The following is a 139,443-nucleotide window of genomic DNA, read 5'->3' on the forward strand; positions in this document are numbered from 1 at the left end:
CGGCGGTGGCACTTGGGAGGCAGAGCCAGGAGGATCTCTGTGAGTGATCTATAGAGAGCGATATCTAGGACAGGCACCAAAACTACACAGAGAAACCCTGTCTTGAAACACACACACACACACACACACACACACACACACACACACACACACACACACAGAGTAAAAAAAGAAAGGAACTGACCTACTATCAGAGAAGCTTTAGGACCTCCAGGAATCCATGGGAGGGGAGCCACGTCACATCACAGTTGGACAGGCTTGAATGCCACATGAACCCATGAACCCAAGCACGTGTTTGCCAGATGGACCAGGTCACATGACATCTATGTAATTTGGGATCCAGACTTGACACTGTGTCCTCAGCAGGGACACCAGACCCACCCTGCCTGCCCACCCAGGGAAGACCACAGAGCTGTGCAGACCGGTGAGGATGTCTGCGCACAGGTGCAGAAGGCGCACTGGGATTCAGGCACTGGGGTGCGTGCATGGGTCAGCCATGAAGGTGGGTCCTGTAGGACAAAGACCTATAGAGGTAGGCGCTGGAGCTCATGGGGACAGAGCGTCTGGCTGGGAAGATGAGCGGAATCTGTGGGTAGCGACTGTTACAGAATGCCAGCCTCTAAGCAGGACAGCCCCCATTTTCATCAGAGCAGCTATGTGACCATTTTCTTTTTCTTTTCTTTTCTTTTTTTTTTTTTTTACATTTTATAAAATCTTTATTGACAAATATATATACAATTCGCCTGTTTGCACAATTTGATAGACTTTAGTCCAGCATCCTCATAAGCCCATGACACCATCACCACTTTCTACTTTAGAACATTGCTGTCTTCAATTTCATACACACATATAATGTATGGTGATTACATTCCACCTTAGTTTTTTAAATGAACATAATATTTGCAGTTGTAACCATTTTTAAGTTCACAATTCAGTGGCATGAATTACATTCAAGATATTAATTATACTCATGATATTAATTACATTTGTGGTATTCATTGATTACATTCGCAGTATTCAATAACTATATTTATGATATTCATTAATTACATTAATTGTATTGATTTATTACATTCATGATATTATGTCCTGATACTACTGTCCGTTTGTGGGGCTTTTCCATCACACAAAACAGAAACTCTGTACCTAGGAAATCACTGCTCTATATTCCTTTCTTCTCCATCTTGAGATAACGATGTGACCATGGCCAAGTCATCCCTGAGATCAGGCCTGGCGACTGCCGCCTTCTCTCGTAGAAGGAGAGCGTGAAGAAGGTCATCAGACTTTCCCGGTAGCTCACCCACTCCCTTCTGCACCTCCCAGCAAGCTGTGTGTAATTCAGCTCTAACTGCATGCGGCCCAGTGGTAGTGATAGCAGTGTGGTGGTGGCGGCAGCTAGGATACATAGATTGCGGAAGGTCAATGGGAGGGGGGATTATCTACCTACCCAGTTATGAGGCCATTATGTCCATGTTGGGCTGATTGTTTCTAGTGGGGTGACTACGTAGGTGTTACCATATCCCAGTAAGCAGCTCTTCACCCAGAACTCAGAGGTTCTGCAAATTGAGCCTCCATGGAATCAGACTTTGGTTTGTCTTTGAGTCCTGTAAAGAGGCAATGGATTTTTTTGTGTCTCCTTGACGACGGCAGTGATGCTCTGTAACAACAGGCTTCCTGTGTGCTTACAAATGGTCAAGACAATGCATTTGATGCTGTGTGTGATGTACCAGAGAGAGACAGGAGAGGTAAGGGAGGGGAAGAGAAGCAGGCATTCCTGATCATAGCCAGTGAGATTTCTCATGGTGTGCATCATTTGATCCTCCACCATAGACAAGTCCTAGCTACTAAAAATCTTAGTTTAAAAAAGAAAGGGTATGTCAGGCTCAGTGGCACAAACCTTTAGTGCCAGCACTCAGGAGGCCGAGGCAGGAGTATTTCTGTGAGTTCGAAGCCAATCTGATCTCCATATTAAGTTCCAAGACACACCCCTTTGATCCCAACACTTGGGAGGCAGAAGCAGGCAGATCGGTCTGTCTGTCTGTCTGTCTGAATGTATGTATGCATGTATCTACCTATCTATATATTAACTATATACATATGGTTACTAGGGCCAGAGAGATGGTTCAGCAGTTAAGAGTGCTTACTGCTCTTCCAGGGGACCAGAGTTTTCAATTCCCAGCACCCACATCAGATGGCTCACAACTTCCTGCTACTCCGGCTCTAGGGGTCTGTTTGACACCCCTTTCTGGCCCTGGAGGGCACCATCATATACATAGCCGGCAATCACACAGATTCATAGACTACGATCAGGAATGCGTGCTTCTCTTCCCTCCCTTACCTCTCCAGTCTCTCTCCGGTACATCACACACAGCATCAAATGCGTTGTCTTGACCATTTGTAAGCATGCAGGAAGCCTGTTGTTACAGAGCATCACTGCCGTCGTCAAGGAGACACAAAAAAATCCATTGCCTCTTTACAGGACTCAAAGACAAACCAAAGTCTGATTCCATGGAGGCTCAATTTACAGAACCTCTGAGTTCTGGGTGAAGAGCTGCTTACTGGGACATGGTGACACCTCCATAGCCACCCCACTAGAAACAATCACATGAATAAAAGTAAAAAACGCCGGGTGGTGTTGGCGCATGCCTTTAATCCCAGCACTCGGGAGGCAGAGGCAGGCGGATCTCTGTGAGTTCGAGGCCAACCTGGGCTACAGAGTGAGTTCCAGGAAAGGTGCAAAGCTACACAGAGAAACCGTGTCTTGAAAAACCAAAAAATGAAAAAATAAAATAATAATAAAAAAGATAATGAAACAAGATTGGCTGAATGGAGTGATTATGAGGAGGAGCTGGTGTCCTGTCTCTGACCTTGGTGTGAGTAGACAGACAAGAACCCTCTGGAGGAAGCACGGACCGATCGCCAGGGCACTGGGCACTGGGCACAGCCATCTGCTGGACTTCTGAAAGAGAAAGTGTGACAGTGTTGGGAACCCTGAGAACAGCCTGGATTCCCCCCTGCCAGCTCGGCAGCGCCACCTGGTGCTTACGCTAAGCCTGATCTGGGCTCCCAGCTTCGAACCCAGAGAGCAAGGTGCCAGTTCTCCAGAATGTTCCCTCTGGATCTCCACTTGCCCCAGGGCTTGGGAATCTCACTTGTAAACCTATTCTCCAGCCAGGTTTTCATTCCAGTTTGTTTCCAACAAATTTTCCCATAGAATCCTGGGAGTCGGGAGTGCCTGATGCCAACCGCTCTCGCTGGGACCTCCCGTTCCTGCACCCTCTAGCTTAAGTGCATTTAGTGACGCGCATCCTTCCCTGCCATCCAGCCACTGAGTTCTCATCTTCCCAACTCCCTAATGCACACTCATCTATACCCTACTCCATCCCATCCCATCTACTCACAGCAGGTGCCAGGCAAGCTTGGGTCGGTTCCAGAGACTCTTGGACCTCATTGGGGTGCTGTGGAGCCACCCACCAGGCGCGGAGGTGGTAGCTCCAGCTCCTCACACAGTACTCTTCGCCTTTGCTGTGAAGATGGCTGCTGTTGGTTTGCCAAAGAGGAAGTCTGTCCCCAGGGTAAGCGTGGGTATCACAGCGGGACCCCACGCTTGGAGTCCCGTGCTGAGAAGTGGGCAGGGATCTTTATGTGCAGCTAATGAAGCAGGGAGTTTTCCTGTCTGGTAACCAGACCTTTGAAAAGTTAGCTAAGGCCGGTTGGTCGATCCATCCCAAGGGCCTTGTTGGAAGCTTGAATGCCCACAGATTTATTACAAGGATGTTCATCGTAGCCTTATTTATAATTACAAAAAACTGGCACCAGCTCATATGTCCCACTCCAGAAGACTGATGGGAAGAGAGAGAGGGTGCTGCAAGCTGACTATGACGTAGCTGTTGAACATTAGATTTATGAAGGGGTTCACAGACACAATAAATGTTCATTATATATGGTCAGGCAAGAAACAACAGGATGCAGACCCAGGTCCTCGCCATCTTCCCTATTCTGCTAATTAAAAAAAATAGAGCACCACCCAGGCCTGGGCTTAGGCTTCATCCACTCCGGGGCCCCAGGGAGGCTGGAGAAGCAGGTGCAATGGGTCCCTGCTGATGGATCCAAACACCTCATACCGAAATGTAGTGGTAGGAGCAAGAAAGGCCTTGAAGGGGGGACAAGGTGGGACCCCTAGGCTGGGGGGCAGGGGGGAACAAGCCTCTTCCCCTCCCTCTCTCTGTCTCTTCCTTTCATTCTCTCTGTGCCTCTGTCTCTTCCCTCATCCGCACACTTGCTTCTGATGAAATCAGTTCATTATACTTTACAAAAAGTAACAAAATGTCTGTACATCGGCCATGTTTGTAGGACATACACAATGTCCAGGTCTCAGGGTGTAGGTGCAATCTGCTCGGATTCAGAGATCCCTTGGACATGGCCATAGTCCGCAGTATCAGATGGTTAGGGTTCAGATATGCATACCGTTGTGTTGACTGTCTTCCCACAGTGTACATGCCAAGTCCTCTCACCTCAGGCCCAGCAGCAGGGCACAGTGTCCATCTCTGGAGTGAGTACCTACTACTGCCCCACCCCACAGAGGACACAAACCCCACTGAGGAAGTGGAATCTCTCCAGTGACACTTCCGAGGTCCTCATATGAGGGATGTGTGGGGAGCTTCCAGTGGGGCTTTACAGGAGAGAGCCAGGATCCCAGGGCCAAGCAACGCAACACAGCTCTTAAGAGGACAGCTATCAAAATGGGGGACATCTGCTCTTCAATTTCCCAATCACAGGCCGTGGAGGTGGGACCATTCTCCAGGCTAGAGTCTATCTTCTTCATAGGAGGGACAGTGAGGCAGTTAAAAGGGAAGACTGGGATGCAGGTCAGTAGTAGAGTGCTTGCTTGCCACACACCAGGTCCTGGGTCCCAACCCCAGTATGGCAAATAAATAAATAAAGCAATTATATATATATATCATGCTGTTCTCCATGGCCCCCATGGCCACAGGGCTACTGCCCTGGTTTGGGGTCCTGCATGTCCCCCCTTAGGGTGTGTTCACAGGAATTCATCTTTTCCTAGCCTCCACATCACTCTGGGGCTGATTAAATTAGCGAATGCAATCACAATCTGAAGCAAGTTAATTGAGAGAATTTATTTGGGCCTGACAGTTTTATGCATGTTTGATTAAGTATTATAAGGTTTGTTTTTGATTTTGCATAATTTAACTTTAAATCCTGCACTGGGGGGCCTATCAACCATTAACGACCAAAATAAACCTCTTTTAAGATGCATCCATTTATGATTTATTTCTGAGTGCAGTATCTTCCAGATTTTTTTTGGTGCTGTTGCCAAAGTGACAAATATGTTTAAAGTGACATTTTGAGCCATCCCCTTTGCCCCATAAATCTTCCGGACTGGATACAAGTCATTAAAAGTTTTGAAAGAAGTACAAGTTAGTATTTATATTGCAACACGTGACATATAAATGCCTGTGTTTGTCTTCTGCGTGCCATAAAATATATCCTAGTGCCATTCCCTGGGAGCCAAGCAGATCGCCCACGCTCTGGAGCAAAGATAAGCTCGGTCACAAATCCTTACTCCCGCTGACAAGAAACTGTTCAATCAACAGTGGTCCAATTGAGTCTCCGGCGAAATTGGAACCCAGTGAAGACAAGCCTTGAATTCGGCCTCTTTGACCCCTTTAAAGTTTAAGGCTAGGTTCTGGAAGATACTGCACTCATCACCAGCCAAAGGCCTCTGGCCTTGAGAAAACCACGGTGCCTGGGAGGCTAAGCTGTCGTCCCTGAGGTTGTTTATAAGGATTCATATGGTCTGTTTCCTCACTCAAATCACAGAAGAGAAAAGCTCAAAGAGAGGAAAACACTGATTTCAAGTGAAGGTCGGGTCCACTCTCAGACGTGCAGACAGCAAGAGTCTAGGTCCCTCACCTCTGACTGCTCCGTTATCATGGCACCAAAGCAGCCACAGAGAGGAATGAGCTTGTTCCATGCATGTTCATACCAGAGCAGAGCAGGGAGCAAAGGCAGCTTTGGCCCACAAGCCTCTAGCTTGAGACTCTAGGCAAACAAAAACAATTTAGCAGGGTGACTGAGGTGCAAGACAGTGGCTCTGACACTGAGTGAAGCCTCTGAGTGGTGAGGGACTTGAGAGGAAAGTGTACTGTGGGACGAATGGAAAGCGTTGAAGTCATATGCCCTCCCTAGACCTGAGAGAACAGAGCGGTGCTAGGGTCTATCTAGGAAGAGGATGTCCTTTGGAGTGTATGGGCCTGCACGGCCTATAAGCTCAGGATGCTCCTCGCCAGAGGTCAGTGACAGACCAATGACTTGTACAGAGTGTGGTGGCCTTCACTGAAACACGACAGAGTACCAGCCTGGTACGCTTCACTCTGGTTGAATCCTTAGCACCACCACCAAAACAGATGGAGGCGGGGCGGGGGGGGTGGGGGTGGGGGGGTGGGGGGTGGAGGGACCTAGTCTACACCTCCTGAGGTAACAAAAGCTTAGGGTGGGCAGCTTACAGAACAGGCATTCCTCACAGCCCGGGGTGATGAAGCCCAGACTGAGGTATGGCAGGGTTGGCTCATCTGAGCACATTCCCCTTGGATTATGGATGCTGACTCCTATCTCCATCTTCATCTGGTCACCCCTCTGTGTGTGTGTGTGTCCCTCTGCCTGTATGTCTGGATCATGATCTCCAGTCACCCTGGATTAGGGCCTATCACCACAGAGACTCCACTTTATATTACAGATCTCTTTCAGGGCCCACAGCCTCCAAATAGTTACATGCTGAGGCCGTAAGAATTAGCGTTTCAACATACAGATTTGAGGGATGTAATTCAGCCTCTTGGGGTACTCTATCCCTCCCCCGTTCTATAAGCCCAGAGCTGGGGCAAGGTGGAGCTGAAGTCTGCTCTGGAGCCTCTCTTAAAGCTGCACAAGGTCCGTTTGGGCTGTCGTTGGAGAAAGGACTCAGTGTTTCCAGGCTGGCAGTGTTTCTGGGTCAGCTCACTGCAGACAGCAAGCTGGCGTGGGCCAGAGGCCCTCAGTCCCTCCCAGGGCTGATGGCTCTGCCTCTCAGCTGTTATGTCACCCTCCAGCTCCTGGGAGGGACCTGTGAGGGCAGGAAGGGTCCTACAGTGAGCTCCGTCACCTGGCTGTTGATGTCGCCTGTCAACTTTGGGCAGTGAGGAAGAGTGGGGCTCATGGAGGGGACCACAGAGGGAGGGCTACCTGAAGGCTGGCTCTGGAACAGCAGCAAAAGCTGAGCCTCGCATGGCCAGGCCATCTTCTGCCCGCTTTCCTGGACTAGTGAACCTCGTTCCACAACTCCCTGTGAGGGCCTGTGTGTTGCTTCCTCACTTTGCAGACAAGGAAACTAAGACCTGGAGAGGCAGAGACTTTACTCATGGCTAGAAGTGGTGGTAGGGAATCAGGCTGGGTCGGGAACACTGCTCCCAGCTCCTCTGCTCAGCCACCAGTCCATTTCTTTTCTTTTTTCTTTTTTTTTAATTTTCAAGACAGGTTTTCTCTGTGTGGCTCTAGCTGTCCTGGAACTCACTCTACAGACCAGGCTGGCCTTGAACTCAGAGATCCACCTGCCTCTGCCTCCCTAGCACTGGGATTAAAGGTGCATGCTACCATCACCTGGCAACCATCTGTCATCTCTACCTTGACTATGGCCTGAGAAGAGGGGACCCTTCCTGGACTCCTGGGGTAAAGGAGCAATTGGGGCGGGGATGCAAGAGACCAGGGTCTTTTATCAAGAGGTATTGCTATCTCAAGAGGTTGAAATTCTGTCACCAAGGATGAGAGGATTGGGCCATTAATAAACACTGAGCTCTAGTGTGCGGAATTGATGAGTGATGCCCACTACAGCGTGTGGTACCAACTGATGATGTCATCTGGGGTGTGGTGGATGTGGAAGGGCATACATGCCACACAGCAAATATCCACAAGTAGTGGGTTCACACTGCATTTTGGAGTCAAGCCTGGGTTGAGCAAAAATCTCTCTCCTGTCAGTAAATTGGAGGCTAAGCTGCTCTCCTTGGAGTGCTTTTCAAGGATTCAAGTGGCCTGTTTCCTCACTCAAATTAGAGGAGAGAAGCTCAAAGTGAAGAAAACACATTTCAAGTGAGGGTCCCATCCACTCTTGGACAGTGCAGACAGCAAGAGGGCCACCGGGTCGGACATGCCTACCCTCCTGCTCTGTTGTGATGGCACCAGAGCAGCCATAGAGAAAAATGAGCTGGCTGCAGTCCCTTGGGTCCCATACCTGGGTTTGGACTGTAACGTTAGACTTTCTCTAGTCTGTCTAGGCCCTTAAGAGTCCCAGCAGGTGGCGCCAGGCCACTGTCCAGCATTTGCCCACAGAGAAGCCCAGAACAGACGGCAGAGCGGAAGCTGATGTAGAGAGAGTTGTTCTACAGCAGGACAAGCCTGCAGCAAACAGCACAGGTGGGACTCTGTCCTCTCCTTGGGGACGACCCTGCTGTGGTCAGACCTCAGGTCCCGAGAAGTCTGCAATCAGTTCAGTGCTCGTACCCAACCCTTCCAAAAGTAACAGAATGCAGGAGAGTGGAGATAACAGGAAGCATCCTTTAGTGAGACTTCCTGAGGTCTTTCAGTATGTGTACAGAGGCCTGAGGTTAGAGGGCTCTGAGGCAGAGGGAGGCCGAGGGCAGTCAGCATCGGCTACTTGCCCTAACCCAGAGGGAGAGTGAACCTCAAAGTCGGTGAGGAATGGATGGTAGAGGTGGCTTCTCAGAGGCGGAGAGCATTCCGTGGGGTCTTACAGAAGGAACAGGGGCTGAGCACGTGGACAGGAGCAGAGCGACAGAAAAAAGAGTAAAGAACAAGGCTTGCCCTGGAGTGAGTCGTAGGACCAAGGAGGCAGTTTACAGTGGAGAGGACGAGGAAAGCAGAAAATCATCACCCCTTGGTGGCAGAAACTGAGGCCAGGGGAGAGGACAGAACATGAATGGTTTTGAGAAAGTCTCTCGTAATCCAGGGGTTCCAGCTCACTCTGTACCAGAGGCCGATCCTCCTGCCTCCAAATGAGATCTCAGATGAGGACCACCCTACCCCACTACAGAAACTGTATTGTAAGCATTACTTCTGTGTGTGCACACGAATGGTGTGTGTGTGTGTGTGTGTGTATGCACTTTCACACATGTGTCTTTCTCTGTGGATCTCCATCTTTTTTTTTTAAAGATACAGTCTTTATTTTGAGACAGGGCCTCTCTCTATGTAGCTCTGGCTGTCCTACTCACTCTGTAGCCCAGGCTGGCCTCAAACTCACAGAGATCTTCCTGTCTCTGCCTCCCTAGTGTTGGGATTAAAGGTGTGCGCCACCACACCTAGCAAGACACAACCTTTATAAAATACTTAATTAAATACTTAAACAAAATAAAACACATTGTTTTATGTGTATATGTGTGTGTTTGCATGCATGTATGTATACCACATGGGTGCCTGGTGCCTATGGAGGCCAGAAGAGAGTGCAGGATTTCACACACACACACACACACACACACACACACACAGACAGAGAGAGAGAGAAGGAAAGAGAAAAATGTGTGTGTGTGAAAAGTCAGAGGACAACATGAAGGCATTGATCTTCTCCTTCGTTATGTGGGTACCAAGGATGGAATGCAGATTGTCAGTTTGGTGGTAAGTGCCTTTACCCACTAAGCCACCTCATGGGACCAAGACGTTTGTTTGACACGTTCCCACTCTGTATCCCTGGCTGGCGTAGAACTCACAGAGATCCGCCTGCCTCTGCCTCCTGAGTGCTGGGATTAAAGGTGCATGTCCTGACACATGGTACACTTCCTTATTTTTACATCTATTTATTATTTGTGGGTGGTAGAGGCAGGATGTGCATGTGCCACAGCTTGCAGCCGCTCTTGTCCCGAGTGGGCTGGGGCCCCCAAGTGTCCCCTGTGCAGTGCAAATCTGTCTTGTGGCCAGCCCCAAGCCGATTCTTAGCTGACGTTCCCCTTCCTGCAAAGAGCCTGCGCCGCACCCAAGAACCGCCTGGCTTAGGTTCGTTTTCCATCCCTGGGGAGCCCACATCTGGTAAGCAGGAGGGTCAACGTGGGACAACCCTGAAGGACCAGCCACTTTTTGGTCTCCATGGGATGATGCTTCCCTTCACACCCTAACACCAAGAGCACACCTCGTCAACTTTGAGCTCAAACTCTTGACACCTACTTGTAGGAACCAGGCAAGGTCATTTAGGCCGGTGGGGTACACCAGCCTCACTCTTTTTTCTGGAGCTTCCAGGACCCCTCTGCTCCACAGAGGGTATCCCTAAAACCCACGATCGCCTGCCTCATCTGCAACCGTCTCTGCTCTCTGGATGCCTAGCAGCGCCCGCTGGCACACAGGAGAACTAAGCTCCGCAGCATCACACGACAGGACACAAACCAGCTCACACCAGAGAGAGGAAGCCCCGCCTACTGCAGCGCGTGCGCACTAACACCGAGTCGGCCAGCGCTCCCGTCTATCCCCATCTGCGCCTGCGCAGGACAGGTCCGGCCTCCGGCTGCGGCCGCGGGCCATGACGTCATGGACGACTCGCGGCGCGCGCACGCGGGCGCGCACCCTCGGACAACGTCGAGTTCCCGGACGCTCAGCGCGGGCTCGAGGCGAGCGCTGCGAGGCTCCACGGTGTCGGCGCAGGCGGAGGGGGCGTGAGGATCGCGCTACGGTGGCCGCCGAGGGACGACGCTACGGCTCCCACGCTGGGACAAACGCCTCCGGCCCGGCCCGGGCGCGCCCTCCCCTCCGGGCCGGCGCCAGCCGGGGGCAATTGAAGGGCCGCGCGAAGCGACCCCATCTTCGGCGGCATGAGCCCGCCCCGGCACCGCAACCCCGGGGCACAGGCTTGCCCGCGGGCCCGGTCCCCAGCGCCGTCGGCCTGCCGCATGGTTCCGGACACCGGCACCGCCGCGGAGAGGGCACCGGGTGAGCGGCCGAGGACGGGCGGGGACCGGCCGTGGACCCAAAGGCCGTCTCCACGGCAACAGCGCCCCGACACCGGAAGTGGCGCCTGCAGAGGACGCGGGCAGAGGGCCGGGGTCGCGCGTAGCCTAAGGCTTGTAAGGGCCGCGTCTCCAGAGCCGGGTTGGCGGGTCCTCGAGTGGAGCCTCTTGCTCTGGGGTCCGGTGTGCGGAGATGCGTGCCTTGGTGCCGGGCCGCCCGAAGGGCGGGCTGTGGGGCGCTGGAGTGCACGCACCTCCACCCGAGTACACCTGCTGCAGAATGCAAACCCGTGCTATGCGGTGTCCAGTGACACACCCGAATGAGGGCCATTTCCCTGTCTAACTGGGTAAAACATAGCTAAAGCTCCCGGGCTCGGGACAGGTTGCTTCCCACTGAGCCTCGGCCACAGCTGCACTGGCGGCCATTTGCTCAGGACGTGCGGCGGTGAAGGAAGCTGGACTGGAGTCGAACTCGCAAAAGCCTGTTGGCGATGTTTCCCTGTCCTGTTACCAACATTTAATCTCTAATGTCGTATAGTCTGAACTTTATTTTTCTATCCACCCACAAATTAACATAGGCAGCTGCAAAATGACATTTGCTTGGTGAAACAAGGAACCACATGCCGTTTCCCCTCTCTTTGTGGACCAGTTTGGAGTACTCTGGCGCTATGCCCAGCCTAGACAAGCCAGCAATGCTTCCGTGTACAGGCAGCCCCCGGGAAAGAGGTCTTGTTGCCTCCATTTACAGAGCAAAAGCAGTGGGAGGTGCGGGAACCTGCCAAAATAATGCCAGAGTTCAGGTCCGGCAGGTGACCTGAGGGTGTGGCAATGTGGACACCCTATCTTCATCTCAGTCCTGTTGTGGTTCTGCATGGCGTGTCCTTGAAGGAACTTGTTAATCCATCAGTCACCGTAGAAGTACTAGAGAGTAATGGGCCCGTGGAATGCAACCAGTAGTGTAGTGCGTGGAATCTTCAAGAAGCTATAAGGAGTGGGCTTGGCTAGATTACTGTCCCCATTCTATCACTGATGGCCCTTAGAGGGGGCCCTCCCTTGGCAGCTGCTAAGAGAGGGACATAATTACTGTGGCTCCCTTTCCCCAGCACTGTGACATAGAATGGTACTTTTGCTTTGTACAGGTGGTGGGTTTGTGAAGAGATTAAGGGGACAATCTTAGGGTGCGACTGATTTCCAGACACACCCTCGCTGAAGTCTGACCTGGTACTCTCCTTGTACTTCACCCCGCAGGCCACCACCTCCCCCAAGGCTCAGCTGAGGGCTCCTAGGTGCTGATGACACCTATGCCAGCCATCTGGACGCTGCATTACCACTGCAAAGTAGCACTGCCGCCCGGGCCCAATGCCGGTCATGCCCATTCCGCGGCGGGTGCGCTCCTTCCACGGCCCTCACACCACCTGCCTGCATGCCGCCTGTGGGCCAGTGAGAACCTCTCACCTGGCTCGCACCAAGTACAACAACTTCGATGTGTACGTCAAGACCCGCTGGCTCTACGGCTTTATCCGCTTCCTGCTCTACTTCAGCTGCAGCCTCTTCACCGCGGCCCTTTGGGGCGCGCTGGCCGCCCTCTTCTGCCTGCAGTACCTGGGTGTGCGCGTGCTGCTGCGCTTCCAGCTCAAGCTGTCGGTGCTCCTGCTGCTGCTGGGGCGCAGGCGCGTGGACTTCCGTCTCATGAACGAGCTGCTCATCTACGGCATCCACGTGACCATGCTGCTAGTTGGGGGTCTGGGCTGGTGCTTCATGGTCTTTGTGGACATGTGAGGACCCAACCTCCATGGGGTTCTTGATTGCGCTGTATCAAGTTTCTTTCCTTGAAGGGTGGGGCTTGGTAGGGGCCTTTTTTTTTTTGCCCCATCCCAAAGGTAAGGCCTGAAGCACACACTCCCACTGAGGAGGGAAAAGGGCTGAGTGAGACTGCTCTGGGGACACCAGTCTCCCTGTTGGCTTCTGCGCTGTCTGTCCTTCCTGTGCACTTCCCCGGATGGGACATCCCTCTTAGCCTCTTGCCTCTGGTTGCCTGTGCATTTTCAGGTTGTCCAGTGGGTGGCCCATCTGTCCTTACTGCACCTTGAGACCTTCTGCGTGACGTTCTCGCCAACGTCAGGCCCAGCCAGTGGGACCCACAAGGGGTGCCTCTGGGCTACACAGCCCTTTATGTGCCCTGTTCCTGGCTCTAGCCTCAGGGACCCAATCTGGCTACACAGGCAGACACCCCACTGCCACTAGTTGCGCCCCCTTCCGAGCTGCTTGAATCCTAAGCCCATGGGCCACTCACTGCTGTCACCAAGTGGCTGTGTCCGTCTTGAACCCCAAGTCAGGCCGCAGGGTCACCTTGGTTTGCATAGGTGCAGTCTAGCAGGACACCATATGTGGCATTGGCTGGTCCTGATGCAAGGGAGCACAGACACTGAGGCTTGGACTCCAGAGCAGGGGCTGCTCCATCCTCTGGGCAGGTCTGTGTGTCAGGCCATGCTGGAGCTCTGCAAACTTAAGAACCTAGGAGGCCACTTCCACTTAGCACTGGGGGGAGCCTTGACTGTCTGAGGGATGGAAGCCTCCAGCAGCCTCCCGCAAAGTCTGGGCTAACCCTGTGGAGAGCAGGAGCCAACAGATTGTACCTCCTCAGTGGTGTTTACCGGCCCCAGAGGGCAGCCTGGGTGGGCTAGCTGCCCCTTCCCCACATGCCTGTTAGACCTGGTGTGTGAGATGAAAAATGAAGGGAGTACCTGACCACCTCTGGCCTCTGTCAGGAGCGGGTGGTGGCTCTCGCTGGTGACAAGGGCCTGGGTGCTAAGTGACGTACTTTGAGTTGTAACTGCAGGGGCAGGACACTGAGCAGATCTGCCAACGCCTGCTTCACCCCAAACTCACCCCACACCCTGGGCATGGGGGTGGCCCCTTTGACCCCGCCTTGCCAGGAAAGCCAGTTGTGTTCCATTGAAGAGAAACCTGAAGAGCCCCAAACAGGGAAAGCAAAGCTTCAGGACTGTCCCAGCTTTTTAACTGGTAGCCAGCTGTGCCCACTGGTCTATCGGGAAGGCTCGCCGAGGGAGTCTGTCCGCCTCCCAGGACAGCGGGTGAGGCACCTTCCCAGTGGACCCCGCTGCTTGCTTGCTGCAGAGAATTGTTTGCACTAAATGACACTCTTCCCCCAAAGCAGCTTTGTTCTTTGTTAATTAGCTCCTGTTCCTCAGAGCGGCCTGAAGCCCCCTTTGCTGGGTGGTGGTGGGAGAAGATGACAGGACCTTGTCACCCACTGCACACCCAGATGCCCAGTGTCCTGAGTGCCTGTTAAATTCTTTATGAGATGAATCACCTGCATTAAACCTATTTTTTTAATGTGTTGATGGAGTGACTAAGTTTTGCTGGGCTGGGGCCTCATGCGTCTTAGACAAATTCTCCGAGACAGTGCTGCGATCGCTGTTAAGCCAGAAATCTTTGCCTTTTCCAAGGATGTAGTCTAGGGTGTCACAGAAACCATTCCCCGCAGGACTGAGTTTTGAAAGTGTCTGATTTTAGTGTTAGTGTGGAATTCTCAAAACTGTCAGGTGGCCTGTAGAGAGCCTAGAGTTGCCTTGGTCAGTAAAAGTGAGGGCTGGATTTCCGGTGCTTTCCAGAAAGGACAGGAAAGCCTGTGGACACCATGCACACTTGCAGGTGCAATGTGTGGGTGCTGGGAGGAGCAGGAGGCCAGGTTTTCTCCTTAGCTGTGCTTGTGAAATGTGCTATTGGAGATTTTTTTTTTTAAATTCCACATGTATGTTATATGGCTTGCATGTATGTCTGTGTACCACTTGAATGCCTGGTACTCATGGAGGCCAGAAGAAAGTTTTGGAGTCTGTGGGACTGCGGTTAGACAGTTGTGAGCCACCATATAAGTTCTGGAGATCAAAATGGGGTCCTCTGGAAGAGCAGTCAGTGCTCTTAACTGTCCAACCACCTCTCTAGCCGTTACTAGGGATTTTGAGGTGGGGGTAAGGTCTCACTAACTTGTACAGGCTGGCCCCAAACTCCCAAGTACTGTGATTATAGGCATGAGTCACCATATCCAGCTTGAGGCATGCTGGGTTTGTTTGTATGTGTGTGTTTTTTAAAAGATCGTTTATTTTTGTTTTATATCTACAGATGCTTTTCCTGCATGCATGTATGTGTACCATGTGTTACCTGGTGCCAGCAGAAGCCAGAAGAGGGCAATAGGTCACTCTGGAACTGATTGGTTGTGAACCACCGTGTGGCTGGGAACAAATCCAGCCCCTCTAGAAGGCAGTACTCTTAATTAATGGGCATCCCTCCAGCCTTGAATTTTGTTTGGAGGATTTGTTTTATTTTGTTTTTGAGACAGGGTCTCAAGGCAGTGGTGGCACACACCTTTAATTCCAGCACTTGGGAGGCAGAGGCAGGCGGGTGTCTGTGAGTTGGTCTGCAGAGTGAGTACCAGAACAGCGAGGACTGTTACACAGAGAATCCTTGTCTCAAAAACCAAAAAGGGAGGAAGGATTGTCTCACTATGTGCCTGGGTTGTGTAGACCAGGCTGGCCTCGAATTTATAGAGATCCACCTGCCTCTGCCTCCTGAGTGCTGGGATTAAAGTAGGACAGCAAGCCCCACCCAAGTGTGTGTGTGTGTGTGTGTGTGTGTGTGTGTGTGTGTGTGTGTGTGTGTGTGGTTTTTCAAGACAATGTTTCTCTGTGCGACAGCTCTGGCTGTCCTGGAACTCACTCCCAGCTCAGAGATCCACCTGCCATGCACCACCACACCTGGCAAGTTTTAGTGTTTTTTTTTTTTTTTTTTTTTTTTGTTTGTTTGTTTGTTTGTTTTTAGTTTTTAGTTTTTCAAGACAGGGTTTCTCTGTATAGCTTTGTGCCTTTCCTGGAACTCCCTCTCTAGACCAGGCTGGCCTTGAACTCACAGGCAGTTCACAGATCTGCCTGGCTCTGCCTCCTGAGTGCTGGGATTAAAGGCGTACGCCACCACAGCCCAACAAATTTTAGTTTTTTGATAAGAGTAAATTGCAAATCCTTTGTCCCAGACAACTCAGGACCTGAGGACAGGGAGGTTAGCTTCATAGGCCAGGGCTGGGGCTTAGTATGGATGGGGCTTCTGGCCCAGGTAAAGCCATGCTGAGGGATAGTTCTGGGATGGCTGCCCAGGCACTCTTAGCCAAGAATCCAAAGCGGGGCTCAGTAGCAGATAGGCATGGTAGCTGTGCAGTGACAGTGGTCTTCCAAGCCACTCATCGCACCAGAGGGGCAACACACATTTTCCAGGAACTTCCCTGGGCCGGCTTGGTTTTCTGTGGATCTGGAGTGGTTGGCTGGTTGGTTGGTTTTACGGTGCTGGGGATGGAACCCCGAGCTGAACATGTAATGGCAAGTGGCTTCCACTTAGTCTCACCTGAAGCCCTGGAGTGTTCCCCGTTGTCTCTTTGCTGGGAAGAACAAGAAGTTGAAATGCCTTGTTTGGGTAGATGCTGCCCTTGCTGTCCAGTGGGGCCACTAGGCTGAGGCCACTGATCACAGGGAACACAGCTACCGAGAACAAGCCACTCAGACCCAGGAGCTGAGGGCCGGTGCTCGGTGCAATAACGATATTGACCTGCTCCAGGCTCTGGAAGCCGTGTCTTCCTAGGGTGCCACAAGGCCTTGGAAAAGCCTGGCTGAGCCAGCCCCTCTTAATAGCCAAGAGCCTTTCTGGGACTTGGGTGTTATGAAATAACTCCTGGCTTCCCTGATCCCAGAATGTGGCCTGTGGGTTTCATTACCTGGACATTAGCACCGTTTTTGAGTGTGTTGACCTTGAGGCCCTAGGTGACATTTTGAGCTATATCTGGGGCTGCAGCCCATCTGAGGAAGACTGGTGATTGCTCTTAGTGGCAGACATGTAAGCCGGGTCCTGGATAAGGCAGCATTTTCAAGCCTTCCATTGGGCATAGCCCGGGAAACTCTAGTAGTAGCTGTGCCTCTGCACGGTGCAGGGACACTTGAGGACTGCTCCCCAGGCCTGCCCATTCTGCTAAAACGCCTTGCTTCAAGCAGATTAGCGTGTTTATTAAGGCAGCACATCAGAGTATAAAAATGGGCATGACCTGCCTGCTGGAGGACAGGGCAGGAGGAGTCAAGGACAGGGGAAGTGATGAGGGGGCCAGACCTGGGCACAGATAGGATGTACCTGCCCACCCAAGTCCTCAGTGGCTGGATATCAAACAGGACCAACACTGATAAAGTCGCCCATCTGGTTAGCTGCTGCCACCCTGGGCCCATGCTGCACGAGGTGGAAAAGTCAATGGGAACAGCTTTCAGGCTGGCCTTGTGAGGAAGGGTGGGCAAAGGGTGCCTGCTACCCAGTGGGCGGTGGGAAAGGAGTGGAGAACAGGAATCCAGCCACTTGCTAGAACTGTTCTGAGGTTGGCAGAGCTGCCCAGTCTAGAGCTGGCGCAGGGGACCAGCGAGAGTACTTGGGCAGCAGCGTCAGATGGCCAGATGTTAATCTGAGAGCCAAGAGCTGGGTTCTGGGTCTTCTGGAGGGTGGGGATACCTGATTGGACCACACCAACAAGAAAGGGGCATCCAAGGCAGAGGAGACTGTGCCCATGGAGACCTGGGGGCCGGTCCCTGGGCAGGATGGTTGGGAGCCAGGGCCAAGGAAGGAGTGGAGGTGAGCAGGCTGGAGTAGGAAAGCTCAGCCAGGTATGAGGGGTACAGAAGGAAAGAAGCTAATTCTGTCTACCCATGACTCGGGTTCTTTCTAGCCCATGTGAGGTGCAGGGAAGGGGGTCACTGTATGTTACCTACAATCCTGGGGATATATATATATATATATATATATATATATATATATATATATATATATATATATATATATATATATATATATATATATATATATGTAGTCTCCCCTGCAGTAACAAATGGGATCAGAGCCAAGGAGCCAGCAGAGGGCGGGTGACAACAAGAAGGGTGCCGCGGCTGGGGAATTTCTAGAAATAAGAAGCCAGGTGCTGCAGGGCCCCAGGTTTGGGATGGACTAGTGGCTCCCATTCACTGCTCCTGTACCAAGTAGCAGTTTCTGCAGTCCCCAGCAGAGACCCAAACAAACACAGTACCTGTGACCTTCCCAGGGTGGTGTGAGGAAGGGAGCCAGATGGTCCCTTCTCAGCAAGGATGGCAGGAGCAACCCAGAGCACAACCCCGGACCGTCACAGACTCAGCTGCACAGTTATTGATGTCCCCTGACCTTGGGAAGGCCCTGTCCCTGCCAGCGAGTGAGGGGGAGGGAGCCAGCGGCGCCTTCACATGCTGAGTCAGCGCTTTGTGGGGACGGAAACGTGCTAGATCCACAGCAGCCAGGGTGTCTTTCTCTTCTCCGTTTTTGGTCTTGTTTGGAAAGAAGGGTCCGCATCTGCCCGGCCCTCCTAGGAAACCTTCCCTCCCTTGGAGGTACTTAGCTCCCAGGAAGCTACAGTCCCTGGCTGAAGCAAGCAGGGGCGATTTTCTGGAAATCCCAGCATTCTGGCATGCCTCCCCAACAGTTCCCAAAAGAGGGAGCTGCCCCCCAGCAGCAGCCTTGCCCAGGCAGGGATGGTCCGGTGCGGCTGATTCAGCGATCCAGGGCCCCTCCCCCGCCCCGCCAGGCAGCTTGCCCGGGCCGGCTGGCAGCTGTGTCACATGGGGCTTCAGGCAGAGTTGTGTGGCTCGCACTGCGCCTGGGGGTGGGTGGGTGGCGGACTGAAGGGCACAGACTGCCAGGTGACCCCTCCCTGCCTGGCCAGCTTCCCCACCCCCACCCCCGCAGTGCTTTTCCAGTCTCCCGCAGAAGAGCAGCCCTAGGAGGTTGCCATGGGCTCAGCGCCGGGAGGCATGGGCTTGTGGTGCTGCCGAGCTGTGCCTGGAGGCCTCTGGTGCTGCCAGCCCTGGGAACTCTCATCCCATCCCAAAGAAACAGCCCCTGCTCCCCCACCACACCCCCAAGACACAAGGTCTGGGGTAGAGTTCTTGTCCATCTTTGTTGGGGCCAACTGTGACCATCTGGGGGTGGTGGTGTCGGCAATCCCATCCTGAGCTAGGACTAGCCAGCACAAGACAGGGAATGGGGCCCCAGGGGTTCCCATATAAACCGGAAGAGATGAATGCTCCTGGGCTGGAGCAGATACCCTCTTCTCTGGAGGTCTAGATTGTAGCTGGTCTTACTGCAGCCTGGGATTATATCTAACTGTGGACCCTGGGCAGGACAGGGGAGTCTGTGGGAATCACTGACCAGGTCTAGGGGCAGGGATGTGCCAGAGTACTTGAGAAAATGGGACCGGTAGACAAGCCTGATGAATTGATACACAGTACCGCGGGGCTGTGGGTGTAGGTGAGCTTTTCAAGCAGGGTGGGAAAGAGCCAGGGCTTTGGCTACAGAGGAGGGAAGAAGGGTCAGGTGAGGCTGGCCAGGAGCGGAAACAGAGAGCTGGACTGGTCAGGAGGGCGTGGCCAGTAAGGCAGGCAGGAACTGTAAGGGGTCACCTGTCAGAGGGTGAGGTGGGGGTGGGAATGGGGGCAGGATGGATACCCTGTCAAGCTTGGAAGCCCATAGGTGGACACAGCAGTCATACGCTGCAGACTGACCTCACTCCTCACTCATTAAATGAGGACAGGAATTCTTTCCCCTTTCTTGGAATATTAATGACAGTCCTGCCGGCCGCTGCATGAATATTCATGCAGAGATCAATCAAATCCGGGCTTCTGAGAGTGGCACCAGTGGTGGTACCAAGAGATGGGACCTACCAGGTAGGTAGTGATGTATAGAGAGAGCACCATCGGGGTGTGGCTGTGCACCCTGTCACTCCTGCAGGTCCCTTGGCCCTCTGGACAAGCAGATAGCACCCTGCCCTGTGGCCACCCTCAGCCTGGGGACCAGGTTGAAGCAGTCTCAGGTTTTGGGGTGGGTGCTATGGTTGAATGGTGAATTTGGTGTGCTCACACACTGGGGTTTGCAGCCAAGGATGGACCCCCACCCCCCCGCCCCCGGAAGACCGGCATCAGAATTCCTGAGCAAGCGGCCTGATGTACTAGGCAGCTTAAGCTAGTCTTCCAGACAGACCCAGTAACTTCAGGCTGCATGGTGGGGCCTGAATCTTCTTATCCGTGGCCAGCCTGCTGATGTGGGCTTCCAGGTCTGTCCAGTGGGCACAGCCCTCTTGGCCTCTCCCTCCTTGCCTCTGTGGGGAACATGGTTGTTTCCTAGAAGAGACTAGGTATGGAAGCTCCATGTGTGTCTCTCCCAGTCCCAGCTGCTGCAGGCTTTGCTCTGCCCTCGCTGCCTGCCTGCCTGGGGAGTGAGGAAGCCCAGCATTAGTGAAAATTCATTATTTACAGCACTATGACATCATAATAACATGAATTATTTGTGTGTTTTTCGAATCGCACTATGATAACCCTGTCTGTTTTCCTGACTCTGTAATACATGAGGCACCCCATGAACGCCATCATCTCTGGCGTATGTAGGCTGACACCTCAACCCCACTTCCCATCCCCACCAGCAGCCAGGGCGCACGCCTGTCATGTGCCTGCAAAGGTGTGCCTCAGTGTGAGTGGTGAGTGTGCAGGCACATTTCCACCATCCTGCTTCTCATTTGGTTTTGCCAAACATCTACTCCTTCTAGACGTTTTGATGGCTACAAGGAGCCCAGAGGGCTGCCCCACTCCCACAAGTCCTGCCAGAGACAAGGTCTACAGTAAATAGATGGCGGACAGGTATTCTTCCCATGCTATCCCACACTTAGCCACTGTCTGCTCCAGGGCCAGCGGAGTAAGGAGAGGGAGCAGGAGGCAGGACCAAGGCTACAGGCTGCAGCCCTACGCGGCGTCTCCTCTCAGGCTCAGCTGAAGGGAAACAGTGGTGGAGCATCCTAAGTGAGCAAAAGCCTCTCCCAGAGCCTACAGCCCCACTCTATGGAGGCCTGGATAGGATCTCAGATCCACCCTGCTGGCCCCACCTTTTCTTGGTAGTCCTCAGGGTACCACGCTAGGCTGGAAGGGTCAGAGGAACTGAGTGGCACACACACACACATTCCTGACTCTTACCCTTAGGCTGCATCCCATGGGCCAGAGCTTCTAGGAGTAACCCTGTAGAGAGTGTCAGACCTGCTCTCTGAGCACTGGCCTTGAACTCAGTGGCCAATTGTTGAATGAATGAGTGAGCAAGCAAATGAATGGATTGTTGTCTCGTGTCCCCAGGCCTGGCACAGGACTGGCCTTCAGTGCTCACTTTCTGAATGACTGTGTTAGGCCTAACTGCTGACCCAGTCGGGACTTCTTTCTGCAAACAACATGTCCAGCTCTTGCCCACCATGGCCAGCAAAGGGTACAGTTGACCCCTAAAGGGCCATACTCCCCGGGTAGGATGTATCTGGGGCTCTGTTGTCCTTCCTGGGAGATGAGTGCCTGCAACCAGCTCGACCCTCAGCTTCTCCAGAGCAGGAGGCAACAGCTGTGAAGCAGCTGCACTGAGCAGTGGAGGGAAATTTAGGACAAAAGAGGAAGGAGATTAGAGCATCCAATTTAAATGGAGGGGAAGCATTCAGCAACCAAAACCGTCCTGCCCTAATTCCTGAGCAGAGGGAGTCACGGGCTCTGCAGCAATGACAAGAAACCAAAATACTCACCCAGTTTTCTCCTGCAGAAGGGATCCAAGCTCTCTTGGCTAGGAGCCCACACATGTCCCGGCCCCAAAGAGGGATCCACACCCCGAGGACGATGATGATGAGAGCCCGCCTGTGTCTCCTGGTCACACCTTTTCAGGACCTGGGCTAGGCTGTAGGTCCTGCTCTTTGTTCAACAGGGACTCTGTGAGCATCTCCATGACAGGCCCAGGGGTGGGGCCAAGCACACGCATAGTATATGGACAGAGCCTGTCTTAGAGTTCTATTGCCATGAAGAGACACCATGACTACAGAACTCTTACAAAGGAAAACGTTTAAAATTGAGGTTTGCTTACAGTTTCAGAGGTTTGCTCCGCTGTCATCACGGCAGAGAGCATGGTGGCATGCAGGTAGATATGCTGCTGGAGAAATAGCTGAGAGTCCTACATCTGGATCAGCAGGCAGCGGGAAGAGAGCCACTGGGCCTGGCTTGAGCTTCTGACACCTCAAAGCCTATCCCCAGTGACACACTTCCTCCTACAGGCTGCATCTGCCCCAACGAGGCCACACCTCCTAATCCTTCTAAGTAGTGCCACTCCCTGAATAACTAAGCATTCAAATATGTGAGCCTATGGGGACCATTCTTATTCAAACCACCACAGACTAAGACTCTAGCATGCCCAGCCCCAGTGGCAGCCTGTCCGAGACCATGATGAATTTTCCCAGCTTTCATCACGGTCCTCATTGTTTGTGCCTGTACCAAATAGAGGGGAACAGGGTACAATTCAGTTTCCCTGGCTGGTTGGTGCTCTGGCTCAGGCTCCTACATTCAGGAGTGTCTCAGTGGTGGCCACAGGGACACAGAGGCTGCCCATGTGAGGTCTTTTTTTTTTTTTTTTTTTTAAATTTGAGCCTCCAGCTACATCCAGCTGCTAAACAAAGGCCTTACACAGCTTTGCTACAGATGGCAGATGGAGTAGAAGGAGATGTACAGAGATGGAGGAGAAGGTTGAGGCTTCGATGAACCTGATGCTGCTCTCAAAATTTCACTGGTGAAGTGGGCAGAGTTGTTCTAGAAGCAAGAGAGTGAGCAGTGGGCAGACTCTGCTACTCACCTGCTCCACCAAGCAGCCGGCTCATAGGCAGCCAGGGGCCCCTTGGCCTCCAGGCTTGCAAGTACCAGGGGACCAGGCCTGTCATGCTTACCCTGGCTCAGCCTTCCAGGGACTGAAGGGTACATGGAATGATGCCAAGTGAAGAAGATGAAACAAGACCCAGACAAGGTTGGGGTGAACTGCAAGCCAGCTGACTCTGACACTACCTTCTCTGGGACTCTGAGATCTCTGGTTCTCTGAGGCATTGACAGGGAACTGAGGTAACGACACTCTGCCCTGGTCTAAGAGGTGAATCAATGGGATAAAAGAAGTGTGTGCTATCCAGGAAAGCTGGATGTGCGTGGCTTTTGTGGTAGACTGCCTGCTGTCTGTCCGTCCTTCAACCTGTATTCAAGAGATACCAAGCTGGACATGCCACACATCTTTAATCTAGCACTTGGGAGGCAGAGGTAGGTGGATCTCTGTGAGTTTGAGGTTTGAGGCAGCCTAAACTACATAGCAAGTTCCAAAATAGCCAGGGCTACATACAGAGACCTTGTCAAAAAGAAAGAAAGAAAGAAAGAAAGAAAGAAAGAAAGAAAGAAAGAAAGAAAGAAAGAAAGAAAGAAAGAAAGAAAGAAAGAAAATAAATAAATAAATAAATAAATAAATAAATAGAGACACAAGGAGAAACCTCTGCCCTGGGGACAAGGGGACAGTTGCCATGAGTAGCCCTCTCTAACACCCTTGCTCATACATTGCAGGAAGGGCTTGTCTTGTTGGGGGAGGCCACAACACAGGGCACCTATCAGTGCTCTCTCCCAGGTCTACCTCTGCAGTGGGAGCCGGAAGTGCTCCCGTCCTGCCCCTCTAGGTGTCTGCCGGGCACTTTTGGGGGGATGGTGAAATGCACCATCTCGATGGTTTCTGAGCGCGCAATGAGTTAAGGTAAGTTCCAGTGCTGGGCAGCTGTCACAGACCCCATTGCTGTGGAAACTGTCTCCATTCAAACCCTGGCTGCCCTCTCCTCCCCTCACACCAGCCTCTTCCTTTTGTCTCTATGGATCTGAGGACTCTGGGGACCTCCCAGGAGTGGAAGCTCACAGGCTCTAACCTTTTGTGACTGGCTCACTTCTCAGCATGCAATCCTCAGAGTCAATCCCTGTGGTGGCAAGTGGCAGCCCTCCTCCAGGCTGAGGCTGCTGTGTGGTGTGAGGGACCCCTTGGCGTCTACCCGCTGCCTCTCACGGCTGCTGTTTCCAGTGTTGGTTGGTGTGCCGATACATACACGAGTGTGCAAGCAATCTCACTGACACCTGCTTTCATTTATTCATTTTAAATTGTCTTATCTAGTTATTTATATTTGTGGTGCTGACTCCAGGGCCTTACACATGGAAGTAAGCTCTCTGTCACTGCTACCCATCCTCACTCAGAGGAAGGGCTGCTGTGTTACAGGGTCATCCTCTGTGCACAGGCGGGGAGAGTCCTCCAGGGAACTTCCTTTTCTTTTCTTTTGTTTTCTTTGGTTTTTCAAGACAGGGTTTCTCTGGGTTAACAGCCCTAGCTCTCCTGGAGCTCACTCTGTAGACTGGGTTAGGCTTGATTGTTTGTTTGTTTGTTTTTTGGTTTTTTGAGACAGGGTTTCTCTGTGTAGCTTTGTGCCTTTCCTGGAACTCGCTTTGTAGACCAGGCTGGCCTCAAACTCACAGAGATCCGCCTGGCTCTGCCTCCCGAGTGCTGGGATTAAAGGCATGCGCCACCACTGCCCGGCTAGGTTGGCCTTGAATTTACAGAGACTCAACTGTCTCTGCCTCCTGAGTGCTGGAATTAAAGGTGTGCACCACCACCACCCAGCTTTTCTTTTCATTTTTACTTTATGTGTAAAGTGATTCCCCACTGTACTCAGAGTCCAGAAGAGAGCGTCAGAGCCGCAGCTGGTGTTAAGGATGGTTGTGAGGTACCACATGGGTGCTGGAACTAAATCCAAGTCTTTCGAGAGAATGGCAGTTGTTCTTAACCATTGAGCCATCTCTCCAGCCCTACCATATGATTTCTCAAGCCTGCCTGGCCACATTTCCCCAGCTACCCACAGGAGTCTAAATTCTCCACATCTTATCAGTCCTGACTCCTCGGTTGCTGCCTTTTTTCCATTTTAGCTGCTGCAAAGAGAGTGAGATGGAGTGTCGCCCTGTGCGTGGCATGACACCTGTCTCACGTGGCCCAGGCTGGCCTTGAACGCACTATGAAGCTGAGGATGACATTGAACTCCTGGTCCTAGTGTCTCTACCTCCTAAGTGGTGGTATTGCGGGTGTGTGCCATACCTGGTTTATGCGGTGCTGAGGATGGAATCCAGGGGTTTGTGTATGTTCGGCAAGCACTGTACCAATGTGAACACTGTACCCTCAACCCCCTGATACACTCCATTCGTGGGTCTATCTTCCCTCCTGGGACAGAAGACTAGAAGCAGTTCCTCACAGAAGTCCTGGTTTTTGATTTTTTTTTTTCTTTTTTTTTTCCCCGAGACAGGGTTTCTCTGTGTAGTTTTAGTGCCTATCCTGGATCTCGCTCTGTAGACCAGGCTGGTCTCAAACTCACAGAGATCCACCTGGCTCTGCATTCCAAGTGCTGAGATTAAAGGCGTGTACCACCACCATTGGGTGTTTTTTTGTAGCTTCATTCTGTGGTGCCCATCATCTCTTCCCAATGGCAAGGAAGGCCCTGGTCTGCAGAAATCCAGGCCATCATCTTTATTCTGGACTCAGAATCTAAGTCCCACAGTCAAGGAACTTGAGTAGATTTTGTTCCTTCAGTAAGTGGCAGTTCTAGGCCCTTTAGTCCCAAGAAGGAGACTGCTGCTGCTGCTGAGCATTGGCTGGGGTACTGAGGACACTTTCCCTGAGGATCTGTGTTGTGTGACAAGATTTTTCCTTGGGGAGACACAACACAACACACAACATCTCACCCCAGGTAAGGAGCCCATGACAGACCAAAGTACAGATACCACCAAAGTCTAGCGAGGTGAACCCATGAGTTTTATTGGGGTCACTTACAGGATCAGAAATGACGAAAGACAGCCACAGCACCAAAGCCCACCCCAGCATGGGTGACAGTTCACAAAAGCTGGGAACCTGGAGAGCACTGTACAGCCTGCAAGTACGAGAATATCCCTTCCAAATGGCTTGGTTGTTCTAAACCTCTTCCTGGCAGCTTGACTGGTTTCTGCTTTCCCAGGCATCTAGTCTGGCCTGAGTCTTCTTTGCAGCCTGGCTTCTCCGAGGGTGACTCTCAGCAGTGTTTATTGGTTGCTCTTGGTGGGAAGAGGACCTAGCGAATTTGATCAGTTTCCGGGACTCCTTCAAACTGTTTTGAGTGGTTTACCTTCTGACTTAAGGCGTTTCCCCTCAAGAATAGAATGTTTCTATCTCAAGGAAACTGCCACCCAACAATCTGTCACCCCCAGGTCTGAAAGATGACTGGAGTTCAGGAGTCAGAGTGGGAAGACAGCATGTTCCACCTCAGAGGAGTCACAGGTGCAAAGGTCCTGTAGCTGCTAAGGACAATGTGGTTAGCAGGTGCCAGGCTAGGGAGTGGGTGGAGGCCAGACAGAACGTCACCAGACTCGGGAGAGACAGAGTCGGAACACACACACACCCCTCAGCAGTCACATGCCACCCTCTTCCCCAACACCTGTGTCTGCAGGACAATCAGAAACATAGGAACCTGAAGCCCTTCCCACATGGGTCCAGCAGATCGGCCTCATTCACAGGGCCCTTGAGTACTGGGGCTGGCACTCTGGGGCCTGTCACCAGCTTCCTGCCTCCTGAGCCAGCCGGTTCCTGTTTCTCACAGAGGTGAATGCCTGGTGTGGACACAAGCCTCCCTAGAAGTGATAGGTATCTGGCCAACGAGCCAGGGCTGACTTACTGGACTCAGTAGTGATCCCAGAAATGATATTCAAAGGTACTGGAAGCCCCAATATCTCAGCCAATGGAGGTGCCCTGAGGCTCAGGGTGCCTCTCGGTATGGGGGGATCCTGGGCAGGGTCTATATCCATTCACTGGATAACTGCCAAGAGGCTAGATTCAAGGCAGGGGAAGGGATAAGAGGGTAAGAGAGGCAGGGTGGTGATGGCGCTTGCCTTTAATCCCTACTCTTGGGAGGCAAAGGCAGGCAGATCTCTGTGGGTCTGAGGCTAGCCTGGGCTACAGAGCTAGTCCAAGGACAGCGGAAACCCTCTCCCCAAAAAACAAACAAAAAAAGGTCAAGAGCCTTTGTGGGAGGCTCTGTAGGAGAAGCTCCTCCCACACACTTCAGGCCTTAGGGCATCTTCCTTTGGCCACCAGGAATCTGTATACCATGCCAGGTGAGCTGGATACCCAGGCTCTGGGCCCAGAGTGAAGATAAAAGTGGGCTGGTGTCCAAAGTTGACCAACAGGATTGTGCTCTGGCAAAGGAGCCACTCGGGTCCCCAGCTAGGTGGTGGAGTGAGGCCCCTCATTATGTTCTGGACCAGTCTTGCTGAGAACAGCTTTTGTCCACTTGAACGCCTGGGAGTTACAAGCCAGCCAGTTTGAGGGAACTCCGGCGGCTTTACTGTTGGGGACCACTGCCTTCTCAGCCCAGCAGCTCAGGCAAAGGCCTGTGCAAAGCGCTAGCCTTACTAACAAGGCACTCTGGGCACCTCGTGCAGTGAGAGGTGCCAGAACTCAGGCAGGGGCAAAGGGATCTATTCCTCAGCAGCCTGTGAACCTCCCCCCACGTCCCCAGGCTGTTCCCAGGACTGGGAGACAGACAGCCTCAGGCTCTCAGGTTGCAGACATCCGTGGGCTGCTGCGGCCAGAGCTGAGACAGTGGACAAATGGGGCTGTACCTGTATGTGTAAATCAAGCAGGGACGGGCAGTGCCAGGCAGCCCTCTGGACTCTCTCATGCAGAGGGAGACAGGCATCTATAAGCCACTTTGAGGGCTAAGGATATGGTTCAGTTGGTGGAGTGCTGGCCAGTTTAGCCCAGGCTAGCCTTGAATTCACTACGTAGCAGAAGACGACCTTGAATTTCTGCTTCTCCTGATTCTACATGCGGAGTGCCAAGATGATAGGCATGCTTGTGACCATGCCCAGCTACTTGTCTCTTTGTTGTATTGGGCGACAGGTAGCTAGGCAGAGCTAATCTTGGGACGGCGGGGACAAAGGCATTGGGCACCTGAGCAGTCTCGGCACTGGTGGAAAACATTCCATCTAAAACCCAGTGTGGCTAGCGCTCGCGAGGTGGGTGGGGCTGGCACTCGGCAAGCATGGAGTTGGAGTGGAGGGGGTGGGCAACCTTCCCCAGTTTACTTCCTGACCTACAGAGACATGAGCACGTGGCTCCTGCCACTGTGCCTTCCTTCCCTGCCGCGATGGACAGAATCCCTGAACTGTAAGTGAGAGAAAAGACATTTTTCCTCCCCTCAGAGGTTTCTGTTTTTTGAGAGACAGGGTCTTTCTATGTAGCTCTGGCTATCCTGGAACTCACTATGTAGTCCAGGCTAGCCTCAGATTCCTGCCTCTGCCTGTGGGCTTTAAGGCACACACCACTATATGTCCAGCTCTCTAAGATGTTCTTGTCAGCTATTTGGTCCCAGCAGAAAGGGTTATAATTTATTGGGGGGGGCGGGGGGATGACACCCAAGGGTATCCCTCGTGTGCAGGGAACTATGCTGGCTTGCTGGGCGGATGCAGTGGCGGGCTGGCAGGCGACCCACTCCGTGCAGGGCATGGCAGCAGGGTGCTGGATGGACATTCACAGCCCAGAGGGAGGGAAGGAGGGGAAGAGACGGAGAGGGAGGGAGAAGGAGAGGGAGGGAGAGGGAGAGAGAGATGTGGGTGGAGTTTTTCCTTAAAAAGAGACTTTTACGTCAGGACACAGGGTGGCACCAAAGGGGCGGGATCAGAATATTAACAGAAAGGACCTTGTGAGAAAGGATTTGGAGAGGATCTGGGAGGGTGGAAGACCTGCTCTTATGTGGAGGAGAGTGGGTTATGCTGGGCTCAAAGGTGGAGGTGGAGGGCCGAAAGATGACCAGACTCATGACTGAATAGTGACACAGAGCACCTGGGTGGGCTGCTTGCTCCTGGACTGTGAGATGGGTGACAGAAGTCTATATAGGACACTAGCTATAGTGCAGAAGGTGGGAAGAGCTGCTGGGTGGGGGGCGTGGATATGGGTCTCCATCAAGTAACATCATGAGTGGAGGAAGCAGCCATAACATAAGTCTTGGGTGGAAGGAAGCAGGTCTCACCCAGGCCTGGGCATTCAGACCCACACCTCCTTCTGCATATACTCCTGGAGCCCCCACACAGGCCTCTGGGGGTTCCAGTCCTCATGGTAGGATCTCCTAAACTCTCAGAAGTCCCTGGGAAAACAAGAGTTTTGTGTGATATTGTTTCCATCATGTGGCTGCTTAGGGCCCCATCCCTGTGGCTTTGGAGATTTTTCTTTTTACTTTTTATAAAATCTTTTTTTTTTTTTTTTCCCGAGTCAGGGTTTCTCTGTGTAGCTTTGTGCCTTTCCTGGAACTCACTCTGTAGCCCAGGCTGGCCTCGAACTCACAGAGATCCGCCTTCCTCTGCCTCCCGAGTGCTGGGATTAAAGGCGTATGCCACCACTGCCCGGCTACTTTTTATAAAATCTTTATTGACAAATAATTCGCACAGTATACAATTTGCCTGTTTGCACAATTTGATAGACTTTAGTCCAGCATCCTCACAGGCCCATGACATCATCACCACTTTCTATTTTAGAACATCACTGTCTTCAATTTCATACACACATATAATGTATGGTGATTACATTCCACCTTAGTTTTTTTAAATGAACAAAGTATTTGCAATTATAACCATTTTTAAATTCACAATTCAGTGGCATGAATTACATTCAAGATAGTAATTACACTCATGATATTCATTAATTATACTCATGATATTAATTATATTTGTGGTATTCATTGATTACATTCGCAATATTCATTCAATAACTATATTTATGATATTCATTAATTACACTAATTGTATTGATTTATTACATTCATGATATTATATCCTGATACTACTGTCCATTTGTGTGACTTTTCCATCACACAAAACAGAAACGCTATAACTAGGAAATCATTGCTCTATATTCCTTTATTTATTTTTTTTTTTCTTGGTTTTTCAAGACAGGGTTTCTCTATGTAGCTTTGCGCCTTTCCTGGAACTCACTTGGTAGCCCAGGCTGGTCTTGAACTCACAAAGATCCGCCTGCCTCTGCCTCCAGAGTGCTGGGATTAAAGGCGTGTGCCACCACCGCCCGGCTATTCCTTTCTTCTCCATCTTGAGATAACCTCTGATCTTGCTGTCTCTATGAATTTGTATATTCTATATATTTCATGTAATAAAATTCTATAGTATTTTTTCTTTTTATTGAATGTAAAAACATTTTATGTACAACTGTAGGAGAAATAATACACAGATAGCTTGAACATAAAAACAGGTTATAATTCAAAGAGTGCTTTGGAGTTTTTTGGTTTTTGTATGTTTGTTTGTTTGTTTTTGTGGTGTTTTCGAGACAGAGTTTCACAGTGTGGTTTTGGTGCCTATCCTGCATCTTGCTCTGTAAACCAGGCTGGCCTCGAACTCACAGAGATCTGCCTGGCTCTGCCTCCCGAATGCTGGGATTAAAGGTGTGTGCCACCACTGCCCAGCTGCTTTGGAGATTTTTTGTTGTTTGGTTGGTTTTTTGGAGACAGGGTTTCTCTGTGTAGCTTTGTGCCTTTCCTGGAATCTCACTCTGTAGACCAGGCTGGCCTTGAACTCACAAAGATCCACCTGCCTCTGCCTCCCGGAGTGCTGGGATTAAAGGCGTGTGCCACCACACCCTACTAGGGAGACATTTATGACCTACCCCAGTCTTTTGTTTTCCAGATAAAAGGGGGAAGACCCTGAGGGCTCTGCTGGAGGTGAACCTGCCCTTCATAGTGGTTGTTGTTTGCAAGGATGGACTGCAAAAACCTCATGCAGTTCAGGCAAGCTCTCTGCCACCAAGCTGTATCCCACTGCCTCATGCTGGGGGTCTTCCTCCACACTGACCAAGTTCAGGGGATGCACTGCAGAGGCCACACTCTGTTAAATCCTCATTCTGCAGAGTCTCTACTGCAGAACATCAACTAAGGGAGCCTGCTGGCCGGCATCTTCCTCTTAAACTGAATTCTTCTCATGTATAAAACAGGAATTAAGAGAGCTGACTTCATAGGTTTGTTGTCAACATTGAATTAGGCAATGTGCTCATGTTCTGAGCACAGGCACAGGCCAGGCCGGGATTTGTAAATATTCCATGCTTGCACTGAAATGTGCAAGGAGGCAAGCAAAGGCTCATGTATGCATGAAAAATAACGGCTACCTGTTGGTGTTTTTTTTTCACATGTATGTGTGCTCGCATGTATGTAGGCACACATGTGTGCAGGTTGCATGTGCACATGTTGCACATACATGTAGAAGCCGGAGAACGATGTTAGGTGTCTTTCTGGATTGCTCTTCACTTTACTGAATAAATAAATAAACCTGCTCCTGCCACCTGCTCCACACAGCTGTGAGTGGACAGCTTGGGTTCCTAGATGGGGAGCAAGGCTCTGAGCAGGCCTGAACCCAGAGCTCCCCAGTCATGCCTGCTTGGCTCCTGTGTGAGTCCAGGGTGTCTGAACTTTGGTCCTCGTGTCTGCATAGCATGTGCTATGTCCACCAAGACATCTCCTGTGTTTTCCTAATAGATCATTAAAGGAAATGTTTTGGGGGCTGGAGAGATGGCACTAGCTGCTCTTTCAAAGGACCTGGGTTCAATTCCCAGCACCCACATGGCAGCTCATAGCTGTTAGTAACTCCAGTTCCAGGATCCAACATCCTTACACAGGCATATATGCCGGCAAAACACCAATACACATAAAAAATAAAGGAAAGAAAATGTTTGGGGCTGGGAGCCGTGCTCCTATCCAGTACACAAGGAAGCCCTGGGTTTTAGATTTCACCTCTAGCTTTGCCAAATATTAATATTAATAATAACATTTACAAATTAAAAGGATAAAACAAACATGCACACTGCAAGGTGCTAGCTGAATGGCTCTCACTAGCAGAGTGTGGAAGGGGTGGCTGGCACCATCTTCATCTATGGGTCCTTTCTGTATACAGTGACCCAGGCCTGCTGACTAGAAGACTTGAGTGCCTAGTGGATTGCCTGGTGTGGTGGAGCTGAGGTTTTTTTCTTTCCCTCATTATTTTGTAGACCAGGCTGGACTTGAACTCACAGAGATCCGCCTGCCTCTGCCACTGGAGTGCTGGGATTAAAGATCGTTTTTTGTTGTTTTGTTTTGTTGTTGAGACAGGGTCTCTCTATGTAGCTCTGGCTGTCCTGGAGCTCCCTGTGTAGACCAGGCTGGCCTTGAACTCACAGAGATCCTCCTACCGTTGCCTCCCAAATGCTGGGCTTCAAGGCACTGGAGCTGATATTTAAGGTTGGGAGCCTGAAGGAATCCTTTGTGGTTGCCATTTCCTGCCTGGGCCTCAGGCTTGCTCAGAGCCCTGCTCCCCCCCCCCCCCCAGCCGTCCACTCACAGCTTTGTGGAGCAGCTGGCAGTAATGCATAAGTGCTGTACTCATGGGTCAGGTCCACATGCCCAAGTTACCTCCAGCTCAGTCAGGTGGGGCTGAGAGGTCTCCAGCATGCAGACTCTTGCCCCCTCTGCCCAGCTTCCCTGAATACATCAAACCACCCTCAATAGGCTGACATGTGGGGCTGGGCTTTGAACCCGGGACCAAATTTAGATAGATCTAAGTGGGGTTTTGGGAAAAGCCCAGGATTGAGGTTCCATAGCCATCTTCCAAGTGTGTGTGTGTGTGTGTGTGTGTGTGTGTGTGTGTGTGTGTGTGTGTGTGTTGGGGATGGAGGTCTTTTCTAGAAGCAGAACTAAGGGTCAGTTATGGCCAAGGTAGGGACTAAGCTTGAAGCCAGGGTCCAAGATGCTCCAGCAAGCTGGTGCCTAGCAATGACCTTAGCCAGCAGCCAAGGTCTTGGGAAGGAATGGGCCAACTTCTGTTCATTTAATGCCCTTCCTCCCAGTGACCTTGTTCATGACCTCTTTCCTAGAGCCATTCTTACTTTCGAGCAAGGATCCTTGTGTAGGCATGGGGTCAAGGATTGCTGTGACCCTCAAAAGGCACCGGTGCCTGAGCACACAAAGGGACTCAGGTTGGGAGGGGCAAACAAGAGGGCTCCTGGGTACTTTTCAGGAGTGTGGCCGGTTTTATTTCTAGACACTTGACTTAAATCAGATCTCTGTCCAGGAGAGCAGAGCCGACAGAGACTAGGGACTGTTACACTCCTGGATCCCACCGGGCTTGAATACAAGGCTCTCCTCCAGACTGCTGTAAGTCAATGGGCAGGAGACACCAGTGCCCGAAGGTACTTGCTCCAAGGTTGCTCGGTCACACGATTTCCTATCCAAGGCTGGTGGGTGTAAGCGGGGCCGCGGGGAATTAAGAGGTTGAGGCCGGGCGCCCCAGCTCCTTCGCCTGTCCGGCCGCTGATCCCAGCCCCTCCGGTGCCTCGCGCATTCTCGGACTCTTAAGCGCTCGGGAGGGCCAGTGCAGCAACTCTCCGTGTCGGGATCTCCCACCAGACCCCGGTGGGCTTCCCTCTCCCGCGCCCACCTGGCGGCGAGTGCGCGCGCGCGCGCGATCGGCGCTCTGTCCCTTTAAACAGCCCGCGGGCGCCTCCCCCGCGCCCCGCCCCCGCCGCGGTGCGGCCGCCGGTGCTGGGCGAGGTCGGAGAAAGTCCGCGGGCGCCGGAGCTCGGGGACGCTGGAGCACTTCCTGCCGCGGGCGGCGCCGCAGCTGCCCAGGCCGGACCGGGCCGGGTGCCCGCAGGTACGGCCAACTTGGCGCGCGTCGCGCCGTTTCCGCCGCGGGCCAGTCGTCCCGCCCGCACTTCCCGCAAACTCCGCGGCGCGGCCGCCCAACTTGCGCACCCGCCGCCTGCCGCAGTGCCCGCCGCGCGCCCGGGGCGCGGCCGAGTGGGGCGCGGGCCGCTCTGGAGCTGCGCGCGGGCCCCGGGGCGGAGAGGCCGGCTCGCCGAGATGTCCCGGCCCAGAGCCTGGCCCCGGCTCCCCCAAAGCTGGGGCTCGGGGAGCTCTAGCGCCTTCCTTTCCCGCCGGGGTCCTCTGGCCACGGGAGACCCCGGGTACGCCCCGGACGGGAGGGGAAGCCCTGATGACACTGGCCCCTGGCCAGGGCACAGGGGACACACCCCTCCTGGCCGGCCAGGTCAGAGGCAGCGCGTCTGCGCATCAGACTCGGCCCGCGCCCGCCCACCCTAGCTAGGTGGGCCGGTTGGTGGGCAGGGGTCGTCACTGTCTCCCTTTCTCTCTGGTGACAACTCCAACCTTGGGAGACACTGGGGTTCGCCACAGTGGAAAGGGGCTTTTGGTTTGTCCCTGTTTCTGCATCTCCGCAAAGTTGTTAAGGTCTCCGGACTCTTCTCTAAGAAAACTTAGGCGTGTTTGGGGCTGGGGGAGGTGAGGTTGGGCGTCTCAATGGCTTCTTACCAGATGCTGAGACTCGGTACCTGCTTCTCCTGGGCGTATGTTGTGGGAGTCTGCTGGGTCGCTTCAGCCCTTCTCTGGGTTCGTTTCCTGGGCAGATGCGTTCAGCGCTGTTGACTGCTGATACCCTCCCTCTGGTGCTGTTTGAACCCTGGGGTTTGTGGGCTCCCCCATTCTGCTCCCTGGAGCTGACCTCACCGGCAGCTCCCACTGTCCCCTACTCCCTCTTATTGGAGCTTCCGGATGGAGATGTTTTTTGGGCCCTCTATACTAGGCTTCAGGTGTAGCTCGGGAAATGTTGCAGCTGATCCTGTATAGGGGTGGAGAGGGCTGGGTCTTGATCCTTGGTGGCCTGGCTGGGCTCCTGGTCCAGTAAAGCCCTGCCTCTGAGCAATTCATGTGCGCGTTCATGTCCCGGTCCTCCCTGGTGCAGTGATCTGGCTCTGCTCCCCTGCCTCTGGTTCCCTTTTCTGTCCTCCTCCTCCTCCTACAAGTTCTTGCCTGGTATTCCCTCCTGTTTTCCATTTTGACCAAGGATGAGGGCAGGGTGTCCCATGGGTCTCTGCACTCTGTATGGTCTTTAAACCTCATGATGTGCTGGGAGAGTTGGCTGTGGCTTTTCATTTCACAGTTGAGGGGACAAGGCTTGTTCAGCTAGGGGATGGACATTCAGCATTCTAGTCCCCACATCCAACAATCTTACCCAGGCACATGGAGCCCCCCACTCTGTCCACCAGCGTCTTTCACTCTTCATTCCTTCAAGGATGCTCCGTGGCTCTTCCTTATTGGGTGGCACCTCGGCTGAAACCCAGAGGAAGGAAAGAAAAGAGGTGAGACCCAGGGCAGCTGTTCCCTGTTCTTTGGGCCAGCTGGTCGGAATTAGCACAAGTAGAACAAGGTATCAGTTGTCACTTCTCAGTGGCCAGGGGTCTTTGCTCGGCGGTCATGCCCATGGCAGGATGGTGCTCGGTGAAGGCTGTGCACCCTGGCATCTGAACCTTGCTGATTCCGGGAGCTCGCAGCCATTTAGAGTGCTGGGAAACACTATCAGAGAGAAACGCTGGTGCTGCAAGAGTCGGGCACCAGGCTGCTCCTGGGCTGTTCATCTACCATCAGTCTGCAGTATGGACTGCCGGCATTATGTTTGGTGTGTCCAGAGTGCCTCTTCCTGAGAGAGGGGCTTGTACATGACATTGACAACCTCACCAAGCCTTTTTTTCAGACTAGTTCTTGAGCCTGCATTGTCCTTTCAGAATAGTGGTATCAGGGAGTGAGCTGGTGTGCAGAGGCCCTCATTGCCACAGAGGTCCTTCCTCCCAGATTTGCATGGGGGGGCATCATTATCTTTAGGGTCTTGTCTGGTTTTGACATAGGGGTCCAGCACTGATGGGGCAGAAACTGAGAGCTGTGGTCGCCTCAATAAGAGCTGAGTCCTTGGCTCTGAGGTCTGTGCCTCAGACATCCTGGATCCTTGAATGCACATGGCACCCAGTAGCTGCCAGCTCTGGCTGTCCATGTGTTCTCTGGTCCCTGCCCTAGACCTATTTTCTGCATGTCTTAGCCCATGAAGTCACCCTATCCCCTATCTTGTGGACTCTGCTCCTCCAGCCTGGTGGCTTCCAGGGAATTCTCTGGAGAGCTTTCAGTGGGTCGAAGTCAGCTTGGGTATAGGGGTGGGATAAATACCCCCCAAGCTGCTGAAGGTGTGCTGTTTGTGGGTCCAGTGACCATGAACCGACCGTCAGACCGCAGTCCTTTTGCCTTCACCTGCCACAAAGCCATAAACCTCCAGTGTAAGGAGCATCTTTGAGAAAGGGACTTTGATGTGCATCTCCCCCCCCACCCCCCAGTGTGTGCTGCTTTCCCTGCTGGTACCCATGGCTATGTTCCTAGGGGTCACCCTGGGCTGAGGAAGCCTGCGTGGACTTTGAGACCTGTTTTTGCTTTGATTTTTTGTTGTCCTTGTTTTTTTGGTTACCCCCGCCCCCCCAAGACAGGGTTTCTCTGTATAGCTTTGCGCCTTTCCTGGAACTCACTCTGTAGACCAGGCTGGCCTCAAACTCACAGAGATCCGCCTGGCTCTGCCTCCTGAGTGCTGGAATTAAAGGCGTGTACCACCACCGCCCAGCTGCTTTGATTTTTTTTGAGACAGTCTTAAGTAGTTCAGACTGGCCTTGAACTCAATATGTAGCTGAGGATGACCTTGAAGCCCCAGTCCTCCGGCCTCCTAAACCTGGGATAGCAGGTATGTGTCCTTACACCCTGCTCCAGGCCTGACCTTTTGGAGAAGGGAGCAGAGCTCTGTGGTGATGCAAGGGACACTTCCTCAATGCGAGGGACAGGTACCACGAGCCCTTGGGACACTGGCTTTAGCTGCTCCTGGCAGGTGTAGGCTGTCTATACCTGACCCCGTGGGGGAGTGAGTAGAGTCTGCTCTGCCTGGCTGTGGTCAGGTGATGAAGGGGTGCTAGAACCTGTTTAGGCTGGCTTGCTGCTCCCCTCACCCCAAAGCTCCTGCCTGGAGATTCTGGGCTATCCCTGGGCTTCCTGTACCTCATACTTCATCTCTAAGGCAGTGTGAGCAGCTTGACCCTGAGTTACCACAAGGTGTGTGTGTGGGGTGGTGGTGGGGAGCTTAGCTACCATAGTCTCTACCTGGTTTCTCAGATGTGGGTAGCCCTGCCCACAGCCTTCCCCGCCACTGCCTCCTTCTGGGTTTCTTTTTCCTTTCAGTCTTATACTGCCCCACCCCCACCCCTGTCTGGGCCCCCACTGCTGGAGAAGCAGCCTGTGATCTGGCCTGAGGTGGCTGCTCTGGCTTGCTCTCCAGTGCAAGGATCCTGGCAACCTCTTCTGCTGGTTTAGCAAATTCTCTCTTCCCCAGGCCTGCCTCCTGTTGGCATCACCTGCAGGGCTCGCTTTCCTAGAGCAGGGCTTGCCTCTGCTGCAGGTGTCTTGGAGGTTGGAAGTTTGGGGTTTAGAAGCAGAGACCCATGTGTCTGGTTCTCCCAGATGACAGGCCCATGAACATGGAGGAGTCTCTGCGTCCTCAATTGGGAGCTCATACAGGAGCCTGGGAGTCCTCTGAGCAGAGCAGAGAATGGACTCTGACCCAGGGCCCTGACTGCCCTGGAGTCTCCGCAATGCTGGGCCTGGGTTCTGGGAAGCTGCTTCATTAGGAACCTGAGGTCAGATTCCTGGAGATTTTGCCCCTTCCCCAGGCTGCGTGATCCTCCCTGTTTGGACCCCACTCCAGGTCTCCAAGCTGGCTCTGCCTGGCCTGCTGCCTTTGGGAGGGTGAGACCCTTGGTGGGAATGTTGCTGGCCCTTTAAGGGGAGGCTGGTTCAGTCCCAGGGAGAAGGAGGCTTTTTCTCTGGAGTTGTTTCCAGGTCCCTGGGGAAGAGCTGGCTGGGGCTCTTAGGAATCTTGCCCCTCCTCCCTGCATCAAGCCTGGCATCCAGGAGGGCATCCGGCCACAGATGGGCCTCCAGCTCCAGGCCCGCCCCTCACTGGTGTCTGGGAAGCAGGCAGGGGTGGAGCGGGGAGGGGGGGCGGGATCAACGGGCCTGAAAGTGCCCATATATAGTCACTGGGGGTGAGCAGGGAGTCATGCCTTTGAGCTGTCTGGCCCTGAGGTGGCCAATGCCCCCTGGCATTCCAGTGGGGAGGGATGGCAGTCAGAAAGGCAGGAGCATCTGGGGTAAAGTACATGGGGTCCAGCAAAGCCAGCCCCCAAGGAATGTTTGTTGATTGAAAATAAAAATTTCCCAATTCCTCTGTAGTCAGAGCCAAGAATACTTTGAAAAACCACCGTTTTTAAAAGTTAGAGGTAATAGTATGTCCATAGTCAAGAGCAGGCTGAGGTCCCTGACTGGAGAGTAGGGTCTGGTGCCTGCTGATGGGACAGTCTTTCTAATAAGAAATGCTGGAGCCCTTTTTATGAGGACAGCTGAGTGTCGTCCTTCTCATCCCCAACCCTGTTTGGCAGAGAAGGGCATAAAGGGGAGGCTCCTGCTCCATCCTCTGCTGTTCTGGAATGTCTCCCCTCCATCCCCTGTGTTACTGGGGGGAGGGGGCGGTCTGCTGTCCTGTCTTGTTGCTGACTTCAGAGGCACCCCGGTTCTGGGCCATCCCCCTCCCTCCTGGGGCCCTGGGGCCTGTCCTTGGCCTCCCTCCCCTGCCCTCTCCACTTTTGACTCTGCTCTTGAAAAATCACAATGTTAACACAGTTTTTGCTCCTGTAATCTAGTTACTATTGCGCTGCTAAGCGTCTTTGTTAAATTTTGTATATTGATACTTTCTGTTGTTGTCAGCAGTTTTTTCTTTCTTTTTTTTTTTTTTTTGGATATAAAGCCATTAGGGTGAGAGAAGATTAAAAAGATACATTACAATTAAAATGTTAATGAAATCCGCATCATACAACTTTGGAAAGCCTTCAGGCATTTATCTTGCCTGTGTCATGTCCATTAACTTTGGCTATTCTTACTCCACACTGACCCCTGCTGAGAGTTTGTGCTATAATTGGATTTTTTTTTTTTTAATAAAAAAAAAGGGGGGAAAAAGCTTTTAAGAAAATAGAGGTTGAGTGGCCAGTCTTGATTCCGAAATGAAGAGAGGAGAAAATGGGAAAGCTTGGCTCCCTCCCTGGGGGCAGGCTCAGGGCCCATCCCCTGCTTGGTGCTAAGGTGTGAGTTTGGAGTGTGGCTTTGCAGGAGGCGGAGCCCAGAAGAATGAGGGTGTGGCTTGAGGGCCAGGTTGGGGTGAGGGGTATTCTTACCTCCCAAGGGAGAGCTAAGGTGCTGGGCAGCGGGGTTTAGGAGGCCCTCCTCCCTCCGTCCTGCCACTCCCCTGTGCCTGTGACTGCTTGAGGAGACACTGATGTTTCTGGCTAGGGTTTTGGGCAGTGGGAAGCGGGGAAGCCCCAGGTCTTCTTCCCAGGGCAGCTGAGAGTTCAGGGCAGCAGAGTGTGGCTTCTGGGCAGGCAGGTCAGGTGTGTGTGTGTGCACAGGTACACATATGCATATTTATGTATATATGAGTTCATGTGCTCATGTGGCCCATGGCCACCAGCCCCTCTCTGTCCCTGGGACTGGCTCCCCTCCCGTGATAGCTCTGTGGGCACCTGGTAGTGCTGGAACTGGTCAGGTGGTTGGCAGTGGACTGTAACAGACAGATTTCATGTCTGTGTTTCTGCAACACCTTTCTAAAAAGGGAAACATAATTTAAAATATGATTACTTAGTGTTGTAACAGCGCCTCACCCGCTCTGCTGTGAGGGAGATCATTATCAGTCTGATATTAACTTGCAAAGAATATTATGCAAATTGCCTGCGGCTTGGGAATCCTGGCAGGCGGGGGCCAGTCTGGCTTCCCTGGAGCTTGGGCCCTTGTCCTTGGGGCTGAGACTTTTTCTTCCTTTCTCCTCACCCTGTATACCCAGGCCTCTGCCCTGATGGTCCCCGTGTGCTAGCAGCAGCCCAGCCTTAGGTCCGTGGAGCCCCACCCACATCCTTCATCCGCTTTGTTACAGTGATAGGAAACGGGAAGCCTCTTGGCTGGCTTGCTGTGGTGTGGAGTAGCATCTGTTTGGGGTGAGGGTGCTGTGATGGTGACTGGCTGGACCTTGACATGGGCACTCAGCTTCTGTGACTCAGCAGCCCCTAGGAATGGACATGGCCAGGGGGAGGCAGTGGTCTTACTGGTTTTGGGATGCTTCCAGAGGCACAGAGGTAGCACCTGGGAAAGGGTGTGCTCTGGCATGGGTATGTCCTGCCGTGCTGGTCTTTGGGTCTGATGGCAGCTACACTCTTTTTGTTTGTTTGTTTGTTTCCGAGACAGGGTTTCTCCGTGTAGTTTTGGTGCCTGTCCTGGATCTCCCTCTGTAAACCAGGCTGGCCTCAAACTCACAGAGATCCGCCTGGCTCTGTCTCCCGAGTGCTGGGATTAAAGGCGTGCGCCACCACTGCCCGGCTGGCAGCTATACCCTTACAAGGAGGAGGTGTTCTCCCATATCTACCCTCCCGGTTCATCCTGATGGGGGTGGTGCAGTCTGGCTAGGAGAACATTTCTTTCAAACACTGTTCCACCACCGTAACAAAGTCCCATAGAGCTATGTCCCTGACCCTAAACAGTGGAAAGGCCTGTTTTGGGGTTCCTAGAAACAGTGTCTACCTGGCACCAGTGAAAGCCCAGTAGTTGGTCCCCCAAAGATGCCCCTCTCTAGTGTGGTAAAACTGAAGCCTGCCGGATGTTACCCAATCTCCTTGCTGTACCCCAAATCTCCTAATGTAGAGCCAAGGACTGAGAAGTAGGGACCTTCCTGGGGAGACCCTTAGTTTTCCCAGGGCAGGGGGTGAGAGTGCAGGGGAGGATGGGGGTGAGGGGGTGGGGTACAGCTGCTGGCATCTGGTAGAGAGTTATGGTCTCCCTGCAGCAGGCGGTGCTGAGGCCAGGAGTAGATGGAGGCACTCTCAAGGATCATACTGATGCCTGTTCCTAGTGGCTGTTGCCCACACTGCCAGCTCTTCATATCCAGGATCCTCTTGAGGTGTGGGTCCTGCCCCCCACTGCATTAGGGTCCTGATCGGGGCCTCAGTTTCTTTGTGTGTGAAGTAAGGGAAGCTGATCGTGAGCTCTTAATAGCACGCAGCGCTCCCCTTTAGTCAGTGTCGCTGGCCAGGGCTGACCCACAGTCAGCTCTGGGGAGGCCGCCTTGTGTCATATCCTAGGGTGTCCCCAAGAACCGTCTTCCTAATGACAAAGCCAGCTACCTCTTCCTGCTGCTACCCCTGCCACTTACGATGGCTGCTGTAGGAAATCCGCTGCAAAGTGCCTGTGTCGATGGTCTGCAGGAGGGGGCGTTGTTTGAAAGGATCATAGCCTTGGGCTGACCTTAAAAGTACTGAAGGCAGACAGGTGTAAACAAAACCCAAAAAACTGCAGAAATTCAGGACTAGAGAGATGGCTCAGCCTTACAAGCACTGGCTGCTCTTGCAGAGGACGTGGGTTTGGGTCCCAGCACCTACATGGGGGCTCCGACCCTCTGTATCTCCAGTTCTAGGTGGTCCAACACCCTCTTCTGGCCTCCATGCCTATACATAAATGCAGACAAAACACTCATACACATAAATAAATCTTTAAAAAGAGTCGGGCGGCGGTGGTGCATGCCTTTAATCCCAGCACTCTAGGGAGAGAGAGCCAGGAGGATCTCTGTGAGTTCAAGGCCAGCCTGGCCTACAGAGCAAGATCCAGGACAGACACCAAAACTACACAGAGAAACCCTGTGTTGAAAAAAAAACAAAATAAAACAAAACAAAAATTTTGAAATTAAAAAAATTATTTTATGTGTATGGGCGTTTTGCCTGAATATATGTCTGTGCACCATGTCTGTACATGGTGTCTATGAAGGCCAGAAGAGAGCATTGGATCTCCTGAAAACTGGAATTACAGATAGTCGTGAGCTGCCATCTGGGTGCTGGGAATGGAACCTGGGTCCTCTGGAAGAGCAGCCAGTGCTCTTAGCTACTAAGCAATCTCTCCTGCCCCTGCCCAAAGTAAATCTTGGAAACAACAGCAGCAGACATCCAGGCTGAACTCGGGAATACAGGTCATCTGCACGCTGAGACCCTCCCCAACCCCTCACCTTCTCATGGCTCTACAGTTCTAGACGCACTTGACCTTGTCTGCACCGTTCTGGCTGCTGCCTCCTGGTCCCAGCCTCTTCCCTCTAACTGGATGAGCTCAGCTCGGCTCCTTAACCAGTCAATGCCCTGTTTGTGAATAAGGCCCTGTTGGAGGTTTTGGGGAGGGGGGGTATGAAGTTCTGCGCCAGGACAGAAAACCTTTGTGCTTGGTGGCTCTTGTAGTACTTGCCAGCAGCAGGGTGGGTCTCAGACACTGCGCCCAGTGCTTCTCAGAGCTTCATGGAGGATGTCTGAGTAGCAGCAGCCCGGCGAGAGATGTTTGAAAGAGCAAAGCAGAGGGGCCGAAGGAGGGAAATGGGGCCGAGGCTTACATAAGCTTTGGGATAGGAGAGACAGGCATTGTGTTAATTATTGTAACCCAGTTTAGCCGTGAGTCTGTGTCACATGAAGTGGCCTGGAAACTGAAGCGCGTGGGTCACAGTGACGTCCTGGGGTGACATGGCTGGCACAGGGCAGACAGTGTAGGGTATACACCAGCTCAGCTGCAGGGAGGCCGGGAGGATGAGATATCCTTGGGGTCCAAACCGACCCGTACTGCAGGGAAGTTCGGCTGCACAGGTCTAGGCACACTTGACCTTGCCTGCACCAATGCCTCTTTGTCCGGCCTCTTCCCTCCATCGGGCCCTGGGCCCCGAGTGCCAGGCTGGTGTCTGGACCAGCAGTAGTCTAGTCAGTCTGACACTGGTGTCAGTGGGGTGGGCTTGTTCGCAGTGACAGCCTTGGCTTCTCTGCTGGCGCACAGCAGGCTCCCAGGTGTCTCCTCTTTTCAGGTGATCAGCTGTAGGGAAGATAGAGCCTGTGGGCCCCGAGGTCACTGGAGGCTACCCTGGGGTTTAGCTCTGGACCTCTTACCAGGTTCTTCATGACACAGGAAGCTGGGGAGCCCCCCGAAACGCCCTTGAGAATTTCCCACCCCCAATACTGTATGGGACACCTCAGAGTTTGCAGATGCCCCTCTGCCTCATCTCTGCCAACTGGCAGGGATCTCTGGAAGGACTGACAGCTGCCTTTGTTGCTTGTAAGACCTTGGCTGTATTCTGTGTGCTGCTTCTGAGGGGTGACAGGACATGTGGCCCATGACCCAGACGTGATACCCTTCTTTGGGGTCTGATGGGGTGATGTGGTCTCCTCCAGTCTGAGGCCAAGAGTTTGGGAGGGTGCCCCTCCCTTTCTAAGCACTGATGTGAGACTGGCTTCTGTTCTTGCCCCCGCTCACTCCTGCCTCCATTGATAAACAGGCTGCCCAGTGTTGGTGGCGAGACTGTGGGTCAGAAGTTTGAGGATAAGTATAAAGATAATCAAATTCAGGAATTACATGTACTATGTAAAGAACTCTTCCCCAAACCTCTTCAGAGTAAGTTACCCGGCATACCTCAGTGTATCTTGTTCAGACAAGAGCTAAGGGCCACCTGCCACCTACCTGTGCCAGCACATGCCATAACCTTGGCAGCCCTGCATGCTGCAAGAAGTCACTCACCAGCTATCACCAGGGACATCCTTCGTAGTGAGACATCTGGTACAGAGGCCATGTTCTGGTTATTTGTTGCATCTTAAATTGTGTGGCCTGAAGGTAATTTTATGTTTTCAGTGAATCTGAGGGAATCACTTCTGTTTATTTATTTATTCATTTGTTTGTTTGTTTAATTTTTTTTCAAGACAATTCTCTGTGAAGCAGTCCTGGCTGTCCTGGATCTCGCTCTGTAGACCAGGCTGGCCTTGAACTCACAGAGATCCGGCTGCCTCTGCCTCCCAAGTGCTGGGATTTAAGGCATGTGCCACCACTGCTCCACTTATTTATGTATTTTGAAGAGTAGTTTATTGACTATACTGCAGTAGTAGCAATAATTAGGAAGTAACTAGAATTCTGCTTCCTATATTTTGAATTTTTGTTTTGTTTTGTTTTCTGAGACAGGGTTTCTCTGTGTAGCCCTGGCTGTCCTGGAACTTGTTCTGTAGACCAGGCTGGCCTCAAACTCACAGAGATCCACCTGTCTCTGCCTCCTGAGTGCTGGGATTAAAGGCGTGCGCCACCACCGCTGCCCCGCTTGCTTTTAATTGTTTTTTAACATTGATTTGTGTGTGCTATGGAGTGTGGAGGTGAAAGGACAACTTACAGAAGAGTTTGTTCCCTCCTCCCACCATGTGGCTTCCAGGCATCACAAACTTAGGTGGTCAGGCTTGGTGACATCTCCTTTACCCCACTGGGCTGTCCCACTAGCCCTGTTTGTATTGGAGGGTTTTGTGTGGTTTTGTTTTCTGAAGAACAGGTCCCACCATGTAGCCCAGGCTGGCCCCCAACTCTTGATTCTCCTGCTTCAACTTGTCCAGTCCTGGGATTACAGGTGTGTGCTCCCAAGCTGGGTTCCCTTGTGGTATGACCTTGACCCACCTCTTGGGCTCAGCGGTGGGGTTTTCTGCTCCCAATGTCAGAATGGCGTTCAGAAAGCTTTGAGTTTCCAGATGAGGGGATCCCAGCCTGAGATTGTGCTTCTGTAGATGGCTTCCAAGTTCATCTGCCTTGTGGCAGGTGCTGGCAAGTGCTGAGTTACACCTTATTGTGTGACATCCCACAGACGGCTGGAGGACCCAGTGTGCCTGGTAAATGGAATATGCTGCTGTGAATGGAGTTAGCGAGTATTTGTTCCAGAGAACCTGGAGTGTTCCAGAGGCCAGGCCAGTTGGAAGAATGCTCCCAGTTTGTGTCTGCCTGTGCTTTCCCTGACTTGTACTTGTCATGTCTTGGACAGGAACATCACACATGCACCAGTGTCCTCTGGTGTCACCTCTACAGCCGGAGGTGGTGGCACTCAGAGTGACTTCTAGTCCCTTGGGGGACTTGTCTATCTGTTCTTTGAGCCTTCTCTCTCTCTCTGGTTTTGAGACAGTCTCTTACTATAGCCCAAAATGTCCTAAATCTCACCACGTAGCCCAGCTTCGAAGTCATGCCAATCCTCCTGCTTCAGCCTCCTGTGTTCTGGGATTATAGGGACAGTTGCCACACTTGGCTTGTTGCCAGAGTCTCTAAGACTGGCCATGGTGGAGGAAGGGTCAGACACATGATTTTGAGCGTGTGTGAAGGACTTGAGTCTTTGGTAGAGTCAAGGAGCTGTAGAACCACAGAGTGGTGAGGAGTGGTAGAGGCATGTCCCGGCCAACAGCTGTTTCTGGAGAGGCAGGTTCCTCCCCCTCCCCTTCCTTCTTTTTGAGACACAGTCTCACTATGTAGCCCCGTCAAACCTGGCACTCCATGTGTAGAAGAGGCTGGCCTTGAACTCACAGAGCTCTATGAGAGGTAGGGCTAATCCTGTGAGTAGCATGTCCCTCTGGGGGCCTTGGAGCTTATGGGTGGGTGGTGTGTTCCTTGTTCTTCCTTAGATTGTGGGACTGTGTGCCCAAGCATGGCATCCTCACGCCTGATGGTGGCTGGCTGCACGTCCTGATTCTCTCCTGACCCCAGAGCTCTTGGGTCTTCTTGATTGACACTAGCAGGGTCCCTTTGGAGCTGTGGCAGACAGTGTGGTCAGGACGGGACCACCATTGCGGAGGACTGGGAGCTGGAAACGTAACACTTCTGAAGGTCAGGGTGTATAGTTGAGGTTTTACAAAGTTGCCCTCTTTCTGCTCAGGCTGTGGGGAGAGTTTCTCTTGCCCCAGCCAGCCTACGTGAGTACCAGCAGCCCCTGGTCTTCTTTGGCTCAGGTTCACATCAGTCTGGTTTTGGCTCCCATCATCACTCAGTCTTCGTCTCGGTCTGTGTTCTGTTATTATAACAGGGTACCCGAGACTGGGTGGTTATGAAGAGTAGAGGATCATTTGGGTTCACAGGTTTGCAGGTTGGGAAGTTAAGAGCATGGCACTGGTACCTGTTCTTCATAACTTCTGGGTCCAAGGGGCTAACACCACCCCCAGCTCCCATGGGAAGTAGAAGGATGAGGGGGCCTGTACCTCGGCTTGCTTTGCGATCCCTCCTGTAGCTAACCTGACCCAGACTGGGAGCTCACACAGTGGGATGGGAAGCCACTCTTGGTTAATTCATTTTTATGTTGTGTTTGAGTGTGTGCCCACATATGTATGTGCACTCCATCAGTACAGTGCCCAGGGATGCCCGAGAAGTCATCAGAAACCTGGAACTGGAGTTAGAGACAGTTGTGAGCTGCCGTTTGGTCCTTTTCAAAAACAGTGCATGTTCTTAACTGCTGAGCCATTTCTCCAGGCGTGGGAAACCCATTCTTGAAGCTATGATTCAAGCTCCTTCCTCAGGGCCCCACCTCACTGCACTGCCCCCTGGATTAGGATTCATCCTGGATCTAAATTTTGTTTTTTTGAGACAGGGTTTCTCTATGTAGTCCTGGCTGTCCTAGAACTTGCACTGTAGACCAGGCTGGCCTTGAACTCCGAGACCCACCTGTCTCTGTCTCTTAAGTGCTGGGATTAAAGGCGTGTGCCACCATGCCCAGTTGACCCTGAATTCTTTACCAAGCATGTTAAGTATTGCGTGTCTGTGGTACCAACTGCTTGGGAGACCGAGGCAGGGCATTGCATGGGTCGAGGAGTTCGAGACCAGCCAGGGTAATATAATGAGACTTCATCTCAGAAACCACAAATAAAACAAATGAAATGGGGACATGGTAGCTCATGTCTACAATCCTAGCACTTGAGAGGCTAAGACAGGAAGTTTGCCAAGAGTTCCAGGCCAACCTGGGGCTACAGAATGAGACCCTGCCTTTAAAAACAAAAATCATCACAACAGAAACCCAGTCCTGACCCTCCAAGACCAGTTCCCAGTGGTCCCTGCCCCTCCAGCCTGTATGCTTGGCCACTCCTCCTCCTCGGGACCTGAGGTGTTGGCAGTGGGGGGACATTTTGGCCTTCAGTGCAGAGGTAGTGAGGTTTCTGGAATTGAGGACCAGCAGAGGGTGAGAAAAGCTCTTTACCACCTTCACAGTCCTCCTAGTAGAAAATTGATCATATCTTGTCCTTAGCACATGTCTGCTCTGGTGGAACAATTGGGAGACACCTGTTCCCTTGAGCTCTGTAATTAGATGGGCCTGAGAAGGACGGTGGACAATCTTGGTTTGAGGTAGGCTGTGTGTGATGGGAAATGAGAAAGAAAAAAGCAGTTGCTTACAGAAGACCGTGTCTGATTTTTCCTGAGGGCAGAAGAACCCCGGGAATTGTGTGATTGTGCAGTGAGGTTTGATGGTGCCCATGCTGCTTTGGGGGAGGTGTCCCTGGTACTCAAATATCCGAATAATGCCCCAACAGGGATCCAGGGGCCACGGGTGGATTTGGGGAGAGATGCTGGTAGGGGAGCAGTGGGGCCCAGCTCTTTCCCCTTGTGTTTGGTGGGACCCAGCTGGCCCCGTGCCATGGCCCACAGCCCTCCTAGGCACACCCGTCGGCCTGCCCAGTGCATGCCCACGCTCCTCGCTCCCTTGCAGGGAGGACACAGGTGAACCCGAGCCTCCTGAGACCAAGCCACTGGCTCAAGGGGACTGAGCGGATGGGTAGAGATACCACTTGGGCTTGAGGGCCCAGGGTCTTCCACCCTGTTTGGACCAGAGCAGAGAGACTGACTTGAGTCCTATTCACACGCTGTGGGGAGTTGTGCGTCACTGTGGTTCTGCTTTAGGGATGGGGTGCTTGGTACTTTAGGATTGGGGAGGAGCTGCTGCCCCTGTTCCCGTCTCACAGAGGAGAATGTGAGAGGTGGAGTGACCCTGTGGTCCGACAGCAGAGCTGTCGCAGAGAGCTGGGTCTAGCAATGGCTGTGTCCTGGCATTTCCTTAGAGGTCTGAAGGTGTCTTGGAGTCTAGTTGCTGGGGGCCCCTAGCCGGATCAGGTGGTATAAAGACAGCAGGAGCCCAGGATCATCAGTGTGGCTGCCGACCACCTCTGAGTCCTCCTGCCTTTCCGTGCTCTGCCGCTGCTCGTTATCCAAGACGGGCGCCCTTTGGGTAGATGGAGCTTAGTTTCCTCTTTGATACTGGATCAGGTGATCCAGGAAGGGTAAATATGGCAGGGCAGGGGTCTGTGTCCTGGCTTGAGGAGCGGGCAGCAGTGGCCGGCCTGTGGCAGCCCTCATCCTCCTGTGGGTGCAGGGTTTCCCTAAGTCTTCAGGTGCCCCTCGTTGTGGTCCTGACTGAGGCCGAGTGCTACTGCTTGTTCTGAGCCCCCAGATGTGCGGAGGAACAGAAACACAGCCTGTGGCCTGTCCCTGGGTCCGCCTTAGCTCTGCCTGGGGAGTGGAGTGTATCAATTGGTCCATTAACTCTGCCACCGAGTGCCGGCACGCAGCCCCAACGCCATCACCTCCCAGCCCTGGAGAACCAGTGGTTGCTTGCGTTTCCAACAGCCTGAGGGGTGGAGAGTCCTGACTGGCCTCAAGGGCCCCATTTGGCTGGGGATCTCTCCAGATTGTTTCCTGTGTCTTCTTTGGTTCTGGGATATAGGAACACCCTGTTTCTTTTCCCCAGGGCTGTTTACCGCCTTGGTCACAAGCCCAGGTGTTCATGGGAAAGTTCCCTGTGCCCTGTGTTAGAGGTACAGGAGGGGCTGCTGTCCTGGAGGGGTCCCAGGGCTGTGCCCTATCACCGCCTGCACACGAGTGGTTTTGCCAGGTCCGGCTGGCCAGCTCTGAGGTGGTTCTACTTCTTCCCTCTGCCCCTCCGTGGTGTCTCTTTTGGGACTCAGGTCCCTTCCTGGCCCACATGACACTACTCCCAAATCGGAGAACTCCACAAATTGTATTCTGGGCGAAATTCTTCTGTCTGCAGAGCTGGGCATTGGTGCTCTGGGATGCAGAGAAGTTCCTATGACCCTACTTGGCAGTACACTTCCCTTTGTGTTTCTTAGAACCTAGATTGCATTCTGGATGCCTCTAGAGGAGGGCACCCCAGGCGAGGGGGCGAGAGGGCCCAGGCTCAAAGAAGAGTGGGTGTAGAGAGGCTGCATTGGGCAGGGGGAAACGGGCTCATGGTCCGGTTATTGGGTCTCACCAGAATACAGAGGTCCTTCTGGGGTGGTACGTGGTTCTGTGCCAGGGTGGGTGTGGCTGATCCTGGCAGCCTGTCTTATAGGATCAGTCAGACTCAGAGGGTTTTCCCAGCTTGGGAGCCCCCATAGCAGGGAATGGTTGTCTGCAGCTGTCTCACAGGGCTCCCATCTCCACAGCTGGCTAGAGTAAGTAGCTTGCCGGTCATTCCCAGAACAGTGGGGGCCCATGGGGCTGGCGGCTCAACCCACGGTGGGAATGTTAGGGATTTGGCTGAGTTTTAGAGACTTCCCTGCATTTGTATCTAGATTTTAGAAACGTCCTGTTCTTAAGCGCAGACCAGGCAATTGGGGGAGGCTCTGACCCTCTCTGCTGGTGCAGCCTTTTTCAGACTTTAATGAACACGTCAATATCTGTATTTGGAGCTCCTGAGACCAGAGGAAGGAGATGGAGGGTCCCCAGCTCCAGGTGCCTTCAGGCCTGGCCCCACCTTCCTACCCCGAGGGCGAGGTGGCTTTTCTACTCCCTTTTAAGTGGATCTGCACCTCCATGTCCTTCCTACTGGGCCATAGGATCCCCTCAGCTGGAAGTAAGGAGGGCTGGCCATGCGTCCTGCCTTTAGCCTATACTGTGATAATGTCCCTGTCATCTAGTTGAGAGCTAGGTGTCTGACCGTCCTTCAGTCCCTGCAGAGGACTTCCAGGAACCCTGGATTATTAGCTTGGCCTGGATGGCGACCAGAGCTGGCACAGTAGGTTCAGTGGTTGAAGCCTTGTGCTTAGAGAAAGTGTCCCTTGCTTAGAATCCAAAGGATGGCACTCACTGCTCTCACCAGCGTGAGTGGTTGTGGGCCAGCCAGACTAAGGAAGAATCCTGCCTTATGCTGGCATACCATGGCACTCTGGGTAGGCGCCCTGCTTCTCCCTGGTCTCCTCATCCACCCCAGAGGCCTCATTGCCCACTCTGGGGGAACATCCTGCCTTCTGGGCCCCGAAACAGGAGCACCAGCTTCCGAGTACGTGCAGTGCACACACACGTCTGAGTGGTTTTTAGGATCCGTGCCTTAAACTAATATAGTGTGTGCTTTTTTTTCTAAGTCATGATTGAAGTCAAATTAACATATTTACCTTCAGTGCTCCCGTGGGAACCGTTAGAGCATCTGAGAGGTGCGGCGGCTGCATCGCACTTGTGACAGTGACATGGATGTCAGCTCTCAGGGGACAGGTGCCTGAGCCTCCCCATGGCTTCCTGGCTGCTTGTAGGGTTTCCTGGATGAGGTGAGAGACTAGTCTTTTGTGTACACATGGTCCTGGCTGGGGCTATGAGGTGGTTGCTGAGACTGCTCCCCCCTACCCACCAGCCCACTGTGCTAGTGCCTCCTAGGGTCACTTGGCTTGGCCTGCTCAAGCTTTGGCCTTGCCTTGTACGTCTGCCCCAGTAGGGCCCGATTCAGTGTGGTGGTTTGAATGAGAACGACCCCATAGGCTCATGTATGTGGATGGTTGGTCCCCAGCTGGTGGAGCTGTTTAGGAAGAATTAGGAGGCGTGGCCTTGTTGGAAGAGGTGTGTCACTAAGGGTGGGCTTTGAGGGTTCAAAAAGTCCATGCCTTTCCCACCTAGCCCTCTCTGCCTCCTACGTATGGAGCATGTAAGCTCTCAAGTACTGCTCCCGTGCCATGCCTGCCTGCCAGCTGCCATGCTTCCTTCCATGATGGTAATGGACTCACCCTCCGAAACCGTCAGCCCCCAAATGAAACACTTAGTTTTATAAGTTGTCTTGGTCATGGTGTCTTAGTCTAGCAATTAAAAAGTAACCAAGTTCCCACCTCTCCGCCCTTCCCATGCGTCTTGCATGTCTTGCACTCTGGCAACTTCAGCTCACTCTAGTCCAGGAGCTCTTTACCCTGGGGTCCTATCTGGGGCCCGAGAGCATGGTCCAGCCTCAATTTTCCCTCAAAGAGATAGGACTACTGCATCTGTCTTGTGCATTTCTAAGTTGTTACCCGGATGGACTAGTGTCACTCAGGCTCTGTCTGCATGTGCCATCCCCTTCACGGGCTCTGGGTACCGGGTGTGAAGAGCCTGGCATTTGGAATTCTGGAGTCTCAGGAATGTAGGGTGACAGGTCTGGGCACAGGATATATTGTAAGATATGGGGCAGCTCCCGGGCCGTGTGGGTAAGTGCCTCAGTGGATGCCTGGCACCCGCCTCCCATCATCACTGTTTTTTGTTGCCAAGGATGGGAGCCAGCATGGGATTCTGGGTTCAACCCCAGTATTAGAACGAAAAGGTGTGAGGCCAGGTGTGGTAGTGCAGGTCTGTAATCCCAGCACTCAAGATTGAAGACAGATTTCTCTAAGTTTGGGCCACACTGGTCTATATAGCAAGTACCAGGTTACATGGTAGGACCCTGTCTCAAGAAAAAAAATTAAGAAGTGTTTAATGTGTGTGAGAGAGGGTATTGTTTGTGTGAGTGTGCAAATGTTACTGACTTCTATTTGTTAATATTTGTGAAAGGCTTTTTTGGTGTCTGTATTCAGGAGGGACTCTACTTTTCACTATTTAAAAATTTAAAATATTATTTATAATTTAAAAATATTTATCACTGTGTGTTTGGGGGTGGTGCACAGGATGTGGAAGTCGGGATGGCTTTGTGTAGTTAGTTCTCACCTTCTGCCTTCATATGGGTTCTGGGGACTGAACTCAGTTTATCCACTAAGCCATCTTGCTAGAACTAATTTTCATTTTAATACCAATTTTCATCAGGATAATGTTAATTTTATTAAAATAAGTTGGGGGCTGATGTGTAGCTCAGTGGTAGAGTACATGCCTGGAGTGTCCCAGTCCCTGGGTTACATCCCCAATACCATGAAAAAATAAATAGCAAACTGGGAAACATGTGCAGACTTGTCTGTCAGCACTTAAGCGGTTCATAGGGTTCTCCAGGGAAGCGTTTTCTTTGAACTTCGAGATTTCTTTCTGAGAATTTCCAAGTTAAAAATTTCAATTTTCTTATTTTTGTTTGAACATGTGTTTTCATTTTGTGTGGATCATACATAGTAGGGTGTTTTTTGTTGAAGGACTGGTTCATTTAACATGGGTTGTCAAGTGTGGGTGGTGTTCTGTGTGTTACCCTCACATTAGGCTCTGGTGTTGAAGGTCTGTGGTAACATCCTTTGTTTTGTTTTTGAGACTGGTAGTCAATTTTTTTTTTGTTTTGTTTTTTGTTTTTCAAGACAGGGTTTCTCTGTGTAACAGTCCTGGCTGTCCTGGAACTCGCTTTGTAGACCAGGCTGGCCTTGAACTCACAGAGATCGACCTGCCTCTACCTCCCAAGTGCTGAGGATTAAAGGCGTGTGCCACCACCGCCCAGCTGAGACTGGTAGTCAATTTATGCGTTCTCTTTTGAAAATGTCTCTTTTTTTTCTTTGTAAACCCTGCTAGAGGGCTTTCGGTTTTACTGATTTAAAAAAACAAAACCCAAATAACAACAACAGAAAGAGTGTGTTTTATTTCACTGAGCCCACCCCCACTCTTTTTCTCTTTAGTGTCATGGAGGCCTGCTTCTTCATGGCTCTCCTGGCCTCAAATGGACTTACTTTTCCCAGGATCTTGGCCCAGGAGCTCAGGTTTCAGATTTCAGACTTTTGCCCAGTGTGTGTCTTAAGGCTGCTGTGAGTCTTCCACCCCATTAAGTGGTGCCTCACACATTTTGTGTGTTGTCCTTTTCTGTTCAACACATGAGTCAATTTCTCAGAAGTCTGCTGCTTAGTTGTAAGTGTTGGGAGAATTCTTTGTTGAGTTCCAGCTTGATTCCTTTGTGGTTGTGGTCAGAAAGTATTACTATAATTCCTCTTCTTCCCTCTCCTGCTCTTCCCTTTCCTTCTGCTGCTCCTCTGCTAAGGATGGATCTCAGGGTGTTTATCCGATCATTCATTCAAGATATGACCTTACTCTGGCCTAGACTGAGCCTAGAACTCACTGTGTCGCCTGGGCTGGCATCAAACTCCTGATTACATCCTCTGCTTCATCCTCCTGAGTGTTGAGGTTATAAGTGTGACCCACCACGCCCATCACATTGATGTTTTTTGTGTGTATCAGTGTTCTATTACTTATTTACTTATGGGTTTGTTTTTTTTTTGTTGTTGTTGTTGTTGTTTTGTTTTTTTGACAGGGTTTCTCTGTGTAACAATCCTGGCTGTCCTGGGATTTAATTCATAGACCAGGGTGGCCTGGAACTCACAGAGATCTGCCTGCGTCTGCTTCTTGTGTGCTGAGATCACCCCACAAAAGACCACCACTCATGTATGCAAAAGCAAGATCATTCATTTCTCAAGAGAAAATTCCTGCACGCAGGGGTCAGCCCCACAACAAAATGGTGACACCTGGAGAGAAGCTCTCGGGCTCCTTTTAAGCCCAGCTAGGGAAATCCAGGGACAGTTAGGTCATCTCCAGAAAACACAATTGGCTGAGCAAGCAACAGTTACATCAGTTTAAACTTGATTGGCTGTGGCATCTTTGGATGTGTCAGGGCACACCTAGAGATGTATCAAAAAAGAAGAGAAGGGGGTGAGTGTTGCAGGATCTGCCCTTTTCTGATTGGCTGGCTCTAGGGGGCGGGCCTGCAGTCCTGGCCTCACTGGTGAATGCCTAAGTGGCAAACTGTAAGTGCGGACTAAGGAGGAGAGGGATTCTTCTAAATAGATGATATGTTTTTCTAGGGTGGCTCTGGCTGCATCTCTGGCCATGCTCAGAGTCCCATCATTCTAGTCTTGGAAAACCAGGGCTGAAGTCTTGGTACCTATGTCCCCGGCTAAACCTAGGCCTGGGAGGGAGGACATTAGGACAGCTGTAAAAACTTCCCGTTTGGCTCACCATAGTGGTTCCAGGCGGTGGAGAATTTCTTTTTCGGGGTAATAGGCTATTTTAGGGACCAATTGTACTAAAACACAGAAACCCTGAGTGTTAATTAAAACTTGAGTAGGTACGCAGGGGGTCACACCTGTAGTGCAAGCCCACCAGGCGTCGTCTGGGGGAATTAAGTATCCCGTCCCTGGTGGACTCTGAGTCTCACTGCAGACTGACATAATTTGGTGCGGGCTGGCCGATGCTCTGAGCCTCCCTCTGCCTGACTGTTGTCGTTGGTCTGACTGGGTGTCAGAGGAGTCGGCACAGTTCCCCATTATTGCAGTCTCTTCAGAATAGGGGGGTTTGCATCTAGGCAAAGCCAGAAAGTTTTGGTAAGACTAGGCTTTGAGGCATTCAAAACCAAACAGGTAGGTTTTAAAAGGTTTAAAGGTCCTAGATTGGGGAGTAGGTCCATGGGAGCAGTTTTATGTGTCAAAATGTTTCAGTTTCTGTGGGTCTCTGGGTGGGGGCAGGCATGGGTCTGGTTGGACTCATTTCCTTATTGGGGCCCAGGGGCTTCCACAGTTGTAGGGACTGAACATCTAATTGTAGGGTGAATGATGCTTGCAGATCTGTGGGTGCTGTTCTGTCCTTGCCTTAAACCCCAGGTTTTTTTCTGACATCCAACTAGAGGCCCTTTTTCCAGCATCATTGAATCGAATCAATGCTGGGTTGCCTGCTCCCTTTCCACCATACCCAGGGCAACAGGACGGTTCATATGCCCTTTTTACTCAGATGAAGTCCCTGGTCTTTGGGGTTTTCCACCAGGTGTGACCTGTGGAGACACAACTCTGTGAGGCACAGAAATAGTCACTTGCTCCCCGACAGGTCTTTTTCTGGGCCTTAGTTCTACCATAAAAATATAAACAAACATAAAAACGAATGTAATGTTCTTGAATAAAAGAATCAGTATAGACGCGCCTGGTAAGCTATTTTGGTGAAAAGTGCCCCAAGGTCAAAGTACAGGTCAGGAAACCAGGTCCCTAAGGGGCAGAATGGGAGGTCTGGTTTAGGACCTCCCCCGAGTCTACGTTGATACCTTCCAAGTGAGGTTAAAGGGTTGATGGAAGTTTTGGCGCCCTGTGGGGGCCTGGTTGGAAAACCCCAGCAGACATGGACTAAGGAAACTGAGGAAGCACAGGAGTAAGCCCATTACTTAGCTGGGTCAGTGGCCTTCTGGATTCTCACTTTGAGAGGGTCTTGTGGATGTGCAATGGCCATCCAAAGTCCAAGGTTGACTTCCTCTGCAGTGTGGTCCTCAGGGTCAGCGTGCGAATCCACAGGCTTCACGTGGGAGTGGTGTGTGCAGCTGGAGACCCTGTCAACTTTGATAGTTGTGGGTGTCATCAGGATGACAGTGTAGGGTCCCTTCCAGCCAGGTTCCAAGGCTTCTTTTTGGTGTCTTTTGGTGATCACCAAGTCCCCCTGGCCAGAATCTGTGAGGCATGGGAGTTGGCACCTTTTCATAGACTGCATGCATCTGAGGCCAAAGCTGTTTCTGCACCTGGAACAAGACTTGCAAAGAGAAAGTTGTTCATCAAATTCAACTAACAGTTCTGCCCTAAGGTTGGGTAATAAGGGTGGGGATCTGGCTTACATAATCTCAAACGGGCTTAAGCTCAGGGTGTAAGGAGAATTGCAAACCCCAAAAAGGAGCAAAGGGATGGAGAGACACTCAGTCTCCACCAGTCTCAAGGGTTAATTTAGTTAAGGTCTCCTTTAGGGTCAGCTTCATTCTTTCTGTCTGGCCTGAACTTTGGGGATGATATGCACAATGAGGTTTCCAATTGGTCCCCATAGCCTTAATTAGTTTCTGTGTTACCTGAGAGATGAACGCAGGCCTGTCATCTGAGTCCAAGAACACTGGGAGGCCATACCTTGGGATGATTTCTTCTAGTAGTTTCTTGACCATTATCACAGCCATCTTATGTTTAGTCGGGAAGCTTTAGTCCATTCTGAAAAGTATTTATAAAGACTAACATATTTATAGCCATACAGGCCTGGTTTTACCTCTGTAAAGTCAGTTTCCCAGTTGGCTCCAGGCTGTGTTCCTCTTTCTCTGCTCCCTGTTAACGGTCCTGTGCCCAATTTGGCATTTACCAGGCAACATGTTGGGCAGTGGACTAAGGCTTCCTCCGTTTTTTGGTTTCAGGTTGAACACTTTGAGGTGTGCTCTTGGTAAGTCTTGTACTTTTCTTTCCCCCAAATGGGTACTCTGACGTATCTGCCAGACTACTTGCTGGCAAAGTCTGAAGGGAGGATAATCTGCCCATCAGGAGACCTCTTTGTAGGCATTGGTGTAAGTTCAAAACCTCCGAAATTCCTTCTTGGAATAGGCGGGGTTTTCGGGCAAGGTTGGGGCTGCAGGTCTAGGCTGCAGGTCTGGGCTGCAGGTCTGGGTTGCAGGTCTGGGCTGCAGGTTGACGGTCAGGGTGGCTGCCACCGTAAGGGCCGCTTCTTGAGCAGCTGCACTTGTCCTTTGTTTCACTTAGAGATAGGGTCCTCTCCTTTTTGATGTCCCAGGCAGTGTAATAGCCACTTTTCGGGGCAGCCATATGGCTTGCAGGAGATTCAGGATCTACTGCTTGTTCTTAATAGTCCTTCCTTCTGCCATCAGGAGGCCCCTTCCATTTGTTCAGTCCATTCTAGTGAAGTCCCCCTGCCAGGGATCCAGAGCCTTTCAGAACCCAGCAGACCACAAGAACTCTCTTACCTCCCTGTGACTGTTAGGCCTGGGCTGGGCGATCCTTAGAATAGTCTTTCCTTGCCTCTGACAGCCATCTCCTCCCCCCCTTGAGCATGTGCTCTAATAGGTTACCTTGGTTTGGAAGAGCCTTCTTTGCAGACACACGGTACCCTGAGTTCCCCAAAGTTCAAAGCAAATCCTTGGTAGCCATCCTGTATACCTCCAGAGTGCTGGCCATGATCTACATACTCTAACAGACTGGTGTTTGGGTGGGTTTGTCTGTACTCACCCAAATCTTCGTGGAAGGCTTCATCAAAGATGGTGGGGGAGTTCTTGAATCCCTGGGGTAGCTGTGTCCAGTTTAGTTGTCTGATTCCTTTGCTTAGCTCCTCTGGGCTTTGGGCACTGTCTGATGCGGCTTGGCGTAGTGGCATTGGCCTCCAGTTGTACCACCACAGAGGGCCAGTGTTTGGCTGACACAGCCCTCCAATCCTTGCCCAGACTTGGGGAATTTCCTGGAGCCATTGTAGCAGCCTCCCTGCCTCCCCACTCGGGGAGATCTGTGAACGGCTTGTATTCATCTAAGAGGGCCATAGCGAAGACGTGTAGGGATTCCCTTTTGTGGTCAGTCACTATGATCCCAGCCTGGTCAGAGTGAAAGTGGGCCCCCATTTTGGTCAGCAGACCCCCATTAGAATCTGGCAGTAGACCTTCAACCTCTCCTTACTTTCCTCCATGTTGAAGTCCCAGTTGGGTCTGGTCAGGGACTTCATTGATGAGGCTAGATTTGTGGTGGTCCCCCAAGTCTGCTCCAGGAACCAATTTCCGAGCCTCTGCCAGAATTTGCTCCCTCTCTTCCATGGTGAAGAGGACCTGGAGCAGCTGGTAACATTCATCCCAGGTTGGATGATGAGTAAAGAGGACAGAATCTAACAGGTCGATGTGCTTAGTGGGTTTCTCAGAAAACTTAGGATTTGGGGCTTCCAATTATAGAGGTTGCTAGTGGTGAAAGGCCAGTGGACCAGCTGCTGTCTACCTTCAGCACCAGGAGGGCCCACAGCATGCAGAGGAAGGACCGTGGAGTCGGCTGTAACTGCAGCTCCTCCCTATGAGTGGGCACGAGTGTGAGTGTGTGTGTGTGTGTGTGTCGGGAGGGCTCCTCAGTTTTTTCTTCACACTCCCTCCCCTCCCTCTGCATCCTCTGTTAACCTCACCCCTGTGCTGCCTGTGGATAGAGTCACAGGGCCGAGAAGAACTCTTCCTCCGGGCCCCTCAAAGGGGGAAGGATAGAGTAAGGGGGGTGCTGAAGGTGTCAGTTCCCCTTTCTCCTTTGGCGGCAGGTTCTTTTCTGTTGCCACCTCAACGATCGCCTGGGAGGGTGGAAGGAACGGTTTTCATGTTTAGGGGTTTTTCTACCATCATCTGCCAAGTGGTGATGTAGGAAACCTGATTGGGCTGTCCTGGTGACTCATTGACTATGTCTTTAACCTGATAAATAGTTAGAAGGTTGAAGGTTCCCTCCTCAGGCCATCCCACATCCAGCTCGGGCCGTTCATTCCTGCAAAAGGTAGAAAGCTTTCTTTTCTGGTCAGTTGCCTGGGTCTGGAATTCCTTAAAATGGTTCAGCAAAAGACTTGATGGGAAGGCGGGGGTGGGGTGGGGGTGTGTCCAAGGTTGTCTGCACCATCTCTTCTAGAAGAAAAAGAGTGGTTACAAGACAAAGACACAGAAAGACAACACACCATAAAATGTACCAGTACAGTGCACAAGAAAGAAACCAAAATCGGGATGATGGCCTCTCTTGCTGTAACCAAAATCAGGATGATGGCCTCTCTCGATATAAGTGAGCCCTGATATAAGTGAGCTCCATCTGGCAAGAGTGACTTGCTCTGTCCCATTTCAGTTTCCAATGGACTCAGTCCCTCTCTAGTGGGTCCGAGACATCTCTGGACCCACCTGGCATGGGTGCCAATAGTGTATCTGTGTGGCTCACCCAGGCCTCCAGGATTGGCTTGAGCCTTACAGAGTCATATATAACAGAGACTAACACAGACAGAGAACACTCACTTACCGGCCAGGTTCCTTAAACACTCAAGGTGTTGGGGGTGGGAAGATCCCCCAAATGTTAGGGTCCACAAATCACCCCACAAAAGACCACCTACCACTCATGTATGCAAAAGCAAGAGCATTTATTTCTCTTGAGCAAATTCCTGCATGCAGGGGTTGTAGCTAGAGTTTTTCTGCCTTGCCCACAGTCAGGACAAATCTCTGTCACCCACCATTCCCACAGCTGCTCAGACCCAACCAAGTAAACACAGAGACTTATATTGCTTACAAACTGTATGGCCGTGGCAGACTTCTTGCTAACTGTTCTTATAGCTTAAATTAATCCATTTCCATAAATCTATACTTTGCCACGTGGCTCGTGGCTTACCAGCGTCTTCACATGCTGCTTCTCCTGGCGGTGGCTGGCAGTGTCTCTCTCTGCCTTCCTGTTCCAAGTCTCCTCTCTGTTAGTCCCGCCTATACTTCCTGTCTGGCCACTGGCCAATCAGTTTTATTTATTGACCAATCAGAGCAATTTAACATACAGACCATCCCACAACAAGGGGTCAGCCACTCAACAAAACGGCGATGACCTCAAGAGAAGCTCTCGGGCTCCTTTTAAGCCCAGCTAGGAGAATTCCAGGGACAATTAGGTCATCTCCAGCAAACACAATTGGCTAAAGCAAGCAACAGTTACATCAGTTTAAACTTGATTAGCGGTGGCATCTTTGGACGTGTCAGAGCACACACCCAGAGATGTATCAAAAAAGAAGAGAAGGGGACATAATTGCAAGATCTGCCCTTTTCTGATTGGCTGGCTCTAGCGTGCCAAGACTGGGCAGGCTACGGGTCTTAGTAGTGGGCCAGGGAGAACGCTGTGGTCCTTTCCTCACCAATGAATGGCGAAGTGGCAAACTGTAAGAGCAGAGCTGGGGGCCCATGCCAAAGGCTGGGGTGGAGGCAAGCGGGAGCGGCCCGCTGGGATCGGGCCCCAGCTCCATGCCTGCACTCACCTAGGGTACCCGGCCGCATCCCGGCTTGGTGCCCCCTCTACACTGCTTCCTTTGTTGCTGTCTGTGCTGCCGCCTCCGGGCACGTTTCACTTCTACCACAGCTATTTTGAGGCAGAGTTTTATGTTGCCAGGCTGGTCTCACACTTGTTACACATCTTGATTTGACCTTGAGCTCCTGTCTTTCCTGCTTCTGCCTCCCAAGCGCGGGAATTCCAGGGGTAAACCACCATGCTTCCATTGATCCCAGGGTCTTGCAACACTGTGTAAGGTTCTGCCACTAGGCTACAGCCCCAGCTCAATTTCAAGTCTTAAGTTTCTTGGTGTTTTGGGTTGAGATGCTTTCTATCCTGCGGTGTGCTCCAAAGGCGCTGGGACAGTGATGCTGCTGTGGGGTGGGGTGGTCTGCAAGTGTGGATTAGATCCCGATAGTTGGTGGTGTTTAGTTCTCTGTGTTGTTGCTGATTTTCTGTTCAGTTTTTATACTAGTTGTCAGAGGGCTGGAGAGGATTCCCGAAGGCCTTTGACTCTGCCACTTTCTGCTTCGTGCTTAGAGATGCTACTGTCTAGTATCCACATAGAGCGTAGCTGAGTGTTCTTCATAGGCAGACCCTCGGACCTTCTCCAGTGTGTCTTATCACTTGCTTTATTTGTTTTAATTATGAAGTGGTCCCTGCCTTCTTTTGATTGTGTTCGTATGATTTATCTTTTCCTATCCATTTCTTTTTATACTGCCTATATTATATTTGAAGATTTAAATAATTTTTAATTTGTATATGAGTGTCTGTGAGGTGGGTGTGTGCCTGTGAGTGAGGTGCCATGGAGGCCAGGGGCATCAGATCCCATTGAGCTGAAGTTATAGACAGTTGTGGGCTGCTCCACGTGGTGCTGGGAACCCAACCAGGTCCTCTGCAAGAGCAGTGCATGCTCTTAACCGCTGAGCCGTCTCTGCAGCACCTATGTGAGGATTCTTATACCGGATGTCGATCTGGGCCATACCTTTTTAAAATGAGTTACCTACTACATTTATTTGTGTGTGTGTTTGTGGGGACTGAGGGTGCACACGCCACGGTACTCCTATGGAGGCTAGAGGACAGCTTGTAGGAGTCGGTGTCTCCTGTTACCATCTGGGTCTCAAGGATGAAACAGGCCATCAGGCTTGGTGGGAAACACCTTTACCCACTTAACAATTCTATCAGCCCAGGATCTTGTTCTGTAGCCCAAATTGGCGTTGAACTCACCATGTAACTCAGGCTTGCCTTGAACTTGTGATCTTCACACCTCAACCTCTCAGTATCTCTTTTCTTTACTCCCCCCCCCACTCCTCACCCCCCCCCCCCCCCACAGGGTTTCACTAAGTAGCCCACCACACTCAGCATTTTTCCCGTTTGAAACATTTCTGTTCAGGTACTGCCACGTTTGTCGGTATTGTCATCCTTTATGAACCAGGTAATGGTATGATCAGAGTTGTGTAACCTTCATGGAAATTGATTCAGAACATTTTTATCACTCAAAAACAGACAACCAGGTGGGGTGTGGTGGTGAACACTACTTAGGAGTCAGAAATAGGTGGATCTCTGTGATGTGAGTTCAAGACCAGCCTGGTCTACAAAGCAAGTTCCAGGACAGCCAGAGCTGTTACATGGAAAAACTAAAAACAACCAAACTCTTTAGCAGGCACCCTAACCCCAGCCCCTGTCTATCCGTTACCTGTTCTGGACATTTCTGCACAGACAGACAGTGTGGCCTGGAGTGACTGGCTTTTCTCTCTTACTGATATTGAAGAGTCATCTATGACACGTGGTTCTGACTTCTTACCCTGTATTGTAAATCATATTCTACCATCTAATTTTCCAAAGGTCGTTTACCTTTCATTGGTTGATAGATACTTGGGCTATTGTAACCAACGTTTCTAAGAGTCTGTGCAGGCTGGGGCCTGGTTAGAAGTTAAACACACATTCCACCCCAGCTACCTCTGCAGCTCCTCACTGTGGTTTTCACTTTGATTGCCTGGCTAGCTAATGATACTGAGTTTTATGTGCACATTGGACATTTGTGTCTATTCTTTGGCAGAAAATCTCTTTAGATGCTTTGCATATTTTATATATTCTAGGTATGAGCCACATCAAATATGTGAGTAGCAGATATTCCTGAACAGATTTCTCCCTACTGTGTGTTTGGGGGTGGGTGGGTGGGTGGGTAGTGCGTTTACCCGTGTGTACAGGTGTGTGTGTGTGAAGGCTAGAGGTCTATATCTAGTGTCTTCTTCAGTCATTAGCATACATTTTTTGAGACTGTCTCTCGCTGAACCTAGGGCTCTGTTTTGGCTAGACTGGCTGGCCGGAAAGCCCCTGGGATTCACTTGTCTCCATGCCTCCAAGTGCTAGGTTACAGGCACATGCCACAGTGGCCTGGTTTTGATGATCCACATAGGTCCTCATGCTAATGAGGCCAGCATTTTAGCCACGGAGCCCTCTCCCCAGCTCTTGCTTTGCCGCACTGAGCTCACGTTTGTCTGTGGGGTGAGGTAACGGTCATCCTCGCATGTGTGTTATCCCCGTGGTCCAGAGCTGTATTTTGAAGAGAAAGTTCTTTCTCCATTGAAAGGTCTTGGCATCTTTATGAAATCATTGGCTTTCCACATATGAGGTCATTTAAAGACTCTTCTCTTCCATTGATCTCCACCTGTCTTTTGTCAGTACCACGCAAGTCTAACTGGTATCGCTTAGAGTTAGGAGTATGTGTTGTTTGTGTTAGACAGGGTCTCACTGTACATCTCTGGCTGTCCTGGAACTCACTGTGTAGACCAGGCTGGTCTCCAACCCACCTCCCTCTGCTTCCCAAGTGCTGGGACTAAAGGCGTGCACTACCATGCCCAGGCATAAGATAGTAGATATCAAAAACAGTTAGTTCAGTCTGTCAGCCAGTGAGGGCCTGTCTGTCTGTCTGTTTTGTTTTAAGGCGGTCTCCTGCAGTCCATACTGGCCTCTTGTGGCTGAGGATGACTTTGAACTCTGACTCACTTGCCTCTGCCTCCCAAGTGCTAGGTTTAAAAGTGCATACACATCATGCCTGACTTTTTGAAGTTCTTAGTCTTGGTAATAAAAGAATTTTAAAAGCCGGGTGGTGGTGGCACACCTCTTTAATCCCAGCACTCGGGAGGCAGAGGCAGGTGGATCTGTGAATTCGAGGCCAGCCTGGTCTACAGAGCAAGATCCAGGACAGCCAGGGCTATACAGAGAAACCCTGTCTCCAAAAACAAACAAACAAACAAACAAACAAATTAAAATGGACTAAGAAGGAAGCTGGAGGACAACTTTGGGAGAAAAACAATGAGGCAGGCAAGCTGTGATGTTAGCAGCTGCCTGAGGAAGTGAGAGAGAGGAGAAAGTCATGCTTTTCAGGTTAGGGTCCGAGACAGACAGCTGCAGGGTCAGCAGTGGAGTTTGGGGCTTTATGGGGGGGGGTCGGTGGTCAATGTCTCCCCAAGGAAGAAATTCTGGAAATAGCTGTGCACGTCAACAGCAAGCCAGAGAGACTTTCCCTGGACAAGGCTCGTCCCTGGATGGTCCCTAGGGGTTTTGTTTTGTGACAGGGTCTCACTAAGTAGCCAGGTCTGCTTTTCCCTCCTGGTGATCCGAGGTCATGGGTGAGAAGGGCTGGCTAGCCTTACCTCTTGTGAGGGTAAGAGTATAAAGCCCATCTTGTCCTTTCTGTTGTACCCTGATTTGCACCTGTTAGACCTGGTGGAGCTGAGCATTTGGTGGCAGAACAGGGTCCCTGATGACTGAGCCCCCCCATCTCTGGGGGCTGTCAGACTTGGGCCTAATTCTTGTTTTGTTTGTTTGGTACATAGCCCTGGCTGTCCTGGAACTCACTACGTAGATCAGGCTGGCCTCCAACTCACAAAGATCCACCTGCTTCTGCCTCCCGAGTGCTTTGATTGAAGGTGTGCGCCACCACACCCAGCTTGGGACCACATAACCCAGGTCTTTTCACAACCCAGCAGATGTTTGTCCTGGTAGACTAGGCCATTCCTGGTGTCACCTCCCACCCACTCAGGTTGGGCAGTCAACTTTCTGTACCCCAGTTTCTGTAGAGTCTGGAGGGTGATCCTCTGGCTCATGAGAGCCACATGGAGTGGCCAATAAGGGCATCATCCACAGCCTTCCCAAAGGGCTTTTGTTGTTTACTGGAGTAGGATGTGACTGGAGGGGGGGGGGGTTCCTTGTGGGAGCCTGTTCTGGGGTTCCTCGTGGCTTTACCCAGCAGGTCCGAATAGAGGATGATCAGGACCACGGGCCTGAGTGCAGGTGTCTGAGATGGTCTGCACTTGACTGTGCTGGGGGAGGAGGTCTTTTGCTCCACCCCTTGGCGTCTCTATAAAAACCCTGGGCCAGAGACAGTCGGGGCCCGTTGGAATAGGTTCCAGGCCCTCTCGAGGCTATCCTTTATTTTCTATCTGTTTATCTCCGCAAGATTCTCCGCTATAAATCCTTCTATCTAATATTTCCTGCTGATTGCACTCAAGAAAACTCTGGGAAGCTGTGGGGGTGGTGGGTGAACGCCCCACAGTTCCTGAATCTCTCATTAGCAGGGGTGAACAGGTCTTGGGGCCTTGAGCCTCGTGGAGTGGAGAGAGATGCCTCACTTTCTAGAAAGAGCGGCTGCTGCTTGCTGTTGGAATTCCCTGTCTGGGAACTTCTGTGAGCTGGGCATTTAGGTTTTTCATATCAGCAATTACCTTTTATGGCCTGGTCTATAGCAGCCTGGGCGCTTGCTTGGATGTTTCCTGTAGTCCCTGAGCTCAGTGCAAGTCCCCAGCCCTCCTTATGGGACTCAATGGGTGCCATGCACGAGTTCGGCAGACGGCCTTCCCGGGTAAGACTCCGTTGTGGAACATGAACACAGCTCTGTGCAGCCTTAATTTGCCCCCCAGGATTCCTGCTGCATTATCCATATTTCCTTTAATTTGTGGGATTTCTAGTAAATGGGCTTAAAAATAGTTCTGGGCCTACTGCCAGGGCAGATGCGGGCGGCAGTCATTTCACCAACAGTGAGCGGGGTAACCCTTGTGTCTTTTGGGCCTGTGCCTCCAGCAGGTCCTCCAAGTTGGCCTTCCCAGTGCTCTCCTAGAGGGGAAGGGTGCAGCATCCCATTCCTGGGTAGGAAGTCAGGTTGAGCCTTGACTAAGGACCCTAAGTCTGGCTGGGGAAGTGTGAAATACACACACACACACACACACACACACACACACACCCTAGACCCTCTGCATACTCTGGACCCCCTGCACAGAGGCCCATTCTGCTGGCTAAGAACCAGTTCTGTCTGAACCTGGGTTGGTGGCTGGGACTGCTGCCGCCTGGTGCTTTGCTGAAAGACATGTTTCTTATTCAGTATCTACCAGGTTCCAGCAAACCTCTGCACTAGTATCTCTGAGCTACACCCAATGACAAGTGAGGTCAGGGGGCGCTGAACTGTGTGCTCGAGCCTAGCTCCCAGGCCGATATCCGCAGGCTCCTCCTCTCTACTCTTAGTTTTGTGGAGATGCAAGGCTTTTGTACAGGCCCACGTTCCCCAGTCCTCTGTGGCACAGACTTGGCGTGCGCTGCTCGAGACAGGCCTGCCTGGACTGGTGTCGAGGGCTGAGAGTGGGTGTTGCCCCTCATCCAGCCCCTGGCCTCTCACTCAGCACTTCTGGCCCCTGTGTGGCCGGAGCCAGGTGGCCAGAAGTGCCCTAAGCACGTCTTCTGTTCTCCGCACAGGGAGTTGGCCCTTGTCTGGGGCCTTGGTCCACCCTGACCATCCTGGGAATGGCTAAGCACTGCAGACTGTCTTGGTCCAGGGCCCACTGGGGTACCCTGGACAGGGGCCCAGCAATACCACTGCCCTTAGAGATCTGGGATCTGTTTCAGTGCCACTCAGGTTAGTGCCACGTGCAGTAGTATGGATTCCCAGGTTGGCCCACACTCACTGGTCTCTGGCCCAGAACTTTTTTTCCTGTAGGTCTCCATACTCTTTTCTCTAAAGGTAGGGGAGTTGTACCTCATCTGCCTGTACAGTGCTGTCATTTGGGGTGGGCATGGGTATAACCCTGGGACTCTTCATTGGCTTAGTACTCTGCCTAGCACATCTGTTACCTTTCCTGGTCCTTCAGTCAGGAAGGGTGCATCTGATTGTCCCCAGAGATCAACTCCCAGACAGGACTGTAGGAAGCTCTGACGGGTGTGTCCAGCCACTTAAATGTGGTGTCCAGGGCCAGTGGCATCCCCCAGGAGCCTTTCTTCCGCCTGGTGCCTGCTGCTCTCAATGAAAGTGGGGGCTGGGCATCTGTTGTGGGTAGGAACTGTGTTGGGCCCGATAAGGGAGGAAGTGGAAAAATGCCTGTGGTCCTATTTTGGGGACACACCCAGGTGAGGTTGACTCCCCCAAGGTTATACTTGGGTCCTTTGGGCCTCTGTCACTAGCAGCTCCATGGAGATGGGGGGCTCCTAGGCTGTGTCCTCCCAGCTGATTTAGTGCTTCTGTGTGTCTCTGATTTACATTAGCTTTTTAAGCATAATTAGAAATGCAGGGGATCTTTGTGTCTTACCTCGCCTCTGACTATTTATGGCATGATATGCAGATGAGGAGATCTATGAATATTAAAAATGGGGTGTGCTGGGAAGTGGCTGTCTGTACTGATTGGGTGACCCACAGCCCAGCATGCCTCTATGCCACCCCCTGCCTGGCTCCCTCACAGTTCCCGAGATCCAGGTGACCCTCCCCTGGTGCCCTGGTGCCCTGGTGGGGGAGGGTCAAGGTCACAGGCTGCCGTGGGACCTCTGGCAGGCCCAGGAGTGAAAAGCGCAGCAGAGACAGCTGCCCCTGCTGTGGGCTGTGGCGTACCCCTGTGGGCAGGGGCAGGGGCAGGGGCAGGAGCAGGGAGTCTGCTTTTCAGGGAGGGCCGAGGGGCAGGTGCAGGCGGAGCTGGCACTGGCTTTTTAAGTTATTAAACTATGCCCGAGGGAGACACTCCTCAAGCTTACGTTATTTAAATTACAAATACGAGCAGGGAAGATTGTCGTCGGCTCTTCTCAAAACACTGCTTAAGTCTTTGGAAACCTGGAAGCAGCCCGTGGCTCACGAGAGTTTTGCAGTTGGTCTGCGGGGCTGGAAAGCCAGGGGTCAGGTGCCACAGGGCGGGTGTTGGGCTTGTGGGGGGGCATTCCTGGTGCACTGCACCCCCCTCTCTGAGTGATTTTCCTGTTCTGCAAGATATGCAGTGTTTTGTTTGCCCCAGCCGCTCTCATGTGAAAGCCCTGAGGCTTAGCAGAGCGGTTCTCAACCTTCTTAATGCCATGCACGACCCTTTAGTACAGTTCCTCGTGCTGTGCTGACCCCCAGCCATAGAGTCGTTTTGTTGCTACTTCATGTCCGTAATTCTGCTGTTGTTATGAATCATAATGTAAATATCTGATGCGCAGGATATCTGCTACGCGGCCCCAGAGGGGTTGCGACCCACAGGTTGAGAACCGCTGCCTTAGAAGGACACAGACTGATTGGGGCAGGTGGTTATACCTTAGGTGAGCTGTGGATGGGAGAAGGTGTTGCCTCATTGTGCTGTTCCTGTGGACATAGGGTTCTACTGGTCCACACTAACCCTCAAGGGCCAGGGCTGTCAGATCCAAGACTGCATCAGCAGGAGGAGCAGCACAACCCGTCACTGTGATCCCTGGGTGTGGGTGGTTGTGCGCCATGGACCACACACACACACACACACACACACTCACACACACACACACACATACACACACACACTCACACACACATACACACACACACACACACTCACACACATACACACACACACTCACACACACACACTCACACACATACACATACACACACACACTCACACACACACACACTCACACACACACTCACACACACACTGGTTTTGTCTTCTCTCTAAGGACCGTTAAAAAGCAGCAAGGGGGAAAAGATTGACTAGCCAATTTTTGAATTGGCTAGCCTCCCTTATCCTTCTGGAGGAAAAAAAAGAAAGAAATGAAAAGAAGAAAGCTTCCAGGCAAACATTGGGTTGTGCAGTTAAACCAGGCTTTTATGGCTGATGCTGGCCCAGGCCTGTGGTCTGGGGTGGAGGCTGCTCATGGCTTATGGAAGAGAAGAGCCTCATCTAAAGGGGCTGATGTGGTTCCTCCCTGCTTCTCCAAGGGAACCTATCATGTTGGGGAATTGCCTCTTCTTCTGTGACCTAGAGCTAGGGAACCTCATGCAGTGCCAGCTCTGGTACCCAGGAGGAGTCAGTTGAGCAGGTCCGGACCTCACCTTCTTGCTCTTGTCATTTGATGACCAAAGATTGCTCTGACCCTGGGTGTCAAAAGTAGGAAGCCAGGGAATTTGATGCTTAGGTGTGCAGGACTCAGACCCTGGGTCTGCAGCTCCCAGGTCTGTGATCCCGGCCTTCTCATTTGTACCATCCAGAGCGGTTCAGATGGGCAAGCAAGCAGCGTTGCAGTTACCACGAGCACTGTGGGAAGGGGCGTTGGCAGCCCCTGCTTCTGCTGCCTTCTGTGAGATGCCGAGGATTCCATTAGTAGCAGGGCCTGGGGCAGCCCAGCTCTGCCTGATGGCATTTTAAAAGTTTAATGCAGACCTCGGGGCCAACCTGGTGCCTCACCCAGCTCTTGGAGACCTGAGCACTCCTGAGCCAGCAGCCAGGACCCTGGGAGGGTTAACGCAGGGCTCTGGGGCACCACCCCATCCCCCGCTGTTTTCTGGTGACGGCATGCCTAAGTCAGCTGTTGGGAAGGAAGCAGATCCCTAGCCTACACTGTGACAAGAAGGGGTTTCTTTGCTGTCTTCACTGAGCTCCTGCCAGGCTGTGTTCCTGGAACCCCACACGCTCCTGCCCCTGTCCTCCGGCAGCCTCCATCTGCAGTCCCTGCTGGGGCTGGTGCCTCCTGGTGCTTCTGGCCTGCCTGGGATGGCGAGGCTGCTTGGGGAGGGGCTCCCTTGCAGCGCTGCCTTCTTCTTCCTTGGCAGCTATGTGGTGGTACCTGTGTGTTTGTGGAGGTCCAGAGCTTCTTATTAAATTGACAGAATTAAATCTGCAAAATAATTGCATTTCTCTCTCCTCCCTTTGCTTGCTGGTAGTCATCGTGCAGACACCAAGTGCCGTCTTTCCGGTGCTGTGCCACTGTCTTGCAAGTTCCTAGAGCCCTTGGTGGGATGGAAGAGTTTCTGCCAGATTCCAGACAGGACGCACAGGTTTGGGGGTGTTGTTGGGAAGGTTGGCCTCTGCTTATTGGTGAGCTTGTCCTGTCCCTGGAGATGATAGCCTTAGAGTGGTTTTGTGCCTGCCAGATGTCTTGTGCCTTTGCTTCCCAGAGGTGTGGTTCTGAGACCTGGGTATCCCTGGAGTGCTGTGTGGCTGAGATCTGTGTTCTCATTTGAATCCTTCCTGGGAAGTGAATCCCTTCTGCTTGGGAACTGAACTCTGGTGAGACACTGCCTGGCCTCTGCGTGCAAGTGTATCTGGATGTAGCTCTAGAACCGTCACCTCTGTCCCCAGTGTCCCCCCTCATCAGTTTGCACTCCACATCGGCCTATTGGCTTTGGTGCTTTCAAGGGACTGTTAGGGCCCTAGCCTCCCTTGGGGAACTGTCTACAAAGACCTCACCCATCTCTCCTATTCTGGAGATGTCTGGGAACTCCCAGGAGCCTCTGCTGTGTGGGGCAAGGGTACCAAAGGTGAGAATAGCAGTAGGAATTGTACTTGGCTTTGGGATGTTTTCATGGGTTTCCCAAAGTAGGGCCCATCCCGAAGGTGGTTATGAAGAGACCGTTTTCTCAGTGCGGACGCTGTGAGGATGGATGGGGTAAGCAAAGGCCGATACTGCCAGTTTACTGCTTGACTCTAGAAATTTCCATAAGCAAACGAATGTAGCAGAGCTCACCTTGGAGAGGAGCCCTGCTGGGCAAGGAGGGAAACAGGGAAATTGAGTTACAGAGGTTGCAGGGCACAGCTGGGCACCACTACATAGGGTTAGTGTAGAGAGCTGTGAGGAGGCCTTGGTGCTCTGTCAGGCTCTGTCCTTCCCACTGAGCTGCCTTTGGCCCACTTAGGGGCAAGGCTCCCTCATCTGGCTGCAGCTCCAGGGTCAGCCCTGGCCAGTCTTACTTTCACGGTCCTGGAGAGTAAGCCAAGCCTTTACTTGATTCTTTTCTCCTAAAGTTCAGCTTTGTTTTTGCCCCAGCCAAGGCTTCTAAGAAAGCAACCTAAAACCAGCTCCGGTCCGGTTCTTGCAGGCTGGGTGCAAGCATCAGCCTTGCCAGCACAGGTGGCCTGAGGACAAGGTAGCAAATGAACCAGTTGTCCTCGGTCCCAGGGGACCAAGCCGGCCTCGTCACCTTCTGGGAGAATAATGGCCCCCTTTTTGCCTGAGCTGGACTGGCCCAGGTCCTGGGCACCAGCCCCTGAGGGATGGACACAAATGCCTCACCTGCTCAGGTCACAGCAAATCATAGACATCATCAGTCTACGCAGTAGCAGGCCCAAGCTGCAGGAACGACAGACTCTGTCTCATTCTGTGCTCTGTAACGTCCCCAGAGTCCACCCTGACCCCCAGCACACAGCTGACACCCGAGACTGCAGGTCATAGGAAATGGCTGATGCTGGCAGGACATAGAATTTCAACTTGGCCCACAAGCTGGGGCCCACTCTGCTGGAAGGGGCCGGTCCCAGGAGCTTTCCTTGGCCCTCTGATTCTTTGTACCTGGTTACTGATCAGCTTAGCCCTGGGTATTGGGACCCTACCGGAGCTGGGTCATACTGCAGCTTTGCTGGCTTCTGTCCCCTGGCCAGGCTTCAGGAGAGCCTCTGGTGGGTTGGGGTTGCCTGTGGCAGAAGCTGTGGCTTCCTGAGAGGAAAGCTTCTCTGTGGTGGGTGCTGGAGATCTGGAAATGGGGCCTTTTGGTCTGTCATGTGCTGTGTGTCACTGAGTAGCACAGTCCCTCTCTAGCCAGGCCCAACAGTCAGCCAGTGAGTGACCCGTTCAGCCTAGAACATACCTGGTCCTGCCCAAGATCAGCTAGTGAGGCCTACCTGTTAGATTTCTGCAAGGAAGCAGCCACTAAGTAGGAAAGTGGAGGGCTTGTTCTGGATAAGGTACAGCCCAGAGGTGACCCTGCAAAGCCCCGGGTCTCCTGGCCTTGGAGAATAGCCCTTCAGTAGCCCTGAGCACTAGTTTATAGCCCCCAAGTCCCAGTGAGCCTCATGGCCAGCCCGCGGGTCCTCATTACCTCCTTTAGGAGGCAAAGAAGATTAGGACAAAGGCTTGGAGGGCTTTGCAGGCTAGGCTTGCTGGCAGCCTCCACACCTGGATTTCCTCCCATCCCTGTTCAGCGGCTTTTTGTCTGGAGCCCACAGTGTGTAAATAGGGAGGCGCCAGATGGCTCTTTTTTTGTTCTCTTGGTGCCTTGGAGGGTACACTGGGAATGAGGGACCATTAATGTTACCACCTCCTTCCAGCCTGTGTCACCTTGATAGTACTGCTGCTCAGTAGACATCACCATTGCCAGCCTTGACCCTGTCCAGCCTTGCAGGTAGAATATATATATATATATATATATATATATATATATATATATATATATATATATATATATATATATATATATTCAATTTTTTTTTCTGGTAGCACAGTTAGTGACAGGCGAGGGAAACTGATACAGGCTGTCTAATAGCTCTCCCTAAGGCCCTTGCAATTAAGCAAATGGTGTAAGTCTGGAAGGAGATGCCTATCCTTTGCACAAGCAGAGCATGGCTGCTCCTTCCTAGAAAAAGACCTCAAAAAGGGCATGGGAGACACCTCAGACAGGCCCCCATAGCTAGTCTTCATTTCCAAGAAGTGTTTCAGGGGGACCAAAGGAGCAGGCACCCTTCACCTCCGCAGGGGTCTGCCTGGCCACAGAGTTGCTCCTTTCTTAAAGAATCAGTCAGGGATAAGAAGATGGGGGCGGGCTGGGGGCAGGGTTCTGGACCTGCAGGGCCTTCTGTTATGGAGCCTGTGGCCCATCAGGGTACCCAGGCACTTGGCTCTGAGGCTCTGAGGAGAAGTGGGGGAGATAGCTCTGGGGTTCTGCCCCTCCCCGGTCTCTGCCTCTTTAGGACCCTCTGGCGCCCTCTTTCCTGCTCCCCCCTCTCCTGGCTGTGCTTGAACCCCTTCCCCACCCGGGTGCTGCCATCCTTCCTCTCCCTAGCCGCCCTGCCTCCTGCCCAGCCTCTGCTACCCAGGAAGAGTTAAGCTAGACGCTCTGCCAGCTCTGCAGACTGTTTGGAATAGTTTAAATGCTTTGACACTGGGTCTGTACAGGATGGCAGAGAGGCAGTTTACTGGGTAATTCATATGCAAAACTGCACTATAAATTTCCAAGCTGTCTCAGTTGCCGTGGCACCACGAAGCATTTCTCCACGTACAGTACAGTATTTCTGCCATCTTTGTTTGCATTGCAGTGAGTCATCAAAAGTCTGTCTTGCACCAACACCCGGAGCCGTGCATTCCTCTGGCACCAACGCGCCACTGTTTTTAAAGCTGGGGCTGGGAGCTGGCATTTACTTCAGCTCCCAAATCAAAGGCGGCTATTCATTCCCGAGAGCTGCCTGGATGTTCGTCTGCATCCGGCTGCTTCATTGAGATGCTGCGCGCTGCCCGGGAGAGCCGGCCTGGGTGCAGCTGAGCTGCGGCCGCCGAGCCCAGCGCCCAGCTCTCTGCCACCCCCACCCCTCCTGCAGGGCTCCTCACACCCTCCCCACCTCAGGGTTCCTTGCTGCATTCCCCGAGCAGCTGGCGGGCCGGCGTGCGGGAGCCTGCTGCCAGGCTGAGCGGGCAGTGTCTGCCGCCGGCCACAGCCGCTAAAGGTAGGTCTTTCCTTTCCGGTTAGTGCCTACGGGCCAGCCCAGCAACTTCTCTGCAGCGGGGGCACTGCGGGACGCCCCGGCGCTGCGCCCACCTGCCCAACTCCTGGCGCAGGGTGGCTCCGCCCTCCTCTCCAGCCACCCGGCGCCTCTGCGGCCGCCCGCACTTTCCTCCGCGGGACACAGCGGCCCTTTGTGCGGCTCTGCAGAGTTGGGCCAGGGCCTGCGCCTTCTCCGGCCACCCCCACCCGCCACCGGCAGAGTCCTGTGCTGATAAACAGTGGCAGCCTGCCCCCACCCCTGCCCCCTGGCGGGTTTAGTCCTGAGACCCTTCTAGTTACCTGGGCTGGGACCAAGCCAGCAGGGATTGGCCAGTTTTGGAAGTGGGGCGGAGGGAGGGCGCACAGGCGCGAGGCTGCTCTGCGACAAGCGCCAACTCCTTTTGCATCCCCGAGGGCGCTCAGGACCTGGGTCCGGGTTTGGGAGCTTCCAGGAAGCACAGAGTGCACCCATAGCCCTTCCACCCGGCAGGAAGAGGTCTGTCCCCAAGGGAAGAGTGGAAGAAGGAGCCCACAGAGTTCTCCCGGCCTTAGTCCACCTTCCTAATGCGCCTCGTCCCTCCTTGTCTTGTCCGTCAGAGGAAGCTTGAAGCTGAGCAAGGGACATGGGAGGGGGACAGCTGCCCTGCAGTTGCTCAGAGTGCCCTCCGCAGGCTGCTCAGCCGGCGGCGAGGAGAGAAAACAAACCTGAAACTAAAGCCCTCCCGGCTCTGGGACGTCCTTCCCAGGGAAGGCTGCGGAGTGAGGGGCTTCTTGGCTCAGGGAACTTTTTCCCTTTAGAGAGGAGTCCCTGAGATCGCTGGTGGGCTCCGTCCTTACCCCTCACATCCCAACCAGTGGGTGACTTGTCTGTCCACTTCACTCCTGTCGTGTTCTCTGGAGGCTTCAGGCCTCTGTCCAGTGTCCTCTGCAGAGATGGGAGAATGAAGCCCTGCCCTCAGAATTGTTGGGAGCAGTTCATGGGTGCTGTGGATGGGGTAGGTGACAGAGGTCTTCTTGCCTGTGTAGGGGCTCAGGATCATTGTGTTCTGCTTCCAAGCCAGGATCTGGATTCTGAGCACCCCACCCCCCAATCCCTGTTTGGGGGTGGGTGTTCTAGCTAGGGGGAGTGCCGGAGCGGGGCACTGCCCTTTGCCTTGTCAGAGATTGGGAGCTGGTTACTAGATGGGGTGGGGACATCTGGCAGTTAATTAACCACAGTGTGTTCCCCTCCCCCAACAGATGTGCCTCATCCAGTCCGTCCCACGCTAAGTCTGAAGCCCACCCACCACGGCACCCGCCATGTCTCAGATGCTGCACATCGAGATCCCCAACTTCGGGAACACAGTGCTTGGCTGTCTGAATGAGCAGCGCCTGCTGGGCCTCTACTGTGATGTGTCCATTGTGGTCAAGGGCCAGGCCTTCAAGGCCCACCGTGCAGTCCTGGCCGCCAGCAGCCTCTACTTCCGAGACCTCTTCAGCGGTAATAGCAAGAGTGCGTTCGAGCTGCCGGGCACCGTGCCGCCTGCCTGCTTCCAGCAGATTCTGTCCTTCTGCTACACAGGCAAGCTCACCATGGCGGCCAGCGAGCAGCTCGTGGTCATGTACACAGCAGGCTTCCTGCAGATCCAGCACATCGTTGAGCGGGGCACAGACCTCATGTTCAAGGTGAGCTCACCCCACTGTGACTCGCAGACCGCCATGATCGAGGATGCCAGCTCAGAGCCCCAGAGTCCCTGCAACCAGCTGCAACCGGCCACTGCTGCCTATGTGGCATCCCCTTCTGTGCCCATCCCACTTCTGACCCGGGTAAAGCATGAAGCTATGGAGATGCCACCTGCCACTGGCCCGGGCCTGGCTTCTAAGCGCCCCCTGGAGACGGGCCCTCGAGACGGTGTGGCAGTAGCTACAGGTACTGCAGGGACACCCGGCACAGCCCCTCTGAAGCTGCCTCGAGTCTCCTACTACGGAGTGCCGAGCCTGGCCACTCTCATCCCCAGCATCCAGCAGGTACCCTATCCCCAGGGGGAGCGGACCAGTCCTGGGGCCAGCAGCCTGCCCACCACTGACAGCCCCACCTCCTACCACAACGAGGAGGATGAGGAAGATGACGAGGCCTATGATACCATGGTGGAGGAGCAGTATGGCCAGATGTACATTAAGGCCACAGGAAACTATGCAGGTAACACGTGGCAGGGCCTGGCACTATGCCATCCCTGCAAACAGCCTACAGAGGGCATGTTGCGTAGAGGGCCTGCATGATGATTGCAGCCTGGTGTAGAAGGTCCCTAGGCTGCAGGCAGAGTGTGTGGGCCGGAAAAGTTAGGTAGAAGATCGGACCCTTTGCATTAGATGATGGACACTAGTCCGCCAGAGTTGTAGCGTAGTGTGCAGAGTTTCTGCCTGGTGTCCAACAAATGAAAGAGCTGAAGGCCTTTGACCCAGGAGTCCCCTTAGGGTCAGTAAGTCTTACACTCTTGTATAAGTACTTCAGAATGGGGCTCTGGCCCTCCTGGGTCTGTGTAGATAGCTTCTGTTTCCTTTTCATGGGGAGGACTGGTAGCTGGCTTTCTCCTGATAGCAAGATACATGCTAGCCACTGAATTGGTCAGGGTGGGCAGGCCCACTCCAGGGGACCCACCAATGTGCAGGAAATCCACCAATCTGTAGGGGCTTCCACCTCTCTGACCATTGGTTAGGAGGCCAGGGAAGGACCAAAAACCCTTTGTTCCCCGGAGCCCAAGGCTTGGAGGTTTCTGTAGTGTAGGGGCTGTTACTCCTTTTGACGCTGTTTTGATGGCTGGACACAACTCTGCAGTGGGGTCTAGGCAGAATCTGTGTGGGCTGAGGGCAGGGGATGCTCACTGGGATTCCATGGGGCCAGGAAAGGATCCAATCTCTACTTATCCCTCAGGATCATCCTTGCACAGCCCCTGCCTCTCTAGGGTGACCTTGGCTATGGATTGTCGGGAGAGTGGAACAGAGCAAAATGTATCCGGTGTCCTATGTGTTGAACCTGCTGTTCGATGCTTGGCCAGTCAGACTCCTTAGCCTTGCACAGGCACAGCCCAGTTGCTTCAACAGGTTTTCTGAGGAGCCAGTTGGACAGTGGCCTTGGAAGGTTTTGCAGAGCTGGCATGTGTAGGGTGGGAACAGGAGGCTGGGCAGCTCTCGTCCACCCTTCGTCAGCCCACTCGAACACTTCAGCTCTCTTAGTTCACAGAGAGTTCCCAGTTTTAAGGGCTGTGGGGCAGGGACCTCACCCAGGCTGTTCTGTGGGGCCTTGGGTGTCAGGAGGGAATCCTGCATGACCCATTTTGTGGTAATGGGGTGTACTGGAAGACAGGCAGGCTGTGGAGCTGGCCCTGCTCTGTCGGCCCCTGTGCACGGTCTAGGTTTCCTTGTGTCTTTCGCTTTAGCAGGCCCGTAAGTGGGGCAGAGAAGGGTGTGTGTAATTTCTTGGTTAAAATCTAGGTTATTGGTGGTGACGTTGCTACCCTGGACGTGCTTGGGAAGGGAGCCATGGGATGAGCAGGTAGGGAAGGCCTGACCCTGATCATGGAGCTGCAGGTTCCCTGGGTCTGGCGTTGTCTGGGGATGGCCTCATGGCCACCACCTGGGGCTGGTTGCCCATTGCTCCTTGTGTAGGTCAGATGCCTAAATCTGAGCTGCTGGCCTCTGGACTGTTCTCAGGTGCTCCTGCAAAGAGTCTTTGTGACTTTAGTTTCCCAAGAGAGGGGCTAGCCAGTGCTGCCCAGACACCCGCAGTCTGCTGTCCACTGAGAGCCCTGTGTGTAATGGCTGCTAGGACCCCCTTGCCGCCCTGTTCTTTAGGACCAGTTCCTAGTGTGCCTTGCTGTACTGCTCAAAACAGTACCCTCTCTAAAACCAGGCATGGTGATCCACCCTGTAATTCTAGCACTAGGAGGTGGAGGCAGGAGGTTCGGAACTTCAAGGTTATTGGCTGCATAGGGAGTTTGAGGCCAGCCCGGGACACATTAGACCCTGTCTTAGATTCCTCCCTAAATAATGCGGCACCCTCGGAACCCAGCCCTGCTGTGCCTTGAGCCATTTTTGTCCCCTCCCTCCAACTCCTGCTCTGATCTTAGCTGTCAGGCATTGCTGTAAGAAGTGAGGCCACTGAGAAGCTCTGTGGCAGGACAGCTCCACCCTCTGAGGCTCACTGTCTCAGTTCACACAGCAGGATACCCATCTCTGCTTCCTGCCCACCCCACTTATCTCAACCTACACAGGGTGGCCCTTCTCGTGCCCAAGACTTGTGTAGCAGGGCAGCGGGTACAGGAACCTGCTCCCGGCCCTGCTGTGCTGGCAGTGGGCACTTGGGACATTTCTGCTGTCATAGAGGGAGAACAAGAGAGGACAGGCAGAAGACGTCCAATGTCACTCCCCTCGGGCTGCTGGAGAGCCCTCTCCAGAAGTAAAGCACACAAACACATGTACACTCTGGAGCTCCCCAAGCTAGAGAGATTGTCAGCTGTCTGCCTCAGTGTGTCAGTGGCCGGCGCTTCAAGAGCAGGAGACTGATGCACCAGTCCTGGATCCCACATAGCCAAGGACACAGACAGAGCCACGGCCCAAGCCACTTCCCTCCCTCCCTCCCCGGCACAGGAAGCTTATCTGAGCTCTCGGGGTTCCAGGCTGGGTCACTACACATAGTGAGCCCGAGAGCGAGGGCCGCCTTGGTCACAGCAGCAGGCCCAGTGGGGCAGTGTGGGATCTGGCGTGGGGAGAACAAGGGCCCTCCCTGGTTGTGCTCAGGTTCTCCTCCCAAGGCCTTCTGTTCAGAGCTCCAGGGGGCAGACCTGACACCCCCCACACACACACTCCCTTAGAGGTAGGCACGCTGCTGCTTCACTTTCCGGGCGCCATGAGTAGTTACTGAGCTGTGGTTGGGGTCAAGGTCATGCAAATTAAGGAGATTCCCGTGATAGGGCAGGATGAGGGTCAGGGTAGTTAGACAAGAGAGCGTGGCACCAGCAGGCCTCCTTGTCCTGTCTCATGGGAATTCCTGACCCAGGCCCCCCAGCTGCCCATGCTCTGCCTTCCCCTAACCCCTCAGTAGGCGTTGGTGGCAAGGCCAGCTCCTCTCTGCCCTGGAAAATGCTCAGTTGTTGCTGCCAGCTGCTGCTCTTCTCTAGAAGTCTGAGACAAAGCCCCGCCTGGTGTTTATGCCTTCTCCCTTCTGAGGGCACCCACTCCTGGGTTCTGCCCATTCTCCTGACTCTGTTCTTTGAGACAGGAGAATTGGTATCCATCTCCGTGGGCCACCCTGTGAGGGCTGCCTAAATTGAGGGGAAGTTGGGGCTGCCCACAGAGCCCTCACCCACTATCTCCACTACCCCCACTCCTTGACATGGATGGACAAGATTGGGAGTTGTCCCAGCGCATAGTGGCATGATTATCCCGACTCTGCCCCCTGAAAGAGACCCACAAGGTGGTGCTTGGCGTTTGAAAGGGGGGCAGTGGCAGATTGCCACCACAGATCCGTGTGGAGCACAGTGAGACCCGTGTGGTCATTTGGGGCCTCAACCATCCCGTCCCTGAGCTGGCTGGGCTGCCCAGGCCTGCACAGAGCCAGTGTGGTGAGGAGGACTCCTGTCTGGGTAGGACAATTTTCCTAGCCTGATACGGTTTACGGAAAGACTCTCCTGCATGACTAGCTGGCAGTTAGTTAGTTAGTTAGTTCCTCTTAGAGAGTGTCCCGGCCACAGCTCCCCAAGAGAAGAGAGAGGGGCTGGATTAGGGTGTTAAGACTGCAGATGCCCTACTGATCACTCTTGGCCTGGGCGGGGACATATAGTCTGAGCCCAGCTCGGTCCACTGAGGGACCCAGCAGGGCTGCTTTTACCCCTGGTTTGGGCAGGGTGGAGACAAAGAAGAGAAGTCAGTGTAGGTAGGGGCGAGGCTGGTTGCTGCAGGAGGCTCTCCTTCCCATTTAAAGGGCAATCAATACCTTGTAGCTGGGGCTAAGAAGGCAGTGCTGGCCCAGCAAGATGGCTGCCCTGAGGTTCTCGGACACCTACCTTGGTGGCCTCCTCGGTTGTCCTAGCCCTGGCTCTGGCAGGACTCTTCCCAACAGCTTCCTTGATTGAATCCTTGAATCCTGAGCTTTCGGCTTTAGGCAGTTGTCTGGTTTTGTTGAGACAAGGTCTCACTATGTAGCCCTGGCTGGCCTGTGTCTCCTGCTTCAGCCTCCCAAGTGTTGGGATTATAGATATCAACTATCATGTCCACCACCTTAAGCCAGCTTTGTTTTTTCAAGACTTATTTTTATTATTTTTCTTAATAACTATTTTTTTTTTTTTATCTTACGTGCATTGGTGTTTTGCCTGCATGTATGTCTGTGTGAGGGTGTTGAATCCCCTGGAACTGAAGTTACAGAAAGTTGTAAGCTGCCGTGTAGGTGCTGGGAATTGAACCTGGGTCCTCTGGATGAGCAGTCAGTCCTCTTAACCACTGAGGCATCTCTCCAGCCTCTATTTTTATTTTTTAAAATTATGTATCTCTCTGTGTGGGTATGTGCACATTAGCACGAAGAAGCCAGAGGCATCCAGTCACCATGGAGCTAGAATTACAGGCAGTTGTAAATGGCCTGAAATGGGTGTTGGGAAGTACACACTCTTAGCCTCGGAGCATCTCTCCAGCCATTTGAGCCAGTTTTGAGGCGTGGCTTTCACATGTGCATTTGAATTCAGTGGTGGCACACTGCTTCCCTGGAGCACAGCTCTGTCCCCTGGAATCTCGTCCCTCTGCCCGTGTCCCTGGCTGTCTTGGCTGTCTTGATAAGTTGTTGTTCTCCATGTGGGTGGTCTAGGCTGGGCTGGGCTCTCATCAGTGTGGTGCCAGTATTTGTCTTGTGTTCCTGTTGCTCTTTCCGCCTTCTTTTTAATGTTTAGATTTATTTTGTGTGTTTGAGTGTTTTGCTTGTGTGTATGTATGCATACCAGTGCATGCCTGGTGCCCACAGAAACCAGAAGAGGGTTTTGGATGCCCTAGAAGTAGAGTTAAGGATGGTTGTGAACCACCATGTGGGTGCTGGGTGTTGAACCTGGGTCTTCTGCAAGAGCAGCCAGTGCTCTTAACCACAGAACCATTTCTCAGCCCTTTATCAGGGCCTTTTTTTTTTTTAAAGGGTGTTTTAGAGTTTCTGCTCTAATTTGCAAATGAATTCTTTGTCAGATATATATATATATATATATATATATATATATATATATATATATATATATATATATATATATATATATATATATATAAAAGGTTTTGTGTAGCCCAGTGTGTCTTTATTATGATGTGTATTAGAGAGACCAGAGGTGTAAAGTTTTTTTGGAGACCAATGTTTATTTACTTATTTATTTATTTTGAGACAGGATCTCACTGCGGAGACCAAACTGGCTTCAAACTCACTGAGTTCTGCCTGCCTCTGCTCTCTGAGTGCTGGTATTAAAAGTGTAAGCTATTATGTCCAACAAGATCAGTTTATTCATATTTTTATGGCCAACTAAAGATTTTATTTTATTTAGTTTTTTGAGACAAGGTCTTACTATATATATATACATCCCTGACTGGCCTGGAACTCACTCACCATGAAGATGAGGTTGGCCTTGAACCCACAGAGATCTGCCTGCCTCTGCTTCCTGGGTCCTGGAACTAAAGATGTGCACCATCAGGCCCCTCAGATTTTAATTTGTTTGATTTGATTTGAATTTTTGAGATGGTCTCTCAGTGTATCCAAGGCTGGCCTTGGGTTTGCTGTGGTCTTGGTTCAGCCTCTCATACGCTAGGATTTTAAGCCTGAGTCTGGCTTGTTAAGATTTTGTCTGCCTAGCCCAGAGCCTGGTATGCATTTACTCTTCACATTCAGATCCCTGGTTCCCTTTTGTGTGAGATGTAAGGTAAGCAGAGAGTTTGTTTTTTTCCATATGGATGTTTGGAATTGTACTGAATTCACACCTTTGAGAGGGCTTGTTCTGGAGTTCTGTTTCTGCCAAATTCCCCGCTGGAGACTAACCGTAGTTTTAAAAAAGTCCCCACCCCACCACGTCGGGTGTAAAGCCCTTCGTGATTTCCTGTTCAGAACTGTTTTGCTATCCTAGCCTTTATTGGTGTCTGTAGGGCTCAGCCGGAGGGCAGAATGGGCAGGACCCCACTCTGTGACATGGAGCTTCTGACCCCATCCTGTCGCTCCCCCGCACTGTGGCTTCTGGTTCCCAGTCAGTTCATGCACATAGCAGTTTTGCTGAGGTAGAGCCTGTGGGCCGTGGCCATCACTCCTGAAATGATTGCAGCTCAGTGGTTTTGGGTCATGCCCAATCGTGCAGCCATCACCGCAAACAATTTTAGAAGATGGTTCTCCTTAGAAAACTCTATGCCATCTAACAGTCACCTTGTTTTACGTCAGACCCAAAGCCTTCTAGTGTCAAGACTTTAGTGACGCCAGCTTCCTACCTTTGACATCAAGAGTCGTTAGCACTAAAGGACAGAGAGATACTTCATTTTTTTTTCCTCGAGGATTAAGATTCCACTCTAAGGATGTACCGTGTTTTTCCTAAAGGTTGAGAATGAGTTCATGGATGTTTAATGTGAGTTCACAGAAGCTGTGAGCAGGAAGTGTGTGCACAGCCCCAGGAGGCTGTGTTCTCCTGTGTTGGGCTACAGACCTGGAGTGTGGTTTAATTCGGGCTTTTGTGAGTACCCTTCCAGTCTTTTTAGAAACAAAGCCAGTCTTGTATGTTGGCCTTGCACCTATCACCTTGTGCTCCAAGTCTCAGGCGATCCAGAGGTTCTCTGGAATGTCACATACCCTTGCCTGCTGTGTTGGGACAGCATTTTGCTGCCTCTTTTCCAACCTTAAGGATCTTTTTACTTCTGGGTCTCCAGGCTAGATGGGGTAGTGAGAGTATACATAGGTCTCGAGGGACAAAACCTTCACCTTTGCCCCCAGGCAGGGTTAGCTGAGGGTACATGAGGCGGCCTTGCCTCCTTCCCTGATGGAGTTTTCTCCCGCGATGATTTCTGTTAGTGGTTGTTGCCCCATCCTTGTGTTCTTGGCATTAACTGCCTTATTGTAACACGGTACAGTGACTTCACAGTCCTAAGGTTCGGTTTGCTAGCTTTTCTGGAGAAAGTTCACATGTGTTCATGAAAGCTGCTGATCTGTTTCTTCTGTGTTTTTGTCTGTTTGTCTGTTTGATTGTCTGAGACAAGATCTCTTAGCCCTGCCTGACCTGCAACTGGCTGTGTGGACCAGGCTGGCCTCGTACTCACAAAGAGCTGGGACTTTGGGCGTGCCTCACCTGGCCTCACTCAGAAGCTGGGAAATGCTGGCCTTATGCTTCTTTTCTCCGTTGTTTTTTAATTTTGTTTCTTTACTTATTTTTATTTTTTATTCTTTGAGACAAGATCTCACATTGTAGCTCTGGCTGTCCTGGAACTCCCTATACAGACCAGGTTGGCCTTGAACTCACAGAGTTCCCCTGCCTCTGCTTCCCAAGACTTTGTTTTCTAAGATTTACTTATTTATCTATTCATTTATTTATATTTATTTATTTTTTGAGACAGGGTTTCTCTGTGTAACAACCATAGCTGTCCTGAAACTCACTCTGTAGACCAACCAGGCTGGCCTCAAACTCACAGAGATCCATCTGCCTCTGCCTCCCAAATGCTGAGATTAAAGGTCTGTGCCACCACCACCCGGCAATTTACTTTATTTTTAAGTTGTGTGTGTATGGTTGTGTGTACTTGAATGTACTTTGGTGAGCGGAGATGTTATATCCCTTGGAGTTGGAGTTAGAGGTAGCTATGATCTTGTAAGTGATGTGGGTGCTGGGAACTAGACTCAGGTATTCTAAAAAGAGCAATAAGCATCTTTTTTTTTGAATATAATTTATTTATTTTTATTTTATTTGCATTGGTGTTTTGCTGCATGTATATAGACTGTGTGTGGATGTCAAATCTTGAGTTACAGACAGTTGTGAGCTGCCATGTGGGTGCTGGGACTTGAACCCAGGTCCTCTGGAAGAGCAGTCAGTGCTCTTAACCACTGAGCCATCTCTCCAGCCCCCTCCTTTATTTTATTTTTTGAGAGAGCTCATATAAGTTTGATGGCACTTCTTCCTGCTTACCGTGTGGGTAGGATTGTGTCACTGGTGAGTCCACTGAGCCTGGCGTTTGTTGCTCTTAATTATGGGAAGGCTTTAAATTCCCAATTTACTTTAATTGCCAGTGTATTACCAATTACAATTTCCTTTAATTACCAATATTACTTTAGATATAGAACCATTCAAATTTTTTCCCTTTCATCTTGCTCCTGTCATGCTAATTTGTGTACTTCATGGAATTTATCCATCTCCAAAGTCTAATTTGGTGTTAACACATCCACTCCAGCCTCCTTCCCGCTCTCATCTCTCCTCCCTCCTCCCTCTTCCCGTAGGAACAGAACCCAAAGCCTCACCCATCCTAAGCGCGCTCCACCCCTGGACGACACACCTGTAGCTCCGGCTGTCTTTGTTACTAGCACACTGGTGGTTCTCTCCCGCTTTCAACTCCCCCGTCGAAGCACACTTCTTGTAGATGGTGGATGGGCTGGGTGCACATTTTTAGTTTAATTCTGTCTGACACCGTGCCTCGTGTCGTGGAAGGTGTTGGGTTCAGCCCGCCATCATGCTGCGGCTGCTTGCTCTTGTGTCTTCTGGTGCTCCCCACCTGTCCCCCCTGGACATCCCCTGGCATTCCTCTCCTGTCCACTGGTGGCTGTGGCTGCAGCTCTGAGCTGGCACCTGTGTTGTGCCGAACACTCTGCCCTCCTGCCTGCCCAGCTTACCTTCTCCCTGTATTCTCCTGTTGGCCACTGTGGTCACACAGCCTTTCCCTGCGCAGCGAGTCTTGAAATAGGTTATTATTTTCACCTTAAATGGCTGGTTATGATTTATCCTTCCTCTCTTTGATAACTTTTAGTATTTATATGAGTAAAAGCTACTCTCTGGAATAGAGTTCTCTGAGGCTAAGCAGATTGATTCCAGGAGTCCTGGGAGCCGCTCCACAGCGGAGTCTCACGGTGGAGATGCAGGCCAATGCCCCTTCTCATCCAGCTCTCTGGGCCCCTCAAAGGCATCTCTTTCCTTTCGTCTCTTGGCAACCACAGGCTGTTTTGTGTCATGTAAGTGGGAACCCTAAGCATCCTGTACCTTTACAGCGTTACACAGCTGAGGTTCAGTCAGGTGGGCTGTATTAGTGGTTCAGCTTGTGCCCTTAGAGTCACACCTGTTTGAGGTTTGTCACGTGCTGGATGTCCAAGGTTTGTTCTTTTTACGGCTAAGCAAGTATCCTCACATTGCAGTGAGTCCCCAGTTCGTGCATGCACTGCCCCGTAAGTGACATTAGGATTTAGTGATTACGAGTCAGTCTGGGAGAGGTGAGTGGACATAGCTTTGTTTTTACCTAGGTGCTCCTTCTCATCCTCATCCTTGAGAAAGATTAGAGTTTCCATCTGGCATTCCTTTCTTTCTGCTGGAGGATTGCTCTCAGTGGCTCTCAGCATTCAGCCAGTGATGAATTCTGAGAAATTAGAAATTATCTTTAGATTACCTTGCATGGTGACCACCACTTGTAATCCTTGGTAGGAGGATCTCTGTGAGTTTGAGGCCAGCCTGATCTATCTACACAGCGAGTTCCAGAATAGTCAGGCTGTGTAGAGAGACCCTGTCTCAAATAAAATGAAAACCATACCTTACTGAGGTGTGAATTTACACAATCTTTACATGTGTTTTCTGTGCAGTTTGTTGTAGCCCTTGTTCCGAAGGCTGCTTTTGCTGGAGGTGATATCCTAGGTTGGTCAAACATGGTTGTATCTTGTACAGAATGTGGTGGTTTTTATCCATGCTGCTTGCCTGACTTTCTAGGGTACTTTCTGCATCTCCCCTGCACTCCAGTGACAGCCTTGCTGCTATCACAGGCCCTGCTTGTTTATTAACTATTTAGCTCTTTTCCCTTCTCTAGATTGTAGGTAAGATAAGTTACTCCTGCCCATGGATCTTCCTTTCTGCAGCTCCGTCTTGTCCTCTGGAATAGCTCTTTTGTTTATAGCGCTCCGGTCATGCTTAACCTAAGCAGTTAAACCTGTGTCTGCGAATGTCAGCATCTTGCCACTCCTGGCTCAGCTCTCATTGGTTGACTTTTCTCCTTTCTGTGGTTCTCCACATCTTTTCTCTCTCTCTCTCTCTCTCTCTCTCTCTCTCTCTCTCTCTCTCTCTCTCTCTCTCTCTCTTTCTCTCTTCAGAGCTGAGGATCGAACCCAGGGCCTTGCACTTGCTAGGCAAGCGCTCTACCACTGAGCTAAATCCCCAACCCTTCTCCACATCCTTTAATTTGTTTGTCTGTTTGTTTGAGACAGGGTTTCACTGTGTAGCCCTGACTGTCCTGGAACTCACTCTGTAGACCAGGCTGGCCTCGAACTCACATAGATTCACCTACCTCTTTCTCCCGAGTGCTGGGATATTGATAGAGGCGTGCACCACTGCGGCTGGCTACATCTTCTAATTTTTAAGTAGATGCTAGACATTGTAGGGTTGAGCATCTGCAATGTGCTGGGTCTCTTTAGTGGTGTCGCATTTTTAATAGTCAGACACAGTTTCAGACATCCCCTTAAATACTCAGACAGAATATTTAAATATTTTGCCCCATTTTTTTGTTTTTCTTGTTGAGATAGAGTTTTCCTCCAGGTTGTCCTAGAACTCACTTATAGCTTAGACCTTCCAGCCTTTCAAGTGCTAGGTAATAGGCATGAGCCACTGTGCCCAACTTGTTCACCATGTAGCCTTGACTGGCCTGGAACTTGCTGTGTAGACCAGGCTAGCCTCTAACTCACAGAGGTCTGCCTGCCTCTGCTGGGATGGAAGGCATACACTACCATGTTTTGCTAACCTAGGATCTTTTATCAGACGTTTCTTGTTTGTTGATTGGTTGGTTGGTTTTTGATGGGGTCTCTTGTAGCTCAGGCTGGCCTCAAACTTCCTATACAAGCAAGGATGCCCTTGAACTCCTGTTCCCCCCACCCCTTCACCTCCTAAGCTCTTGGGATTTCAGGCATAGGCCACCATTCCCAGCTTCTCAGACATGTATGTTATGTTATAAACCTCTGTCTTCGATTTCTCTCCGCCCCCCTCCCCCCGTCCCTCTGCCCTTCCCTTCCCTTCCCTCCTCTCCCCTTTCTCCCCTTTTCTTCTTTGTTTCAAGTATTAGGAACCCAGGGTCTCACACATGCTAAGCAAGCACGTTGCAATTGAGCTGCACCCACAAAATGTAATTTTGATAGAAAGTTAGTTAGAATTTCATGCTTTTATGTACTGTTTGAAGACCTGTTTCCCATCTCAAGGTTAATACGATGTCCTGTCAGGTTTGTAAAGAATAAAAGCACTTTGATTTGAAGTTGTTTCAAACTCACCTAAAAGTTGTAAGACGAGCTCAAAGCTGTGTCCTTCTGCCCTTTGCCCAGCTGCAGCCCCCGTTTGCCACGTGGGTCCCTTGGTTCTTCTCGCTGCAGACACCCTTGCCTCGGCAGTACATTCTTACACAGTCACCCTGCTCATGGGCTCTTCTGTCCTCCTCTCTGCCATCTGGTCTAGGTATTTGCAGCCCCCAGGCGTGAGCATCACCAGGTCATTCACTCACTCCAGTCCAGGCTGGCTTCACAGTCTGTCTACCAGGCACTGTTAGCCTTGGAGAGGAGCTCAGTTCCTTTGGAAGCCATCCTCCGGGAGGGGGCCAGGGCCTCTCTGCTGTTCCACAGAGCCCTGCTCTCTGTGCCTTCACGTCTGTCCAGGTGAAGCCACTGTCCTCCCTTGAGGGCACAGCGGCTGCCCTGTGTACAGGCGGCCTCCCTCGTGGTGGTGGTGGTGGTGGTGGTGGTGGTGGTGGTGGTGGTGGTGGTGGGGACGGGTTGCTTTTCCTTGTTGCAGGAGTGACCGCTAGGACCACAGCTCCTACGCTTACAGCTAGCAGCCTGTATCGTAGTTTCTCACCAACATAGCCTGTGCTGGTTTATTCTCTTCCTTCACTGTGGCTGTGATTTATTTATCATATACATACCTATTTTTGGTGGGGCGGTGGTGTATTTTTGAGACAGGGTTTCTCTGTGTAGCCCTGGCTGTCCTGGAAGCTCTGTAGACCAGGCTGGCCTGGAGATCAGCCTGTCTCTGCCTTCTGAGTGAGTGCTGGAACTAAAGGTGTGCACTGCCACGCCAGGCTATCTACTATATTTTTTTAAAGCATTTTCTTACTGCCTTATTCAGCAAGAACATTCCAGGTTCATGTGACCCCTCCCGATGGCGACCCCAGAATTAGTTGTTTGTAACTTTCAGTGGAGACTGAGTTCCCTTTCTTCCCCCTTCCCTTCCTCTCTTCCTCTCTCTCTCCCTTCCTCCCTTCCCTTTTCCTTTCTTCCCCTACTCTCTTCCTGTCTCCTCTCCCCATCCCTTCCTCCCTTCTTTTCTTGTAACTCTTTTTTACAGGGTTTCTCTGTGTAGTTTTGGTGCCTGTCCTGGAACTCACTCTGAAGACCAGGCTGGCCTCGAACTCACAGAGATCCTCCTGCCTCTGCCTCCTGAGTGATGGGATTAAAGGCGTGCACCACCACTGCCCGGCTCTTCTTGTAATTTTTCAGTGGTGAGCCACTGAGCCATGCTCCAGGGGTGTGTAGGAATGATGATCTTGGGGCTGGGTTTACTCATTACTGTTTGAGCTTGCTCAACAGTGTTCTCTTTGTCTGCCTGTCGTCTGTCTGTCTGTCTCTCTTTTTAGCAATCAGACCAGCCTGAGAATATACTGAGACCCTGGGGGAGGGGTGAGAGATGAACAGCGAACTCAGGAATTGGAGCTATTATCTCTAAAGCCCTCTGTCTGTCTGTCTGTCAGTCTGTCACATCTTCCTCTAATGATAGGATTTACTCTCTTTCCTGGAACTCACTGTGTAGACCAGGCTGACCTCAAATGTACAGAAATCCATCTGTCTCTGCCTCCTGAGTGCTGGGATTTAAAGGCCACTAAGTTTGGCCTCCAAGTTACCTCTTTTTTTGTTTTGTTTTGGTTTGTTTTGGTTTGGTTTGGTTGTTGAGACAGGGTTTTGGTGCCTGTCCTGGATCTTGCTCTGTAGACCAGGCTGGCCTCGAACTCACAGAGATCCGCCTGCCTCTGCTCGGAAGTGCTGGGATTAAAGGCATGCGCTGCCACTGCCCAGCTCCAAGTTACCTCTTAAAGGTACACTCCTATCGGAGTGTGGCCTGGCCCTGGGTTCTGGGTTCATACTTTCCCTGACACTTTGTCACTTGTTGTTGAGAGGGACATTTTACACACCACCCCATGCCAGTATCCCCTTTGTTAGTACCTAGTGAGGTATCTGTAAACTGTAAGGACTTAGTTCAAGCTTGACTGCCCCGTTGATTTGTTTATCCCGAGGCCTGTGTGCGGCTTCATTTCTCTGCCTGCTAAATTGTCCAGGCTTTTTGTTCCCGTCACCCTTGGCCTTGGCCTGACCTTGGTCTCATTTTCAAGTACTGTTGAGTATCAGGATGCCAACTGCCTCTCACAAGAGCAACCTGGATGCTGAGGTTTCATGGACGCCTTCCGTCCAGCTATGGCCATCTGATGTCCCAGGTTTTCTCATAATGCTCTGCGATCTTCCATTACATTGATTCCTAGAAATCCATTTCTTGTCTTAATTACATGATGTTGAAGTTTCTCTGTAGTGTTGCTCTTGATAATATATAGAAACAAATTGGATGACACATTTTCTGATTTGCTCGACTGGATTACCTGCAATTTCTTTTGGGTTGTCTGTTATAATCATGTCCTCCACTAACCCTGACTCATTCCCTCCCCGTTCCCCTCCCTCTTCCTTCCTCTCCTTCCAACCCAGGGCCTCAGGAATGTTAGGCAAGTGCCCTGTCAGTGAGCCACTCACAAATTTACTTGTTTATATATTTAGACAAGTATTCAGTATGTATCCCTGGCTAGCCTTGAACTTGTGATCCTTCTGCCTCAGCCTCCCAAATATGGTAATTACAGGTGTATGGTACCACATTTAGCTTGCTCTTGGCCTTTTTGTTTCTTTTTGTCATTTTTTTCCTTTCTTTTTAACAGTATAACTCACAATGGAGCTGAGGTTGACCTTGAACTTCTGCTTCTCCTCCACCTAAGTGCCTGCATTTCAGGCATGCACCATCACACCTGATTGATGTGGTGATAGAGATTGAGCGCAGGGCTCTGTGCACGCTGACGCTGAGCAAGCTGTCTACCGACTGAGCCCCAGCTCCAGCCCATGAGTTTGTGTCTGATGTTAACCGCTGTGTTCCTTTTCTTGCCTCGTGACATTATCTGGGATTTGTTGTATCCTTCTTGTTCCCTAATTCAGGAAAGGCTTTGGCTACCTCAGACTCATGTGCAGACCACTTTAGGCTTGCTGTGATGTGGTTTTGTTGTTACCAAATTAAGGATATTTCTCTTTTTTCCCCTTGACTAAGATTTGTTTCTTCCCCATAAATAAGTTGAAATCTGACAAAGACTCTTTGGTTTTTTCCCTGACCGTAGCCACACGCCACTTGCACTAGTCACCCTTTCTGTTGCTGGGATAAGACACCATGACCAAGGCAGCTTATAGATGGGGGAGACTCTGTTGTAGCAGGGGTTGGGGGTGAGGGATGGCAGCAGGTGGCCCTGGGAGCAGACTGAAAGCATGGCCAGCCTGTAAACCCTTGAAGCTCCCCCCCAGCCCTCCGCCCCCCCCCCCCATGCGCTCCCTCCAGCCAGACCACCTTTGTAGCATTCACCAAGCAGTACCACCAACTGAAGACGGCAGCGTCGGAACCCTTGAGTCACTGGGAACGTTCTCATTCAGACCATCACACTGCTTAACGCTGGGGTGCAGTGGGCATCCTCGCCGTGTGTGAACACCCTAGAGGGCACGCTGCAAGCTGAAGGCCGAGACTATGTCACTGAGTAGTGTGATCTTAAGGGACCGCTGTCCTGTGTGCAGCTTCCATGGACAGGGCATCTTTACACAGAACACACCTGTGTATGAGTTTCCTCTTGTGCTTTGTTAATTTTTTTAAATATATACTTTATTTTTATTTTATGTGCATTGCCTGCAGGTATGTCTGTGTGTGGCTGTCAGATCTCTGGAACTGGAGTTACAGAGAGCTGTGAGCTGTCATGTGGGTGCTGGGAGTTGGACCTGGGTCCTCTAGAAGAGCAATCAGTGCTCTTACCCGCTGATCCATCTCCTCAGCTCATGTTTTGTTAATTTTATTTACTTTTTGTTGTTGTTTTTGAGAGAAGATTTTATTATATAGATCCTGGGTGTCCTAGAACTTGCTGTGTAGACCAGGCTGGCCTCGAACTCACAGGGGTTTGCCTGCTTCTGCCCCCGAGTGCTGAGATTAAAGACATGCAATACTATACCTTGCCTTGTGCTGTTAATTTTAGAACTTGGTATTCCTGAGATGAAGTCACCCTAGCTGTGAGGTAGCATCCTTCCACATCCTCAGGATCTGACTTGCTAGTTTCATCTTTCAGAAAGGACCCTTTAACGGGTCTTTCTCTGTCCCACCAGCCAGTTCCCACATAATGATATGGAGACTTATTATTAATTATGAAAGCTTGACCTTAGTTTAGGCTTGTTTCCAACTAGCTCTTATAACTTAAATTAACCCATTTATATTAATCAATGTTCTTCCATGTGGCTCATGGCTGTTACCTCTCTTCCTGCACGTCCTGCTTGTTCTGCATTTCCTGGTGTCCCTTATGTTCCTAGATTCCTCCTCCTTTTCCTTTCTCTCCCTGGAAATCCCACCTATCCTCTTCTGCCTAGCTATTGGCCATTCTGCTCTTTATTACACCAATCAGAAGGCACCTTAGGCAGAAACCCGTCTTTACAGTGTAAACCAATATTCAGTAATAGGGCCTCAGGCATGAGAGCTCAGTGGGATGCTGATGGCCAGCAGCTGCTGGAGCAAGGAAGCCGAGAGTCAGATCTGAGCCCATAGCCCCAAAGGTGTGTTAAAGATGTCCCTTCCTTCAGCTGTGTCCAGCTGTGGACCTGAATGAGACACGCCCATAGCCCATGGCTCCTCGGGATCCCAGAAAGCAGAGATCCAAAAGCAAGGCCTGGAGCTGTGCTGCAGCCAGGTGCGTTGAGTCCAGCAGCCTGGGGTCATGGTTTGAATGAGAAATGTTCCCCAGGCCAAGTTTTCAATGCCCCCCCCCCAGCTATTGAGAAAAGTTGTAGAAATGTGGTCAAGGAGGGCCTGGCTAGGGAGAGTAAGTCTCATGGAGCTGGAGAGATGACTCAGCAGTTAAAAGCACTGGCTATCCTTCCAGAGGCCTGGGTTCAATTCTCATCAACCACATAGTGGTTCACAACTGTCTGTAACTCCAGTTCAGAAGGACCCAGTGCTTTCTTTGTCCTTTATGGATACTGCGCAGCATGGTATATAGATACACATGCAGGCAAAACACTGGTGCACATAAATTAATTTTTAAAAAGAATCCCCAGTCCCCTGCTTTCTGTGTCCTGTCTGCCATGATGTGAAATGCCCCTTCCCTCCATGATGGACTGATCCGGATTCCTCCCTTAAAAGTGACATAAGTTGTTTTTATCACAACCTAAATGTAACTAACACAGAGTGATCTGTGTGGGCAAAGTGCCACCTTTCTGTTAATACTCTGTCGTCGTCATTACAGTTTTTGTTTCTCTGAGACAGGGTCTCACTGTTTAGCCCTAGTTGGCCTGAGTTTACTATGTAGACCAGGCTGGCCTTGAAGTCACAGAGATCCACCTGCTTCTTCATTCCAGGTGATGGGATTAAAGGTGTGCACCACCACACCTAGTTTATTGGCTTTTTAAAAATAATTTATTTAGGGTTTTTTTTTTTTTTAGAAAAAAAAATTATGTGTATGAGTGCTTGCCTGTATGTATGTATGTATGTATGTATGTATGTATGTATGTATGTTTGTTTGTGCACTGTGTACACACCTGGTGGCAGAGGGTGTTGGGTCCCCTGGAACTGGAGTCACAGATGATTGTGAACCCCACTGTGTGTGTACTTGAAACCAAACCTGGGTCCTCTGGAAGGGCAGTGAGTGTCCTTAATTGCAGAGTCATCTTTCTAGTCCCTTGTTTTTGTGAGCAAGCATTACTCTGTAGCTCAGGTTGGCCTTGAGTTTGAGGCAGACCTCCGGCCTCAGCCAGCCAGGTGCTGATACTGTGTGAGTCATTACCCAGCTGCTAACACTTTTTCAGAGACCTTTGTGACTGTTTTGCAGGTGCGAGATTGTCCCTCCCTTGCTTTCCTGTAAGGCTCCACTCTGTGTTGGTATCAACGTTTGGTATCTGAACTCATAAAGGAAATCGTTTTTTTTCTTTTTTAAGATTTAATTTATTTATTATATATACAGTGTCTGCATGTATGTCTGCAGACCAAAAGAGGGTGCCAGACCTTGTTACAGATGTTGTGTGCCACCATGTGGTTGCCGGGAATTGAACTCAGAACCTCTGGAAGAGCAGCCAGATGCTCTTAACCACTGAGCCATCTCTCCAGCCCAGGAAATCTTTTTTTCTTTAATGTTTTTTTTTTTTTTGGTTTTTCGAGACAGGGTTTCTCTGTGTAGCTTTGCGCCTTTCCTGGAGCTCACTTGGTAGCCCAGGCTGGCCTCGAACTCACAGAGATCCGCCTGGCTCTGCCTCCCGAGTGCTGGGATTAAAGGCGTGCGCCACCAACGCCCGGCTCTTTAATGTTTTTGATTAAAAATCCAGACGAGCTTGTGGAAAGTCACCTGCATGGTTTGTAAAGATTCATTTTCTTTGCAAAAGGACAGCTCAGTTTCTACCTCTTCTTGTGTCAGTTTTTTTGGTAAATTGCTTTTTCTTTTTCTTTTTTTGTTTCTTCGAGACTGGGGGTCTTTGTGTAGCGCAGTCTGGCCTTGAACTCAGAGATCTGCCTGCTTCTGCCTCTCAAGTGTTGGGTTTAAAGCTGCAGACCACTACCGCCCAGCATAAGTTACATCTTTTAATAGATTTTCCAGCTACATCTATGTTCACTTTTACTGGAATGACGTTCCACATGCTCTCAAGAGCTTAATGTCTGACAGGCCCATTACTGTGTCTGTCCCATAGCCTGTTGACATACTATGCAAAAACCATGGATGGCCATTAGCTTAGATTTTATGCTATTCAGCTCTTCTATATCTCTCTCCTGCACAGAATCTGCTTTTAGCCTAACTTTTTTGTATTAGTGTCCCTTCTAAATATATATATATTTAGAGTATATGTATGTGGGGGTTGTGCATGTGACATGGCTCATGTATAGAGATGAAAAAACGATTTGTATAAGTTGGTTCTCTCCTGGGGATCAAACTTGGGGCATCCAGCTTAGCAATAGGCACCTTTACCCACTGAGCCATCTCATGGGCCCTACATGGGTTTGTTTGTTTATTTGTGTTTAAGATAGGACGGATCTCACTGTATAGCTTTAACTTATCTGAAGTTCACTCTGTAAATCAGGCTGGCCTGAAACTCACAAAGACCCATTTGCCTGTTGAGTTTAAAGGCATACACTTCTATGCCTTGCTTGCTATATTACATAAGTTTTAATATCAGTTTACAAAACCCAAAATTAGGGGCTAGAGAGATGGCTCAATGGCTAAGCACATGTCTGCTTTTCTAGAGGAACTGGGTTCAATTCCCAGAACCCACAGGATGGCTCACCGTCATCAATAATTCCAAGGTACACGCATACACATGGCACACTGTCATAGATGTAGGCAAAATGCCCATACACATAAAACAGTTAAAAGATTGTAAACCCCCAAATAAATAATAAAATAAAACTAGCTCCATACTGTTAGGCCTGTGAGCCATGCTGCTTTGGGATGGAGCCTGGTACTCCCACACTACCCTGAATGCCAGATGGGGCTCCACATGGTGCCAGGTCCTTACCACAACATATTTTGCTGTGCCCTGTTATCTTTATTATAATCCCCATGAATATCTTTTCTGATGTATGACCCCACCTCACCCCCCTTCCAGGGCCCTTGGGTTTATGGCATTGCTTGATTTCCAAGCAAGTTCAGAATTACGCTCATCTTAGTGAACTGGATCCTGTGTGGTCCTGGAGTTCACTCAGACCTCCTCCTCTCTCTGGAGTTTGTGGAGACTCGCTTGCTGCCCTACTTAGTCCCAAATGTGCTGAGAGGAGGTTGCATGGGCTGCCTTATAAGCTGCACCCAGGCTCAAGGCAGAGCTGGGAGTTCTTCCAGGTTGGCCTGGTCTTGGGCAGGCACAGAGGCAGTGTGTGACTCTTGAGTTCCGGCTGTCTTGCTGGCTGTCCTGGGTGCATGTTAATCCCAGGCTTGTTTTCCTGTTGTGAAATAGACCTGTTAAGATGGGCAATGTTTCTTTACATTACCGCCTCCAGGTCTGACGTTTGCTTAGTACCTGGCTCTCTTCTATGTACTCTGTACCTGAACTGTCTTTTCTGCCTCTTGCTTTTCAACCTGCCTTTATCTTGTGACAGGGTCTCACTGTGTTGCACAATGCCATCCTTTCCCCTCCCTCTCCTGGGTCGCTGGAACCCAGAATGCCAGTCAGTACCCCAGCTCCTAGGTTTGAGTCATTGGAGTACATGGCCCACTCATTTCCTGTAACAACCTTCTTGTTAGGGTTTAATTCATACTGACCCTGACCCCTCCTGGGCCTTCCTTTTTTTTTTTTTTTTTTTTTTCCTCCTCCTCTTTTGCATTAATCAAGTTTTCTGCTTTCTGTGAATAAAGCCTGTAAGTTTTTAATGCTGTCCTTCTAAGAGCAGACGATCTCAGCAGCCTTGCATTAGGAGTTTACAGACTTGGGGCAGTTACCACCCACCTTGTATCACAAAGCGATTCTGCCCAGGAGCCTCCCACCCCTGATGCTCTGTTGCTGCCCTGGCGTGTTTTAATTCTGTGAGCTGTTTAAACTCCATTCAGCTTTTTTTTTTAAATTTATTTATTTATTATGTATGCAGTGTTCTGCCTGCAGGTTAGAAGAGGGCACCAGATCTCATCATAGATGGTTGAGAGCCACTATGTGGTTGCTGGGAATTGAACTCAGGACCTCTGGAAGAGCAGCCAGTGCTCTTAACCTCTGAGCCATTTTTCCAGCCCCCAGCTTGTTGTTTTAAAAGTTGCTTTCTTATGTCTCCCTGTGCATTTATCTTTATAGTACTCTCCATTCCCCTGTACTGCCTCTCAGACCTGCCCAGGGCCACCTTCCTCCCAGGGGGCTGTGTTCCAGCCGCTGCTGGCGCCCTGGCACTGGTCTTGAGCACAGCAGCCTTCTGTCCTTCTTCCCGGGAGCATCATTGCCACCAGTGCCAGGCTGCTGCCGAGCTCCAGGCCCTCCGCATGTCTCCTATTCTGTTTTCTTTTTCTTGTAAAGATTAAAAATTGTTTATTTTATGTGTATGAGTGTTTTGCCTGCATGTATGTCTATGTACCGTGTGTATGCAGTGCCCATGGGGGCCAGAAGAGGGTTCCCCTGGAACTGGAGTTACAGAGGGTTGTGGGCTGCTACGTGGGTGTGGAAATTGAACCAGTGTCCTCTGGGTGAGCAGCCAGTGCTCTTGACCACTGAGCCATCTCTCCAGCCCCTGTTCTTTGTCATACTTTTGTTTCTTTCTTCTTTTCCATCCTACATCTGGGTATTTTGTATTGAATTATTTTCTAGTCCACAAATCTTACTGCTCCGTGAAATTCTTCCCAAATCATTCTTCTGGATTCGTGATTTTAGTTACTGCCATCTTTAATTTCTTAGCGATTCTGGTTTTCTTTGAGGTTCCCAGTTCTATTCCTTGCTCCCTTCCATGTTCACAGCAGTTATCTTTTTTTTTTTTTTTTTTTTGAGCTGAGGATTGAACTCAGGGCCTTGTGCTTGCTGGGCAAGCACTCTACCACTGAGCTAAATCCCCAACCCCCCACAGCAGATATCTTAAAGTCTACATCTGCTAATTGTCATATCTAATGTCTCTTTGTAAATTGATTTGTTTCTTTCTTTCTTTTTTTTTAATCATTTGGTCTGTGTCTAATACTTTTGCTTCTGTTTTCTGTTCTTCCTGGTATTGTTTTCTCAATAGCTGGGCGTTACTTAAAAACATTTTAGAAGCCTGAACAGCTATTCCAAGGATGGCCTGGGCACTGGTCCTCCCAGCCTGCGGTGAGAGGCCCTGGGTGGGCCAGCACAGGCTGTGTTCTGAGCCCCAGGCTCAGCCATGGCTGTTCTGGGTTGCAGCTGGAAGCCAGAACTGCCCTGGCAAGGCTCTGAGATCTAGTCTGCCTCCCAGGAAAGAAACCACTAAGCTGTGTCTTGGCTGGTGTTTTTGGAGTCTTGTTCTGCATACTTGCTATTTAGTATTCTACAGAGACACCCAGGGATAGTGTAGAACGGTGCTCAGAATGCTATCCCTGAGTCCTGTGCCTCCACATGTCTCCCTGCCCTATCCTAAGTGCCCCCACCATTCTCTGTCCTTCCTTTCTTTGGGGTCTCAGTCCCTAATCCTGCTGATCCTGGCCACTGAAGACCCCCTCCACTTTTTTTTAAAAACACAGTTCTTGCTGTTCTCCATATAGACGTTCTTCTTACCTTGGTGACTATAGCTGAAGCAAGGTCTCTGGGGTGGATGTCTTGCTTGCTGCTCTGTTCCCTGGGGCACCCATAGGTACCACATTCTAGGTGTTTTTCCAAGCCCAAGGTGTATGTGTGTATATGTGCGTAAGTGTGAGATATTAGCTAAGCCCTGTCCCTGGCTTTGACTCATTGAGTGTCCTGGGGTTACCTCCGCACACACAGAAGTCTTTACTTTGGTCTGTGCCCTTTGTGTGACCATGACCAGTTCTTCTCTCCATGCCACGTGTCAAGGAAGCCACATCCTGTCTTGTGTGAGGGTGGCATTGTGTGTCTCTGGGATGTCATTGGACAAAGTGGAAACATTTGTGGAAGGAGAGAGAGCAAGGAGGAGACTTGGCCGAGTGGCAGTGAGGACATTACCAGGGTAGCCAGAGAGAGGGCGAGGGGGTGGTGGGAGCATCCAGCCGGACTCAGGTGCCAGAGACTCTTGGGGATAAAACACCTCACCCATTAGGGCTGGGAGCTTGGCTTTCAGGAGGAACACTGGCCGGGACCATGGGTATGAAGGCTGTACTAACCATGTTTGGCTGCCCAGCCAAGAAACATGGGGGTGGTGGGCAGGTCACTCATGGGAGCCACAAGGGTCCTGAAAACAGAGCCCAGGAGCCTGGTCGCTGGGTCTCACTTGGGCTCCTTGTGGGTGCTGTTGAGTGTGTACCCTCACTGCCTAAGTCGTCTCCGGTAGCCCTCATTTCACACTCTCACTGACGACGCAAGGCCGCCATGTTCCACTTCACTAGCCAAGGCCTTGTGTCTGGTTCTAGGTCCTGACTTCAGAGAACAGGGTGGTAGTCTCTTGTGGTTTTGGTTTCACTTCTTGACTAAATGTTGAGCAAGCACATTACCAGTGCAGATTCTCATCTGCAAATCCTTCTACATGCCTGCCCGGTTCTGAAAGTGAGGCTCCGTTGTTTTGTTTTGTTCTTAAAGATTTTCCATTTATGCAGATGGATACTTGCGTCTGCATGTACATCTATCTGCACACCAGAAGGGGGCATTGGGATTCATGGGACTACAGTTACAGCCAGTTGTGATCCTACATGTGGGTGCTGGGACTTGAACTCGGGACCTCTAGAAGAGCAGCCGGTGCTCTTAACGCTGAGCCATCTCTCCATCGTTTTGTTGTTGTTTTTAAAAGTTGAGCTGTGATGGCATTTTCTTTTTTCTTCCCATCTGTAGCCACCCTGTTTTGTTACTCCTTCACAGGAGTTTTTGTTTGTTTGTTTTTTGTTTTGTTTTTCATTTTGAAGAACTGACAGTTCTGGTTGTTTTAAGGATGTGTGCTGTGGGGATCATGTCAGAACTCTTATCCAAACACCAGAACAGGTCTTTCCTACTGTTTGCTTCCCAGAGTGTCCTGAGTCACTTCTGCATGAGGGACGAGGGTCCCAATGAGAGTGGCCTTGGCCTTGGTTTGGGGCGACTGGAAAAGGGCCTGAAAGTCAGCCAGCTCTGCTGACCGGCTCACACCAGTGTGAGTCAGCGGAGTGTGCGCTTGCAGTGTGCGCCTGCGCAGATCATCTGTGGCCGCTCTGGGATGAGCTTGTCTGTCTGTCTGTACCATGTGGTCTTGATGACTGCAGCATTACAGGGACTCTTCCGGTGTGAGTTGGCATTTTTCTCTCATCAGGGGCTCATTTTTTTCTACTCACACACAGTTAAGAACTAGGGTTCGCTTTCTGATTCTGTATTTTGAGGGGGTGTTGTGTACATCTAGTCTGTGAAGTAGGTGGGAATCCCCTTCCCCAGGCCTCTGGGCAGCTCTGACCTGAGTGGCCACTCATCCACGGGCAGCTGTTTGTATCTGCTTGGGATTTCTTGAGGGGATTCCCAGCGGTGGAGAACAGGGTAGGAGAGGCTGGGGAGAGAGAGGGGAGCTCCTACTGGGCAGTCTCCTGGGGGCAGATCCTGGGGGCAGTCTCCTGGGGGAGAGAAACAGGCTGTGGGATCCGCCCCTCCCTCTCTCCTGCTCTCCCTTGCCCTCTTTGCAGGCCTCATCCCAGCTCAACATGCTCTACCACTAAGCTACACCCAAAATGCTTATTTTCTTTGTTTTTGTTGTTTTGTTTGTTTTTTGTTTTTAAGACAGGGTCTCATGAGGCTGACCTCAAATTTGCTATGTAGCTGAGGATAACCTTGAACCCTTGATCTTCCTGTCTTTTTTTTTTTTTTTTGATTTTTCGAGACAGGGTTTCTCTGTGTAGCTTTGTGCCTTTCCTGGGACTCACTTGGTAGCCCAGGCTGGCCTCGAACTCACAGAGATCCGCCTGCCTCTGCCTCCCGAGTGCTGGGATTAAAGGCGTGCGCCACCACTGCCCGGCTGATCTTCCTGTCTTTACCAAGTGCTAGGATGATAGATATGAGCCACCATGCCCAGCCTCCTCCTCCTCTTCCTCTTCCTTCCTTCTTTTAGATGTGCTTGTACCTATAGGATAAGGTAATGATCTGCAGTCATCTTCAGTGTGTTTTTCAGTGACATTAAGCATATTCGTATTGTTCAGCCATCGCTAACATCCTGTCCATAGAACTCCCCGAGATCTTCCCAAACTGACACAGATTCCCCACTCAAAATATCCACATTTTGCCCCTTGGTTCCATATGGCTTGACACCTGGGAACCTCCCGCAAGTGAGATCCTACAGGTTTGACCTTCTGTGCTTGGTTCATCCCACTCAGCACTGAGCCCTTCTTAGAGAATTGGGTCCCTGTGCATCTACTGGGGCTCAGACAGAGGCTTGACTGACTTCCTAGGTGATCATGTTGAGAACCCTGGAGTGTAACCCACATATCAGGTGACTCTTGGTATCCAGTTTGTTTCCATGGTGTCACCTAAAGGGGATGGGCTCCTGATCCTGGAGAGAGGAGCAGTGCCCGAGTGTCCAGGGGCCCCCCAGAACAGATCTTTCTGCTATGACCAGGAAGTCACAGAACATCAGTGAGTGGCTGCAGCTCTTCATCGAGGTAGCTAACTACCCTGCACGTGCTCTCTCCTTGGATGCTCAGCCCTAGAAACCAGAGCCTTGTCACCTGGTCTGGGGAATGTGAAAGTGACATTGATATCACCACTGGGACCAGTCCTGGATGATAGGAGAGTCTCCTGGTACCTGAGACCAGGATGCAGGGAACTTCATGTGATCACACAGGGTCTGTCCTCAGCTCACAGTCCTCTCTGGGGGAGTAGGGGAGTGGGGCGCAGTGATGATGGACTCCCAGCACACCTGGAACAAGTACCAGCCCTGACTCAGGGCCCATTGAGGTCTACTGGGAATGAATGTCCAATCTCCTCTGGGAGTGAGTCTCTGGAGCTTCCCTTAACAGCTAGCTGCATCTTAACACTGTAACCTGAGTGGTGACCGAAGCCACCCCACGGGGACCTGGGGAAGGGGCGGAGGCACCCGAAGGAGTTCAGAGTACCTTTGCTGATGAGCTAAGGCTCAGTTTAGGGTATTTTTAGAGATGGCAGCATCCAGCACTTGGCAGGGCAGAAATAGAAGAGGTTTTTTGGGGCTCTGGGCTGACAGTCTCTGGCTCTTGGGGAGCCAGGCTGGGGAGGGGTGTGCATGTGGAGCGCAAACAACTTCTGCTGTTGAGAAAAACATCTCAAGAGAGCGCTGGCTGCGGATGGAGAATTATTTCTGTTGGTGAACACTCTTTATGTAAATGCCACGCACAGCGCACAGCGTTGGCGCTGCTCGTTTGCATGTGTAATCACAGCAGGCGGGGCCGGGGGGGCGGGGGGCGGATAATTATGTTTTAAAATACCATCCGGATTGTTTGATGTGTTCCCTCAGTCTCTGGGTAATTCCGGGCTGTAATGATCGATTCTCCCTGGGTTGGGAAACGCCACCTGGCCAGCCTGCCTGACCACCAGTTGGTACCAGGCAGGGGTCTGCATCTCAGCCGCTTCCATTTTTTCTGTCTCCTGTCCTCGTGGACTGTCTGCCGCCGACTCTGAGACTTCCTCAGACGCAGGTGGGGTTGTGCTATCCTGAGCTGCCCGCAAAAAGTAGTGGGCCTGAAGCAGCCTGGAGACACCCTGCTCTGCGGCTCCAGGCACTGGGGACAGGGCTGAGCTGCGGATAGGCTTCCCATCCTGTCTTCTGGGCTAGAACCCCTCCTGCATTCTCTTGCAGTGATTCCCTCACTGTTCCTTAGGGTGTGGGTGGTCACTTCAGAGCCCAGATGTTGGCCCTTGGGGACGGGTGCCCCTACATCTCCCTCAGGAGCAGGGCCTCAAATGACTTGCAAATCCTTCCTGTGCAGGACCCTCCCTCGCCATTTGCCCTCATGTGCCCCCCCCCGCCCCCCCACCCCCCCTGCACAGTAGCCCCTGCTGAGAAGTGCTGAGAATCCCTACTGTGTGGTCCCCATTGTGAGGAGGGACAGGACGCTAGCCCATCTGGAGCAGCAAGTGCACCTGTGTCTGATCTTGGAGCTGCCTCAGGGCAAGATCTAAGTCTGCGCCACCACCTGCGCTGAGCCTGCCAGGCTCTAAGCCTGTGGGGCCAACAGGCTGGCTCTAGCTGTCTTAGGGCCAAGTCCTACCTGCACCACACAGACCCACATACAAACAGACACGAACACATACAGACACCCAGACAGATAGACAAGTACACATGCATAAACGCACACAGACACACAGACACACACAGAGCAGGGGACAGCTGGCTGGGAACAGGTGGCTTTCTCAGGACCTAACCTGTGTGCTGGGAACACAGAAAGTGATGACACCCGTGGCCTCTGTCCGAGCAGGGTGGCTGTGTGTGTTACTGCCAGTCTCTGAGGCCTGTGGGAGCATGCACCAAGGACTAGCTAAAAGGCCAGCCCAAGTGCAAGGCCTTCTGGGAAAAGGAGCGGGGGTGGGGGTGGGGGGGGGGGTGGGGGGGTGGGGGGGGCAGTGGGGAAACGGAGGGATTGAGACAAGATGGTGCAGGATTGGGGTTAGGACCAGAGGTCCTCCGATGTCATCTAGTGTGCATAGAGTGCTCAGCAAGTAGTCCTTATTAAGAAGCCTTGTGCCAGCCGGGCGGTCCTCCCAGCACTCGGGAGGCAGAGGCAGGCGGATCTCTGTGAGTTCGAGGCCAGCCTGGGCTACAGAGTGAGTTCCAGGAAAGGCGCAAAGCTTCACAGGGAAACCCTGTCTGGGGTGGGGGTGGGGGAGAAGCCTTGGGCCAAGCATCCTCTGTGCCTTGTAAGAGACTGTTCTTCCTGTCTTTTGGATGCTGATGCTGGCTAACTGGTGTCCTGCACTCTGTGGAGCATGCTCATACCCGTGGGCCGCCTCTGTGGACTGGCGTCATGGGTGCAGCCTCAGAGCTGCAGGTACAGAGGAGCTCTTGGGCCCAGCTGCCTGTTCCAGAAGTGGTTTGCCAGAACATTCCAGACAACAGGGATGCCGGACTGCCTGGCTTTGCTGCTGGCAAATATTTAGGAACACTTCCTTGTGCCAGACCAAAACAGTCCAAGGGGCTGTATCCCTGAATGTGCTAAGATACCATCCCCCTACCTGCCAAGTAGGACTAGTCTTATCTGGTTACCTCTTGCTTGAAGCCACTTTGAGGAGAGCCTGGGCCCCCATTCTGTTTCCCTGCCTGTCTTCCGTGAGTTTTCCTGACAGCAGAGCTGGCAGCTTCACACTCCAAAAGGTGAGGCTGCTGAGTTCAAACTCCATCTGCAGCGGTCAGGTCTCTGGCCAGGCTGCTTCCAGCACATGCCCTCCGGCCTGCCCGTCAGCCCTCCTTCCCACATAACCCACAACCCATTGGGTGGACACTTCCGGGAACCACCTCTCAGCCTGTTGCCAGGCCTGGGTAGGCATTCTTTACTGGCTGTCTTCCCATGCTGTCAGGCATCTTTGCAGGACAGGGCTGCATGTACAGTGTGGAGGGCTGCCTACCATGGGTTCAGGTCAGCCCCAGACTGATGTGGAATGTTTCTAACCTGGGCCTTGGGGAATGTGGTAGGCAGGCGCAGAGCAGCCCAGGTTCACCCACAGATTCCTACCTAATTGGGTTAGTTCTTTGCCTTAGTGCAAGAGAAGCCAGAGCCGGTGCCCCTGGAGAGCCGTTCCTGTGTCCTCATCCGTCGAGACCTGGTGGCACTGCCTGCCAGCCTCATCAGCCAGATTGGGTACCGTTGCCACCCAAAGCTCTACTCGGAGGGCGACCCTGGAGAGAAACTGGAGCTTGTAGCAGGTGAGGCGGCCCCACCCATCATCATCACTGTATGCAAATGCCCTATCCATTATTTTTCAGCGCTATGAACAATGCACTCATCACCAATCAGTCAAAAAGAAAGAGAAAAAGAACATCTTAAATTTCCTTTTAGAAGAATGTGTCATTAAGAGGAGTTATTCAATTGAATTAATTTAGCATTTTAATTGAGTCCCCTGAGCTGGCCAGGCTCCTGATTGGCAGGGGCTATATCCATGATGCATTTTAATTTAGGTCACAGATAGAACCAAGTCACATAGTTTACCAGGGTCCCTCCTGCCCCGCTGCCGTCCAGTTGTGGTATCTGAATGATAGCTCACAGTCCAGAGTGGAATCCAGAAGCCCTCAAGGCCAGCTTTTTCAGAAACATCATCCCTTTAGTGCTGGGGTCGTTGCATGCTGTAAGGCAATATTCAACAAGGTCCAAGTGGGTGGCACCCCATGGGCCCCCACACTGTTTGCTATAATTGCCTTTTTGTTTGCTTGTTTGAGACAACAAGTCTCTCTATGAAGACCAGGCTGGCTTCAACCCATAGAGATCCCTGCCTCTGTCTCCTGAGTGATGGGATTAAAGGTGTGCGCCACCATGTCTGGTCTTTGATTGCTCTTTTTGTTTGTCTGGGAATCCCCGCGCAAGGTGGATTGGTTCCTCAGCCCACATCTAAGCCCTGCCTCCCGGAGCCACCCTCTCCTGTTTCTACCTGATACCCCCTCCTGCCAGCATCGGGAGGTCGACTTTCAATGGAGCAGGAGCTTCAGATCCTGTCCGTTCGTCCCCCTCTCCTGGAAACCACTGCCTCAGAGACTTCATTACCTGTTCTCTGGTAGACAGCAGGAGTGCAACTTCCAGGGTGGTATGGGTGGAGCTGCTCCAGCCAAGTCCTGGGGCAGGATAGAATCCCTGGGAGCTAGAGATAGTCTCTCAGACGGCTGTGATGCCCTTTAAGAGGGTAGAATTCTTCCTTAAGCAAGAGCAAGTTTCTGTCCTCGCCTAGGCCCTTCTTTCTGCTAAGACCTAATAGATAAGGCTGATGGGAAGATCTAGGAACTAGGTGTAGTGTGCACACCTGTAGCCAAGTGCTTGGGAGGCTGAGGCAGCGGCATTGAGAATTGTAGGCAAGTTTAGACCATATAGTAAGAGCTTGTCTTGAAATAAAAAGTTTTAACTCATGCTTCATCAGAAACAAGATAAGCAGCCAGACATGGTGGTGCACGCCTTTAATCCCAGCACTGGGGAGGCAGAGCCAGGCGGATCTCTGTGAGTTCGAGGCCAGCCTGGTCTACAGAATGAGTCCCAGAACAGCCAAAGCTGTTACACAGAGAAACCCTGGGGGGGAGGGGGGAGGAGGGGAGGAAAAAGAAGAAGCTGGAGTTTAGAAGACATTGAAGGTATGGAGTTCGTCATGGCATCCTCCAACCCTACTGGGTTTCTGTTGAAGATGGAGTATGAAAGGGGAGGGGCTTGGCCTTAACATCCTTCAGCCCTGGTGTCTTCCAGTAGGTGAGAACTGAGATTGCTTTTGTCCTAGAGGTTCCTCTTCACCTTCCACCCCTCTCCAGGCTCCCTTGGCAGTCTCTTGTGACCCTGGCATCCCCTTAGAGGGCATGAGCCCAGGTTTGGTTTATAAGGCTAAAGACCTCATACATTGCTATTTGCTGGCTTTAGGCTCCGGGGTCTATATCACACGTGGCCAGCTCATGAACTGCCACCTGTGTGCAGGGGTGAAGCACAAGGTCCTGCTGCGGAGGCTCCTGGCTACCTTCTTTGACAGGTAGGTGGGTAGGGGGTGGCAGAAGATTCTAGAGTTTCCTCTAGCTGTAAGCTGTCTGCTTATCAGAGGTTTGAGTGTTTACAGCCCTCCACTTTTTCCTAACACTAATGTGGACATTTGGCCTGGAGATGCCCTGAAAAGGCTCCAGAAAGATGGCACATCCTCTTACGCCAGGGCTCAGTCTAGAGAAAGCCTGGCTCTGTCCCCCTCCCCAAAGGAAGTGAAAGCCACGTGTATACTGCCATGTGCATGAGTCAACAGAGCCCCCTCCCCAAGGAAAAGCAACTCCCTCAGGCGGCTCAGGGTTTCCCATGGACAGTGCCTGGGCTAGTCACTCAGGTTGCCCTCTCAACTAGGAGTGCTATCTCAGAGAAAGACTGGGCCTTCTCCCCGCCTTGGACATGACTCAAAAGATGTGCATCCTTGTTCAGTGGAGACACAGGGTGGGTGTGGTGGTTTGGGCTCTTTCACCTGTGTGTGGGTGGGGAGTCCCGTTCCTTAGGTCACATCTGGACCAACCCTGCCTCCCGTCCTCATCCCTCTTCCAGGAACACACTGGCCAATAGCTGTGGCACTGGCATACGCTCGTCTACCAGTGACCCAAGCCGGAAGCCACTGGACAGCCGAGTCCTGAACGCTGTGAAACGTGAGTGGGTGGTGCAGGCTCACCTGGTCTGGAACTGAGATCCCAACCTGAGGCAGGCTAAGTTGGGCCCCGGGGTTATTCTGGGCCATGGGCTCCTGTCCTGCGCGCTTGCTTTGGCCTGCAGCACTGGGACCAGGAGGGAGAAAAGAGCAGCAAGCAAAACCCGTCTCGAGGTGTTAACGTCCTTGGTAGGTTTCCAAGTGTGATGAATTCAGCTGCGAAACTATTTTAATATGTGAAATAGATCTAATTTTCCTTTTTGAACAAAACCCCTTATTTACATGTTGAGGTTATTTTGAGCCTTTGCCATCTGTTCGGCCGGCTTCTGCCTCCCGCTCCTGCGTGGTGGGGCGGAGCCCAGTCCATCTCTGTGGCAAGCCACCACCCAGCCCTGTACCCTCAGATGCAGAAGAAGCTGTACCACCCAACACACACACACGGACTGGCCCAGAGGGATGCCTGTGGAAGAAACGTCTTATTGTCTTGCTTAGAAATTCCCTTTGTGATACTAATTCTGTTTTATAGAGGAGGGTCTTAGCAGTAGGTAATTACAGTCCTGCGGAGCGGATCGGCAGTAGGACCCAGGGAAGCTGGAAGGTAGTGAAGCTGGGCTCTGAGGGACCTACCTGCTTTTGCTCTGTGGGGACCTGGGCCTGACCTTGGTCTCCAGCTCCTGGCAGGAAACGAAGAGGGTTTTTGTCTTATTTCGTTGATGAGGACACCCACCTCCTCTTGGTCTGCTGTGTCTGAAACCAGGGAGGGTGTTGGCAAGCCAACTCCTCACGTGGGGAGGACCGTCTACCTGTCCCAATTTGCAGATTTAGGTGGGAAGGCCAGAGAAGTTAGACACAGGTCCAGACCTGGTGGGTACCCAAGCTGACTAACCGTACTGTCATAGACACCATCTGAAAGAGTCACATGGGTGTCCTGGGCCGAGGAAAGAGAAATCGACTTCTGGACTGATAGCTCAAATCAAGGGATCTCGGACAGTGCAGCCCTGGGCACCGGCTTCTGGGGACACTTGGGCAGCGGCGGGCCAAGCAGTGGGGGAGAGGCTATTCTCACCCCTCCTCCTTCTACCTCTCACTGCAGTGTACTGTCAGAACTTCGCCCCCAGCTTCAAGGAGAGTGAGATGAACGTGATCGCTGCAGACATGTGCACCAACGCTCGCCGTGTCCGCAAGCGCTGGCTGCCCAAGATCAAGTCCATGCTGCCAGAGGGTGTGGAGATGTACCGTACCGTCATGGGCGCCTCAGCGGCCAGCCTGCCCCTGGACCCCGAGTTCCCACCCGCTGCTTCACAGGTGTTCGAGCAGCGCATCTACGCCGAGCGGCGAAGTGACGCGGCCACCATTGTGGCTCTGAGAACTGATGCTGTGAATGTGGATCTGAGCACCTCGGCCAACCCTGCCTTCGAGGCTAGTGAGGAGGTGGATGGGGCAGGCTCGGTTATCCAGGAGGTGGCTGCCCCTGAGCCGCTGCCTGCTGATGGCCAGAGCCCCCCTCAGGCCTTTGAGCAGGGCAACGCCAGCTCCAGCAGGCCTCAGACGCCAGTGGCCACAGCAGCAAGAAGGCCAGAGGGCACCTATGCAGGGACCTTGTAAGGGGCCAGCAGGGCCGCCTCACAAGGGACCGAGTACTAAAGCTGCTTGCATGCGTTACTAATACAAACAAATGTGATCAAGCCACTTACCTACTGAACCGCTACTGCTGCCTGACAGAAATGTGATTTTTATTCTGCCTGTATTTAAAATGGATGAAGGAAACAAACGCATTCATTATACTGTAAACATTTAGGCCACTGGCCACGCTCTGGGAGGAAGGTCCCGGGGCAACTTTTTGATATTCCTCAGCTCAGTCTCCCATGGTAGTGCTCCCCTCCCCCTTCTTGGGGAGGTAGAAGAGGCCACCAGGTCCCTGGTGTCCGGCCCTGACCCTGACTCATCTACCCTTCCTATTCCTCCTGCTCTGAAAGCGGAAGCTGGGGTAGTGGCCTGTGGGTGGAAGGGCAGACATGACACTCCATTTCTTACCCACGAGGACCCCAGTGGGGCAGTGCTGGGCCTCCGGAGGCCAGATTTCTCTTGTATTCCTTCCTCCCAAGAAGCCACCCGTGTGTGTGTGTGTGTGTGTGTGTGTGTGTGTGTGTGTGTGTGTGTGTGAAGAGAGAGAGAATGAGAGTGTGTGTGTGTGCATATGCATGTGTGTGCACAGAGACCAGTGATGGCCCTCAGCAGTGGCTGTGGCTGGTCACCCAGGGGTGGGGGAAGGACGAGGTGTTCTCCCCCTATACCCATGTCCTCACTCTGCTCCACCCAGACCCCCAGCGGCTGGCCTGCTGACCCCCCCCAGGGTCTCCATGCCCCTGGCCATGGCTGGCCTCACTACCCTCTGCCTCCCCAGCCACTCTGGGATTTTGCTTTTTTGCTGTTTTTGTTTAGTTCAGATCTATTTCGTTTATGGTTTGGAAACTTTCAGACCCAACAGAGCAAAAAAGTCAGTGAGGGACGAATGTCCCTGCCCCTAGCCTACTACAGATTTGGGTGAATACATGCCCATGGGCCCCCTCTTGGCCCCCCACCAGAGGCAGAGGGGGCTCAGGAAAGAACAGCTAGCCATGTACAGTCAGACTCAGCAATGTGGGCTTACCGCTCACTCGGAATACCTGTGTGGTTGGCTGCGAGCAGAGGCCCGGCCTGGCGTGATAGGCAGGTGTAGATCTCACTGGGGACCAGAAAATTAGAAAATCATGACGGGGGTGCCTGACGGAGGGCCCTTGAGGACAGCTGGCTGGCTTTAAGCTGGTGTTTCATCATTTTTAAGTGTGGGACATACATGCTCCTGAGGCCGCTTTCCCGAGGGTCGTCTCTTCTTGGACTCTTGTTCAGGGGCTGCCTGCTCACCTGCGAAGCCTAGCAGCTCCGGAAGTGCCCGAGGACACCCATGATTCCAAACTTGAAAGGTCTAATGTTCCCTATCCCTCTATACATCTTGAATTTGCTGCCCTGTGATTCCACCCCCACCCTCACCCCCATGTACCCACAGGCTAGGTAGTCTCTCCCCATCTGGAGGGCCATGGTAGGAGGGAGAGCCTGAGGTGCAATTTAGACTCCTTCTGTGTTCTCCCCCCCCCCCTTTATTTTGCTGGCACTTCCTTGCCTTGGAGTGGCCTCACAGGTAGCCCTCATACTGTGTGACTTCCCCCTCTTCTGAAAGACCTGTGGTTTGGGAAAGGGAAAGGGGCATCATGGCAGGCACTGTGGGGACTGACCTGAGCCCCTCTCCCTGCTCCTTGGTAACCCAAGGCCTACATTCCTGGGGCAAGAACAGAGGCTAGCTAATATCCAGCTCTGGAACTAGCCACCCAGAGACGGATCTCTCACCTCTCCCGTTCCCATCTTAGGTAGGTTGCAGCCCCAGCCAGCCGGTTAGTGACTTGGACCAAACCCTCCTGGTGCTGGGAGAAGACCATAGAACTGTGGAGGGTATGGCAGGACTGGGGGGCGGGGCACTGCGCCCTTCCCCTCCGGAATATTCCTTCATCTGCTTTCCCAACCCAAATCTGCACTTTAGTTTGACCATCCCTGGGGACCTGTGGGAGACAGACCCACCTGTTTTGGCTGGGGGCAAAAGGGCTCTCTCTCATCCCTCCACTCCAAGATGGGCATGGTCCCCCCACCCCCCGGGCCAGCACAGGGAGGGGCCGCTGGCCACTGGAGGAGACGGTGGCCGCCCAGAATGCCTGACCACTGCTCGGGCTAGCACAATGTCCTCAACCTCTGTCCCTTAATGTGTATAATTGCCATCTGTTTTGTTCTGGGTAAGGAAGGCAAGAGCTGTAGGTAAAACTTCAATAATATTAATTAAATGTGAATGGATTCTGAGCTCTCCCTGCGCCCCAGGTGGGCCAGGCAGAGCGTTTTGCACTAATGTGTCCCGTGGTGGACGTGGTAGGGAGCGTTTGCAGACATGCATGGCCAATGACTGTACCTGCTGGGGGGGGGGGCACTCCCTCTGCATCTGAATGTACTGCTAGGCAGGCGGGTGGCAGGCCTGGGCTCCGAGGGGCCTTCCAGAGTGCCTTAGCATCTTTTGATTATTTTTTTCCGAGGAAAACCAATTTAAAAAAACCGGACTCCCCCTCCTTTGTTTACAAGATGACTAATTCCAGAACCGGGGCTGTCTCGTCCTGCCACACGACCCTGACTTGTCCAGACCCTATAGATGAGATCCTCCCAGTGTTCGTCGGATGTCTGCACCCCTGTTCCTAGCTCGAAGACTAGCAATATGCATATACTATGTAGAGTCTATTGTAGAAACTATTGCTACATCAGCATCTTTGCCATGAGGACAGTTGGGACTGGATTGTGTTGGAGCTGCTGGGGCAGGGCTGGATCCAGCCACCGCTCTTCTGCCCTCCCAGAGCAAACACCCGTCCCTGAGGCAGCCTCCCTGAGGCAGCCGGACGGACGGACGAGTACAGCAGGTCCAGGGCAAGGGACCAGAGACAGGGCTGATACTGTGAGCTTGGAGGGGCTGCCTGCCTGCCTGCCTGCCTGTCTGGCGGTCTCAGTACTTGAATTCTGTCTTGTTTTCTATACCAGTGGCTTCAGCTAGTGTCTGATTTGCTGTCTTACTTTGCCCTTGAATGTGGATGCAGCGGTGTGTGAAAGGCAATCGAGGCGAGACCCTGAGGGTCCTGCGCGGTGTGGGCTGCAGGTCTGGGCCTCCAGGAAAACTAGCTGTGTGGCGTTTGTTTAGAACCAAGAGGAAGGTGGGAGGAAGGGCCTCTGAGGGACTGGCAAGCTGGCAGGGCCTGTCCCCTCCAGGGGACCGTGGGGTGCCTGGTGCTACCTGATTCAACAGCAGGAACCTCCAAAGCCCAGTGCTACCCCTGTCCTGCCCCGCCCGCCCCACCCCATTGTGCCCTGCTTTGGGTTCCCCAAAGGTGGTGATTTGTAGCTGAAGTGGGAAGAGCAGATGGCCCACCAACCAGCTGAAAACTCGAGAGACCCTGTTAGAATCTGCTTGCTATGGATCCCGAATTGGAAGGGTGAGCATGTGACATCTCAGCTTTAACCACTGCTTCGAATGGTGCTGCTGCTATGTGGTTCTGCATGATGTCAGCCAGCCCAGCCTGTGCTGCTGGAAGGAGGGCTCGGGACACAATGTTTCAAGAATGGCAAAGGTGTTTGCTTTTGTTTGTTTTGTTTTTCTAGAAAAGGAAAAGGATGCGCGATCTAAAACATTCTGATCGAGTAGCCTCCGCTTGCGTCCCAACAGTCGCCTCGTTGCAAGCATTTTGCACACGATTGTGATTTTTATGTCAAAAGAAGCCAAAATTTGCAATACTATTTTTAGCAGACAAAAAAAAGAGAAAGTATAAAATGTATAAATATTTTTGACTTGAACGTTCTGGGTGGCTCTGGGTGCAAGGAGAACATTCGTCCCTTGGGTGGGATGTTTGGAGAAAAGGACCCGAGAGGGTTGTTTTGAAGGCACTGTCTAGGGGTTAAAGTAGTGTCATAACTTATGACTGTTAGAAAATAAGTTAATAAAATCAGTTGCTCCCCTACCTCTAAGGAGGGCTTCACAGAACCACTGAGCTAGAGCAGACGCCACCTCTTGGCTTTCTTTTGTTTTGGGTAGGAGGAGGCCTTTATTTTGTCCCTCCAGCACCCTCCTCGCTCTCTTTCTGTGCTGTGACCCCGTAGTGACAAGACTGTTACTTTGTAGCCATGGCTGACAACATTGTATCAATAACTAAAACCACCGCAGTGTGGGCAAGCTGACCAGGGAAACCCGGGAGCTGTGAGCCTGTGCTCAGAGCTGTTCCAGAGGTGGAAGTCCACGACAAACAAGGATGTCATCATTAATTGAAAAGCGCTTTGTAAAATTCACATTTACAGAATAATAAAGTCAGTTCAAACCCAGCTTTCCGAGACTTTTCTTGACCACTGGGATTGGGGCGAGGGCACGGGGGAGAAGTCCGGAAGAGGTTTGGCTGTGGAAGAACATGGGGCTACCTGACCCCTAAAGTCCCTGTTGGAGAGATTACAGGAGTGTGCCACTGAGTCATGGTTTTATTCAATTTATTGTCAACAAAGTGTCTCTTCTTCTCTTAGCCCACCTGTCCTCTTAGGATGTGTGGCTCCCTCTGTCCCCTCCCCTTGGCCAGGCCTGCCCCCAAGTGGGCAGAGGGGCAACTACATGTGGGTGGAGCTTATCCAGGCTGAGCTGGGGTTCTGGGGTTAGGCCTGGCTGCTGTTCTCCCCTGTTCCTCACTGCCTTATCTTCAAGTACTTGCTGGGCTCAGCCTGGGCTCTGAGGGGGTGAGCAGCCATCTGGCTTTAACATGACCTCTGAAGAAGGTCCTGGAAGCACCCTCCGGGGTCTTACCTTGAACCCTGGCTATGTGCATATCCCGCTCTAAAAGATGACCACCCCCAAACCCCAGGCCTGCCTGGCAGACTCCATGCGTTTACAGCCTGTCCTGTGAGGGTTTCCCCAGGGCCACCTCTGGCCACTTGACAGGAGCCCGTCCTAGTCTCTGGCTCCATGTCATGCTTCAGTGCCGCCTGCTCTGTGGAGTTGGGGGTAGATTCTCTAGCTCACCTGTTTTTTGTCTCATCAGGAGCTGATGGGACTGTGCCATGTGTATGTCCCCAGAAGAAGGTGTCCCCGAGCCCTGTCCAACACAGCATGATCACTCTCTTCTTAAAAAGGATGGACAAGCCAGGCAGTGGTGGCGCAAGCCTTTAATCCCAGCACTCGGGAGGCAGAGGCAGGCAGATATCTGTGAGTTCAAGGCCAGCCTGGGCTACCAAGTGAATTCCAGAAAAGGCGCAAAGCTACGCAGAGAAACCCTGTCTCAAAAAAGAAAAGAAAGAAATAAAGAGGAAAAAAAAGGATGGACAGTAGAGTTAGGCATGGTGGCACACGCCTTTAATCCCATACTCAGGAAGCAGAAGCAGGCAGATCTCCATGAATTCAAGGCCAGCCTAGTCTACAGAACAAGTTCCAGGACAGCCAAGGCAACACAGAGAAACCCTGTCTCAAACCCTCCCCCCACCCCCACCAAAAAAAAAAGGATGGACAGTGGTCCAGAGGGTCTGAGGTGGTCATCCAGAGCCATCTTCTGTGAGAGCTACAATACCACACCCTGTCCCTATCAAACCGCCTAAGGGACAAGGTCACAGGTACGAGAGATGAGCACTGAGTCTTCCTTTCACATCCTACTGCCAGGCCCAGCTTGGACCGAAGTCAGTGGGTACAAGGCCACCTTCTAGGAGGGGACTGTCAGAGACACTTTCCCCTCTGGCTCCAAAATCCTCACCTGTTTCCACTACCACCACCTAACCTTCATCCACTTGGGCTGGTGGTTCTTAGCCATTCACCCTGGCTACCAAGGAACTGGAAGGGGCTATTGGCTACATACCCAGAAGGCCCCAAGACCCCCACCCAGAAGCGATGCCAAGGCCTCCTGTAGCTAGGATAAACGAGGGCCAGGTGACCTCATGGGGGTCAGGGAGTATTGGTGGGAGACAGGTTTTGTCTTCTTAGGAACTTAGGAATTGGCCACTCAGCGCGTGCCAAGTACCAGAATCATCCTGGCTTTCTGAGAAAACTGTCAAGTCGCCACCAGGGATACATCCTCCGACCTGCCCTGCCATGACCCTGTGACCTTGAAGCCTCTGACAAAGTCTGGCTAAGCTCAGAAAATCTGTGTCAGCATCTTGCATTTGAGCACAGTCCCTTCCATCCCTTTGTCCTGCGTTGAGGAGGAAGATGCTGCATCAGCAGGCCCCTGCCTCGGTCCAGCTTTTATGATCTAGCAGGAAGTTGCTGCTGGCCCAGGGAGGCCTGCAGAGGGTGGGCATGGGGGCACATGGTAGACTCATTTAAGCCACATACTCCTCCTGCTTTGCTAACAGGAAGACCAGCACCCTCCCTGCTAGTCTAAGAGGGGCCTGAATGTGGTTTTGGGCAGAGCTGGCCCCACCGGCGTGGAAGTGTTCTGTTTCGACGATCCCAGCTCTGCCTGTGGAAGGTCATGGGCCTCTTGTCAAGGGACCCTCACAAAGGAGAGGGAAGCAAAAAGGACTGCAGCAGTTGAGAGGCAGGGCCGCTTTCCCTTTCATCCAGTTAGGACATAGGAGCTTCCGAGCTGGGGCAGAGCCCTGCAGCAGCGGCAGGGGCAGGTCTGCCTTGTCCACTCTGCCCCGAGGAGCTAGCTCTCAACCCTGGATCCCTGGATCACCTGGATCCCTGCAAGCTTTTGTAGGAGGGTTAAGGGGAGGATGTAGATTCAAGGACCTAGAGCTGGCAGCAGGGAGGCATGGAGAGACTGCCTCTGCCCTACAGAAGTACAGAACTGCCATATTGCCCTGGGACCTTTACCACCACTCCTGGGGGTGGGGGCCTCTAGCTAGGAGGGCATCAAAGACACCAGGCACAGGAGGATATGCAGCAGGCCCCTTACCGGGTAGGAGGGACTCACTGACGAGGTGACTTTGGGGTTGGGGAATTCAGTCAGAGCCAGCAGGGTCACTGAGCCAGACCCCCCCCTCCCACCCTTGGACTTGGGCATCCCTGAGCCAAGAAGCTGGTGCCAGTCTTCCCAGATCCTTAAATGATAGATGGACAGGAGGAAGACAGAATTCCAGCTTAGCACCCTGCCTCCTCAGGCACCAGGGCAGCCGTCTAGCTGGGGTAGGGGCAGAGCAGGGTGAAGAGCAGGGAGTCAGGGTTTCTATGTGGGTGACTCCAGAGAGTATGTGGATCTATCCTGGGGTGCCTCAGGCACAGAAATTATCTCAGGAGGACCAGTCAGTGGGTAGAGGTGCTGGTGCCAAGCCTGATGCCCTAAGTTCTATTCCTGGACCCCACACAGTAGAAGTAGAGAGCTGACTCCTGCAGGTTATCCTCTGACTCTCTCCCCATACACTACACCATTCTCTCTTTCTCTCCCAAGAAATGTAATTTAAAAATGTATCACCCTAAGAGTAGAAGTCACCCCAGAAGCCAGCCATGGCCCTCTGGTCTTTTCTATTAGCGTATATGAATTACATATGAGAATGAGTTTCATGACATTTTTCCTACATGTACATAATGTATTCTGATTCACCCCATCACCCTCTCTTCTCTGTGCCTTTTGTGTGTATGTGACCCACTGAGTCTCACTGGAGCTGCTTACAAAGACATAGGTGAGGAGGCAGGGGAGAGGACTCAGCAGTTAAGAGCACTGGCTGCTTTTCCAGAGGACCTGCGTTTGGTTCCCAGCTCCCAATTGTCAGCTCACATCCGTTTAGTTTCCAGAGGATCCAATGCCCTCTTCTGGCCTCTGCATGCACTGCACACATGTGGTACACGAACATACAGACAGACAAAGCATCCATACATGCAAAATAAAAATAAAAGTTAAAAAATAAAACAAAACAATGGAGACATGGGTGAAGGGCTATTTACAGGAGCATAGGTAACTTAGGAGTGGCCACACCACTGAAGATAATCCACCCCCCCTGCCCCCCGCTCCTGCACCTCGCATCCATTAAAGAAAAAAAGTGCCCAAAAGCCCAGTTCAGAATTCTTGGGGCACAAACCCAGCTTATGGAGGACATGTCATCACCCCTCACCTACATGGTATTTAAGCTCCCTGCTTTAGTTTGGGCGTGTGACTTCTGCCTCAATCCCTGGGACTGGAGAACTCACCCGGGAGTCGCTTTGCTCAAAATAAACCCATTATTTTATCTTTTCAATTTGGCTTGATCTGGCTTATTGTGTTGGCAGAGAAACCTACTATAGAAATACAAAAAAGCCTATTATTCTCTATGACAGAATGTTGACAGGCCTCATATTCATGTGCATAGGTATACAGCACACGCACGCTCACACATACATACGCAAGGGTGTGTGTGGGGGAATACCCTTCAGGGATTTAATGCAGGTAATCATAGGTACTATGAGTTAGCAGAGTACAACAACCATGACATACACAGAAGACAGCACTTCACAACATTCCATTTGTTACTCAGCTTTTAGGTTCTGCTTTGGTGATGTTCCCAGAGCCTTGCAGGGTACGGGGCTGGGGGATGATATAGATGTCCTGTTTAGGGCATCCAACTGTTTTGGGTTTTTTTCCTCAGCACTTTGGCCATCTGGTCTCCTCTTGATGGGGCAGGATCTGTCCCTCTTGACAGAAGCCCTGGGTAGGCCCTGGCATACACACAGGCCATTCCTGCTTCTGGCTATGCTCTCTGAGGAGGAGGCAGCCATGGCCTCACCCTTGCCTTGTTGGCCTCTTACTCTGGGATGCAGATAGGGGACAGATCTCTCCCAAGGAAGCATCTGTGATCCCCAGCTGGGAAGGGCAGTCACAGGGACCTTGGCTGAGAGCTTACCTTTGGCCATCTGGGTGGTTAACAATCTGCAGCTCTTTGAAGGTGGGGTTCCTAGTCCCTGATTGTCAATCAGTTCTTAACAGGCCAGGGCTTCCCCTGTGACTTTCACAAAGGAACTCCAGGACCTGGGCTTCTGATATGGGGACTAGGAGGTGTTGGGGGATCCAGACTTTCCATATAAGCCTTTCTATGTAGTTTGCTTGGGCACTGGGGCTCCCAATCTGGGGTTGGTGTCTTTCTCTGGCACCTGTCTCTCTGGGGCCACCCATGCATTGCCTTGCAGGCCAGCCCAGCATGGACAGGCCATACACACTCCAACACAAGGGAATTTCTCTCATCTTTCACCAAGGAGAGAAAGAAAAAGTTACGTGCTCCGTTCCTGGGGGATGGAGGGACATGGAGGTGTACAGCGTCAGTACGTCACTAGTTGAACCTTGAACACCTATCAGAGGAGTAAGGTGTTCAGAAGAGCCTTTCTTGGAATTGGCAGATCTGGGTCAGGTAGCCTGGCTCGTGATAACCTCGAAATGCCTCCACGTAGGAGGAGGCTGGGTGTTGGCAATGAGAGTTCTTGCTGAGCCTCAGACAAACCGAGGCAGAAGGAACTTTGGTGGATCAGAGTTCCCAGGGAGCAGCAAGGGTGTGGACCTGAAGAGCTGTTTTTCGTGAACTCTCAGGGCATCATTCCAACAGCAAAGAAGGGCCCAGTGTGCACCATGTTGAGAGCTAACCTGTGAGTCAGTCCATACAATAGAACACCACTTAGTCAGGAAGTCTACCACCTGCACCACAGGGATGGACCCTGAAAATGCTGGGAAGTGAGTCAGTCGTGGGAGGACATGCCCTATGGGACTTCACTGAAATGACGTCCCCAGAGTCCTCTGATCCATAGAGACAGATGGTAAGAGGTTGGTGTCAGGGTCTGAGTTGGCTGAGAAGTCAGTGTTAGTGGGGACTTAGGGTCTGTTTGGGAAGATGAGAGTTCTCTAAATGGATGGTGGCAGCGGCTGCACAGATGTGTGGCTGCATGATACACCGGACTTAAAAGTGGTGAAAATGGGGGCTGTGGAGCTGGCTCAATAAGGCACTTGCAGTGTGAGCATGAGGGCCAGGATCTGGGTTTCCAGAAGCCATACCAAGCTGGACACGGTAGCACACATCTTTCTCCCACTGCTTCCACGGCAAGATGGGAGGTTAAAGACAGAATTCTCAGAAGCTTATAGGTCGCTAGCCTGGTGTACTGAGCAACAAGCAGGAGACCCTGTCTCAAATAAGGTGGAAGACAAGGCCTGACACCCGAGATTGCCCTCTGTCTTACACATGTACACTTGCACATGCATGCATACACGCATGTATGCACACACTATGGCACATACCTCTCCACATTCATATGCTATTCTATTCTACTTAAACATGCATTGCGGGCCAGGCAGTGGTGGTGCACATCTTTAATTCCAGCACCTCAGGAGGCAGAAGCCGGTGGATCTCTCTGAGTTCAAGACCAGCCTGGTCTACAGAGCAAGTTCCAGGACAGCCAGGGCTACATAGAGAGACCTGGTCTCAAAAAAACAAACAAATATGCATTGCTTAAAGATGGAATGAATTCTGAGAAATGTATCATTGGAAACAAAATGTGTCATGGTGGGAACACAAGCCAAGAGTCTCTGGCATTGTGATCTCACCAGTCAGAGCCTCAGATGTAGCCAATCATTTATAAGATGTTCTCGATTCATGGCTGCACACATGTATTTCAAGAGTGGAAGAGATAGAAAGGAACCCCCTCATTGCAGCCAGGAAGACTAGGTGGTCAGTGCATACTGAGCACATAGTTGTTGATCACCTCAGCACCCCAGGTGGTGGGGTCACCCCAGTTTCTAGCCCTTCAGCTTACTCTCAAGGTGAACAATGCTCCTAGGCTGCAGAGGGAGACACTTTCCTAGGTGTCAGCTGAGGTCACTTAGTGTCTTCACAAACAGGAGAAAGTTACATATCCCAGTGGCCTGGGGACAGCCCCAAAGACACCGCAGAACAGCAGAGGAGCTAGCCCTGCACTAGAGTGGGCAGTGTCTGTCCAGATGGCCAAGACATTCTGCTTCAAACACCAGTCAGAAAGACAGACAGGGAAAGACACAGAGTAGCTGTGGATACTCCAGGTCCTTCCCTTTCTAGAACCCTGCATGTCTTAGAAGCAAGTGGGGAGAGCTAACTCTTGTTCCACTCCAGAGCAGTGAGCCCCACATGCTGGAGACCCTGCTTGGTCATTTTCCTCCACCTGCCCTGCTTGGCCGATGTCCTTAGAACCCTATCCCTTTCCCTGTGGGGCCTTTCTTCTGCCTCTCTTTCTGCTAAGCTTTGCTTACCAAGCAGTCCCGCCCCTTCTTGGTGGGAAATGAGTGCAGTAGAGGCACACTAACTCTTCATGAGCTTATGTGCCTCTGTGCCTCAGTTTCCCCAGGTTTGTGGGCAAGGTCACTTTCTCTGCCTGTGCTTGTTAAAGTATCGTTTTGGCTCTGTAGGTCTATGTGGGCCAGGAGGGGACTGAGCACTCAGGGGATGACCTAGAGACAGCAAAGTCTGGTCAGGGCCATGCTGTGTGCGTACCACATATTATTCTCCTGGCATAGAGAGAGTAGCCCCTGCTTTCTGGTGGGTTTGGCTTTGACCTGCGTGTGGAGAGTAGGTGGGCTGAGGGTATAGATGATACCATGTGTGGAGGCAGACCCCCAGGATCATAGCCACTCTTGCCTTTGTGAATCCACACTGCCGGTCTTCATAATCCATCACTGTGGACCATCATGTGCTCACTGAACCCAGGAGTGGAGCAGAAGTGAACAAACAGTCCACGTCTGCTTAGCTCTTTCGCTGGACTCAGAAGAGCCCTGGGAGGAATGATCTCACTGTCCCTGGAGTCCTCTGTGGTCACCTGCTCTGTCCTCTCACCAGCACGAGGGGTTCAGGTCCTTCCACTTGATCTATATTGACAGGGAAAGAGTCCTCAGCCACTGGCTCGGGAGACAGTTCAGCAGGTAAAGTCACTCACTTTCCACTAAGGTTGATGGCCGACCTGAGTGGGATACTCCAGATTCATATAGTAGGAGAGAACTGACTCCCACAAGTTGTTCTCTGACTTCCACATGTGAGCCACGGCACACACACACACACACACACACACACACCACACCACACCAAATCACCAGGTTCCACTTCAGCACTCTCCCCACCCCCACAAATCACTCTGATTTACATGTTTTGATTTGTTTTTTCCTTTCTTTTTCTATAGTATTGGGGATGGGACCCAGGGCCTCATACATGCTGGACAAGGTCTCTATTAAGTTACACTTCTAGCCCCCATTTGTTTTCTAAAAGCTCTCCATTTACTGGCCACCCGGCAGGTCCACGGGCTACTTACCACTCTACATTTGTTAAGCACCCTGGTTTTAACCTCTGGTTTCTAATTGGGCATTCATCTCTGTAGCAGGAATCTTAAAAGTTCTTATTAATAAAATCAAACCCAAGGCGAGTTATTGGGGTCCATGCTGGTAGATCAGAGAGACAGAATAAGCCACAGCTATCTCACCTTGCCAGTTCCTCAGCTGGTCCTGTTTCCTCAGACTGGAAGCTTCTGTGTCCTCATCCCAATTGCTCTCAGCTGAACTATGTTGCTCCAAAGCCTGAATGCTTATCCAGCCAAATGCTTAACCAGCCAAAAGCCTCTAGTTTCTGGTCCTCACACCTTATATATCTTTCTACTTTCTACCACCACACCCTGGGATTAAAGGCTGGCTTTCTGGGATTAAAGGTGTGTGTCACCATGCTTGGCTATTTCCAATGTGGCCTTGAACTCACAGAGATCCAGAGGGATTTCTATCTCTGGAATGCTAGGATTAAAGGTGTGTGCTATCACCGCCTACCTAGTGGCTTTTCTGTTCTCTGACCCCAGATAAGTTTATTAAGGTACACAATATTTTGGGGAAAACAATACCACCACATCTCCTCTCTTTTTGTCTAAAATTAAAGAAAGCTTATAACTAATACAAGAAAAACTATCTTCAATAAGTATATGCAATATACAGTCAAGATTACATTAACAATGTCTAGTCCATTAACATTTGACAGATCCAGACAAAAAACTCCATTATATATATTAACAATGTCCAGTCCAGTAACATCTGATAAACTCAGACCAAAAAATTTTCATTACTTATCGTATTTAAAACAAGTAGTTCCTTTTTAAAAGTAGATTCCATAATCTCCCTTTTTACCTTATCATATCCATATTTTCTCTTCTTTCTTTTCATAATAGATTCAGTAGTCTACCTTTTGTCATTTTTATATCTTCCCCTTTTTCTTCAGTGTAGATTCAATGATCTACCTATTTATCCTATTATTTCTTTATCTTTTTTCTCAGAGTAGATTCGATGATCTATCTCATATCTATATTCTCTTTTTCTTTTTGCTTTCTAGGGGTGAAAATATCTTTAGGGAATCTTGAAAAGAAAATTTTGGGGTTAATCATCAAGTCCTGTATCGTTTGTCCAGTCTCTGCATAATAGGAAAGTTCAGGGCTTGTTTCAAGTCCTTGTACGAGTAGTCTGTCAGGCTGGATCATCTCAACTAGTCCTCTCGAAATTGTCCTGACCAGTTTGTAGTCCAAAGTCGATTCTTCCATGGTGTTAATTGGCTTAATGGCTTTATCATAGTCCATGTGGAATCATCGTTGTAGGATCCTGTCATCTGCATGCAGACTTTTTTTTTTTTTTTTTTTTTGCCTCCTCTGTGGTTTGGAGCAATCATAGTCTGATAAATGTCTGTCTCTCGGAACCATGAACATTCTTCCCTAGAACAGAAAATCTTCACAACAATTTCTCCCCACCATTTGTCTTGCCAAATTTTTCCAAACTGACCTTTGCTGATGCTTTCTTGTAACACGATGGTCTTGGCAATTCTTCTCTGAACCAGCAGCAGTAAACCCTTTGTCCCAGGTAGCAGCATCACCGCAGTCACCAACACGATGAGAAGGAGCTGGCAATATGGAGCAGTAGCCACTGCTTCCATGGTCCCACCACTGTTTGTGGTTCAGTCCGGGCCAAAGCTTCTCCCAAGCCTCCTAGGCCGGTCTCAAACTCGGGATCCTACTGCCTCTGTCTCCTTCAGCAAATCCTACCGGTGTGTGCCACCACAACCGACTGAGTGTAGCTTGGGCCTGAGCTCGGGCTCACAAGGCCACAGGCAAACAGCTTTTTCATGAATTCGTTGGGCGCCAGATGTAGCAGGAATCTTAAAAGTTCTTATTAATAAAATCAAACCCAAGGCGAGTTATTGGGGTCCATGCTGGTAGATCAGAGAGACAGAATAAGCCACAGCTATCTCACCTTGCCAGTTCCTCAGCTGGTCCTGTTTCCTCAGACTGGAAGCTTCTGTGTCCTCATCCCAATTGCTCTCAGCTGAACTATGTTGCTCCAAAGCCTGAATGCTTATCCAGCCAAATGCTTAACCAGCCAAAAGCCTCTAGTTTCTGGTCCTCACACCTTATATATCTTTCTACTTTCTACCACCACACCCTGGGATTAAAGGCTGGCTTTCTGGGATTAAAGGTGTGTGTCACCATGCTTGGCTATTTCCAATGTGGCCTTGAACTCACAGAGATCCAGAGGGATTTCTATCTCTGGAATGCTAGGATTAAAGGTGTGTGCTATCACCGCCTACCTAGTGGCTTTTCTGTTCTCTGACCCCAGATAAGTTTATTAAGGTACACAATATTTTGGGGAAAACAATACCACCACACATCTCTGTCCTCACACACTCACAGAGTCCCTTGTTAATAAGGTGGGCCTGTCCCACAGGGCTTTGTGGTTTTGTGACTTTTGCTTTGCTGTAGGGTGGGCACTGGCCAGTGTTGACCCTTTCCATCTAGGGAACATGGGCTGCACTTTTCTCCAAGTTTCTGATGTGATCATACCTGGCCCGGGATTGGGTCTGGAGGATATGCTGGGCCCTGGAGTCTCCCCTGACCAGTTCTGACCATGGAGCAGTTTGCCCCTGAATCTGAGAAGGATGCTGGAAGCATTACTGCTTTTCGTTCTTTAGTTATGTGCCTTAAAAACCACTTCTTTCTTTCTTTTACTTTAATTAATTAGTCAAGACAGAGTTTTACTATGTAGCCCTGGCTGGGTTCACTGCGTAGACCAGGCTGGCTTCAAACTCACAGAGATCCATCTGTGTCTGCCTCAGAAGTGCTGGAATTAAAGGTATGCACCACCATACTTGGCCTCCTGAAATCATTTCTAATAGACTCTTGGTGCCTGTGAGAAAGTAAGGGGAACAGGGAGACCAGCTTGTCCTGGGGGCTGTTCCAAACCTGTTTTAATGTCACAGCAGGTGAGTCCCCAGTATAGGAGGGTGAACCATCTGCTCTGAGGACAGGCTGGTTACAACCACAATGCCTCTAGCCTGGGTTTCTGGGATCAGGATCTTGAAGCTGTGACCACTGACAAGCCACAGCTAGGCTCAACAAGAATGGCCTGGGAGGACCTGGCTTCTGACTGGGGTCTCATCTAACCTGTAAGCTGTACCCCCCAGATAGCCTGCCATCAGGTGCACGATACATAAAAGCAGCGGGTCCGGTGTCCTGTCCATTTTTATGTCAACTTCACACAAGCTAGCATCGTCTGAAAGGAGGGAACCTCAACTGAGAAAATGCCTCCATAAGATCCAGCTCTAGAGTATTTTCTTAGTGACTGATGGGGGAGGGCCAGCCCACTGTGGCTGGTGCCATCCCCAAGCTGGTGGTCCTGAGTTCTATAAGAAAGCAGGCTGAGCAAGCCAGTAAAGCAGCACCCTTCATGGCCTCTGCATCAGCTCCTGTCTCCAGGTTCCTGCCCCATTTGAGTTTCTGTCCTGAATTCATTTGATGATGAACAGCAATGTGGAAGTGTAAGCCAAACAAGCCCTTTCCTCCCCAAGTTTCTTTGGTCATGGTGTTTTATCACAGCAATGGTAACCGTAACTAGGACACCCAGGCAAAACATCTCTTCTTCGTCAGACCAGTGGCTGTTCTGCTCTGGTAAAGCCAGGATTCTGGAGCTAGAGAGAAGAAGGGCATGGCACCAGTGGCCTGTGTGTGGCTGGTGGTGGGTCCAGAGGTCTTGGATAAGCCCCTCATTTCCTCTGAGTGCCAGGCCCCATGCTCCCAGGGGGGCAGAATAGGTGCCCCAGGCTGTGGGAGCTTTAAGGGTCAAATTTTATGAACCCTGAGACCCCCTGAAGGCTCAGGGAATAGAGGGCTGAAGTCCATCATTCGGCTTATAAGGGCAATCCCAAGAGAACCTGGGTAGTCCTAGGAGGTCACCCGAGTCACCTGGACCCAACCTCTTATAATGAGGGTCTCTTCTGTTGCCACACCGGTGCCCCACCACATGGATGCTGCCACTGAAGCCTGGAAAGGGTGGCAGCTCTCACCCAGCTAAGAAGCAACAGGAGTAAGCAGGAGGCCCCTTGCTCTGCTCCCAGCAAAGCCTGAGGAGCCCTGTGTGGTGTTGGCAGGTGTCCAGCCTCTTTGCCTATGAGTGTCACAGGACAGGAATCCAGGGCCAAGGGGTGCAGGGAGGGTTGGCAGGGTATCAGGGCCTAGGACTGGCTGTTCCTCTAATTTCTACCTAGAGCCATGAAAAGGATGAAATGTAGGGGACACGGGCTCTGGTGGGCCTGGGGGCGAGGAACCGGGTGTAGGGCAGACAGAGAACACCATAGGAAGCACATTGCAAGAACTCGGGGTGTCTGAGAGACCTTGGGCTTGACCCTGACTAAAGAGGCCCCAGGTCCTGTGGAGGGGACCTGTGTCCTCCGTGCTCAGGCCTCAGGACTGGGAGGTCATTAGCCCTTGGGTCAGCTGGGTCAGAAGACAGGAAGAAGCTGGGATTCTAGGAGAGTTCCAGACCTAAAGACATGCTCAGATGTGTCCTGGGCCACTGCAAAGGGAAGCTGGCACTCTGGGTGTGGAAGGCTTATCCTTGAGGCCTTTCAGGGTGGGGTGGGAAGAGGGATGCCTGGCAGCCAGGCTGGGAAGTAAGTGAGCTCCAGAGCCACCCTCTAGATAATATAGAACGGTCTCTTTCCACGGCAGAGAGGCTGGCAAGTGACCCTTCCCGAGTGGGAAACATAAATTATTAGGTCTGAAAGCTCAGGCCATTTAGGCTTCACTCGACTGGCAGAGGCCCATGATGCTCTCTGCTTCTTGCTGTTGGATTATACATCTGTACCGAGTGCCGATTGCTCAAAATACCATTCCTGGAACGGAGGCGGACAGCAGGACTCTCTGGAATGAAAATCAATTTGATTAGAGAGCAGTCAATTACTGTGGAGACCACGGCTGTGATCCGGGCAGAGAACCAGCTCTGGAAAAAAAAAAAAATGTGTAAAACTTTCAAAGGAATGGCCTGCCTGGGGGAGGAGTGCCAGACCCAAGGCTCCCAGGGAGCGTCCCTAGCCTAGCCCAGGCTGAGAGGTGTGGAAGTATCCCAGCCGCTCTTTTTCCACTTGGACTTGGCTCTGGTTCAGTTCTTGGTTCTGGCTTTTCCTGTTAGGTGAGGTAATACCCATGCCCATTGTGAGGGTGTTGGAGGCTTAAGTGGCAATTTTTGCAAAGTGCTCATCAGTGCCTGGTGAATAGTAAGTACTTGGTAAATGTGTTGGCAGGGAGACTGGGCCAAAGGTCAGCCACCCAACGCCAGGGCTCCATAGGACCCCACCACCCACCTGGCCCTAAAGAATTGGAGAGATGGCTCAGCAGTCAAGAGCCCTTGTTGATCTTGCAGAGGACCTGGGATTGGTTCTCAGCACCCACATGGTGGCTCACAACCATCTGTAACACCAGTTCCAGAGAGATGTGATGCCCTCTTCTGACCTCCATGGAGATCAGGTATGCTGGTAGTGCATATATACACAAGCAGGGCCGTGGGGTGGTGGCGCACACCTTTAATCCCAGGCGGATCTCTGTGAGGTCGAGGCCAGCCTGGTCTACAGAGCAAGATCCAGGACAGGCACCAAAACTACACAGAGAAACCCTGTCTCGAAAAAAAAAACAAAAACAACAACCAAACACACAAAAAGAGTATACACAAGCAGGCAAAGCTCTCAGACACATAAAACAAACAAACAAATAAATATTATAAAAATAATTTTAGGATGATTCTGTACCAAGAATCAAGGGGAAGCTGGAGCCAGCCACAAATACCTGCCTGCAACAGAAAGAGAAGGTTCTTTGGTTTATGACTCTGGCCACCTTGACCCTCAATCTTTTCCTCTATACACAACAATAACGGCTCCCGCGTGCGGTCAAGGAAGGAGCAATGTTGTTAAAGGGTTCCCACGGCCTCCTTGTCTGTTTCCCTTCTGTTGAGAGCAAGAATGCACTGAGTCTGGACCCCCTGTCCACCAAGGGAGCTAACACCACTCTATGTGCCTTCTCTGTCATAAACCTGGGTCAGGGCTTCAGGTCCCTCTCTGGCCTCCATTCTCCTTTGTCCTCTACCCTCAAAGCTCTGAGGTTGACCTGGCACACTGTGGTATCCCCAGCCCATTCCCCACTCTATAGGGGTCACGAGGAGATGTCTCTGAGCCTAGCTAGCTCATATAATAACAGATATATGATATAACACAATAGATAATATAATAATAGAGACCACGGACTGGCCCTGTTGTTGCTTCAGCCGGGTGTCCTCGTGCTGTGAGCCACATGCACGCATGCGCACTGCAGCCCTGCACTCAGAGTCGGAGCCCCAGCTCCATCATCTGGGTGGGGGACCTTTGGAGTTGTAGGAACTCTCTGAGACTTGGTAGAAGAGTCACAGTGGCTACATGATGAGTGTGATGCACGCTGGGAGTCCCATGGCCCCTTCAGTACCTACCGGGTACTGCAAAGCACAGCACACTGGTGATGGGTGGTGTCAGTGTACCCACACAAAGGGCCAGGGTCTCAGTGGCCACTTTATGAACAAGCCCATTAGGAGCACCAATTCAAGCTAGCCAGGCAGGCATGAATGGGTTGAGGCCCAAGCTGAGACTCATATAGCACTCTGGGGTGGTGACCTCCTTCCCCACGGTACTTTAGAAGCTCTGGTGGCCCACTCCTTGGTGCTGTGGGCATGGCTTTATAGCTCCAGGGTCCCTGAGACACTCAGATATCATATCAGGCATTAGCTCCACCCACTATCCTGGTGATTTCCACAGTCAAGTCCTTCAGTGTCTCTCCACAGAACCAGCCATCCTGGAGCTGTACCAGATCCAGATGCTGAGGTGACAGAGTCACTCTGAGTGTCTTCCAAGCTTCCTCCTCCTTCTTTTCCGTCCTCTCTCTTCTTCTCCCCTCCCTCCTGCACTCAGGGGCAGAGGCCAGTCACAGTAGCTCCATGCAGTTGGGTCCTGCTGGTCTGGCACACATCATGGCATCCTCCCGAAGCTGCTCTCTTCTCCCTTGTCTACTTAGCAGGAAGGGAAACGGAGGCTGAGAGAAAAAGCATTTGGCCAGAGTGGTAGGGCTCAGGGTGGGGCCTGTCTGGGTAGCTCACACTAAGAGAGGAAGATCTACTGACAGGAAGCATCTGGCCTCGGATGAAGAGCTTGGGGTCTCCCTGGATACCAGGTCTTAAGGATGGTTAGCCGTCTTCCCTGAGCAGGGTGCAGGAGTGCCTCTGGTCTCCACCCCTCCTCTGTTCCCATGTTGTCCTCCTGTGCTCTTCCTTCCCACAAGCGTCCACTCTGTGGGGGGGAGGGAGGATTCCTGGAGCTGCCCCCACTGCCCCACTGGCCAGCCCACCTCAGCCTCTCCTCCACTTCCCCTCACATCAGGCCAAGAGGCCGCTAAGTGCTTGGGCGATCTTATGCCCGCAATAAATCTAATCATTCTGGCCCTCCAGGAAAAGGAGGAGCCTCAGTCATTAGATTGGACAAACATCAGCTCTCCCACAGGCCAGTTGTGTTCCCACCACACTTCCTGTAACGGGCATTTGTGCTATTAATAATCAACCTGGCCGACATGTAACACCTCTTTCTGGGGAACTTAGTGGCCTTCACAGGGGTTGGCAGGTGGCTGGGCCCTATAGGTCTGTGGTACTTGGTGGCCCTGAGAGTTAGTGGCCTCTCTGTGCATGGCCAGCAAAGCAGCCACATACATCCCTGGCCTGGATGGCATCCTCACAAGCTAAGGTGAGGCCCCTATTTGAATGCAGCATCCTGGGTTGCTGGGATCAGATGGGCAGGATGTGATGGGATGGACGGCCTGACCCCAAGGCTGGGGACTGCCACTTGGAGAGGCTATGAAGGCCAAGGCTCATATGTGCAAGGTGTGGTCCTTACATCCTTCACTGCACTTTTCCCGCATTTAGGTAGAGGGATATACTCAGCGGTAGAACAGTTGCCTGGCATGTATGAGGTCCTGGGTTCGATTCCCACCACTGCAGGAAAATCATAACTACCATGATAATGACTTTATCATTTCAGTAACATACCCTGCTTATGCTTACATAACCTGAGGGGTTTGGCCAGGTCAGGGGACCCCAATCTTTGGAGCTGAGACCTTGCAGGCAGCCCCTATGGGAGTGTGGACTGCATCACAGGTAGACTGCCGAGGAGGCCCCAAGGCTTGGACGAAACCCAGGGCATCTTCATTCCCTCTTCTCCCTGCTGTCTGCATCAGGTTTTCCTTTTCTGCTTCCTCTGCTCTTCTCCTGACCTCCTCTCTTGCAGAGCTCCTAAAATGGGCTACCTGGGTCCTAGGGGGTGGAACATGGGATGTCAGAACCGGGACTCAATGTGTGATCCCCAGAAGAGTCCATACATATCAGTTCAAACACATGAGACCAAAGCACTCAGGTCCCTTCCTTGAGGGGGACACGGTGGTGGATTCCCACTGTTCAGTGCGATAAGGCCAGAGGCTCCTCCAAGAGACCCTAGACTTTTGTGTGATGGACAGGAGAGCAATTGCTCTAAAATGCAGAGGAAGGGAAGGGTGATGGGCCACCTTAGCTCCAGCAGACTTCCTGGGCCCTCAGCTTTGAGATGGGGAGCTGGGTTTCTGGGTGTCAGTCTTAGACCCAGGACTCAGGGCCCAAACCAGATCCAGGTAGGGCCAGCAGAGGCTAAGGAGGCTGCAGAAGGCTCCAGCCACCCTAGAACAGCCCTCTTCATCTCCCGTTCCCTGCCCCCTAGTTTCTGTGGGCACGATCCACTCCTGTGTTTACTCAGGGCGATTTCAGCTGCGAAGCTGTCGGCGGCAGTCTGCAAACAGCCCCCGATGCTGCCTGCCAAGCGCCGCCAGCCGCCAGCTTGCTTCGCAGGCGGTTCACACAAGCTGCCCGGCCTGGCACCAGGCTGTTAGCCGGCCACCCCCAGGAGCTGGCAGCATCCCCAGGGTGTCATCCCTTAGTGTCCTCATCTGCCAAGAGCTGCTTGTCTCCAGCCACCTTTGCTGCCGTCCCTGAGCACCCCTAGACCCAGGAGGAAATGGGGGGATTCCAGGGTTCAGTGACACCTCAGGGGTGATTAAGGAACTCTGAGGAGATGGTAACCCTGGAATTCCTCAGGACCCTGTAAGGGAGATACAGTGCCACTGAGACTTGGGTGTGGGCCACCTGTGCAGTAACTTATGTCTGGACAAGAGCTGGCATCTGAATCGGCTCTGTGGGTCACCTGGGGCTGGGGACCTGACTGCCTTTGAGTCTCCTTATTAGCTGATGATGGTCAATCAGTTATAAGTACATTCAGGAGCCCTGAGATATCTCCTTCCTGACCCTGCAGACCCTGGACGCCAACACTCAGTCCGGCTAGAAGAGTGGCCACAGACCTTAACTCTCCTCAGCCTGAACTCCCTGGTCCTAGGCATGAATGGGCTGGTGGACCATATCATTGGGAGAAGTATTGGCAGTTGACGGGCTCCTATGAGCTTCAATCATTGACCCAAGTTCAACCTTGTGGACATGAGGAGCTGCTGGGGTCACATCCCAGTCAACCCTGTTGCATGCTGCCTCTTGAGATCCCAGAACTCGGCCCCTACTGACTTCCTGTCAGCCCAGACCTATATTGCCAGGCCTCTTGCTGGGGGATGGAGATGTTAGCGCCCCCAGCATCCTCCCAGGTCTGGCACTCTCAGAGCCCCCCAGTTGCAATGCACCAAGCTCCCTATTTCACCTCTGAGCTCAGCCAGCTCTATTTCACCTGGTTCACTGAGGCCAATACCACCGGTCCAGGGTTCCCCGAGGCCAGGAAGCACCAAGCCTGGCCTTAGGACTGGGCTGCATCGTTCAAGATTAATAATCGTGCTGTCTTGTGGCCTCATAATTAAGTGCTTGTTCATCCCCATTATCATCAGAATGATTTGTTGTTCTCTGGGCAATAAAAGTCCACCTGCTGAGACAGGGGCCTGAAGGCGGCTCTGCTAGAATTACTGAGGGAGGCTGGCACCCCTGTCTGCAGGTGACTGCTAGAGACAGGGATGGGGTGCCCACCTCTCGGACCATTGCTCCTTTGTCTTAGCTTTCCAAACATCCTGCGACTTAAGTTAACCCTGGGACTTTCTTACTGATCTCAGGAGCTGCCTGAAGCTAGGGCAGCAGATGGTCCAGCCCTGGGCTTCTGGTCTAGCAGACCCCACTGGACAATGTTAGGGATCAGAGACGCTACAATGCAATATAGATAACCCCAGAGGTGTTGTGTCACTTACACACACACACACACACACACACACACACACGTCTCTCTCCAGGACTGAGTCTTTGGTTCTTCTCTCAGCTCTTCTCTCTCCTTCTTCACTGACTCCATCATCATAAAACAGGACAGATCCATATCCTTCCCCACTTCTGAGAAGTGGGCCTGTACTGAGAGGTGGTGGAATTACAATGCCCAGCCTGTCTCTGGTACCTCCCCATTCTCTGTCGAGTGGGCCCTGAGGCACGTGGGCCAGCGAACCCTCCCCAGCTGCCTGGACCCTGTTCTGTCATGGCAAGCAGGTATCATTGCCATCTTGGATGCTGGTTTGTGAGACACGTCACCGGCAGCAGCCCCAGTGGCTCAGGCTCTGCAGGACCAGGAGCCTCACCTGACTCCTGACCCTGTGCTCCACCCGGATCTGGAAGGTGGGAAGAGATGAGCAGCTGCCTCTGATCCACAAGCTGAGATGGGGCTGCTGGCCACGGAGGTCACCTGGTGGTCACTCTTTCCCATCTCCACAGACTCTGCTCTAGCTGACAGGTACCAACAGTGGAAAGAGGGGTTCACCTTCTGCACCCCATGCTCTCCCTGTGATTGAGGACAACGCCTGCCCATCTGGAACTTATTGTTACCTACACTTGTGGGGCCAGTATCAGTTCTTGGCTGGACACTAGAGACGCCCATTTCTCAGGGTGATTCAGGCACACTGTAACCATGCATGCACCTGTAGCTGTAATTCACAATGAGTACACACAGACTGATTTGTTTTACTTGGGGCTTTTTTCAAGTTAGGGCTAAAACACACATAGTAAGATTTCACCTCCACCCCCACCTTGAGGGAAGAGAAAATGTAAAATCGCGAATTAACAAAGGATATTTGGTCAAACATAACCTCCCAATAAGAATCGATGTTAAAATTACGGTTATTAGCCATATTTCCTTTCAGGAGCAGTTAGAGTCACTTCAGAAGGTGAGGCAATTAATTTTTAAGTTTATGTTACACATTATAACACAGCAGGCCATTAACAAGATGGCAACATTAACCTTAATGTACTTGGCAAAGACAGCTGTGGACATTGGCTGGACAGGCTCCTGAGCTGCACAGACCCGGGGCATCTAACAAGCCAGGGCTGAGGGACTTCACCCCACTTCCCCAGCCAGTGGAAAGGCCACTATCCAAGTCCACCAGACCGATGGTGGTGGATGCTGTCCACCCCAACGGAAAAGGCAAAAGTGTCCTGGGCCAGGCCTCGGGAGAAAGCGGCTGCTTGGACTCTCCCACAAGGTAAATACCTTGATGGATGCTGCTGAGGGTCCAAGGAGACTCAAGACTCTGTGTGGGATGGGATCAGAGATCAGAGCTCAGTCCAGAGCTAGGGTCAAAGGGCAGACATGTCTTCTCATGGTTTGAGAATTTCCTCCCACAAGCCCCTCAGATTGGACGCCATGGTGCTCCCACCTTCCAGAAAAGGTTCCAGTTCAGGCAGGATTCGTTTTTTATCAGCACCATACCAGGTAGGGCTGGCATTCCTGCCTGCTGTGACTCCTGAGCCAGTTAGCCCACCCTTCTTCCAGGCCCTCCTCACACACCCCTGCTGTTGCCACTGGCTGCTCCTCACCTACAGTGTACCCTCTGCAGGCTCTTCACCAATAGAGACCCTCCTTGGGGATCTGGGCAACCGGGAGAAGGGCTACAGGAAATCTGTTCTGCTCGTCTTTAAATGAAGCATCCCGCCGGGTGGTGGTGGTGGTGGTGGTGGCGGCGGCGGCGGCGGCGGCGGCGGCGGCGGCGGCGGCGGCGGCGGCGCACGCCTATCCCAGCACTCAGGAGGCAGAGGCAGGTGGATCTCTGTGAGTTCAAGGCCAGCCTGGTCTCCAAAGCGAGTTCCAGGAAAGGCGCAAAGCTATGCAGAGAAACCCTGTCTCGAAAAACCAAAAAAAAAAAAAAAAAAAAAAAAAAGCATCCCAGGCAGGACTGTGGCTCAAGGGTTCAAGGGTGGAGCACTTGCCCACTATTCGAGTGGGAGGCCCTGGGGTCATCTCCTCAACAAGGGGGGTGGTGAGAAGTGGGGAAGGTGTGTGGGGAGAATCTTTGGACAGGGCACAAGATGCAGAAACATTAGCTCAGACTCTTGAACAGGGAACTGGCTTGAGTAGCCAAGACTATTCAGGCTACTTGGAGGATCCACACCAGCCCAGGGAAGACAGCGGTGAGGCTAGCTGGGGACTTGGCCAGGGCAGGAGACAAGCCTGCTTCTGCTCCACCTGGACTTCATAGGCTTTTAGCCAGTTCTCTTGACCAAGATTGCAGCTGGGAGTGGCTGGCAAGGAGGTGTGGACTGTGGTTGGCCCTGGAGTAAGTGGCGGAGGCCGGGCAGGAGGGTGTCCAGGGGAAGGCTTGCCCTGGGAGCAACAAGCCAGGAAACCGGATCAGGACTGTATCTTTTCCTCGGTATGAGGCTTTCTCCCCTCAGGTCCCAGCTCAGACATCAGCCAGGCCTCAAGCAGAGGGAGGAACTTGGAGCATGGAGACGTGGAGATGGACCATGCCTGTGTCCCACAGCTGAGCAAAGGTGACAACTTTGGAAAAGGTAAGGACATGAGATCTGGGAGACGCAAAGAGGGGAGGGGCTAGGAGGCTGGCTCAGACCGGGGGCCAGTGGTGGGATCCTTTCTGCTGTCAGCAAGGGAATGGGCTGGCTGTCACCTCCAGGAAGCTTCTCTAGCCTGGCTACCCTAGCAAAGCATCCCCCCCTCCAATTTGTGTGACTCTGGGGTGGCGATGAAAACTGTGTGGCTGGATGTATGGGGGCAGAGCTCAGCAAAGGTGGGCTCACCCTAAGGTTTCCCTGGGCATGAAGGGTGTGCCCTACTTCTAAAGAAAGCAACAGAGGCCACAGCAAGGGCACCTACCAGGTACTACCCAGCAGACCCTGAGTGTCAGAGCTGGCTTCAAGCTCAGCTAAGTCCTGTCCCTTGTCCCTGTGGCCTGACCCGGGCAGGAACCTGTATCTACATACCACATGGCCGGCCAGGAAGAGGTGGCTTCATGCAAGAGATGAGAGCAGAGGGCTAGCAAGAGAAGATTCACTCACTCATTCGCTCACACATCCATCACCTGCTTGTTCCCTCTGTGGTGGTGTTTCTCAAGGCCGGAACCAGTCCTGGCTAATAGCATGGGACATCTAATCTCCAGAGGCCTGTGCTACCTGGGTCAAACTCCAGTGCTGAGAGCTCCTCCCTTAAATCCAGGTGTCTCAAGTCCCTTTGTGAGCAGCCCTAGCTACAGAAGGCCCTGGAGGAGACCGTTCCTCCTCATCCAGCTCCCCGTGGTACTGGGGACCCCTGTGTTCTTGGCCTCTGTCTGCGCTTCTGTTGCCGAGAAGTGCTTCCCTGTGTGGCCATGCCCTGAGATCATAGCAGAGTCAAGGTCCTCTATACTCAGTGAGGCTGGATTTCAACGAACTAATTATATTCCCAACAACCCAACCCAGATAAAGCACTTTCTGGGTACTTGGGGGTCAGGACTTGGACCTGTCTTAGAGTCTGCTTCTTTGGGCCCTCACCCAGCACCATCAGCTGGAGACAGGCAAGCCCAAGGTACAGGCTCAGCACATTTCCTCAGGCTTGACCCTTTTGTATTTATGCTAAAGCTAGTCCAACTATTCTCACTGGAAACCGAGGAAAGCAGGATGGGAACTACCCTGCCCACTGTGTGAGAGCCTGGAGGGGCCTGACTCCCGAGGGGCCTGCTTAGGACCCCGAACTCTGGACTGATGTGCCGCCTAGTCCCCACCAGGCACCAGGTAGACACTTGAGTCCCGAGACCCCTTTGCTACCCATGCCATTGCCCTGGCTCTTGCCCCAGGAGGTGAGCCTTCCTCCCCGCTTGTAGGGCCAGTTAGAACCTCAATTAGTACTAGCTGATAAAGGGGGAGGGGCAGGGGTACCGGGACAGTAGCCTTCTTGCCATCTTGCCCGGGGACCTCTGCCAACAAGACTCAGATGGATCCCAAACGAGCCTGCCGGGTCTCACACCTATAACTTTAAATTAAAAAAGCCATGTGCTGTTCTGGGCTCCAGCTGCAGCCTGGTGTGGCAGCCCCATAAAGATCATGTTATAGTACAAGCCATTACGCGCCAGTTTACTGTACACACATTTCTAAATGGTTCGGCAAACAGCAGCCTACTCACGGGCAGGGAAGGAGAACAGCTTCATTTGGGGTAACAAATGATCCTTGATTTGATTTTAAATGCAATGACAGCCAAATTTATTTCTTATTTAATCACTTCCCTGCGCCGCAGAGAACGGGGTGATATTAACTCCACAGCGAGCAGGCTGCAGAATCCATGGGAAGAGACGACCCATACATTATGTTTACAGGGCAGAGCGAGGCTGCTGCGCAACGCACGCCCCTAGAATGGGTATTTTTGTCATTTACACAGTAGCTTATATCATTACTTCTTCCTGCTTCCAATTTTTCAGTAATAAAAATATAGGCAATGTGATTCTCTTTGCATTACAGATAAACCATCTTGATTCTTTATTAAATATTTTTATTAATCTGAAGTGCTGCAAAGTGTCGGGGCAAATAAATCAGGCTGGCAGCAGTCATTTCCCCCTGCCGGTAGGAGCTCCATAAAGTGGCTTCGGCAAAGCACAGTGCCCGGAAAGGCCCGGCTTCATCACTGGCCCCCGTCTGCCCTGCTCCGCAGACGTGTACCCTTGGCAGGAATGACAGTAACGGGATGTTTGTTCTTCAAGATCCAACTGCTTTGGGAAATCACTCCACAGTCCCCTGGCTTGTTCTCTATTTAATTAGAAATTACTCTGGGTTCCACTCGGTGCCAGCTTGGGAAATGCCTCGCCCTAGCAAGGCTAGAGAAGAAGGGGTCCCCCAGGACCCCCGGGAGAAGCAGCCACCGGGCAGGGCCTGGGTGTGTTGGGGGGCTGTGCCCAGGGTCATACTGTAGCAGTGGCTCTGGTCTTGTCAGGGGAGGGTCAGTGACAGCTGGGGATGGGCAGGGATATGGTGCAGTCCCAACTGACTCTCTCCTCACCCTGCCCATTTGTTTTCCTGTCCCGTGCTGGAGACATGCAGTGAAGGAGACGGGCTAGGATCCTTAGAGGGCACAGTTTCTCTTTCCAGCCTCGGCCCGAGACCCATTTCGGAGCTGGGCACAGCTCTAGGCACCGGGGCTCTTTCAGCAGCATCCCCCCCCCACCCCCGCTTCTTTCCCTAGCTGCCTTGCTCCCTAGGGAAGCTGGTTGGTACCACTCAGCTCTGAGATGATTGCACGGAGAAGACCTCTCTGGGGTTACCTCCTCCTGGCTGTTGGGGTCATTGCTGCCTGGGGAGTCTGGATGCACCTGATCTTGGATGGAGTATCTGACTAATGGGAGGTAGGCTGTCCTCATTACCCAGGCACATGGCTGGGCATGGAGTTAAAAAAAGTTCCAAGGGTCTCCTGGCTTCAATGGGGCATGATATGGAGTCAATTCATCATCAAAGACAATAATGATGTGTGTGTGTGTGTGTGTGTGTGTGTGTGTGTGCTCTGGTGCCAAGGCTTTGTGACCTCTGGAATCCTGTTAGTCATGAGGTCCCATGGGCTTGACCTCTGTCCAATCCTAGTCTGCCTCCTGAATGACAAAGTCTGCCCACTTTGGGGTGTGCTCTCTGTCCTCGAAGAGAAGACAAGGCTGCTGACTCCACAGTGGACAGCTGTCAAGACTTGTGTCAGCTCTGACCCTGCCATCCTGGGCCTGGTGACCCAGACAAGCCCTGCCCCATACCTAAAACACAGCTTCCACCTGAAGAGCGGAATGTCCACACACATCTTCTAGCCCCATTTCCTCAGTCTGTGGACCTGGACCTGAAGGACACTCTAGGCATGATCCCCCAGGTGATGGTGGAGGTTGGGTCTCTGTGGAAGATCCCATTAAGTGGAGTGGCCATTAAAGAGACCACAAGAGACGGACCAGGGGGGGACTGGCCAGGGCAGGGTAAGGTAGGAGAATGGGAGAGGATGGTGCAGTGGGAGAGGCAGATGGAAGATACTGGAAGAGGACGGACTTGGCAGTACTTCCCAGGGTGACCCCCAGAAGGAAGGTAGGGCTCAGCTCTGTGGGGCTCAGAACTTGAAGTAAAGGGCATCCAGGGGACACGTCCAGAGAACCCTTGGTTACAGTCCCACAGCTGTGCTCAGTGCCAAGAACTCAGTGCTGAGTGTCTCTATGACAACCCGTGGGGGTGGAGGGTGCTCATGTTCCTATTTTCCATTGCTCAGGCCAGGGGTCAGTGGGGCCTCCCAATCTCCTCCTTCAAGCCTATAGGTCCCCTACCTACATAACCTCCTTCCAAGTCAAGGGTGTCCCTGGGGCTTGGGCTGTGAGCTGTGTGTTTCTGGGAGATGAGCAGCTCCCGAGACTCGACACCCGAGTTGGGAAGGGACAGGGATGCTGTCTGGCTGGGCACCAGGAGAACACTGAGTCCTTGCCACCTCCTCAGCAGGGAGCACGAATGCAGCTCATGTGTCCTGGCCTGCCCCAAGGAGCAGAGGCTGGTGATGCCAGCTTGGCCACTAGGCTTAGGCCATCCTATCTGAGGCCAGGAGTGCCAGCTCGGCGGGGCCAGCTGACCAAAATTTCTGGTTTTGCTGGAAGGATAAGGTGGCTGGGTTGGTGGAGGAATGAATCCCTGGGACTACCCTGGCAAACAATCCTACCCTTTCTTTGCCTCCGTTTCTTGTTTCACAGGTGAGACTGCAGTTCTACTGGACAGCCACACTGCTGCTGCCCAGGCTAGAGACTGTCTCACAGGGACCAGGCGGGGCCCTGCTGTGGCCACTGGGTGCTGGGCTGCACTGGCGGTGCCCACACGCTTGCTTCAGTGGCCCCATTGCTCTCTAAGGGCACTCAGGGTATAGGAGGCATATGCGGTCACTGAAGGATGGAAACCTGCCCCTCCCAGTGCCTCCTGTGAGCTAGTCCCCTTCACCTCAGCACGAAGACTGTGGGGTCGTAAGGATGGTGACACCTCATCTCCAGCAGGGGTTTCAGCCCAGGAGGGGGCAGTTTGGACACCAAGAAGGTGGTGGATCCCTGGGTGCTCCAGGGGGAGGACTCGACCTCTTGCCGAGCAGAGACATTTCTAGAAACTAAGCCTCTGGGTGTCCCAGGGAAAGAGCAGGTGGGCTCATGTGGCCTCCGGGTTTGAATAGGTTACTGCCACCTGTAGTTGGGGGTAGATCCCCACCATCCTCCATGGCTCAGGTCCCCCCAAGACCCACTCCTAAGAAGCCCAAGGTTCTGTCTAGCCCTGAAGCTCAATTCAAACCTAGAGTCATGGACAGTGGCCATTTTGTGCTCTCATTCCAGTGACTGGGTGCTGTCTTGGTGCCACTTGTGATTTTGCAAGCCTTTTGGTGGAAGAGAGGAAGGGACCTTGTCCAGGGGCAAAGATGGGGGCTTTGGCAGACCCTCACCCAGGCAACAAGCCACCTCTGACCACCCCCGACTCATCTCGTGCAGCTCTAAGTAGGGTCATGGAGAAGGGCCCTATCTATGTCTACTGTGGGCTCTGTTCACGGGTGCCCGGATACGTACGTGTGGGTGCATTCATGCTGTGCCATGATGCACATGCGGAGTTCAGTGGACAATTGGCGGGAGATGCTTATCTTCTTCCACCATATGGGTCCTGGGGATTGAACTCAAGAGGGTGGCAGAATCCGGTGCCTGTGGTGTGACACCTTGCGCAGCCTTGGTGCAGTGGGGAGGGGCTTGGACCTGCCTAGCCTCAGTGTGCCAGGCTCTGCTGACTCCCCATGGGAGACCTTGATTTGGGGGATGTGGGGATGTGGGGTGGCTTGGGAGAAAGGGCTGGGAGGAGGGAGGAGTTTGGATCTGTGGGTGGTATGTAGAGTGGGTAGAAAATTCCTTTTTCTTTTTCTTTTTTTAATTTATTGTATATACAGTGTAATGTCTGCATGTATCCTTGCAGGCCAGAAGAGGGCACCAGATCTCATTACAGATGGTTGTGAGCCACCATGTGGTTGCTGGGAATTGAACTCAGGACTTCTGGAAGAACAGCCAGTGTTCTTAACTGCTGAGCCATCTCTCCAGGCCGAAAATTTCTTAATAAAGAAAAATGAAAAAAAAAAAAAAAAAGAGGGTGGCAGTACCCACTCTCTAATGAGCAGCCGTTCTTCCTGGAACACCCATTCTGAAGGAGGGTCCGCGAACCGCAGGCACATCCTTAAGCCTCCCAGGGTCATTCTTACTTCTGTGGTATTGCTCGTTTTGAGGAACTTGTGTCTGGAACCAGGAAGAAAGGACAAATACACGTATCTTATAGTTTTTGGGAAATTCCTGGGGATTGTCAGCCTGGTGAAGGAAGGAGTTCTGATGCCTACTATATCAATGCGCCCTGAGGATATTTTGCAGCCAGCCACAAGAACAAATGCCTTGCCATTGTGTGTGGGGTGTGTGTGTGTGTGTGTGTGTGTGTGTGTGTGTGTGAGAGAGAGAGAGAGAGAGAGAGAGAGAGAGAGAGAGAGAGAGAGAGAGAATGTGCACACGCTGTATAGCTGCAATTAAACTAACAGAAGTAAATCCTGGGGGCTGGGGACAGTTATGTCTGTGTCAAAGGGGCACAGGAGCCCACGGGAAAGGCCAAGTGGAAGCAGGTGGAGCCACAGTAGCCGAAGACCTGGGTTGTAACTGGAGTGCGTTAGCACCTTGGGTCTGTGCTACATGGAGTGAGTGAGGAGGGGAGCAGGGCGTCAGAGACGAATCTCTCCCACAGAAGAAAATTCCAGGCCATTTAGGCACGCGAATCCCCACTCCTCACATGATGGGGCACAGTGAGTTACTTTCCCAGGGCCAGGAACGGGGTGCTAGCTTACCACAGAGCAGCCTAGCGCAGGGTCTGCCGGGCGATCAAGGCTGACGACGGCGAAGACAGTCTGCACTGTCAGGGTGGGATGAGGACGGTCTCTGCAGGACACCACCGCAGTCATGGAAGGCAGAACGCAGCCAAAGGGAGAGAAAACACCTGCCCAGATGGACTCTGAGCCAGCAAGGCCACCCAAGGAAAGAATGTTAGCGATGCTGTTGCAGCCCAGTGGAACCGAGGGGGACACTGGATACAATGTATAATGTTCTGGGACAGGATGGGACACCAAGTAAAAACAGCAAACCTGGATGAAGGCTCAGTTATTGAAAAAAACTAGAGTCCTGGGAGAGTGGTACCGGACAGTGCTGGAGTGTAATGTGGCTTTGGATAAGCCACACACTTCATAGGCTGGGGCATGGGGACCAGCTCCTGGCTAGGTTCCTCCAGCCCTAGACCCCAGACTGTTTTGTAAGCTGGCCTGCGTCATATCCCTGGCCCTGGCCGTCTATGGGGCCCAGAGCTGTTACAGCTGTACTACCTTACGTCCCAGCTGTGATGTTCACAGCGCCATTCCCCACTGGAGGGGAGTCTGGGGGAGAGCCTGGCAGAGGGCTGAGGGGCACTGTTGCGCACTCTGGGAGGGACTTCAGAGAGAGAGAGAGTGGCCGGAATAACCACATTTAACCCATCATAATGTGGAGAGTTTTGTTATGAAAAACACCAGAAAGCCATTAATGTAAATCATGAAATATTCATCAAGGAAGTCACTTAAATGTCTTGTGTTCCCAGAAGTGGCGCTGGGTTCTTCCTGCATCCGGGCGCCAAACACCAGCTACTGAACATCTTCCTATGCATTAGTGCTGAACTGGAAGCGATCGCTCATACCACAGGCGGTGGCCTCTGTGCCCTTGCTCACCTAACAGGAGTGGGAAGGTGTTGTGGGGGCCGTGACCATTATTCTCCCTCATGTGTCAGTTGCCTCACCCGAAATCCCCTGGATCAGTCCATCAATACACATCCCTGCCTGAGAATGGCCAGAAAGGTAGCTGCCAGGCTGCCAGGCTGCCAGGCTGGAGAAACGAGTCAGCAGTTGAGAACACTTGCTGCTCTTCCAGGGGTCCTGGGTTCAGTTCCCAGTACCCACACGGCTGCTTATAAACACTCTTTTTTTTTTTTTTTTTTTTTTTTTTGGAGACAGGGTTTCTCTGTGTAACAATCCTGGCTGTCCTGGAACTTGATTTGTAGACCAGGCTGGCCTTGAACTCACAGAGATCCACCTGCCTCTGTCTCCCAGGTGCTAGGATTAAAGACGTGTGCTACCACCGCCTGGCATTTATAAACATTCTTTTTGTTTTTTTGTTTTTGTTTTCTTCGAGACAGGGTTTCTCTGTGTAGCTTTGGAGCCTGTTCTGGAGCTCACATTGTAGACCAGATCACAAAGATTCGTCT

The 139,443-nt window shown here is 51.8% G+C and overlaps 2 protein-coding genes across 6 annotated transcripts; both read left to right on the forward strand.

Moving 5' to 3' along the window:
* Positions 1–10,816: 10,816 nt before the first annotated feature.
* Positions 10,817–14,355, forward strand: Tmem250 (transmembrane protein 250). Of its 3 annotated transcripts, none has more exons than XM_006980990.4 (2): positions 10,817–11,111; positions 12,243–14,355. In XM_006980990.4, the coding sequence occupies exon 2, from the start codon at positions 12,354–12,356 to the stop codon at positions 12,771–12,773; it is 420 nt and encodes a 139-aa protein (XP_006981052.1). In that variant the 5' UTR covers positions 10,817–11,111; positions 12,243–12,353; the 3' UTR covers positions 12,774–14,355. The 3 variants fall into 3 exon arrangements, with proteins under 3 accessions (XP_006981052.1, XP_006981051.1, XP_015854965.1); XM_006980989.4 differs by having other exon boundaries at positions 10,840–10,977; XM_015999479.3 differs by having other exon boundaries at positions 11,046–11,341.
* Positions 14,356–33,082: 18,727 nt separating this feature from the next.
* Nacc2 (NACC family member 2) lies at positions 33,083–110,930 on the forward strand. Of its 3 annotated transcripts, none has more exons than XM_076569229.1 (6): positions 33,083–33,159; positions 73,882–74,821; positions 102,396–102,560; positions 104,245–104,350; positions 104,899–104,996; positions 106,089–110,930. In XM_076569229.1, the coding sequence occupies exons 2-6, from the start codon at positions 73,942–73,944 to the stop codon at positions 106,598–106,600; spliced, it is 1,761 nt and encodes a 586-aa protein (XP_076425344.1). In that variant the 5' UTR covers positions 33,083–33,159; positions 73,882–73,941; the 3' UTR covers positions 106,601–110,930. The 3 variants fall into 3 exon arrangements, with proteins under 3 accessions (XP_076425344.1, XP_076425342.1, XP_006981053.1); XM_076569227.1 differs by lacking the exon at positions 33,083–33,159 and adding an exon at positions 33,526–33,658; XM_006980991.4 differs by lacking the exon at positions 33,083–33,159 and adding an exon at positions 72,011–72,604.
* Positions 110,931–139,443: the final 28,513 nt, after the last annotated feature.

The sequence above is a fragment of the Peromyscus maniculatus genome, chromosome 4, assembly GCF_049852395.1.
Source record: "Peromyscus maniculatus bairdii isolate BWxNUB_F1_BW_parent chromosome 4, HU_Pman_BW_mat_3.1, whole genome shotgun sequence".
Lineage (NCBI taxonomy): Eukaryota > Metazoa > Chordata > Mammalia > Rodentia > Cricetidae > Peromyscus > Peromyscus maniculatus.

What these genes read in the sequence shown, in the direction of transcription:
- Nacc2 (XM_076569229.1), top strand. Translation starts at nt 73,942, where the DNA reads ATGTCTCAGATGCTGCACATCGAGATCCCCAACTTCGGGAACACAGTG. An exon ending in GGCCACAGGAAACTATGCAG is followed by an intron (nt 74,822 to 102,395) that starts GTAACACGTGGC and finishes TCTTTGCCTTAG; the next exon opens with TGCAAGAGAAGCCAGAGCCG. An exon ending in CTGGCTACCTTCTTTGACAG is followed by an intron (nt 104,351 to 104,898) that starts GTAGGTGGGTAG and finishes TCCCTCTTCCAG; the next exon opens with GAACACACTGGCCAATAGCT.
- Tmem250 (XM_006980990.4), top strand. Translation starts at nt 12,354, where the DNA reads ATGCCGGTCATGCCCATTCCGCGGCGGGTGCGCTCCTTCCACGGCCCT.